A 144,179-nucleotide genomic window follows, 5' to 3' on the forward strand; every position below is an offset into this window, starting at 1 on the left:
GTGTGGAGGGATGGGTGTGTGTGTGTGTGTGTGTGTCAGTAAGCAAGTCCGTGCACTTCGATTTTACGATTTTACAAAATTTGCTCCAACTTCACTGAATTGTAAGTCCTGATATTGATCGAATTAGGCAAATTGTGTAACACTTGGCACTCAAGTAAATACAACCAAGTTGAAATACGTACCTCGATTTACCCATACAAGTGTTTTTGTTGAAAGTAATACATGCAGCAATAATTCGCAGTAATGTAACAGTTACGCCCGCATACTTCTTGCAGTCTCTGCAAATTACTATCGCACTTAATGCACTATACTCGCAGGAAAAAAAATCATCCTGGTTAGGTTAACACGACTTTCCTTTCTCTTATCTGTTGACTCTTTAACTTTTTTTCCAACTGACAACATGACTTCCAGCCAAACGCACGACAACAGACCTGAAATCTCGGACTTGCGGTGTCCTTGCAATATAGATATTATGTTCAAACAGTTCGGGCCAACCTGTGTACCCTATGTGTACGGACATGATACCTCAACCGCAACTTGTTTCTTTGTTTCCTTATTCTGATGCTTATCAAAGCCCTATTCTCAGTTCCTGCACAAAACAATCTTGGCCTTGTCATAGAAATGCTTTCTCCTTCTTTCTTTTTGCTCAGCGCTATCAGTAAAATCTGGGCTACGAACTATGTCATCAACTGATGGTGTTTAGGCAAAACACGACAACAAGGCGAGCGTGTCCCGGTGTAACACCCCGTTCTGACCCAAACCTGGAAGTGTCCCCTGGGGGATGCTTCGGTAACCCAAACTGTACCCGGCAGACCATTTGGTGTCAATACTTTTTTGTCCCCCACGCGTGCTGCATTTGTAGCACACTGTATCTCTACCCTCTATCTCTATCTGTATCCTCCATCTCTATCTGTATCCTCCATCTCTATTAGTATCATCTATCTCTATCTGTATCCTCCATCTCTATTAGTATCATCTATCTCTATCTGTATCCTCCATCTCTATTAGTATCATCTATCTCTATCTGTATCCTCCATCTCTATCTGTATCCTCCATCTCTATCTGTATCCTCCATCTCTATTAGTATCATCTATCTCTATCTGTATCCTCCATCTCTATTAGTATCATCTATCTCTATCTGTATCCTCCATCTCTATCTGTATCCTCCATCTCTATCTGTATCCTCCATCTCTATTAGTATCATCTATCTCTATCTGTATCCTCCATCTCTATCTGTATCCTCCATCTCTATTAGTATCCTCTATCTCTATCTGTATCCTCCATCTCTATCTGTATCCTCCATCTCTATTAGTATCCTCTATCTCTATCTGTATCCTCCATCTCTATTAGTATCCTCCATCTCTATCTGTATCCTCCATCTCTATTAGTATCATCTATCTCTATCTGTATCCTCCATCTCTATTAGTATCCTCCATCTCTATCTGTATCCTCCATCTCTATTAGTATCATCTATCTCTATCTGTATCCTCCATCTCTATTAGTATCCTCTATCTCTATCTGTATCCTCCATCTCTATCTGTATCCTCCATCTCTATCTGTATCCTCCATCTCTATCTGTATCCTCCATCTCTATCTGTATCCTCCATCTCTATTAGTATCATCTATCTCTATCTGTATCCTCCATCTCTATCTGTATCCTCCATCTCTATTAGTATCCTCTATCTCTATCTGTATCCTCCATCTCTATCTGTATCCTCCATCTCTATCTGTATCCTCCATCTCTATCTGTATCCTCCATCTCTATCTGTATCCTCCATCTCTATTAGTATCATCTATCTCTATCTGTATCCTCCATCTCTATATGTATCCTCCATCTCTATTAGTATCCTCTATCTCTATCTGTATCCTCCATCTCTATCTGTATCCTCCATCTCTATTAGTATCCTCTATCTCTATCTGTATCCTCCATCTCTATTAGTATCCTCCATCTCTATCTGTATCCTCCATCTCTATTAGTATCATCTATCTCTATCTGTATCCTCCATCTCTATTAGTATCATCTATCTCTATCTGTATCCTCCATCTCTATCTGTATCCTCCATCTCTATTAGTATCATCTATCTCTATCTGCATCCTCCATCTCTATCTGTATCCTCCATCTCTATTAGTATCATCTATCTCTATCTGTATCCTCCATCTCTATTAGTATCCTCCATCTCTATTAGTATCATCTATCTCTATCTGCATCCTCCATCTCTATCTGTATCCTCCATCTCTATTAGTATCATCTATCTCTATCTGTATCCTCCATCTCTATCTGTATCCTCCATCTCTATTAGTATCATCTATCTCTATCTGTATCCTCCATCTCTATCTGTATCCTCCATCTCTATTAGTATCATCTATCTCTATCTGTAACCTCTATCTCTATCTGTATCCTCTATTCTCCCCCTATTCTTTGCCCCTCCTACCCCCATCCCTCTACCTTTGCCCTATCCCTCTCCTCCTACCCTCCCCCATAATCATCCTATCATATCCCCCTATCCTATCCGCCGTACCTATGCCCCTCCTCCTATCCTCCTCTACCCCGCCCCCCCCCCCCCACACACACACACACGTAGGAGCGGGGGGGGGGGGGGGTCGAAACTGTCCCCCTGTGAACCGACTGGTGATACAAAATGCTCCCCGGGGGACGCTTCAGTTACCTTAACTGTCCCCCGGGGGGACACTTCCAGGTGGGGGTAAGGACGGGGCGTTACACCGGAATCAATCTGACTGCAATTGTAATAAAAGGTCGCATTCCACACTGGCATAGTCACAACTTATCGTTGGGAACGATGCAATCCCCGAAAGTAGAAAGTAAAGTAAGTCCATAAGAGAGGATCCAAGGAAAATCTCATTCCAAGTTATTTCGAGCCGAAGTCAGTTTGAAGTTTAACTGATTCAAATTGACGTTGACCTGAAGAAACCGGGTAAACCGCTAGCGCCGTCACGAGAAGCTTGTCGCCCTGCAGAGTGAGTTTGCTGAATAACGTGTGAGTGGCCATGTGGATGACGGCATCATGTGTGGGGCGGGTGGTGATGACGTTGTTGATGGTGGTGACAGTGACGGCTGCTGACGTCACCAAGCCGCCAAACATCATCTTTGTCGTTGCTGATGACCTCGGTAAGTGCTGACCACAGGAGCTTGTATCAAATCGCCGGTCGATCATTATTTACAGTCTACTACTACTATATACTACTACTATATACTACAATAAATAGTAGTAGTAAGGAGACTGTAATAAGGAGTAAATAATGATCGACCGGCGATTTGATACAAGCTCCTGTGGTGCTGACACTGTGAAGTGTAACTGCTAACGTTAGTGACTCACATTTTGTAGTTGTGGAAAGGTCAGCGATGTTGATGGCACACTCTTTCTCGCCGTCTCAGATCTGGCCAGGCTTTTTCATGGGACAAGACCATCCCTCCACTTGGACATTTACCAAAAATCAACACCGGGACTACTTGTTTCATCCCACGTAAGCCTGGACAGATCTGAGGCGATGTGCCGAACTCTTTACACGGGAAGGTGTGTGCCTTTAACATGCAGGAACTGTTTTGCTGCTTCCCATTAAAGGAATTCGTCCCAGTTTTTTCGTGTGTTCGTTCCAAGTACGTTGAAGGAAAGGAATAGACGTTTCTTCTCCTTTTTCGTTTTTATCACCATCATCATCATCATCATCATCATCATCATCATCATCATCATTATCATCATCATCATCCGTGGTGGTCGTGATATTAATAGTAGTAGTAGTAGTAGTCAAGCAGTAGCAGTAGTAGTAGTAGTAGCAAAACTGTAATTGTCGATGTCTAGCTATCCTGCACTGACAGTGTGTCTTGAGCTGTGAGCAGATGCCTCATGGCATAATGAAAGACTGAAAACTGACAAAGGACCTACGACATTTGCTAATGCACATTTTGAAATGTGTTCTTCACTCACTGCACTGATTTGCCAGGTTGGAACGACGTAGGCTGGCACAACCCCAGCATGCTGACTCCCAACCTCAACCGTTACGCCGCCCAGGGAGTCATCCTCAACTCCTCTTACGTCCAGTACTTCTGCTCGCCGTGAGTCACATTCCAGGCGCTGAGTTTAAAGTACAAGTGTGTAAAACCAAATCTTAAAGTGGAAAATACGTGACAGGGTTCTTCGTCATCTACTGCCCATTTTGTGCATGGGGCATTTTACATCCCCCTATCTTAGCAGCTTTAATAACAGCATTAATCAACGGTTGTTGTATTGTTTTCATTGTTTGTTTTATTCTGCGTTTTGGTTTGTTTATCATGTAGGCATTTCTGGAATTGTACTTCAGATATTAAAAAAAGCATAACTAATACACGCGAGCACAAAAAGGAATAGCGTCGTACTGTATCGCCCCTCGCGTTCCGCAGAGAGTTAGCAGCTCCAAATTTAAAGATTCACAGGACTGTTCGCAATTGATTTACCTTACCTAAACTCGCCTTTCTTTGCCTTACCTTGCCTTACCTTACCTTACCTTACCTTACCTTACCTCACCTTACCTTACCTTACCTTACCTTAACTTACCTTACAATACCTCACCTTACCTTACCTTAACTTACCTTATGTTACACGACACTTGAGATTGCCACAAGTTCTCAAATGCCGTATAGTTGTGTTCTTTTATTCTACGTCGCCCGTCTTCGCAGCAGCAGAAAACAACTCGTCAAATTGAGTTCGAGGATTTATTCAGCATTCAATACATACAACTGCACAATTAGCAGAACTCAAATAGAAGCTTTTTTTAACATTCAAATCGCGCTGGCATATATAGTAAATACTCAATCTCGAGAATATTCCAGACCGAACATGAAACAACTACATTATACGAGCCGTGCATGGACTAAACTAGCGACATTCTCTGTGACGTACATCAAAAGGTGCCGACGCCCTTAATCCGATCGAACGCCACGAACTCACACTAAATCAGCATGGTAAACAACTTGTTTTGACAGGACTAGAAAGTTCACCTGCATTCTCGTCCAAGCATAAATATTGTGTTTACAAAATATAATATCGGTACTTTCCCACAAAGTAAAAATAAGTCAACTACATGCAACACACAAAACTGAACCAAAGCTCAGCAACGGTAGCGTTTCCTAACATTACCCCCAACACCAGAAGAAATTTACCTAATTTCTTTCAATCATTGAAACGCTACCTGTACACATGTTATGTATACATAACAGATTGAAATCCAGGTATGTACATTAGTCTGTTGGAGAATGAACACAGTTTTACTCACATACTCGGCTGAGAAAATCTGCTCCAACATTGTCTGAACCTTTGATCGATTCCACTCGCATATCAAAGTTCTGCAAGTACATCACCCACCTCATGATACGATTATTCACAACTTTGCAGAGTTCAGATAGGTGAGGGGTTTGTGATCAGTCTGAAGCACGAATTTCACCCCTTGGAGGTAGAGTTCAAATTTCTTGATTCCCCACACGATGGCTAAACACTCTTTCTCCATGGTCGAGTAGTTCTTCTCGGCTCCTGACAGCTTCTTGCTGGCATAGCTGACCGGAAACGGTTTACCTCCATGCTCTTGCATCAGCATGGCGCCGATCCCTTCGTCCGATGCGTCTGTACGCAAGATGAACTCTTTGGCAGTATCAGGAAGGCGTAGCACCGGGTCTCGTGACATCAGGTCGCGCACGGTCTGGTATGCCTTCTCCTGAGCTGGTCCCCAGAGTATTCGGTTGGGGCATCCTTTTCGGGTCATGTCCGACAAAGGCGCCGTTATGGCGGCGAAGTTTGGAATGAACTCTCTGTAGTACCCAGCCAATCCAAGGAAGGATCGCACCTGCTTCTTGGTTTCAGGACGTGGCGCATTGAGGATCTTGGTGACGTTTTCCAACAAAAGCCCCTTTTGACCTTCCTTCAGTGAATGACCTATGAAGTCAACGTTGTCGGTCCCCAAAATGCACTTGCTGGGTCTCACGGTCAGATTAGCTTTTGTCAGGCGGGAAAACAATTCCCTCAAAGTCTCCAGATGCTCCGCAAAGGTCTCCGTGTGGACTAGCAGATCATCCCAGTAGTACACAACATTCTTCATTCCTTTGAGCATTTTTCGCATTCCCCTCTTCAGGGTAGCACCACTGTTCACCATGCCAAAAGGCATCCGCAGGCACTCATACGTTCCGTCTGGAGTTGCAAAGGCGGTCTTTGGTATGTCCTCTTCGCGCACAGGAATCTGCCAATATCCCTTGCTGAGATCGATCTTTGAGAAGATCTTACTGCCAGTCAACCGTCGGAACAGATCAGCCGCCGTCGGCATTGGTTCAGGGTCAAACACGGTGATCTTATTCACTTTCCTGAAGTCAATGCATACCCTGTTTGTACCGTCTTTCTTCTTGACAACAACAACGGGAGATGAGTAAGGGGATGATGACTCACGGATGACCCCCATCTTCAACATGTTGTCGATGTCCTTCTTCAAGGATTCCCGAGCCTGAAACGGGATAGGGTATGGTTTTGAGCGAACAGGAACGTCAGATGTGAGGTGGACTTCATGTTCGACCAAGGACGTAGAGCCTGGAACATCAGAGAACCTATGGGTGAAGTCGCCCATAAAATCATGCAGCTCCTTCTGCTGATCTTCTGTCAGGTCAGGTCCTAACTTGACGTCATCCACTCCCTCTTTCTTGTGGAGGTCTCCCAACTCCAGTAGTTCCTCGCCGTCGAACTCGTCTAGTTCGGCTGGTTCTTCCACACTTGCTGCGACCTGTACTGCTTCCGGAGGTCTCTCCACATACAGTTTCAGGAGGTTAGCGTGGTAGATCTTGGACTTCTTGCCGACATTCACCTTGTAGTCGTTGATCCCTACCACGGCCTCAACCTCGTATGGGCCTTTCCACTGCATCAGTAGTTTGTTGTGATCAGTGGGAAGCAGTATCAGCACTTTGTTACCTGGTGTAAACTTCCTGTTTACGGCTTTGCGGTCGTAGTAGTGCTTTCCGCTATCCTGAGACTTTCTCAAGTTTTCTCTCGCAATCTCGAGAGTCTCCTCCAGTTTCTCTCGCAACTCGGAACACGTACTGGTAACTGTTCTTCACTTCAGGTGTGTCCACATCTTTCGTCCACAATTCCTTTAGTATTTGCATCGGACCTCTCACGGTCCGCCCGTACATCAGCTCGAACGGGGAGAATCCAGTGGACTCTTGTGGCACCTCCCTGTATGCAAACAGCAAGGCATTGATGTAGCGATGCCACTGCCTTGGCTGCTCACTGCATAGTTTCTTCAGCGTGGACTTCAACGTCGCATTGAATTTTTCTACCAGCCCATTGCACATCGGGTGATAGGGTGTCGTAGTCAAGTGACGAATGCTCAGCAGCCTGTTGACCTCTTCCATGCATTCAGAGACAAACTGTGTCCCCAGGTCTGTGAGGATCTCTTCAGGAACCCCAATTCTGCTGAAAATGTCCACAAGTGCCTCGGCAACAGTCTCGGTGTCAATTTTCTTCAGAGGCACGGCTTCTGGGTACCTGGTTGCATAGTCTACCAGGGTCAGTACCCAACGATGACCCGCTTCACTTGGCGGTTTTATCTCGCCGATGAGGTCAATGGCCACCCTCTTGAAAGGTCGGTCGATCAAAGGCATCTTCTGCAACGGCACTTTCGGGACCCTTCCTCGAGGTATGGTTTTCTGGCAAATATCGCACGATCGGCAGAATCGAGTCACATCTGCATGCAGTCCTGGCCAGTAAAACGCAGCCTGGATTCTGTCCGATGTCTTCTTGACACCCAGGTGACCTCCCATAATAGAGTTGTGGGCCACCTCCATCACCTGGCGCCTAAGTGGTTGAGGCACCAGAACTTGACGTAATGGCTTCCCACCGTTGACTCTCGGGTGCTGGAACACCCTGTACAGAATCTTGGCCTTCACTTCAAATTGCACAGTGCCTTCGCCCTTAGTCATCTCCTTGACAGGACGACTCCTGTACTTTGTTAAGGTCGAATCAGCTTCCTGTAGCTGAATCAGCTGATCCCTGTCCACGACAGCAGTTGCAGAACTGTTGGTGACCCTGAGTGGCGTAGTTGTTTTGTCCTTCTTCGCCTGGGCTCTGGTCGTCACAGCGCTTACAACCTGCGGCTGGTCGCGGCGATGCACAGTTGCTCTGTCATCTCGTAACAGTTCGCTGATATCTTCATTCGCGAATGGCAGTGGGTCTTCCTCCTCAACAGCAGGCTGAGCTGCGCCCATTCTCCATTCGACATCAGGGTCATCAGGACGTCTCGCACCCCCAATGTTCCCAATTAATAGATCGTACAAGGGCTTCTTCAGGCAGACGGCCTCAACTTCTCCGGTGAAGTATGGAGTATCGATCTGGTCCTTCCCGTCACTGAATGCTGGAAGTTTCGATGCCCTGTGTAGCATTTGCTGCTGGTTATCTCTTTGGCGTGGTGCCTCGTGCTCATTTTGAACACGCACCATTTCTGTCTGAAGCTCTAAGCGCTTCGTCTCAATTTTTATTTGGAGCTCTAAGCGTTTCAGCTCAATTTTCCTTTCTTCACGCTGTGCTTCTCTTTCTCTTTCTTCACGCTCACGCTGCGCTTGTCGTTCTTCACGCTCACGCTGCGCTTGTCTTTCTTCACGATGCGCTTGTCTTTCTTTTTCTTCTCGCTCACGCTGCGCTTGTCTTTCTTTTTCTTCTCGCTCACGCTGCGCTTGTCTTTCTTCACGCTGCGCCAGCAGTCGTGTCTGGGACTCGACGAACTCCGTCAACTGCTTGCCTTTTAGTCCCAGTTCAATTCCTTTTGCCCAGAACTCAGCCATTCTGGTCTTTTCCGGTGCGTTCGTCTGTATTCTTTCACAGCCCCGAACGTAGACGAATGTAGTCTTCTAAAAGAACACAGTCTCTACTGCACCTCCGATGCTTCTCTCGTCGCTGTTCACCTTCGTAGACGCAGGCTGCCACCCTCCTCGTCTAGCGTGACGGCGCACTCTGCTCACGATACGTACACGACGTACCTCAGTCGTATTTCGTAGTATTAATGCACTAGCTCCGCGACGAAGTCCGTCTCGTCCAAACGGCAGCTAACCTCTGTAATCCCGATACACTCCGGCGTCGCTCACCGTACCGAGCTGCGGCGATTACCAAACTCTTCACCAGTCACACCGAATCCACGGTTCCGTAGTCTCAATACTGATCCCTCAGGATACACCCGATTGATGGCTACCTCCTGTGACTGTCTTGACTGTCTTTGTTGCTGGAAAACCCTTGGCGTTAAACGTAGATCCTTGGCTTGGCCCCCAATTGTTACACGACACTTGAGATTGCCACAAGTTCTCAAATGCCGTATAGTTGTGTTCTTTTATTCTACGTCGCCCGTCTTCGCAGCAGCAGAAAACAACTCGTCAAATTGAGTTCGAGGATTTATTCAGCATTCAATACATACAACTGCACAATTAGCAGAACTCAAATAGAAGCTTTTTTTAACATTCAAATCGCGCTGGCATATATAGTAAATACTCAATCTCGAGAATATTCCAGACCGAACATGAAACAACTACATTATACGAGCCGTGCATGGACTAAACTAGCGACATTCTCTGTGACGTACATCAAAAGGTGCCGACGCCCTTAATCCGATCGAACGCCACGAACTCACACTAAATCAGCATGGTAAACAACTTGTTTTGACAGGACTAGAAAGTTCACCTGCATTCTCGTCCAAGCATAAATATTGTGTTTACAAAATATAATATCGGTACTTTCCCACAAAGTAAAAATAAGTCAACTACATGCAACACACAAAACTGAACCAAAGCTCAGCAACGGTAGCGTTTCCTAACACCTTACCTTACAATACCTCACCTTACCTTACCTTACCTTACCTTACCTTACCTTACCTTACCTTACAATACCTCACCTCACCTCACCTCATTTTGCCTTGCCTTGCCTTGCCTTGCCTTGCCTTGCCTAACCTTACCCTGCCTTTCCTTTCCTTGCCTTGCCTGGCCTTGCCTGGTCTTACCTTACTTTACCTTAACTTACCTTAACTTACCTCACCTCACCTCACCTCACCTAACCTAACCTTACCTTACCTTACCTTACCTTACCTTACCTTACAATACCTCACCTCACCTCACCTCACCTCACCTCATTTTACCTTACCCAGAATGCAACAATATCCTTGAGAGGAAAGTCTACACCTGTGTTGTTTGTTCAGCTCTAGGAACTGCTTCATGACGGGCTACTATCCATACCACACGGGTCTGCAGGTGAGGCAACAGCTAACACGTCATGATCACAACAGTAACACGCTACTCTCTACTGTCAACAGTGTACGGCTTGTAAAGTTTAACAAAAGATGCATTCTTATGTAAACCATCTTGTCAATCACCATACATCCGCCCAGGCTTTTGTGTGAGGAAACTGTTTGCTTAGACGCACATTAAAAACAAATCAACAGCCTGGCTGCTTTTTTTGCAATGCGTGATTTTTTTTCTAAATCAATTTCATAGCTGATAGTAGTGTCAATCTTAAAATGTAATCCCGCAAAAATGTCAACTCTGGGCAGGATGCATCCAGGTTGTGGATTGTTGGTATGTGTCCATATGGAAGATGCTCTTATCCAACTCAAAACTCTGGACATGTCTATGACGGAGTCTATGTACTCACTGCAGCGCTGGCACCTCCTCGCTTTCAGCACCTCGTCATCATGCCCGGTCAGCCTCGCTACGTGCCGGCCAACTTCACCATGCTGCCCGCGCTGCTCAAACAGGCTGGCTACCAGACACACATTGTGGGCAAGTAAGTCACTTCACCATGCTGCATGCACTGCTCAAACAGGCTGGCTACCAGACACACATTGTGGGCAAGTACGTCACTTCACCATGCTGCCTGCACTGCTCAAACAGGCTGGCTACCAGACACACATTGTGGGCAAGTAAGTCACTTCACCATGCTGCCTGCACTGCTCAAACAGGCTGGCTACCAGACACACATTGTGGGCAAGTAAGTCACTTCACCATGCTGCCTGCACTGCTCAAACAGGCTGGCTACCAGACACACATTGTGGGCAAGTACGTCACTTCACCATGCTGCCTGCACTGCTCAAACAGGCTGGCTACCAGACACACATTGTGGGCAAGTAAGTCACTTCACCATGCTGCCTGCACTGCTCAAACAGGCTGGCTACCAGACACACATTGTGGGCAAGTAAGTCACTTCACCATGCTGCCTGCACTGCTCAAACAGGCTGGCTACCAGACACACATTGTGGGCAAGTACGTCACTTCACCATGCTGCATGCACTGCTCAAACAGGCTGGCTACCAGACACACATTGTGGGCAAGTAAGTCACTTCACCATGCTGCATGCACTGCTCAAACAGGCTGGCTACCAGACACACATTGTGGGCAAGTACGTCACTTCACCATGCTGCATGCACTGCTCAAACAGGCTGGCTACCAGACACACATTGTGGGCAAGTACGTCACTTCACCATGCTGCCTGCACTGCTCAAACAGGCTGGCTACCAGACACACATTGTGGGCAAGTACGTCACTTCACTTTGCTGTCGGTTATTCTGTTTTCCCTCCAAGGTTGAGAGCAGTCCCACCAACCTATTACGTTTCTGTCTCTGTATTTTACCTATATGTCTTTTCAAGATGCATATTGATAAAACCAGAGTAGCCATAACCCAACAGCAGCAGATGTAAAGTCATTTTGGATGAAAACGAAATGGGTGACAAGGTGAATGACACTGTTTTAGGTGGCACCTGGGGATGTGTAACTGGGAGTACACCCCGACCTACCGTGGTTTTGACAGCTTCTACGGCTACTACAATGCGTATGAAGACTACTACACACACGCGGCAAGTAAGTAGTACATACTGTATATATCTTACTTCAGCAGTTAAGCAGTATTCACCGTGTCTTTTACTTCAGCAATTAAGAACTCTTACTTCGGCAACATGTCCACGGAATGATGACCTTCAGACATAAACCAAGTAAGGTTGACCCTCAACCTCTTCACATTTAAAGGTCACAATGGTGTCAGATCCACACTAGCATAGTAAGAACTGATCGTTGTGAACGATGGAATCCCCGAAAAAATTCTGTTAACAGTAAGTTCAGATCCACAAATTAAAAATAATTATTTGCTTGAATGTTTATGAAACTAGAGCGCCAGATAATTTCCAAGCCATATTATGTATGATGAAGGTATACTTAAGAGCATTCGCTTTTCTTGTTCCTATAAGTTTGACTGCCATGCTTTTCTTTCTTTGGTGATGCTTCGCGATTAGAGGTTTCTGCTTCCGACTCGTGTCTACTTTCAACTAGCTGTCATATAGTCCGGTTTCAAAGCTGGTACGAAGAAGTTATGTCATATCATTTTAAAATGTAAATCATGGCAACCACATGAGTGTGCAAGTTTCAAAGCAAAAGTGGTCGTTTCAGATTGTCGTTGATCTACTGTAGACAATATCTACTCAAAATGTGTTGTATTACATACTTTTACAGTATGCTAACAAAGGGACCTACTGATAAACTAACTGGCAAAGCATCAATCAACCAAGATTCAGGCAAAGAGTGTGTTTGTGTGTGTGTGTGTGTATGTGTGTGTGTGTGGGGGGGGGTGCTGGTATTCAGTCTTTTTGAAATTTTAAATGCAAAATACATGCGTTTATTTAACCATGCATGTGTTAAATGTTGTTTGATGTGTGTGTATTGCATGTTTGCATTCATGACTATAATGAATGGCATGTTTATTTTTGTGTTTTGTATTTTTGAATGACTATGATGAACGGGATGTTTATTTGTGTGTATTACATGTTTGCATGACCATTATGTGTTGGATGTTTATTTTTGCAGATGGTGGATACGACTTTCGTGACGACACGTCTGTGTTCCGCGACCCAAGCAATGAATACTTCAATGTAACAGTATAGGAAACTTATTTTATTACAACAAAGTTACATCAGTAAACTGAAGTTGGATTCAAAAACATATATATAGATACTAGAGGAATACCCGGCTTCGCCGGGTGGATCGCGAGACAGAGTAGCGGTTCGCCGGCTTAGAGCACGTGTTGAAAATTTTCATCCACCAGTTTGTGCCCGGGGTCCACCTGAATATGCCCACCAAATTTGATGCAGCATATTTACGATATCACAAACAGAACTGTACAATCCACAGGTGTTGACTTGCGAGCTATAAATAGCTCACAACTTCTAAGGCGAACAACTCTGCAGAGTCTGCTGTGAAGGGCGACGGTAGTCTCCCTGTCACACCCGCCCCCGTTTGAATGAACTTTGTCCTCAAAGTTCGGAACCATGGACCCGCCAAGCTTAGGTCCCTCCCAGATTCGTGGAATGGGAACAGCACGAAAATGATTCAGTGGCCATAATGCCATTCCTGAACATATCATGTCGAGTCCGATCCCTGTCGACGACGCCGAATGTAACCGAGTGCCGAAACACCACAATCACCTTTGGAGGCGAAGTCCACTCAAAAGGATTGAGAAATTTAGAGCTTATCTCTAAGCCCTTTAAAAACTGTTATCTCTCTCTCTCTCTCTCTCTCTCTCTCTCTCTCTCTCTCTCTCTCTCTCTCTCTCTCTCTCTCTCTCTCTCTCTCTCTCTCTCTCTCTCTCTCTCAGTGATGCCGTGGGAGATGAAATTGTATACGGCCAGTAGATTGCAGCTATTTCGGCGCATATATACCTTTCGCGGCCTATTATTCCAAGTCACTCGGGTATAGGTAGACAATTATTAACTGTGCCTAAGCAATTTTGCCACGAAAGACCCTTTTGTCAATCGTAGGATCTTTAACGTGCACACCCAATGTAGTGTACACGGGGGGGGGGGGGGGGTGGGGTTTCGGACACCGAAGAGAGTCTGCACACAACGTTGACTCTGTGATATAAATTTCCGCCGAACCTGGGATCGAACTCACGCTGACAGCGGCCAACTGAATACAAATCCAGCGCGCTACCAACTGAGCTATATCCCCGCTATATGTTACGGTGTTTGGTTGAATCTGACCGGGAGATGTGTTCTTGCCACCTTTACAATTTTGTGCGGAAATAGGCACGGGTACATATTTGGTTTTATCACAGTGAGAGCCGGGTGGAGCCGGAGACGTTATAGACTTTCTAGTTCTTAATCTGTCGTTGCAATATACTTAATAATTATGGTGTGTGTCGTTGCAGTATACTTAATACTGTGGTTTAAATTTGCCGTTGCAGTGTACTTAAAACTGTGATGTATCGTTGCAGTATACTTAATACTGTGGTTTGTCGTTGCAGTGTACTTAATACTGTGGTGTGTCGTTGCAGTATACTTAAAACTGTGGTTTGTCGTTGCAGTATATTTAAAACTGTGGTTTGTCGTTGCAGTGTACTTAATACTGTGGTGTGTCGTTGCAGTATACTTAATACTGTGGTGTGTCGTTGCAGTATACTTAATACTGTGGTGTGTCGTTGCAGTACCTGTTGACAGAGCGAACAGTGCAGCTGGTGGAGAAGCTGGACACCAGCACCCCGCTCTTCCTCTACCTGCCCTACCACCTGTGTCACGGTCCGCTACAGGTGAGCCATTAGTTTTAGAAGAGTTGTGCTCGACTCCCGCTGAGAATTTGCCGCATTACGCCTTCAAATAGCTCGTGAGACACGTGTCCGTATGTAGTAAAAGCTGTCTTTTTGCACCTCTCAATGAGATAAGTCTGTGAGCGAGTTTTAGCGTCAACTAAGGTGACTCGAGTCGAACCGGAGGTCGCAAAAACTCGGTCCGGTACGACTGGAGTGACGTCACCGGTTAACCAACTTTCAACCTTGCTTCCTGCGTAGGGTCTCTCCAGTTCCAAGATGGCTGCCAAGGCGAGGTGAGAAACTTCTGCAAATATTTTTTGACAAAGTTACGGATTGTGAGAAGATATTTGTTGTAAATCACTTAGCCTTTCAAAAATTAAGGATACTGGGTTGGATACTGTCTTGGTTTTAATGCATTTTATTTTAGCAGTGATGTTTATTTTGGGAAGAAATGAGGTCAACAGGAGTTTGGGTGCGATTTCGGCTCAAATGTACTTTAGCGCCCTGAACTTTTACCCGGCTGTTTTGCGCTCGATTTTCACGCTCACTTCTTCATTGACGTTCGAATCGATAGTTCGATGTTTTGGCATTACACTCACATCAACAATAAAACAGTACTGCTTGTTCATCATCGTCGTCCATCAACTCTCCACAACAGTAAATCCGTAACGCGCTTGTCGCCATCTTGTTGCAAGGGACGCGACTGGACACAACCCAACAGCGTTTCCGCGAAGAAAAAAACCAGACATGCGCAGTGACCCTACCGTAGCTCAACCCTGTTCCTCGCGAAAACTCGCTCAAGGTCACACTGAGGGGCGGGGGAAAGGGTGGGGGTGTTGGGTGGGGGGTCCCTGTAAAATCTTGCAAAGGGATTGTAATGTCGGGCGAAGCAGGAGAATGCAGTGAGCTTTGTTTTCTGTTTCTGTTTTTGGCAGGTACCGGCAAAGTACGAGAACATGTACAGCGACATACAGAACTCATCGCGGAGGATCTACTGTGGTGAGGTCTCTTATCTCTTGTGCTTTACAGACAGTACCTCTGAACAGCTGATCTAATCAGACTGAGAGAAAAGTGTGTTAAAGCTTGGCAGTGTTTCCACGCCCGTCAAAGCGATACGGCTTGTGTGCAACTGAACTGTGCGGGTATGCATCTGCTGTTGTTGCCGCTGCTGATGCTGCTGCTGCTGCTGATGATGATGATGATGATGATGATGATGATGATGATGATGATGATGAAGGGACTTACTGACATTTGTTAACCCGTCATTTGTAAAAATGTAAAAACATTTTACAAATTACGTCGAACCTAAAACCGCGATTTGTACAAATGTAAAAATGTAAAAATATCGCATTCCACAAAGTAGTACATGCCTTTTATGATTATTAATATTTGTTGTTTAGAGCCTCTATGCTGGGTGGTGGGGGGTGGTTTGGCCCCGATAGATAAAATATTACGATTTTTAGCATAACAAAGAAAACAAACCCGAATTTCCCAGCGATGGGACAATAAAGTAATGGGAAAAAAATGAAACAAATCTAATAGATCCCTTGACTTTGGGGTAGCGCGACTCTGTTGCTGCTAGCTTTCCACTGGGAGAAAGCGACCCGAATTTCCCAGCGATGGGACAGTTAAGTAATGAAAAAAAAATTTTTTTTAATAGATCCCTTGACTTTGGGGTAGCGCGACTCTGTTGCTGCTAGCTTTCCACTGGGAGGAAGCGACCCGAATTTCCCAGCGATGGGACAATAAAGTAATGATTTTTGGGTACCGCGACTCTGTTGCTGCTAACTTTCCACTGGGAGGAAGCGACCCGAATTTCCCAGCGATGGGACAATAAAGTAAAGAACAAGTCGCGTAAGGCGAAAATACAACATTTAGTCAAGTAGCTGTCGAACTCACAGAATGAAACTGAACGCAATGCAACGCAGCAAGACCGCATACTCGTAGCATCGTCAGTCACCCGCTCACGGCAAAGACAGTGAAATTGACAAGAAGAGCGGGGTAGCAGTTGCGCTCAGAAGGATAGCACGCTTTTCTGTACCTCTCTTCGTTTTAACTTTCTGAGCGTGTTTTTAATCCAAACATATCATATCTATATGTTTTTGGAATCAGGAACCGACAAGGAATAAGATGAAAGTGTTTTTAAATTGATTTCGAAAATTTAATTTTCATATTAATTTTTATATATTTAATTTTCAGAGCGTGTTTTTAATCCAAATATAACATATTTATATGTTTTTGGAATCAGCAAATGATGGAGAATAAGATGAATGTAAATTTGGATCGTTTTTAAAAAAAAATATTTTTTTTACAATTTTCAGATTTTTAATGACCAAAGTCATTAATTAATTTTTAAGCCACCAAGCTGAAATGCAATACCGAAGTCCGGGCTTCGTCGAACATTACTTGACCAAAATTTCAACCAATTTGGTTGAAAAATGAGGGCGTGACAGTGCCGCCTCAACTTTCACGAAAAGCCGGATATGACGTCATCAAAGACATTTATCCAAAAAATGAAAAAAACGTATGGGGATATCATACCCAGGAACTCTCATGTCAAATTTCATAAAGATCGGTCCAGTAGTTTAGTCTGAATCGCTCTACACACACACACAGACAGACACACACACACACACACACACACACACACACACACACACACACACACACACACACACACACACACACACACACACGCACATACACCACGACCCTCGTCTCGATTCCCCCCTCTACGTTAAAACATTTAGTCAAAACTTGACTAAATGTAAAAACAAGTCGCGTAAGGCGAAAATACAACATTTAGTCAAGTAGCTGTCGAACTCACAGAATGAAACTGAACGCAATGCCATTTTTCAGCAAGACCGTATACTCCGTAGCATCGTCAGTCCACCGCTCATGGCAAAGGCAGTGAAATTGACAAGAAGAGCGGGGTAGTAGTTGCGCTAAGAAGGATAGCACGCTTTTCTGTACCTCTCTTTGTTTTAACTTTCTGAGCGTGTTTTTAATCCAAACATATCATATCTATATGTTTTTGGAATCAGGAACCGACAAGGAATAAGATGAAAGTGTTTTTAAATTGATTTCGACAATTTAATTTTGATAATAATTTTTATATTTTTAATTTTCAGAGCTTGTTTTTAATCCAAATATAACATATTTATATGTTTTTGGAATCAGAAGATGATGGAGAATAAGATGAACGTAAATTTGGATCGTTTTATAATTTTTTATTTTTTTTTACAATTTTCAGATTTTTAATGACCAAAGTCATTAATTAATTTTTAAGCCACCAAGCTGAAATGCAATACCGAAGTCCGGGCTTCGTCGAAGATTACTTGACCAAAAGTTCAACCAATTTGGTTGAAAAATGAGGGCGTGACAGTGCCGCCTCAACTTTCACGAAAAGCCGGATATGACATCATCAAAGACATTTATCAAAAAAATGAAAAAAACGTTCGGGGATTTCATACCCAGGAACTCTCATGTCAAATTTCATAAAGATCGGTCCAGTAGTTTAGTCTGAATCGCTCTACACACACACACAGACAGACACACACACACACGCACGCACATACACCACGACCCTCGTCTCGATTCCCCCCTCTACGTTAAAACATTTAGTCAAAACTTGACTAAATGTAAAAATGGAAAAAAATCTAATAGATCCCTTGACTTTGGAGATGACAAGAAAATATCGGGCGCATTTACGTGATTTGTGAAACATTTTTAAAATGTTTTACAATTTTTACAAATCACGGGTTAACACCAGTGCTATATATGTCAACACGTTATATTGGTAATCATGGTAAGATTTGTTCCGCTTCCACCAGGTATGGTTTCAATGATGGACGAGTCGTTCGGTAACATCACTCAGGCCTTGGACAGCCGGGGACTGCTGGACAACACGCTGCTCGTCTTCACCACTGACGTCAGTCCTCGCCACAACTTACATTCCTTGTCATACAAATCGTTGCTTTTGGTCATTATTGAAGCCATCACAAGGGGCTTAAAGCTGTGATAGCGATTTTTGCCATCCTACAATTAACTGACCCAGTTATTGACTATCGTCAAAGACAGTAGTAGGCGGGTCCTCATTTTAGCTAGCATTCACTGAGCCAGAGACACATTCGATCGGGAGTCTTTTCCACCTCCCAGGTAAATTATATCGACTCTCTACCCGAATGATGCCCTTAATACTCACTAACGCCTTCTGGCGAAAAAAACCACTTAGTAATATGGACGGGATCCAGAACTGTTTGCGCCGGAAAGTATCCCAGCAACTCATTTTTTCCGACGACATGCGAAGAATGAAAGCGTTTTGCTATAAGCAGTTACTCTCCTCGGAGCTGGACTTACGCCACTTACAAGGGCGTGGGACCGATCTAAATAATATGAAACGACAAACAGCAAAAGGTGCAGTTTTTCTTTTTATACTGATTAATTTCTTCTGTTCAGAATGGCGGACCAGTGCAGTACGGCGCCAACAACTGGCCGCTACGAGGGGGGAAGGGCACGTTCTGGGAGGGAGGTACTCGGGGCGTTGCCTTTGTCTGGAGCAAGAACCTTTTGTCTCGCACTGGCTACACCAACAACGAGTAAGATTCTAGTTAACAAGGAATGAATACTGAAGTGTTAGGAAAGCGGTGTGGCGAGTAAGATCGAGCTATACAAGGAATGAATACTGAAGTGTAAGGAAAGCGGTGTGGCGAGTAAGATCGAGCTAACAAGGAATGAATACTGAAGTGTTAGGAAAGCGGTGGGGCGAGTAAGATCGAGCTACTTGATTGGATGTTTCGATGCCTTTTTTTTAAAATTTCTTGCCAATTCCAATTTAAGGTCACCAAACCAGTACAAAAAAGATCTTTTGAACACGGTACTTCTAACCACAACTGATTGTAAAGGTGTGTGACTGTAAAAGGAAAGACACTTTTATCTTAATCATGGAAGAATAACACAGCTAAGCATATGTCGCACTAAAAGCGACTCCAAACGAACAAGGCTTATTCTGGACAGAACATTTTGACTGCACGAAAGCAGGAACCAGAATCATCCACAACGGTCTTATTCGACCGATACTTACTAAATCAGTGTCTCATTTTAAACGTCAGTTGGTCGGTTCTCACTCTTCATCGCAAAGGTGGGTACTCAAAAGGTCACTTGAGAGACGTATTGCGACTTATTAGGGAGGTTTAGATATTGCGTTACGTACCCCGACCTCACCTATCCCTATCGAGATAAGTCACGCAGAGGAAAGTTGTAAAAACTGCTCGTTAGATACCACGTCACCTATCAAAGTAGGGCAAAACTCCAAAACTCGTGCTTTAAAAAATCGTGGACAGCGCGCTAAAGTCTGCAACAATACCCAGTGTTGAAACTGCTGCTGTCATTGTGTCGGTGTCGCTATGTGCTGCACGTGGAAGTTATGTTCCACTGACCCAGATCATACCGAGTGTCAACCAGCAGGTAAAGTCAATGATTTTTTTTTTTTTAAGGAAACAGAAAAGAAAAGTAGGGCAATCGAACTTCGAGCGTTGTTTTGTGTTCGTTCTGGGTCACTGGCCACCACGGTTTCACCCCCTGTTTATAAGGGTGTGTGTTAGTGTGTAAGTGGGCGTCGTTGTGTTTCTGACTGTCATGTGCATGTGCGAATGTGTGTATGTGTGTATATGTGTGTGTGTTTGTATGTCTGTCTGCTTGTCTGTCTGTCTGTCTGTGTAAATGGCGACACCATGTGTGTGCGTGTGTGTGTGTGTGTGTGTGTGTGTGTGTGTGTGTGTGTGTGTCTGTCTGTCTGTCTGTGTGTGTGTTTGTGGGTGTGCGTGTGTGCGTGCGTACGCGCATGCCTTTATGTGTGTACCCAAACCTAGCCTTCAATTCAAATGAATTGGACGGAACATTACTTTATGGTCGTTTACAAAGTCTTCATGAAACAAAACATTCTTGCTAGGCAGTTTTACTAACCAAAACTAAACAACACCCACCCACCCCCCCCACCACACACACATGATACACGTGTGCATTGGGTTACCAAGCAGACTTGATCTGTTCATGGGAAAAGGTTACTGTTATGCTGAATTTTCAGTCTTTTTAAACATACGCTTCCTGGGAGTATTTTGGTCGAGATGACATTTCTAAATTTAGCTTGGGTCGTCCTTGCGTGCTTCATGGTTTGCTGTGATATCGCAGAGCCGTTGGAACGGGTCACCCGATTTATTTAATTTTAGTCAAGCAACCACACAACTAAAAAATGTGGTTTATGCGCCAGGATATAGGAAAATGCTGTAAGAGGAGGTCTCATACTTTATTTGAATGGTTCATATTTAGATTTTAAAGTAATATGAGATACGTTGCCTTCACGTATAAAAACTGTTTTATACGTGATCACGCCCGTATCAGAAGCACGCAGAGCGATCGACAGTGGGAATACCCGCAGTGATAGGGGTGTAGTATGCACGTAACGTGGTATCTAACGCTCAAAAGTTGTCAAAAAGAAGGTCACAGTATTCACGTATTATCGAGACACCGACACATTTGCACTAAAATCCATTCTAGGGGAGCTTTTCCATTATATTTTCTACCGTAGGGATTGAATTCATTCCACTGAACAGATTTAACTACAAAATACATTTGAACGAGCGGTATTTTGCTTTCTGTGTCTGCTTTTCGAAGTGAATCGAGGCGAGCACACTGAATAGGCCCACAGAAGGATACGCGACGTAAGTCTCAGCGCCTTGTCGTTCGTGGGGTCATGCTCTTGACACATCGGCGACTACGATGTATACAAACCAGAATTATGAAATATGGACTGAAGCGTGAAGGAAAGATTCCAGAAAATATTGAGCATCCTTACACCCTTCTCGGATGGTTGGACTTGATAAAATCTGACATACGTTGCGCTGACGTATGGAAGGGTTTGCTACGTGAACACGTACCTAATCACCACACGCAGCGCGACCCGCATGTGAGATAGGTGTCCTGGTAGGTGACGTAGCTGATAGGGACGCAGTTTCTAAACCGGCCTCCCTATTGTTAATTTTCGTGCGTCACGGATAAAAAAAAGATTAAAAAAGTAACGTGAAGGATTTCTTTGGGGAACGTGTATCATCATTGCCAATACAAAGCAATCTCCAGAACTTGGACCAAAAGGGGTTTTTGAAGTAGATAAATAAAAATTAATTTAAAAAAATGAACCCAAAAAAGACTTAGCTAGCTCAGCAAGGCCGCGTTGCTTCTTCAATCTCAAGCTGGCGAGAGAAAATTATTAAAAATATAAATGAAAAACAACAAAACTTGATTCTTTTTTTTAAACATACGTCAAGGGCTGACAGCTGGTATAACCCAGTAAAAATATAGGTCAAGATCCAGTGATACACACATTGACGCCATTTTCTTTTGCCCTTAGGATGATGCACGCTGTGGACTGGTATCCCACAATCCTTCACATGGCGGGGCTACAGCCGGGTATGTTGTGCCCTATTACATTGTTCGCCGGCTTCAGTCTGCCAGTCGGTCATGAGAGAGAGAGAGAGAGAGAGAGAGAGAGAGAGAGAGAGGTCAGAATTGTTTAATAGCTTAGGCAATATGCCAATTGCAAGTGGTGCTGGCTTTGGGGAAGGGTCTTCGAACACTCAAAATCGAAACCGACCCGAAAGTGCATGTACACAAAATAACACGAATGAGAGTGGCCATTCAAACTGACATTCCAGCATGTCAGACGTGTCGCGCTCTGAATGAGGCTTAGATGTGTCCGTTCAATGCCCATAGTCTTTCACAATAAACACAATTTCAGGTTCGATCGCAAAACGTTATATTTTATTAACGGGATCAAGTCAATTAGTGTCTTCTGTCTTGCTTCACTGACCTACCGTAGATGATGCTGCGGTATCTTTCATCTTTCCACTGGTCTCCACGAAGCAAGCTGCTGCTTGAAGCCCAGTTCCTCTGGAATCATGTTCCTGGAACCCTTCTTGATGAACCAGAATGTTACTCCTACGTCGTTGTTTGCAGTCGGTGGGTTGGACACACGAACTAGATCGTCCATCTTGAAAATATACAGCGGTTGTTTTGCGTTGTCATTAGTCACAATCCTGTGATGTGTGTTGTAGCCTACCTGCGCCTGTCCCGTAGACGACGTTGCAAAGGCCTGTCTATGATTGCCCCAGTATATTCTTTAACTATGTCAAAGAGAGAGACGGAGAGAGAGAGATATAGAGTGTGTGTGTGTGTGTGTGTGTGTGCCACGGTGTGTGTGTGTGTGTGTGTGTGTGTGTTAGTGTGTGTGTGTGTGTGCCGTGTGACCAGTGGGAAATATTGTGTAGTGTTAACACTTGCAGAGCAGACAGCAGTATATGCGGTGTGAACCAGTGGAACATGTTGTGTAGCCATGGTACTGTTAACTCTTGCAGGCAGCAGTATAGACGGGGTGAACCAGTGGGACATGCTGAGTAACAACGGACCCAGTCAACGTGACGAGTTTGTCTACAACATTGACACCATCCCGAACAGTACAGCCATCAGGTAAAACACTGTGAACCCTGTTCTGCTTGCGTCATGTTATCGATGTTTTACTTGAAACACTTCCCCAGAACACAAAAAAGCAGCACCTGATTCTGATGATATTGCTTCCACCAGAACCAGATGTTGTTTGTTTGTTTGTTTCTTTGTTTATTTTATTTTTTGTTCTGGATCTGCTGGCAACCGGCGAAGTGTTTCGAGTAAACATCCACAAGGGCACCGAAGCGTTGCGTTGAGAATGCATTGAATTTTGTATTGTATTGTAGTGTAAGCCTATTGTATTGTACATTATTGTATTGTATTGTATTGTATTGCATTGCATTGCATTGCATTGCATTGCATTGCATTACATTACATTACATTGCATTGTATTTTAACATATTGGTTTGCATTGCATTGCACTGTATTGTAATGTATTGTATTCTATCGTATTGCTTTGTATTGTTTTGTGTTGTTTTGTGTTGTGTTGTATTGTATTGTATTGTATTGCATTACATTGCACTATATTGTAATGTATTGTATTCTATCGTATTGCTTTGTATTGTTTAGTGTTGTGTTGTGTTGTGTTGTGTTGTGTTGTATTGTATTGTATTGTATTGTATTGTATTGTATTGTATTGCATTACATTACATTGCACTATATTGTAATGTATTGTATCGTATTGCTTTGTGTTGTATTGTAGGTACAAGGACTACAAGCTGCTGACGGGAAACCCTGGTCAGTTCAACGACTGGTACCCCGTGCCACAGTCAGTGTCCAGTGCCAACCTGACCAGTACGGACACTCAGGGACGGGTGGAGTGGAAACCTCAGCTCTACAACATTAGAAGTGAGTAAACCACAAGCGAGATATACTGCGAACGTTCCAAAATCAAGAGATGTTCCAATAACTAATCATTCTTGTTACTGTGTTTATGGTGGGTTTGTGTGTGTGTGTGTGTGTGCTTTTTTTAAGTAAGCGGTGAAACTGGAGCCGTACTTGATCGTGTGAATTGTTCGACACGAAATGCTTTGTATTCTGGTGACGGTTAAATACAAGGATGATAATCACAAAAGAAGAAACATCTGTGTCAAAAGATGAGGGTAGAATAGCATTTCTGTTTCTAACCTATTCATGGCATTACAAGGCATCAAAAGTAACTACTTTAATTTCAAACTTGAAAAAAAATGTAGCAAAGTAACTACTGCAAGTTTTCTGAAATTATAAATGCTCAGACATCTCAGGAAGCCAGTAGAAATAGAAAAAGACATATGTCATAGGTATCTTTATATATAGCGGGTGTTCCGGGAATCTGCATTTGGGAGCTCGAGCGGGCGGAATTGGGCGCCGTGGGGGAACAAGGGCTGGTATCAATACCAGAGGGATTTTTGTTAATTGGTATCTTCTTCATGTATATCGATTCTTCACGCCGTTCCTCCACTATTGAATTTTTCCCAGGGTTAAGGCAATTGTTCAGGCAATAATTAACATGTCTGAAAGAAAAAATATTACTGACACTAATTTCGACGCTTGAAGTGGCGAGCAGCGGTGAATTTTGCAGGAAGTTCCGACCAAGTCACAAGAAGCGATCTGGGGGTTCTTACTTACTCCTGAGTTTAATTACTCTTGAGCTCAAGCATTTGACTGCTTTCTGCGCCGAGTGGGATTGTATTCCAAATTACTTTTTCAAGTAACACTTATGCCAGTGTGCAAAATGAATTCTCCAATAAATCTCATTTTACACTGTTAGCAGCAAGGCTGTTGACATTGAGTGTGTGTCCGATTGGAAGGATGGTCTTATTACGTGTGACATTGAGTGTGTGTCCGATTGGAAGGATGGTCTTATTACGTGTGACATTGAGTGTGTGTCCGATTGGAAGGATGGTCTTATTACGTGTGACATTGAGTGTGTGTCCGATTGGAAGGATGGTCTTATTACGTGTGACATTGAGTGTGTGTCCGATTGGAAGGATGGTCTTATTACGTGTGACATTGAGTGTGTGTCCGATTGGAAGGATGGTCTTATTACGTGTGACATTGAGTGTGTGTCCGATTGGAAGGATGGTCTTATTACGTGTGACATTGAGTGTGTGTCCGATTGGAAGGATGGTCTTATTACGTGTGACATTGAGTGTGTGTCCGATTGGAAGGATGGTCTTATTACGTGTGACATTGAGTGTGTGTCCGATTGGAAGGATGGTCTTATTACGTGTGACATTGAGTGTGTGTCCGATTGGAAGGATGGTCTTATTACGTGTGACATTGAGTGTGTGTCCGATTGGAAGGATGGTCTTATTACGTGTGACATTGAGTGTGTGTCCGATTGGAAGGATGGTCTTATTACGTGTGACATTGAGTGTGTGTCCGATTGGAAGGATGGTCTTATTACGTGTGACATTGAGTGTGTGTCCGATTGGAAGGATGGTCTTATTACGTGTGACATTGAGTGTGTGTCCGATTGGAAGGATGGTCTTATTACGTGTGACATTGAGTGTGTGTCCGATTGGAAGGATGGTCTTATTACGTGTGACATTGAGTGTGTGTCCGATTGGAAGGATGGTCTTATTACGTGTGACATTGAGTGTGTGTCCGATTGGAAGGATGGTCTTATTACGTGTGACATTGAGTGTGTGTCCGATTGGAAGGATGGTCTTATTACGTGTGACATTGAGTGTGTGTCCGATTGGAAGGATGGTCTTATTACGTGTGACATTCTGGGCAGATCTGAGATGATGTACATGAGAAGGAAGGTAATTTAAGTACAATGTTCATGACGTCACAGATGACCCCGAGGAGCGTCACGACCTGGCGGAGTCTGACCACCAGACGCTGCAGATGATGCTGGGGAGACTGCAGGACTGGATCAAGTCCGGTGTGACCCCACAGAACGCCCAAGTGGACCCCAGGGGTGACCCCAAGAGGTGGGGCGGGGTCTGGACCCCGGGGTGGTGTTGACACGTGCTTCAGACTTCAGACTTCATCTCTCTAAATCTTGTGTTGAGCAATCCGAAAACAGAAATCATTCTAATAAACCACATATGACAAAAAGGTGTCCAGATGTATTACCTCTCTCTCTCTCTCTCTCTCTCTCTCTCTCTCTCTCTCTCTCTCTCTCTCTCTCTCTCTCTCTCTCTCTCTCTCTCTCTCTCTCTCTCGCTCCCCCCCTCTCTCTCTCTTTACTCTCTCTATCGTCGCTCGGCTAAACTCATCGTAAAGGATAATGCCCCAACAGATATGAAATTAAAAATGCTTAACTTTCTTCCACTGGAAAAGCATCTCAAGTTAAACAAAGCCATTTTCATGCATACATTGTATTACGGTAAAGTGCCGATTTACATTACATCATTATTTAATAAAGCTACCGACAGATATGGGTCGGTCAACTTGATCCCACCGATTCCACGAATTGACCTTTATAAGACCAGTCTTGCTTTTTCGGGTACATCAGTTTGGAATTCACTTCCATCATCCTTTAAGCACTTAAAGTCACTAAAAAGTTTTTAAAAATGTGTCAAAAAACACTTAATGTCTGAGTAGTGTAACGCGTTTTGATTTACCACACTTATTACGCCAAAGATATGCTGTGCATTGTATATTCTGAACATATTTTTGTTGTACTATTGCTACATGTTCGATTGCTACCAGCTTGTACTTATAATTACTTGCATAGTATGCATTTTATTTTATGAATAACCACATATGTATGCTCTTCATGCCTCATCATCATCATCATCATCATCATCATCATCATCGTCGTCGTCATCTTTATCATCACGTGCTGAAGTTTTCTGACCTCCTTTTGTTGGTAAACTTTTTAACTTTTTAATTTTTCAATTTTATCATTGTGTGTCTGTGCGTCCCAAGGACAGATTGTAAGAAAAGGCGTAGCCTTAAATCTTAATCCTTGTTAAATAAAGTTCAATTCAATTCAATTCAATTCAATTATCTCTCTCTCTCTCTCTCTCTCTCTCTCTCTCTCTCTCTCTCTCTCTCAGTCTCTCTCTCTCTCTCTCTCTTAAATCTTAATCCTTGTTAAATAAAGTTCAATTCAATTCAATTCTCTCTCTCTGAAATCTATCCTACTTCTTTTAAATCATCGTCTCTGTTTTTCTCTCTCTCTCTCTCTCTCTCTCTCTCTCTCTCTCTCTCTCTCTCTCTCTCTCTCTCTCTCTCTCTCTCTCTCTCTCTCTCTCTCTCTCTCTCTCTCTCTCTCTCTCTCTCTCTCTCTCTCTCTCTCTCTCTTACAGTCTAGTCTGAATGAAGTCAACAGTTGGTGTAACCAAAATTTTATGATAGTGCACCCAGGAAAGACAAAAAGCATGATTATTACAACAAGACAAAAACACCAGTCACGACCTCTTAAGTTAAATCTTTCTCTAGAATCACAACCTGTTCAGCATGCTAGCAGGTAACGGAACATCGTGTTTTGGGTGTGATAGTCGATCAAGAATTAAAATGGCAATCTCATGTACATTATATTTGTCAAAAAGTATCCAAGAATTAGTTTCTGCTATCTAAGTTAAAGCAATATGTCGATATCGCGACACTAAAACTATTTTATCATGCCCACATCTTATCCCACATTAATTACGCATCAACTCTTTGGGATGGCGTCTCTGATGTTCACATGAAAAAGTTAAACTCTCTACATCGTCGGGCAGCTAAACTCATGTTAAATGGTCCACAATTATCAGCTGATTTGAAGTTAAAGAATCTTAACTAAACTTGGCCAAAAAATTATTGCAACAATGTTTGCACGCTAAGAAAAGCATTAAAACGCAATTTATTTTAGTTGAACGTTATATGCCCCAAAAGGTAATTATGTCAGCTGTACATATCATTTGTCCGATTGATGGTACTTTGTATAGGCATCCCGTGACAGCCTGTCAAACAAGGTCACCCCTAAAATCGACCTGACAAAAACCATAGCCCCGTATTTTAAAATCTGCAAAAAATCAGAATATGCACAAACCAAACACTTGTGACAACCATTGGAAAGGCCATTCAATTTCCTGTTCAGAACATTTTGTTTTATGCACCTGACTTCTCTATTCTTTATGTAGCCTTTTGTCAAAGGCGGTATGTGTCAACCGTTTCAGAGGCCCCAAAAGGCACGTTTCGCGGCCATTTTTGAGGGGGTCCTCCACCCAAAGAGCCATATCTGCTCAAGTTCTCAATGATTTGCTTTGGAAAGTTCAGAAGTTATGACCAATAGGCTGACCAAAATGTGTGTTGCGTTTTGCGAATGTGTATACTTAGCGTGTCGTATTACGTAACTTTTCCGAAAGAACTAAACAAATATTCATATTAATTCAGGGTTTTAGGTTAAAAAATCGTGAATTTGCATGCTAAGTTTGAGGCAGATCTGAGTGCTGGTTTACATTTGCTGAAGATGGGAACACGCATGAAAAATTATCGATCACCGTCAGTGGTACTGAGTACACTACCCGTGGAGACTAACAGTCCTGGGCCTGTGCTTACTATCCTGTTCCGGCGCGCTGTGCTCGGTGAGTTGCGCTTTTGTGACCCGCAGCGAAGGAAGCACAGGCCAAGGTCAGTTTATATCCACAGCTACTGTATGCTTACGCATTACCAAGGACGGTGATCGATACATTTTCTTGCGCGTTCCCATCTCCAGCAAATGTAAACCAGCACTCGGATCTGCCTCAAACTTTGGCACCTATTGCCTCATCCATTTTTTGCTTAGCAGGCAAAGTCACGATTTTTTAACCTAAAACCCTGAATTAATATGAATATTTGTTTAGTTCTTTCGGAAAATGTACGTAATACAACACGCTTATTATACACATTCGCAAAAGTAAACACCGATTTAGGTCAGCCTATTGGTCATAACTTCTGAAATTTCCAAAGCAAATCATTGAGAACTTGAGCAGATATGGCTCTTTGGGTGGAGGACCCCCTCAAAAATGGCCGCAAAACGTGCCTTTTGGGGCCTCTGAAACGGTTGACACATACCGCCTTTGACAAAAGGCTACATAAAGAGAAGTCAGGTGCATAAAACAAAATGTTCTGAACAGGAAATTGAATGGCCTTTCCAATGGTTGTCACAAGTGTTTGGTTTGTGCATATTCTGATTTTTTGCAGATTTTAAAATACGGGGCTATGGTTTTTGTCAGGTCGATTTTAGGGGTGACCTTGTTTGACAGGCTGTCACGGGATGCCTATACAAAGTACCATCAATCGGACAAATGATATGTACAGCTGACATAATTACCTTTTCGAGCATATAAAGGTTAACTAAAATGAATTTAGCGTGCGAAAATTGTTGCAATAATTTGTTGGCCAAGTTTACCTGCCGCTAGTTAAACAGTTACAGTTTAATAAGACTGTAATGATGTATAAAGTATATCATGGCGAAGTGCCCAACTATATTCAGGACCTATTTCACAGTCACCGAAAGGTACGGGTCTATCAATTTTCTACCACCAATACCCAGGATTGATTTGTTCAAAACTAGTCAAGCCTTCTCTGGCTCAATGGTGTGGAACTCCATTCCGTCTGTAATAAGATCATTAACCTGACTAGAGTTTTAAACAAACTCTGCATAATTATTATATGTCTACCTAAATGGCAAGTGTATTTGTTGTTTTAGTGATAATGTGATAATGTATATAAACATCTAGGGCTGTTTTCAGTATTGTTGATAACATGTTCTGTTTGATTAAGGGTATTCAGCTGGTATTTCCTTGTTTTCACTACCTATTTTATTCATGTTTTTATTACTTAGTTAGTGGAAGAAGTTTTTGTAATGTATGTTTGATGGTGTATGCTTTTAATTAAGCGTTGTTGACTATGAATGTGGATGTAAATGCTTGTATAACAGTGTTTTAATTTTAAATGTGTCAAGCGCAAAGAGCATAATTGTAAAGTTATGATGTTGCGCTATATAAATGCTCATTTATTATTATTATTATTATTACTAGTCTTAACATGTGCAAGTAGCTGTCAACAATTGGCAAAGCTTGATGAATTACAAAAATATGTTGTTTATTTCATGTATTATGTGTAATTCATGTTGCGATTTTCCATCATTATAACCTTCGTGGTTGAAAACGACGTTAAACACCAAATAAAGAAATTTTCCATCATCATCATCATCATCATCATCATCATCATCATCACCATCATCATCATCTTCATCATCATCATTTACACCATATAATCATTGTAGGCATTAGTGTCAACGTTGGTATCGTGTGAATTTTACCGTCGATCACTTTACATGTGTAACCTCAATTAACATGTTGCATGTTTCGCTTGCTCGATTTGTATGTTGCTTACTTTGTCATTTTGTTGTTTGTGTTTATTTGCTTGTTTGCTTACTTGTCGATTGTTTGCTGGGTCGTTCGTTTAATTTGTTTATTTGTCATGTTGCTTTATCATTTATTAGACATGTGTATTAGAAGTAAGGACCGGTTGTAAGAAAAGGCGTCGCCTTAAACCTCTATCCTTGAAAAATAAAGTTCCATCATCATCATCATCTCTCTCTCTCTCTCTCTCTCTCTCTCTCTCTCTCTCTCTCTCTCTCTCTCTCTCTCTCTCTCTCTCTCTCTCTCTCTCTCTCTCTCTCATTCGTTTTGGTGGCATTATTGGGGGTTACCCTGTATGTAGGTATAGGTCGGTGATGAATATGTGTGCAATTAACCTTCGCCCGTCCGGGATATCGACTACACACGGAAGTCATCGTGGGGCCGTGCGGACCCATGCTTCTCATTTCCTTCTTTGAGAAACATGGGTCCGCACGGCCCCACGATGTTTGTAGTCTATATATGACCTCTTTTTACTTAACATAGAGGGGGAATCGAGACGAGGGTCGTGGTGTATGTGTGTGTGTGTGTCTGTGTGTGTGTGTGTCTGTGTGTGTGTCTGTGCGTGTGTGTGTGTAGAGCGATTCAGAGTAAACTACTGGACCGATCTTTATGAAATTTTACATGAGAGTTCCTGGGTATGATATCCCCAGACGTTTTTTTATTTTTTCGATAAATGTCTTTTATGACGTCATATCCGGCTTTTTGTAAAAGTTGAGGCGGCACTGTCACACCTTCATTTTTCAATCAAATTGGTTGAAATTTTGGCCAAGCAATCTTCGACGAAGGCCGGACTTCGGTATTGCATTTCAGCATGGAGGCTTGAAAATTAATTAATGACTTTGGTCATTAAAAATCTGAAAATTGTAATTAAAATTATTTTTTTATAAAACGATCCAAAATTACTTTTATTTTATTCTTTATCATGTTCTGATTCCAAAAACATATACATATGTTATATTCGGATTAAAAACAAGCTCTGAAAATTAAAAATATAAAAATTATGATTAAAATTAAATTTTCGAAATCGTTTTAAAAACAATTTCATCTTATTCCTTGTCGGTTCCTGATTCCAAAAACATATAGATATGATATGTTTGGATTAAAAACACGCTCAGAAAGTTAAAACGAAGAGACGTACAGTAAAGCGTGCTATGCAGCGCAGCGCAACCGCTACCGCGCCAAACAGGCTCGTCACTTTCACTGCCTTTTGCACTAGCGGCGGACTACGGTCATTGTGAAAAAATGCAGTGCGTTCAGTTTCATTCTGTGAGTTCCACAGCTTGACTAAATGTAGTAATTTCGCCTTACGCGACTTGTTTACATTTAGTCAAGTTTTGACTAAATGTTTTGACATAGAGGGGGAATCGAGACGAGGGTCGTGGTGTATGTGTGTGTGTGTGTGTGTCTGTGTGTGTCTGTGTCTGTGCGTGTGTGTGTGTAGAGCGATTCAGAGTAAACTACTGGACCGATCTTTATGAAATTTTACATGAGAGTTCCTGGGAGTGATATCCCCAGACGTTTTTTTTATTTTTTTCGATAAATGTCTGTTATGACGTCATATCCGGCTTTTTGTAAAAGTTGAGGCGGCACTGTCACACCTTCATTTTTCAATCAAATTGATTGAAATTTTGGCCAAGCAATCTTCGACGAAGGCCCGACTTCGGTATTGCATTTCAGCATGGAGGCTTAAAAATTAATTAATGACTTTGGTCATTAAAAATCTGAAAATTGTAATTAAAATTATTGTTTTATAAAATGATCTAAAATTACTTTTATTTTACTCTTTATCATGTTCTGATTCCAAAAACATATAAATATGTTATATTCGGATTAAAAACAAGCTCTGAAAATTAAAAATATAAAAATTATGATTGAAATTAAATTTCCGAAATCGTTTTAAAAACAATTTCATCTTATTCCTTGTCGGTTCCTGATTCCAAAAACATATAGATATGATATGTTTGGATTAAAAACACGCTCAGAAAGTTAAAACGAAGAGAGGTACAGTAAAGCGTGCTATACAGCACAGTGCAACCGCTACCGCGCTAAACAGGCTCGTCACTTTCACTGCCTTTTGCACTAGCGGCGGACTACGGTCATTGTGAAAAAATGCAGTGCGTTCAGTTTCATTCTGTGAGTTCCACAGCTTGACTAAATGTAGTACCTTACGCGACTTGTTTTATTACTTCTCGCTGAAATGTTAGGACATAAGAGCTTTTGAGGTGCCTGATGCATTCTTAAAAGCTCATAAGAAATTCATTCAATCAAGAGATATTTGCAATTAAACACCCTTCTGGGTCCACACGGACCCACGACCACAACACAGATCCGGCTGCCGTTTTCCTAAACGCTTCCTGTCGCCTGTCGACCCAACCCCCCACCCCTAAAGTATCAACTCACACCCATCCCCCGACATCTAACAATCAAACAAACGAACAAATCAAAACTGTTTTAATTTGTACCCCTTGCTGTGTCCAGTCTTTATCAAATGTAAGCTGTCATTTTTCACAATTCATTGCCCGTGTGGTGCAAGGTATACATTGAAAACTACTTGTAGTCTACCAAACACGACCACAAAGTGTTTTAGATCATATCTATACTACATACGATCATCGAACCCCCGCTACACCCTGTGGGGGGGGGGGTGCTGGGGCAGACAAAAATAACTGGGGCTTTTCATTCCTGACTCCCGTAACGAGGGTTCATCACACTTTGAAATTATCAAGTTGCATGGAACTTTTAAGTCTTATACAGCAAAGTTATCTGATATGAGTTTATAGAAATACTAACGTCACACTAACCCATAAACCAGAACTATCGATTAACATATCACGGTTTGAGACTTTCCGATTTCCGTTGGCGCGATCTTGGTGAAACAATATATGTGACAAAAAGGATAGAAAAGGAGAGCATCATTTGTTTGTGCATCTATCATAGGCACAATCAAAAATCGGAGCGTAATCCCTTTCCTGCATCACGATGAATGTTGATGTGCCCCGAATTATTGTGCTGGAGTATGATTGATGCTAGTTCTGTTTTGTCAGTTTTGACGTCGCACCTCGTTGCTGAAAATGGGTGTATATCTTGCAGTACGACTTTTCTCGCAACAACTGTTAAGTGTTTGAAATCTCCGTCAGTTTTGCTTATGGTCACGTACTTTTACTCCAACCTGATGCCGGCCCTAATCACCACAATGCTCACTCCAGTGAGCCACAACGAACCAACCGTATTCACATTACTCAGGTCTAATTAGTATTAATCACTTCAGAATAAATAGATAAACCTGAAAAAAACAGCAACAAAAAACTGTTTGAATGTGCCTGTTCAATGTTAACAGCCACAGCACATGCCGACTTTGGCATCGCTCTGGCACATCTTACACCACCATTCTCATTCTGGCATCGCTCTGGCACCACCATTCTCACTCTGGCATCGCTCTGGAAAATCTTGCACCACCTTTCTCACTCTGGAACATCTTGCACTACCATTCTCACTCTGGCATCGATCTGGCACCCTATTAAAAATGTAAGGAGAAATCACGCAAATATCAACATCACAGTGTACGGATTTAGGTCCTTTTACGGATTTAGGTCCTTTTACAAGTTGTGGGTACCTTGTTATTTTTGTTGTTGTTGTTGTTGTTGTTGTTGTTGTTGTTGTTGAAGTTGGTGTGTGTGTGTGTGTGTGTGTGTGTGTGTGTGTGTGTGTGTGTGTGTGTGTGTGAAGCATGGTGTTGTTGTTGTTGTTTTTGTTGTTGCTGTTTGAGCGGGGAAGAATAAATTGGTGGAGGAGGATGTGGGGGTGAAAGACGGTAACATTTTGAAAACAGCGATGTACAGTTCAGCTGGGAGTAGTATAGGGCGGATATTTGTATGCCCTCCCAAATCCTCCGACCTGTGCCCATGATTTTCTGGATTTTTATGGAAGATATCCGTTCTGTGTGTGTGACGGTGTGTGTGTGTGTGTGCCGTGTGTGTGTGTGTGTGTGTGCAGGGGCGGATCCAGGTGGGGTTTCCAGGGTTTCCGGATCCCCCCCCCCCCAGCCTAAACAAAAAAAATAAAAATAATTAAAAAAAATATAGAGATAAATTTGAAAATAAAGAAAAAATGATGGCTCAGATTACTCCATTTTCCTTGACTTTATCCTAATTTTCAAGAGGGGGCATGCCCCCGGACCCCCTATGAGCTGGCCATTGTCTTCTAAATGACTGTTTCGGAAAGTAGTTGGGTATTTTCAACGCCGCATATGGTTGGCCCAGCCTCGGGCTGCACCAGATCAATCGATTTTCCTTGTTTTGACTGATTCAAAGTTTGTCTTTCTAAATTTACTATTTGGAAGGTGTATAAGGGGTAGTTTCTTGGCTCAGATTGCATCAGATTGCTCCACTGCGATTGTTCTTGTTTTTATCAACATTTCTGTTTCGGACCCCCTGGCCTAGAAGATGCGAGGGCTTGTCGCCCTCAACTTAAAGTGTAACTAAACAAGCAAAAAGGAAAAACATCGTTCAGCAACCTTTACACTTTGATATGAAGAAGGGCCTCATATACTGTCGAACTGCGAAAAAATTATTTTTTTTCTCTCACTCGGACACTGTTTGACGGACATGTGAAGTGCGCGCCAGGAACGACAATCTTCTTAGTTTACCTGATTAATGCCCTTAATTTTTGGTTCTGGTACTTTCAGTTCCGGCTGTTGTCATTAATCTACCAAAATAAAAGATCAAACGGAGTTTTCGATTTTTATTTCATGGTTCAGAAAAATATTGCTTATTTTCTGAAGTCAACCGTTTTAGCGAATCTTTCTTTGATTCTTAAAAGTCATTTCAGATTTTTGAAAAATAGTTAACGGTTAGTAATTACCAATATATCGTAAACAAACATATCGATAGGTTTTGGTAAGAAGACACAAGTGCGATGAATGTGGTACCAGTATTTTTGTGGTAAGTAAGGATGCATTTCTTTGCTGTAAGCACATTTACAATGCACATTTAATCTGTTTAGCAACATAAACGAAAGCATGGTACAGTGCCGCTTGTTTGTGGTCTATCTTTTCGCGGCAGATGCGTAACAATTAGGGTCTCAGTTGGAAAAAGCTGCTCGGAACCAGAGCAGATTTGGCTTGGGTTCTTTGAGTGTGAATGATCGACGAGTGGCTTGACATTTTTAACGAATCATTACTGTAGCCTACTTGAAACCATCATCTGTTTCTGAATTTGTCATCAGTTATGATTGAGCAGTCTCATAGGAATCGTCCATAAAATGTTAAACCGAAAAAGGGAAGACGATTCTGAATCACACAGGCTGCTGTACAAAATCAGATCTAAAACGATATTTTGAACTGCGACGTCTGCGTAAATGCCCTGTAACAAAATACCTTGTCCTGGTCATGTGTATACACATCAGCTTCTATTGGGAAGATCAGTATTTTTATATTAATCACAAATACAAGATTAGAAATAGTTCTGAAGATCGCCTTTGATTTCAGTTTCAGCGGCAAACTAGCAGATCTGTCCAAACCGGCATCGTTTCATGGTTGAAACTTGAATAATCCCAAATACTGTAGATCTGAGTGGGGGTAAGTTTTATAGTATTTCAATTTTTTACGGCAGTTTTATTTAAAGATAGTGTAGTGGATGTCTCTGGTGAAGACTACAGTTATATGAATTTTTTGTTGTAATATTAAAATGATTGTTCTTTATTTACACAATTGAATAATTTGTATTTATTTGTTTGCAGATGACGGCATACTGAGTGCTCCAAGAACATACGCCTGCTGGCATTTTGTGTCTTTTCTGAAGATGTCGAGGCAAGCAGAAGTCACGGTCCTGGCCACACACACACAATTGACATGAACAAGAAATGATATTTTTTCATGGGCATATCCAGTATTAAAACTTTATTACCATGCAAACGCAACGATTAGAATTTAGAGACGGTCATCGGTCACACACACACACACACACACACACACTGGGCGGATTCGGAGGGGGGTTCCGGGATTTCCGGACCACTTAGGAGCCGGCCTTTGTATTCTAAGTGACGATTTTGGAAAGAAGTTGGCTAATTAGTTTGCTCAGGTTGCGCCAGATCGATCAATTGTCCTTGTTGTGATTCAAATTTTTCTTCTTAATATATTTACTTTTTTGGAAGGTGTATTAGGGGATGTTTCTTGGCTCAGATTGATCCATTTTCCTTGTTTTTATCAACGTTTGTCGGACCCCCCCCCCCCCCCCCCCCCCCCCCCCCCCCCCCCAAGGAGGTTGAACGGTTCGTGTCTTCAACTAAACGCTTCGCGTCGTCATATTGTCCCTAAAAGAAATTTGGAAACTCCCCCTTAAAAATGATGTGATCCGCCCCTGCACACACACACAAATAGAGAAGTAATAAATGGATACAGTTTTTCTTTATTTAAATTACAATCAGATGTGGTCGTAGAACAGGCACTGTAAACAAAACCTAGCATGATATACCACTTGTGTGATGTTTCGGTCAATATCTTTATTTTCCTTTCAGAAATACATTGGCGTTTTGAATGTCAAGGGAAGTGATACAAATGCTGCAGCGGGCTATCAAGAACGCGAAGGCAAACAAGGTAAATACCTACTTCTGACATTAGTTTACTTATTAACTCTTTCTATACTGGCCATTATCTCCCCAGTCTCTCCCCAGAAACTGGCCATTTGCATGGGTTTGCAAAGAAATTCTCAAAAATAAACAAAACAAGATGCAGCCTTCAAACTCATAGGTTTTATTGTGAATATATTGCTAAAACATATGCCAAAGTTTGGTTTCATTGTTGTGAAAAAAAATAAAAATATGATGTCCAGAATTTATGGGTATATTTTACGCAATACGAAAAAGGGGGTATGTATTTTGACTTAGAATCATTTTTTCTTATGAAGGCTCTGTTTGCAACAAAACTGTTTCTGTTTACTTGTATGAAGATTGTGCTAACACAAAAACATAACAAATACCAACTGATTTTCCATTTGGTGGTCATTGTGAACATGTCCGAAAAATCTGATCACACACCATGTGGTCGACATGCAGACCTGAACGGCCAGTGTATGGTGGCAGAGTTGGAAAATAGGAAAAGTCTTGATGCCAATCCTTCATCAACAAGAAGGGCAAAGCCCATACGACTCACATGCTTTACACATTTTTCCTACCAAAATACATGTGACCTTGACCCAAGGTCAAGGTCATCCAAGGTCATGCAACACAAAGCTGTTAATTCAAGACATAGGAAGTACAATGGTGCTTATTGGCTCTTTCTACCATGAGATATGGTCACTTTTAGTGGTTCACTACCTTATTTTGGTCACATTTCATAAGGGTCAAAGTGACCTTGACCTTGATCATATGTGACCAAATGTGTCTCATGATGAAAGCATAACATGTGCCCCACATAATTTTTAAGTTTGAAACAGTTATCTTCCATAGTTCAGGGTCAAGGTCACTTCAAAATATGTATACAATCCAACTTTGAAGAGCTCCTGTGACCTTGACCTTGAAGCAAGGTAAACCAAACTGGTATCAAAAGATGGGGCTTACTTTGCCCTATATATCATATATAGGTGAGGTATTGAATCTCAAAAACTTCAGAGAAAATGGGAAAAATGTGAAAAATAGCTGTTTTTTAGGCAACATTTATGGCCCCTGCGACCTTGACCTTGAAGCAAGGTCAAGATGCTATGTATGTTTTTTGGGGCCTTGTCATCATACACCATCTTGCCAAATTTGGTACTGATAGACTGAATAGTGTCCAAGAAATATCCAACGTTAAAGTTTTCCGGACGGACGGACGGACGGACGGACGGACGACTCGGGTGAGTACATAGACTCACTTTTGCTTCGCATGTGAGTCAAAAACCGAAGAAAATCGTCATTGTAATAAGTTTGCTTTATTCTAAATCAAACGACTAGGATAGATGACAGACACAACGACAAACACATTCAATTCTATGTAAAACATACACAATGCGCACGTTAACAAGCTGGCCATAACAATGTGCCCATCGTGCATGAAGTGTGGCTTTGATCGGATCAGTAGCCGTGCTTTGTCTGCGATGCTAAACATGAAATTTTGTTAAAGCGACGATTTAGCAATGTTGTTGTCGCTGCTGCTGCTGTCTGTTCTTGTCACGACATCTCGCCATATAACAGTTTTTTCCCTCCTGATTCTGAGAAGCCTAGGAACCCCTGATTTTCACTTGGAGCATTCTCAAAGAAACTTAGCGTATGTTAAGAAAAATGAGTGTACTCCACACTTTGTCTTTTGTTGTTCGTTGTCGTTGCATGTCTACCGTTCCACAGCCACCTACTATAAGTGCAAGTGTTAAATGACGTATTTCCACAAAAGACTGCTTGCAGAGAATCATGTGATGCCAATGACAGGTAAGGACATGTGGTAATACATACTACGTTTTGGAACCAGGGAAAATGCAGCACAAATTATTTATCAACCAAATTGATTGACTTGTGCAAAAGTTTTCTTTGATCCATAAAAGGTCTTTTGCCAGAAAAATTGCTCTGAACATCAAGTACCCTGCAAGTTGTCACACATTTACATTATTGAAATAAAAAGAAAACACACCAGTAACCAGGTTAGGTACGTTAATATCTATAATCAATATCTCGGCACGTTACTGCCTTCTTCGGGATGGTAAGCTGAACATTATTGAACAAAATAATCGGTTTAGATTGTATACTTTGATTCCTGAACGAAGAAGCAGAGGTACTGCATACAACTAGGACTGTAATATCAGCTTTTGCCTGAAACACACACACATACACTTATAAAATTAATGCAATGTCATTGTATGAAGCCAGAACAATCACTAACTTACATAGTTGGTCACACAATTACCCATCACTGAACAATAAATCGAAGTCGGGTGGATTCAATGACTAAAGCAGTAAAGGCTTTGAAAAAACCCTCATCACAAAACATCCCCCCCCCCCCCCCAAAAAAAAACAACAAAAAAAATGAAATAAAACAGGTTGTGTATATAGCGCAGTAAACACCATGCAGGTACAAGCGAAGATTTGACAGAGATTATCCTTGTTTTATATAGCACACATTTTCTAGTTTTAATCTCTCTCTCTCTCTCTCTCTCTCTCTCTCTCTCTCTCTCTCTCTCTCTCTCTCTCTCTCTCTCTCTCTCTCTCTCTCTCTCTCTCTCTCTCTGGAAAGTAATTTATTGACCTGTGGGTTATTTGCGTTTGTATACACATTGGTGATTCGTAAACTATGTTGAAAGAGATTGTCAAACAATATTATATGGGGTGTCTTAAAAAAAATGTATATCAACAAAATCTGTCATTATTATCAGGCACACGGTTTTAACAAAGCTATGTCACGGAATGCAACATAAGTGGCTTAAAAAGTCGTGTTTTTGTGTGTGCAGGATATTCGCTAGGACAGGACCTCAAGCTGAACCAGCACAACAGCGATGCATTCTTCCATGGCTTCCACAAAAGTCTTTCACCTATAGCGGGCATTGCATACAGATAGTCCAAAGAGGGTTAGGGTTACCCTAACCCTCCTTTTTAAAAATTCTTTAGACCAATTATCCCTCTGTTCCCATGTTAAACATGGAATAATTCTGGACAAATGCGAGGACGTTAGCTTTTTTTTTATTCTATTATTTTACTTATCATTAAAACTTGTTTAGATTTCGATTCGTAAACCATTTACAGTAATCCTTTGGTTTTTTTTTAACTTTGTTCATCTTACCACAGTCACTTCGTTGTTTAGATTTATCATTAAATTTGTTACCATTATGCAGGAAAAATGTAGAATAAAACCAGGAGAGCTTTCGGTAGAAGATATTTCCTGTGTCAAAAGTTAATGCTTATTCTGATTGATGGGTTCTTCAAACTAAATTATTTTGACTGCCTTTTTCGAATTCATTTCCAAGACAGGGCTGAGAAGTGGAGAAGCTTTGGAGAGTATCGTAAAAATTGTCTGGGTGTTTATGCAAAACTTTCGAATATGTCAGATTTTACTTTAGAGATTTTAAATACTGTTAACTGACAGAAATGCTATAACTTCTACACCAATTGACTGGATAACTTCATATTCAGCATACTTAAACTTGATTTTATGCATGTGCAGTTCACAAAGTGGCAAATTTGTAGGTTAAATTTTCTAACTTTTGCATCACCAACGACATCAACGCTTTCGTGTCTGAGGATTGCCCTGAACCTAGCTGTAACTGCATGCTTTCTTCAGGTCATCGATAGCCTGGGGGTTGAAGGGGATGTTTTTACATACTCAGACATTCAAAATAATCAAAAAGGTAAAAGCCTGAAGGGTTTAAATTAGGTAAAAATGGATACCGCTCAATGTCAAAACTCGTTCTGTTTAGTCGACCCCCGAATTTGGAGAAAAAAATTAAAATTGCACAAAAGTCAGACCATTCAATTTACAAAATTGCCACTTACTGGAAAGGCAGAACATAAACTGAAGTTAATGAATACCATATATAAAATAATTGGTTCAACAGATGCAGAAGTAATTTGCATGGTTGTGGGTGTCCTTTTTAGGGGGGTCAACCCTGTAGAAGAGACGATTTTCTTTAATTATCAATCCGTAATATATTGTTTGTTATGCATACAAGATTAACATTGACAAATACTTCAAGACTCCTCATTGATCTTAAGAAATGTGTTGTTGTTTTTTTTGTTACTGACTGATTCACTTTCTATTCACTTTACTCTACATAAGTCACGACAAGAAAAGCAAGGGAGGTAATTTCTTCGGAAGAGGTAATTCTCTCCCCTCAGAACGATTGTTGTAGTTTGTTTGATTTTGTTCCCTTCTAATAAGTATTATTTAAAATAGATCTTTACATCTTGATGTGAAAGGCGCAGTACCCCCTTCCCCCCAGGATGTTAAATTCTAGGTTGTGTCCATGTAAAATCCTGATCCTAGTCAAGATCCGAGTTGGTTTTTCATGCAACTGTGCCTCTTTATGCCACTCAATTAGACATACTTTGCAATCCATAATTGCACGAAACTAAGTACAGGAAATACGTTGTTGTCGTGTTTTTAATATTACATAATGAAATAAAAAATGTCACAACTGGTTTCCTGTTGGGCTTTCTCTCTCTGTCTGAATCTCATAATTACTTCCTTCTGAGGCCTGAAATGTGTTGCAGGCATTGTTCAGCTTACATTTATTGTTACAATTTTTGTGGATATGTTATTAAGTGTGTCTGTGTTTCTATCATTCGTTATCAGTGTGGTTTAAAAAAAAAAAGCACACGTCAAAGTAATTTACCCTTCATCATTATCAAAACATGCAGATACAGGTAATACATATTTGTGATACTTTAAACAAATACAATGTTTGTTTGTTGCGTCTTTTCTTTTTTTCAGAGCAAACACACATCGTATTTGTTCAAACGTGTATATTCTGCACTTTCTAATACCCTGCATGGATCTCCAAATCAAGAATAATGAAAAGTCGTCTAATAGCCCTGCAGCACTCACACGAACATGATAGAAGCTTGCATGCATGCACCCAGGCTCGCTGTCTTCGGCTAAAAGAGCTTACCGTTGGATCTTCGCTCAGACAAATGTAGCTGTCTTGTCCACTTGCTCCTGTCGCATAGATCTGCAATGTGCAACATCATCTTTGATTAATAAGTCTGAGGCACAGACAAACACACACGCGCGCACATTTGCGAGAGAATGCACGTCAGTCTATTCAATCAAACAGTATAAAAACATACCACAGACGTGGTGGTGGAAACTGGACATTCGCCGTATAACAAACTCAAGAGATTCATTTGTGTGTGTATGTTTAATCAAAAGTTCATCTTGGGCACATTCAGTCTGTATTGTAACACAGGACCCATCCCGTAAAAACTTCGAACAGATCTATTAAATTCTGAAATCCTTGACAAGTTTTTTTTCCAATCATCTGTATCTGACCGAAGTAAAAAAAATAAAAAAAAATCAGCCAGTACACGCATCTACCCCCTCACACGACAATACATATGTGGCGAAAAAAGGAATCGAGAGGGGGGGAACAAGGAATAAATTAGATCCAGAAATAATTCCACTTCATCATTCCAAAATTCAAGTGTGAAGTGATCGGATACTGTGGTAAAGATACGTGCTTAGTATCACAACTGAAAATACAAGCCCTAGGGTTTTAAATCAAGGAAACAATTAAAGTTAAGGAAAGATCAACAGAAATGTCGAGAACATGTAAAATATTGTACTTACAATCCGTTTCAGCATGCTCTTCGAATAATAATCTCCCAGTCAGCCTCGTGCTTACGACTTCGACAGGATGTTGCCTCTCACGCTGAGCCAGTACATTTGGAGTGAATTCAAAGGCCAGAGATGCAGTACAAGCACATTAGTTAGATCCAGTTCATTTACATTGCTACCTTGCCCGATTTATGGCTATTTCTGTTGGTAACATCACACATGTGGCAAGCAGTGCTTGTTGCCGACTCTGCTGGGACAGGCAGCAGACGATTTTATTTAGGAACCAAATTCTGATTGGTTAAAACATAAAACCGGAACTCAAAGTACCACTTGTTCTTTGGAAGTATCAAATCAAGAACAGATAAGCAGGTAAATCTGAAATGGGTTCAACACTTTTAAAAAATCGTAGTAAATCAGAAAACACAGTAAACGTTGGAAAAATCGTCCAGTATCGCTTCTACAGGTCTATACTTGGACAAAACATAAAGCAATTCAGTAAAGCTGACACTTCAAAATGTCTGTTTAGTTACACTTTAACGCTTCGCGTCGTCGATCTGTTCCTAAAAGAAATTTGGACCCCCCCGAAAAAATTTTTTTTATGCGATCCGCCCCTGGTGTGTGTGTGCGTGTGTGTGTGTGTATGTGTGTGTGTGCTCTTGCTCATAAAAAAAATTAAGGTCTCTGCAGGTATACTCTCTCATTCATGCGTTTTGATTGCATTTGGGTAAAAAGACACAAGAAGTTTATTTGTTTTCATGTCAAAAGAGTTGATGTTGATACTCGAGTTATGATTTCAGCGGCTTGTGGTGACGAAGGCATGAACCACAGGTACAGAAAAACACAAGTGATTTCTGTGTTATCTCAATAAGGCTCTTCGTCGGTGCCAACTTTTGAACGCGTCCCTCCTTCGTAGGTGCGCATGCTTTGTAATGAAACTGTCGTAGATATTCTATAGGTTAAGTTCAACTTGAGATTCGATCCCGTCCTAAATTTGCTTTAACTGTCAACTGGTATCAACTACTTTTTGTATCTATAGATTAGATTTCCCATCAAGATGATCCAAGATACTTGACCAAGAAGAAAGGACTGAGTATAAGACAATGGGTGTAACTATGTAATTGCCCTAATTGTTATGATTGCTTCAGAAGCAAAAGCATAAAGATCACCTATAAACAGTTATCGGATGAGGTCGTCTGCAAACAATAACATTAACAGTTGTCATTTTGTTGTCACATAAGGAAATGTAATATCATTTCACACGGTCTGTGAAAGAATAGGAAACAAACCTACACGGTTGTTTGAATATAACGCAGTAAGAACTGCCATTGTAAACGCAGGTATTAAGTTAACCTTCGCCCGACCGGGTTATCGACTACACACGGAAGACATCGCACGGCCCCACGCTTCTCAAAGAAGGAAAAATATGCATACCCTTCCGTAGACCCATGCTTTCCAAAGAAGCTAAAAACGTGCATCCCCTTCCGTAGACGCCGTGGTTAAATTTCCGCGAGAAGTAATTAAATTAAATTATTAATCTAATTACATGTATTACCGTTCGGACTAAAGCTTCTGAAAACAGGAAAAACGTGAATACCCTTGTGTAGACCTCGTGGGTCCGTGTGGACCCACATTGTTATGTATTAATTTTGCTCCACGCGACTTGCTTATTAACTCCAAAATTAAACAGATCGTAGAAAATGATGTTTAGAGCCAATACCTGAAGGATTGTGACTTCTCTCCCTAGTTTTTATGTAAGTTCCTTCAGTTTGAAAAACATGGGTCCGCACGGCCCCACAATGTCTTCCGTGTGTAGTCTAAATTTGACCTTTGTTTTTTTAATTACTTCTCGCTGAAATGTAATGATCTTTTAGGACTCAAGAGCTTTTTAGGTGTCTGAGGCATTCTTAAAAGCTCATTAAAAATCTCCAACAGGTTTAAGAGATATTTGCAATTAAACACCCTTCTGGGTCCACACGGACCCACGGCGACCGGTGAAGGTTAATACTAATAGAACAAGAGATGGAATAATAATTTGAAATGTAAGTATTTTAGATACTGATGTGTTACTAAAACCAAGACAGATTCGTAAAGTTTTAATTAAAAATGTAGAACCGATTGCAATAAGATTTTGGAAACATAAATTTGGTTTTGAATTGGTACATAAACATATTGGACTTTAGTTACCGATTTAATAAAAGAAATAAGATTAAGATTGTTGCATTGGAAAATAAATACTCCACAAATATTTTGTTATTTAAAATGGGTATTTTGCATAGTGTGGATTGTAGTTTTGTACATATTGTGTTGGCAAAATAGATTATATGAACCTTTTTCTTTTTTTTTGAAAAAGGATTTCAAATATTTGGAAATATGTTGAGGAGAAAGTGTTTGTTAACGGCACAGTAAGCCTCCCGTAAACCATCACAGATACTGTCAGGCTTTTACACACAGTTATAAACACCCTTCCATTTGAACGCTCACCAAACGGGAACATCCTAGGTGCCCTCCGTAAAGAGCGAGCAATTTTCAAAGAATTTATTTTTGCGTGGTTTATCTTACCCCTGAGCCATCGTGAACCCGTGTGATCAAGTTTCCCTTTTTCACAATGTAGTCATCAGTTAGTAATTTGAATGCGACTTGCTGTGAGCTTATCTGCAATAGCACGTTATTAAGTAACCTCTGACTATGCACGAAACAAACGGCTGTGGTTCACAAGAACTCTAGCGATGGCTTTTGACTGTTCAGAGGAACTGGCGATAGGTATAAACCGTCGTCTGCTACGAGAACCACGACCTTGCGTGACCCTGCTTCCGGGCCTTTCTTTTTTCAAACTTTCAAAACTTCGAATTGTACTGATCTTGTCTTGATGAAAAAAGAATTCTTTTATAATTTAAGAATGTTTGTGTAACAAGCTGTCAATTTATTATTTAGATTTTAAAAGTTAGGTCTAGCGCCAAAACGCACCACGGTCCGATTGTCTCTGACACTCTCTCCGCAAAATTAATTCTTTGAAAATTGCTCGCTCTTTACGTAAGGCACCTAGGATGTTCCCGTTTGGTGAGCGTTCAAATGGAAGGGTGTTTGTACTGTGTGTAAAAGCCTGACAGTATCTGTGATGGTTTACGGGAGGCTTACTGTGCCTTTAAGTATGACGTAAAAATTAATATTAATGTGTATAATTGTTTATTTGTTATGATACGTAGTTTTGATTATTTACATGAAGCTGTTGATTATGTTAATGTTCTTATTATTATTGCAAAACTGTGTATCAGGTTTTATAAGTATGGAACTATATTTTTGATTATGAATTATGGATAAGGAAATTAGAATAATGAATGAGGAGAAAAAATGTAAATTAAAATTAATGATAGGGTTAGGAAAAGAGAGTGTAGATATTATAACAGGATTATGGATTTGAAGATAAAACTTGTCGCGTGAAGTGATATCAAAACATTTAGTCATTCGGTATCAAACTGTAAGATCAACACCACAAACCACAATTCAATGTAAAAAGTATGGGTCGTACACAACCCTGGTCATCCGAATAGGGATCAACTCTTTGCAGAGTATGGGTCATCCATGACCCACGCCAGCCGAATAGGGATAAACACTGTAAAATGCCTCTTTTAACTACATATGGGTTGTCCACGACCCACAACATCCGGACTGTGTAGTTCAAATGTAGTCAATGATTATCTTTGTAAACAAACAAATAAACATTGACTTTAAAAATTCGTCTATAGGAAGATTCTATGGTGTTTGAGGATTACATGAAGTCATAATTAAGAACTCCCAATAGTTTTAGAGATACAGACACTTTTGTGAGGCTCTGGGTTGTCCACAACCCAGGAAGCACGGTGAAGCTTAAAAACGTATTCCAGCTCAGCCATTATGACCGGTCGTCTGGAACGCCACGTTTTCTTTTTTTTAGGTTTTTAGTTTTCAAAAGTTCGTGTAGATGTACATGTATTTATCCTACATACGTGAGAGAGACACCTGTGAGATAATAATCGTTCAAATCACACATGTGTATATCATGTAAATGAGGTCATGTCAAGCAAGTCTGGCAGGGACCTGTTTTTCCACTGCTTATGATGCCAAAGTCACCGAGACAAACGTCATTATAGAAACAAAAATTGTGCTCGCTAATTACCCTGGATGAATTTTTAGAACTAACACGTCACGCCACACTTTCAGAGTGACGTTTCTTTGCTTTGACGTAATAGATTGCACGAGGCTTTAGAAGAGATCAAGGTTCCAAAACAACCGTCTTCAATTTTGCTGCCTCGACTGCAAGACATTTTCAGTAAAATACACGTAAGTACAGTATGTAGGATAAACAGAATACTACATGGCTGATGGCTTGCTGTGTCGTACCAGATTTACACTCGTTGCTTTTTCAAATAGTGAACAGCTCGCTTTCGCTCGCAGTTCAATATTTTTTTTTTTAAACTCGTGTAAATCTGGTACGACACAGCAAGCCATGTAGTATTCTCTATATATATATATATTAGTGGCATGTGTTAATTGAGATCATCTCTGTGACGCAAACTGCCAAAGGAGTTGCTGCCCCTGACCCACCCCTTGGCGAACAAAAGAAACATAGCTTTCGTGATATATATATATATGTATCAGTATCAATGTTGACGTTGTTGCTTACTAATTTTTGTTTTCAACCATCTCATTCCTGAACAGGATTTTATTTTTAACTTTTACACGCACACATAAGTAGTATCTGAATTAATTTAATGCATACACTATTTTTTGCGCATGTATTCATGCAAGGCAACAGCTACCAACATGGATTAAACCGACATGCAGATTTTCTTTGCACAAACTGTTATTGCTGTAAAGTGTCCTAAAAAATAATCTGCTCTTTTAATTTTACAGGATTGGAGGTTGGCTTATACTTATAGTCTCATACTGACATACGTCATGTCCTGGAGTTTTTATTTCTTCAGTATTATTTACATTTCGTCACTGGCCTTCGAAGACCTCGTAACTTACATTTTCCCGATTTTCGGATTTTTGCATGGTTCCGTCCCTTGATTTTTTTCCCATCATCTGTGAAAAGCTTGTAACTCTATCTATTTTGCAAAGGTCTTTTTCCCCTGATTTTAAAAACCTCGTATTGCGTTGGGTGTTGAGACATTAGCGGGAAAACCTCGTATTGTCTGTTTGAATCCCTGCGAGTCTGTTGAAAATCCTCGTAATTGTTCCTTAAATTCAAAACAAAAAAGTGAAAACCTCGTATCTGGTGAAGAGGAATTTGAATTTTTAAAACACTCTTTTGTCATTATCTCAGAACTATGATTTTGAAGATACGAGGTCTTCGAAGGCCAGCGACGATTTGATTTTTTCAGTAGTTCTAAATTCTAATACTTTTCCTTGTGTACTATTTCCTTTTTCATGTGTGTAGGCCCTCATTTTGATGCTGACTTCTGTTTCATTTTCAGGGTGAGGACAATGGCACTGGTCAGGACTACATCTTCTTCTCCTGGAACAGGTCAAAGTCTGCAAACTGTGGTCACGACTCCGTCACAGGGTCAAAAGACTGGGGCCACAACTCCCTCACAGGGTCAGCAGAGTGGGGTCATGACTCCCTCAGAGGGTCAGCAAAGCGGGGTCACGACTCCCTCACAGGGTCAGCAGAGCAGGGTCACGACTCCCTCACATGGTCAGCAGAGTGGGGTCACAACTCCCTCACAGGGTCAGCAGAGCGGGGTCGCGACTCCCTCACACTCACAGGGTCAGCAGAGCTGGATCACGACACCCTCACATGATCAGCAGAGTGGCGTCACGACTCCCTCACAGGGTCAGCAGAGCGGGGTCACGACTCCCTCACAGGGTCAGCAGAGTGGCATCACGACTCCCTCACAGGGTCAGCAGAGTGGCGTCACGACTCCCCCACAGGGTCAGCAGAGCAGGGTCACGACTCCCTCACAGGGTCAGCAGTGCGGGGTCACAACTCCCTCACAGCAGAGTGGCGTCACGACTCCCTCACAGGGTCAGCAGAGCAGGATTACGACTCCCTCACAGGGTCAGCAGAGCGGGGTCATGACTCCCTCACAGGGTCAGCAGCATGGGGTCACGACTCCCTCACACAAAGAGCCTTCCATCTTCACTGCCTCTTCATCCCAAAATCGGTCAATCATCACTATTGTGCATGTGGAGAAGGAGCAGAAACCTTACCAGTGCGGACTGTGCTGTGTCATGTTCAGTGTGAACATTGAGCTGGTTAACCATGTGCACATGCATTCCCTCACTAAGCCGTACCAGTGTGGTTATTGCAAAGTCAGCTATGACAGCAATCCAGAGCTGACAGCGCATATTAAAATTCACACAGTGTATCAGGTTCAAGCATCGGTCAGTACTGCAGAATCTTGCAAAGGTCGCAACAAGGCAGCACGCCGCTCTACAACTAAAACTACAACAAGTGGGTGTCGTCGTGAGGGGGTGAATCCTTTGCACTCCCATTTTGAGCCTAGGATGACTGTCTTAAGCAGTAATGTAGAAACGCCAGATACATTTGAAGAATTAGACGGAAATACTGAAAAAGACATTGGCAGTTGTCTTGAAGCAGACCAAGAAGAGCTAGAACAAAATACTATCATCGAACCATCTTTGAGAGAGTCGGGAGAAGTCGCGGCTGACAAAATCAATGCAGACAGACCTTTCCGATGTGACATTTGTGGGGCTGACTTTAAGGTGGCTTATCACGTAAAAAAACACAAAAAACATGTTCATGAGGGAAAGATCTTTTCAGATGAAAGACCTTATCAATGCATTATTTGTAAGGCTAGTTTTAAACGCCCTCACGACCTCAGTACTCATGTGAAGGTTTCTCACGAAAGAAGGCGGGCAGAAAGGATCCTGAAAGCAGATAAAAATGAGCAAACGCATCCTTTCCAATGTGATATTTGTAAGGGCAGGTACATATCACTTCGTGGCCTCCGTGATCATGAAAGAGTAGTCCATAAAGTACGGCTTCCAAGAAATATCCGTTCTGAATCTGAGGCACCTTTCCAGTGTGAAACTTGTGGATCCATATATAAAAACTCTCGCAGCCTCCTTGCCCATAAGCGTGCAACTTGTTTCAGTTCAGCAGATTCTCTCTCTGGGACCTTCTGCCAGCCAAAGGAATGCCCTATCTGTCAGTGCAAGCTAAAGAACAAACATTCGTATGATAGCCACATGAATTTGCACACAGGTGAAAGGCAGTTTACCTGCGAATTTTGCGGGCGGGTCTTTCTTAGGCACGGATATCTTGTTTACCATCAGAACAGCTTTCATTTTAACAGCAAACCCTACAAGTGCTCGATTTGCCACAAGGGATTCAGTTCTCCCTCAGCCTTGTACCTGCACAAGGCTTGCCATGCCGGTTTGAAGAAATACTCATGCCATCACTGCGGCAAGAAGTTTCTTCGTTTCTCCAACATGAAAAACCATGCCCTCATACACTCCGACCTCAGGATGTATTCTTGCACTAAGTGTAGCAACACGTACAAGAGTCGCAGCAGTTTGTTGAAGCACATGAAGTCAAAACATGCATACCGACCCGACAAACATGCTGGTGGCCGTCCTCGTTTGTTTCAGAAGGAATAGTACAGAGTAACATTGTTGCTGTCGTGCAAGGATGGAACAAAAGTACATAGAGTAAAAGTAAAACTGTCACTGCACTATATTGAGGAAATGACGGAATGAAAGTATGCAGACTAAAATTTTCAGTGTACTATTTGGATAGAATGAAAGTATGTAGTCAGTGGGTTTTCAAATTCATGTGTTAAATATGCATCAGTCATGCGTCAATGCTATCCCTGGGTTAGCAACGGTGAACTTTAGCTATGAAAAGACCAAACAATACTGTACTCACGTGCAAAATGAACCGGCCTAGACACAAAAGTCTTGTAAAAAAATTTTAAAATATGATTTTCTTGTTTAAGGAAGAAAAATCGGTACAATGTATAAAAAGTTGACTGCATCAATGTTTCTTTGCTTTCTTGTTTGTCTCTTTTTCTTAATTTTGTTAAAGGCAAAGTGTTTGTTGCTTTAAATGAAGCAGAATTATGAAAGTTGCATATATATTTAGTCAAAAATAAGAAGCATTAAACACAATTTTTGGTACACGTGATATACATCTGTGACGTCACAGGGTGTTGACTCCGCCCCTTTTCTTTGAACTAGGTCCCCATTGAAAACATTAGTTGCAAATATATTTTATATTTTTACATTTTCTTAAAGGGTTTAGGTGAAACCCGTTTTAGAAAAGAGCAAAAATTGTTTGAGTTATAAGCCTGTCACTAAGATGACCCTCACCTAACAACCCCCGGACGTATAAGGCCTAGCGCAGACCCGCGCAAGGTGACATCCGACTCATTCCGTGGTGGAGGGTCATATATCTTCTTTATTGTGAAGAATTAACCCGGGTAGCTCAGGTGGTAGAGCACTGGACTTGTGATCGAGAGGTCGCTGGTTCGAATCCGGGCCGGGACGGACACGGGTCAACTTTATGTGCAGACCCAGAGACGGTATCCATCTCCCACCCCCGTGTCACCACAATGGCACGTTAAAGATCTTGGTCATTCTGCCATAAGTGCAGGTGGCTGAATACACCTAAACACGCAGACACCTGGGTAGCGCGACTCCGTTGCTGCTAGCTTTCCACTGGGAGGAAGCGACCCGAATTTCCCAGCGATGGGACAATAAAGTAATGAAAAATGAAAAAAAAAAAAAAAAAATATAGCGCATAGGGTGGCGACTGTGAAAACTAGCAGGGTGTACTAAAAAATCTGACATGGTCAAAACATTCTTACTGAGAATGAGATATTTACAAAAATGTAGAAGCAGTGTTTGTTCGTTGCCTGCAAGAGGTTTGAAATGATTTGCCAACCGATAAGGTCAGGCTCCTTATATACTCCTGCCGGGCCTTTAGTAAAATTATTTATATGCACAAGCCAGATGCGCACGTACAGAGACATCGTTGAATTGATTCGGTGTATCTTTGTGTGTGTATGTGTGTGTAATGTAGATTGACACTGTAGTCTTAAGGAGATGCAATCTGTAAAACATTCCGACTTTGGCCTCCTAAACATAGTAACTGAAAATAAAATAGTAAAAGACGCTTTTTGTGTCTCATCTGTTTCTTCACAATTGCAGTGAAATTCAAGTCATAATAGACTCATATGCAAGGAAAAGCTATATTTTTAAATCCTAGAGGTTGCATAAAAGGATACACACACACACACACACACAAACACACGCATGCATGTATGCAAACACACACACACAGCTTTTTCAAATTTATTAAAGTAGAAATTTAAAACTGAGAAACAGTTCAACGTTTCAAAATCAAGAATAAACAAGTCGCGTGAAACGATATAAACATTTAGTCGATCTCTAGGCATCAAACTAAAAGATCATCACCAAAAACCAGTCATCGCCGAGACTACATTCAGATAGTCTTGGCTAAACTTCCCCGAAGACCGAGACGGGTCACGCTCGTCTCCGCGAAGCATGCGAACATTATACTCGACCTATTTTCTTTCATTCTGAGTGCGTTTTTCAAGTAAACATAACGTATAGATCTATATCTTTTTGAATTCAGGTGAAGAAGAAGAATACAATGCAGTGATTTTTAAATCTGTCAGTGAAAAATCGTTTTTAATGACAACTTTAATGAGCAAACTAATTAACTAATTATTAAGCTTCCGAGCTGAAATGCAATCCCAAAGTCCGGCCTTTGTCGAAGATTGTTTGAACAAATTTTCAACCAATTTTGTTAAAAAGTGAGGGCGTGACAGTGCCGCCTCAACAATCACTAAAAGCTGGATATGACATCATCAAAGAAATTTATCAAAAAAATGAAAAAAACCATCTGGGGATATCATACACAGGAACTCTAATATCTCAAGTTTCATGAAGATCGGTCCAGTAGTTTTGTCTGAATCGCTCTACACATACACACACACACACATACACACACACATACATACACCACGACCCTCGTCTTGATTTCCCCGTCTATGTTAAAACATTTAGTCAAAACTTGACTAAATGTAAAAAAGGTAACAATGCATTCATATGGTGTTGACCTAAGGATAGTTCTTTTTGTTTATAATAAAATGTCTCATAAACTTAATTATCTTGTTTATTGGATCATTACAGCAGAGTCATAACTTTCCTTGTTTCGATTTTAGCAAAATTGTGACCTGTCAGTACTACAGGCGCCTAACGTGATTCGAGTCATGCAATTAAAATTACTACAAGAACACCTCCACATGGTGCGCGTCTTTGCGCTTATCTGTTAGCACCAACCGGGGGTCCAAACCCCGCCCCAGTTCTTGGGGTCCCCCCGGGGGTCTATGGGGGTGTTCTGTGGGGGCACGCCTGACGCCATCCACTTGTGCAGTCTGTCCATCATCATCTTCATGGTCTGGGGCTCCGTGTCCGCCAGGTCGTGACGCTCCTCGGGGTCATCTGCAACACGAACAACCTTCTGTGTCTTTACTGGCAATTAACCTCACCAATTAACTCACGAATACTGGACTGCTTATGTCGGAGTAAACCATGAGACACCATCGTTTAGACTGCGTACCCCACCTTTAAATATGTCCATCCGTTAGATCCCTGTCTACTATTCACAAGTTGATTGCGTTGTTAAAAAAAGCACTGCAGAGAATTGAATATCTAAAACATGGAGAGCAACAGTCGTCAGACCTGAGGTGGTGACTTGATTCTTTTTTCGTTGCTTGTTGGCTCCTAATCCATCTATCGCATTATTTTCAACTGCCATTAACAGACGTTTGAACCATGAAGCCTTGAATTCTTTACTTTAGTCAGAGAAACTTTCACGTCTTTGGAATCATCAAGTTTTAAATTTATAAATGCCGAAGTAGTGGACTAAACAGCGTCGCTTTCTGTGGCACTGCCACTTTGTTTGTACCGTGTTTCAGCCAGACTGAGGTCTGGGGTGCCGCAGACCTACATCATCTACTGTTCTAAATTGATGACGTGTAAAACACCCCGTGTAAACCATCTCGCAAATCTCCATACATCTGCCCTGGCTTTTATTTGGGATAAAAGCATCATTCCACAAGGAGACACACCTGAAGTCTAGACACACCTGAAGTCTAGACACACCTGAAGTCTAGACACACCTGAAGTCTAGACACACCTGAAGTCTAGACACACCTGAAGTCTACATCCTGGCTGCTTTCTGTGCAGAGTTGGAATTTATTTTTAATGAATATATTTCTTTACTTGACTGGACTTGATCAGTGGCTGAGGCCTGTGAGGGTGCGCTCACCGTTCTAAAGTTGATGACAAAAATACACAAAAAGGTGACAATACGTGGCTGTGTTAAAAAAAAAGTATGTCACGATCTGTTCATATTTTGAGGGTAGAGTTTGCCAGTGTGCGTCCAGTCTACTTGAGGCTGTTGACTGGGGGAGCAGTGACCACAGAATCTGACAGATTCATGTGACGCGCAAAATTAATCCAGCAAAAATTCCCAAGCTGCACAGGAAGGGGCCGGCCAGGCTTCTAGTTTGGGGCAGTTGTTTAAGTCGAAGGATGATCTTATCCCCTGCTAAAGTCTTCATGGGTTTGTGGTGGCTTGCACAAGAGTTTGCATGGGAAGGGAGGCAACTTTAGACCTTCGGGAGTTTCCATGTTAGTGAAGGTTTCTTTACATCTATGACACGAGTTAGCATGAGATGGAAGGAATCTTTAGAGCTTACAAGTGTTTGCATGAGAAGGAAGGTATTTTAGAGCTTACACAAGTTTGTATGAGTAGGAAGGTATTACATCTTGCACGAGTTTTTCATGAGAAGGAAGGAATCTTTAGAGCTGATGAGAGTTTGCATGAGTAGGAAGGAATCTTTAGAGCCTACCAGAGTTTGCATGAAAAGGGAGGAATCTTTAGAGCTTATGATAGTTTGTATAAGAAGGAATGTATCTTTAGAGCTTATGAGAGTTTGAATCAAAAAGAAGAAATCTGTAGAGCTTTCAAGAGTTTGCTTGAGAAGGTATGACTTTAGAATTAGAGCTTACGAGAGTTTGAATGAAAAAGAAGGAATCTTTAGAGCTGATGAGAGTTTGCATGAGAAGGAAGGAATCTATAGAGCTTACGAGAGTTTGCTTGAGAAGGTATGACCCTTTAGAATTAGAGCTTACAAGGTTTGAATGAAAAAGGAGGAATCTTTAGAGCTTACGAGAGTTTCCATGAGAAGGAAAATATCTTTCGAACTGATGAGAGTTTGTATGAGAATGAAGGTATCTTTAGAGCTTACGAGAGTCAGTTTGCATGAGAAAGGATGTGTCTTTTGAGCATACAAGAGTTTTGCTGAGAAGGAAGGCATCTTTAGAGCATGACAGAGAAGGTATATTCCAAGGCTTACTCCTGATGTTGTATAGCTGAGGCTTCCAGTGTGGCTTAGCGTCCTCCTCATGTGTGGCGTCCTCCTCGCCCTGTGAGCGTGGCAGCGGGTACCAGTCGTTGAAGCGTCCCGGGGACCCCGTCATCAGCTTGTAATCCTTGTACCTGGCGACCCACCGGCCCACATGTCAGCTTCTGTGTACTACAAGCACTTCCCCACACGAACGCACGCATGTGCGCACAAACGTACACAGAAACGCATGCACGCACACACATCCTTTTTTGAAGCATGCATACATCCACTCCGGCACCCAATCTTGCACACATACGCGTATACACACACACACACACACACACACACACACACATAAACACACACCGTATCAAATCAGTGGAGCCGAGTTTCCTTCTTTGGCCCATGCATTAGGATTCAGCAAGCTGTATATATACAAGATGTCAACAACCACCACTGATATAGCAGTATCCCTTCCTTATTAGCCCTCAAGCAATCCATTTAGGGAAAGCTGATGACAAGCCCTCTGCTGCCTTTCCGAGCTCTAAAACATCGCAGAACACAACCCTTGGCAGGAGTGTTTATGTTATCGCTCGGCCAGGAAAGAACAAATTTGCAAGCAAGACAAGGAAGAGAAATGAATTTCTGGCTGAAAATGTGCACAGTTAAGAAGTCACACACTGAGTCAGTTTAGTAGAAAGAGACATAGTCAGTACTATCAGGGCTGCTTAATAATTAATAATACACACATTTTAAATCATCAGAATACACTCTCTGCAATCTTCTATACTGATTGCACAAAGAAACATTCAATGCGGAAGAAATCAGTTAAATACTGCTGTTTCCTACATGTCGAACCGGTACATAAGAATCACATTACACCGCCAACCGAAAGACCAAACTTGTCAAAGTTTTGTAAGTGAACACTACATCTTACAAGCAACAAAATATGCATGTTAGTGCATTTACACCTCCAGCATACATACAGATTAAACTTATTACGCTTAAAACAATATTTATGCTGTTTTCAAGAAAAAAAGTGAGTGTGGTTTAAGCTTTTTGAATATTCCGCGCAAATTTCGATGCTCCGCCTTGCAAGGTCACGGCGGCCGCTAGCTGCTGAAATCTGTGGCACCATGCATAGGCGGTAAAGGCGCCTTCCTGTAACATTTACGTGGTTTTAAGTGTGTTTAACATTTCTCAGTTCCTGGAGCCCTTGCAATGATTATAATGATGACAAGAAGCAGAAGTTTCAAAGTAGTGTTACAAAATGTGGTTGTCTTGAAACAATTAACACAGGGTTTTTTCCATGTTGAGTGCAGCTGAGAATAGTTCTGTGTGAACTCAGTTATGCTGGTCCGCAGTAACTGAGCCGCTACTGTCGGAACTCACGATAAAAGATAGGCCTAACCACAAAAAACACAATCGGCACTTTCTTGAAAAATCTTCCTTAATCTATTGGTATATATATGATATTACACTGACTAACCTTTTCATCTAAACCCTAGTTCTTCTTTACGAATGAATGTATTTTCTACTTTTGACGAGAAAAAAATAAAATGTATTCAGCTAGAGCCTATGCTTTCTTACTGCTGGGTCGGTGTCTGTAGCAGACGATACTTTGCCGCTCTGACAGAGAAACTGAATACAAGTCTAGAGTAAAGATAATGCAATGAACTTCGATATTTATCAACAGAGACAAAAGGTTCCTTTGGATATGCTTTCAAATAGAGATATTATATTCAGCAAGTATTTGTGTTGTTGAGTCAGTAGTGCATGATAACAGAGATATAATATAGCCTACATTGATCATCTAAGTTATGTCTGATCACTGATGATAAGTTGGAACTCCATTTTGACAATTTTAACACAGATGCATATATTTTCGGGAAAGTGGGTGAAACACTGTACACTTTTCTTGGCAGTGCGGCGGATCTATCCAATTATAATTAAATTCCAATCTTTAATCCCCCCCCCCCCCCCCCCCCCCCCCCCCGGGCCTCTCTCCGGCTGCTGTTTCTAAAATCATCTTCTTTTATTTTGTTAATCTGTTTGGGGGGCTGGGGAGGGGGGGGGGGGGAGATTGTGTGCTTAACAGATTGCTATTTAACCTGTGTTACGGCCACTTCAGTGAATGCAACTCGGTTCATCCATACTGTGGCATACATAATCCCGTTTATTTAAGACGGAAGCACGTGACCATCCTGGCAATACTCTCTAGATAGATAAAAGAAAGTGTTAGCAGATTATATTTCACAGTTTTGGTTTTAATCAATAAGTGCTTGAAGCGATTTTAAATTAGCATAATGATTGACCTTGCTAAAATGTGCAACTGAGATACTTTATCGAAGTTTTTAATACAACATTTTGATGCAGTCATGGCAACGCGTATGCTTCAAAATGTCGTCTGCAAAACCCCCACATACATAGCAAAAAAGCTCTGGTCTTCGCTTTGCAGACTTCTCCAAGAGTTTTTACTGAGACTCGGTTCCGAGATTCTGAATTATAAACAGTGGCCACCAGAGATAAACAACGCCAACTCGCCTGCAGGCTAGCGGCGAAAGACAAACCGTTTAACGCTTGACGAGCAGGGGCTAGTGTTTTGTCAGCACACGCTAAACAAAACAAGGCAGCTATAACACAGGACTGTGAGCTCTAATACTGAATTCGCCTCCACTGTTTTGATATGTGGCACACACACACACACACACATAAATACACGCACTGACACACACCGTAACACCGTACGCACACACCTACGCACAAATGCACGCATATATCCGGGGACTCGCTATGCAAGTTTTTTCTCTAATTATTCTCTCTCTCTCTCTCTCTCTCTCTCTCTCTCTCTCTCTCTCTCTCTCTCTCTCTCTCTCTCTCTCTCTCTCTCTCTTTCAAAAGGAAATAAAGCTGAGAACATACCTTATGGCCGTGCTGTTGAGAATGGTGTCGATGTTGTAGACAAACTCGTCTCTGTTACTCGGTGCCCCTTTACTCAGCATGTCCCACTGGTTTACCCCGTCTATTCCTTTCCCTGATATGTATGTCACATTGAAAAGCAACACGGTAGAGGTAATGCCCTTTTCTGGGAAGTTCTCACTTACATAGCTGAATATGTCCCAGGGAGGCCCCTATATATTTACATGTGGCAAAGAGCGTTCTTACACTTCAACACAAACCAAAAATCTACCGTCAGACGGCTGCTTTCTGCTTTCTCTTTCTTATTGGTTTGTGAGAGAGCACTCTCAACTCTGTTCCAATGTGAACACACTTTTTGTAACCAGTTGGCAACACTGTGTGAGATATCACATGTCTACTTGCAAAAGCATGCACACATTGTAATCATTATTTAGTGTTTACCATGTGTGCTACTTTTGTTAGTAGCATAGAGTATCTCACATAGTGTTCCCAAATGGTTACAAAACGTGTGTTGACATTGGAACACTTCTTGTTTGGAGTGAGGCACTTACCTGGGGCCACACCTGCCAGGTGTAGTATGGTAGGGAACCAGTCTACTGCGTGCATCATCCTGAAACAACAAGGTAAACTAAGGCATGGTAAAGTAAGGTAAGGTAAGGTATGGCATGGTAAGGTAAGACAGGGAAAGAAAAGGTAAGGTAAGGGAAGGCAGCGTAAGGATATTTCATACAGTCCCGTGGGATGCTTTCCTACTTGGGAAAGCGAGCTGCCATAGTCCGGCGCAACCCATTCTTTCTTGTTCCGGCACTTTTTCTCCACGCTTGCGTCCATGTTTTTCAATCCTTTGAGCTTTTGCAGTCAAATTGAAATGTTTTTCGAACGCATGCGTGAATAGGGGGATATCCAAACACAGACAGTCTGCAAAAAAGTCGACTCTGGAACAACAAAGTCTCTCACCGAACTCTAGGGTCGAACCAACATAACAGCGACGTACTGGCTCACTATTAATCGAGCTCCACCGGTTTCTGCTTAGATACAACACTACGTATTCCCATAGAACCTTTCAAGCTGACAACATCCGCAATTTTTTTTATGCGGCCATCAATGTTAACATTTATACATAGCCAGTTAATGTATGTACGTTACCCGTCGCTGACGTAAGATTTCTTTTGCAGCAAATTCTTGCTCCAGACAAAGGCAGCACCCCGGGTACCTCCCTCCCAGAATGTGGTCTTGGCCCCTCGTAACGGCCAGTTGTTGGCGCCGTAAATCACCGGACCTCCGTTCTGTCGACACCAAGCATGGGTCAGCACAATACTGAAACACGAACACGACACAGTACGATGGTGTCTCATCGGTCAGCACAATAAACCACGGACACGACACAGTACGATGGTGTCTCATCGGTCAGCACAATAAACCACGCCGCACGACACAGTACGATGGCTGTCTCATCGGTCAGCACAATAAACCACGGACACGACACAGTACGATGACTGTCTCATCGGTCAGCACAATAAACCACGGACACGACACAGTACGATGGCTGTCTCATCGGTCAAGACAATAAACCACAGACACGACACAGTACGATGGCTGTCTCATCGGTCAGCACAATAAACCACGGACACGACACAGTACGATGGCTGTCTCATCGGTCAGCACAATAAACCACGGACACGACACAGTACGATGACTGTCTCATCGGTCAGCACAATAAACCACGGACACGACACAGTACGATGGTGTCTCATCGGTCAGCACAATAAACCACGGACACGACACAGTACGATGGCTGTCTCATCGGTCAGCACAATAAACCACGGACACGACACAGTACGATGGCTGTCTCAAAAGTTCGTACGTAGCCTAAGGCAGTGGCAAGAAGACCTCTATGACTGCGGATGACATGATTATTACGAGGACGCTTATATCTCTATGCATGTTTCATTTTGTACAGGTACGAGGTATCATAGCTCAACCTAATCTCCTTCATGTGTATGATATGAACTTCTGAGATGACCCTCATTAATCTTACTCACATCTACCGAGTAAGGAATTGACACTGACGACGATTCCAAATAAGTTATCACCATTGTCGTCGTCGTCATCATCATCAACATCAGCAGCACCATCTCAAACAACACCACCACCACCACCAGCAACATTGACATCAACACTATCATCATAACTTGCCACATTATCATGCACATGCAAACAAGGCTGCCCAGTGGGGCGTTGTGAGTTCGTACAAACACTTTAGCACCGGACTGTAAACCAGGGGCATCATCACCATTATCAACATCAGCAGCATAATCATCATTATTCAGAAGTTAGCAGAGTTTCCAATGCTACCATGTTAAATAAAAGCACGCTGTAAGGTGCACTGATTTAGTACATTTAGTTTCTATGGCAACTAGACTGACGTCAGTGGTGAAGACGAGCAGCGTGTTGTCCAGCAGTCCCCGGCTGTCCAAGGCCTGAGTGATGTTCCCGAACGACTCGTCCATCATGGTCACCATGCCTGCAACACCATTGCATTTTCAGAATTGAAATAAATGTTTCCTCATTTTGGCTCAAGTCAGAAACGCGCAATTATTCTCCAATTACACGGTATCACGCACACGTTCCTATCTGTCAGACAGAAGTCAGTTTGTTCTTGTCGGGCAGACCATCGTTCTAGCACAGCACCTCTGCTCTATGGAGTACCACAGGGCTCAGTCTTAGGTCTGGTGCTGTTTGTATCGTACACAACACAGCTGTCTACCATCATCAACCACCATGCAGTCAGTCACAAAATGTTCGCAGACGATACACAGCTTCATCAAGCATTTCCTCCTGAAAAGGTCAATGACCTTGTGTCTTCCCTACAAGACTGCTTTTCTGATGTAAAAGACTGGATGAATGAACACAAACTGAATCTTAACAAAGAAAAAACTGAAGCAGTTCTGTTTGCCTCTTCAACCTCTTCTTCTCGTCACAATCTCCCAGTGCCATTCAGTTAGGCTCAGCATCTGTCACATTATCAGGGAAGGCCAGAGATCTTGGGTTCTACTTTGACTCTGACCTTTCTATGAGACATCATGTCACAAAAACATGTCAGGCACCCTACCTTGAAATTAGGCGCATCAGCTCCATCCGCCACTTTCTCACTGAAGAAACCACAAAAACCCTTGCCACTCCCTGCATATTGTCTCGTTTAGACTGTTGTAATGCCCTGTTGATTGGATGTCCTTCGTTAGTTATGTCCAACCTCTCCAAACCGCTGTTCAAAATGCTGCAGCCCGCATCATCTTTAGGTCAAAGAAAACATAGCATGTCACTCCCCTGCTATTACACACTCCACTGGCCGCCGGTGGAACAGAGTATCAAGTACAAAGTCGCTTGTCTGCGTTTCAAGGTCTTCTCAGGAAGTGCCCCTCAGTACCTTTCTGAACTCCTGCACATATACACCCCATCACGCACACTCAGATCATCCTCTGACACCAGGCTATTAAAAGTTGAGCGCTTCAACAGGAAGCACCACGGAGCAAGACCTTCTGTTGTGCTGCACCACCACTCTGGAACTCTCTTCGTTTCTCTGTCAAGACAATGCACCTCTCTCAGCTCTTTCAAACAACAGTTGAAAACTTTCTTTTTCACACAATACTACATGTCTGTTCCATTCCATTTCTGCACGTACTCGAGCTCCTCTCCCACAAAGTTGGCATGATTGTTGAAAGTGTTCGCTGGGTATGTGTGTATATATAGTGTGTATAGCATATGGATATTGTGTGAACAGTACATGTGGTGATTTTTGTCTGTATGGTTAATTGTCTTATGTAGGTTGTATATTTAATTGTTCTATTCTGTATATGTTCTTTTGTAAAGGGCCTAGAGCCATAGGTTAGTCCAGTTATTATTATTATTATCATTATTATTATTAATGCTGAAGGGTGGGAAAGTTCAAGTATGTTCCGCTGTTCGCACATTGAAAACCCGAATTTAAAGACGCAGGTGAATTTGAAAGATACATTCCTTCCGTGTATGCGACAGCATTTTCCATGTCAGAGACAAGATCATCCTTCTAATTGAGCACATGCCGAAAATGAACAGCCTTACTTCTTTTGATGCAGAGTGAGAACGTTTTTCTTTTCACAGACTGGCGTGGTGTCACTGACAGAATCTATTCGACAAATAATCTGACCAAAAGAGAAGTCAGACTGTTGATTTGTTTTATATGTCTAAGTGGGACGAAGCTCTTACACTATGTAAAAAGCCGAACAGATTCGTGACGAGGAACAGGATTGCTTGCACGAGAGGGAAGGTATCTTTAAAGTTGTACCAAGTAAAGTAACTTCAGAAGGTACACATTCACGTATCCTCATCTGGTAATACGAAATATAGAGTGAAACTGCCTGTTACGAGTATTATGTTATCACGACATTGGGTCTGTTATTATATTCTCAGTACTTTTTTCACCAAGAATGTACTTTGTTGCAATCGTAATTTTCGCAATCAGTTTTCATCTGTCTGTCTGTCTGTTTCTTTCTTTCTTTCTTTCTTTTTCTTGCTTTCCTTCTTTTTCTTTCTTTCTTTCTTTCTTGTTTTTTCTTTTCTTCTTTCTTTCTTTCTTTCCTTCTTTGCTTGCTTGCTTGTTAATTTTGTGTTTGTTGTCGGTGTTCTTGGTATGCGCGTTCGTCGAAAGGCACTGTTGAACAGACTAAAAAAAAAAAAAAATACTGACCACAATACGTTCTCCTGTCCTGAGTATGGATGTGACTGTAGCGCTGTTCGTACTCCTTGGGGACCTAAGACAGTCAATGTAAACAGCTACAGTCCGAGTCGCGTCACAGGCAACACGTGCAACTCACTACAGAAAGCCAGAAAGTGGCTCTCGGCAGACTTTCGTTCTTTTTTAAGTCAATGAAGTTCAAAATCAGAGGCTAGCAAAGCTAGATTTGAGATTATACCAGTATTTAACATCCAAGTAACTCTCTCTCTCTCTCTCTCTCCCTTAAACAACAACACCACCACCACCAGCACAAACGCACACCCAAATTCTCTCTCTCTTCAGTCTCTCTCACACACACACACACACACACACACACACACACGTACACACACCTGCAGAGGGTTGTGACAGAGGTGGAAGGGCAGGTAGAGGTAAAGCGGCGTGCTTGTATCGTGTTCTGAAATCACCTTCAGCGTGTGGTCGGTGAATAAATACTGTACCACAGAGAAAATAAAGTTGTAAAAGAAAACCCGTCTGGAAACCTGCCTTCAAAAGTAATGAATGTATTTTTTCGACACGAACTAATCTGCCGAAAACGATCACAAACCTCTTTTAAGAAATGCTTACAAACTTACATTCCTCCACGAAAATGTATCACTGATGAACCGATTTCAAGAGGACCTGAAAAATCTATAATATTCTGCCAAAAGCTCTCCTAATTTTCGTAACATATTTTGTTTCTATGGCAACTACCCTGACGTCAGTGGCGAAGACAAGCAGCTGGTGTGAGTGATGTGATGTTATCGAATGAGTTCATGTGTAAGCTACAGCACCACGTACAGTGCGTCAAGGGCAATCCCTGGTCCGGAGACCACTCGGGCCATTTCTGACGTTGGGTGAGCGTGACGTCATAAAACTTACGTCAAAATGGCTTTGACCAGGGTCCTTGGCTACAAGTGTGTCGTTCCGCAAGTCGTATCCCCCGTCTTCTGCACACAAAGTTATAACACGCGACTCACACCTGTATTATGACACCCCCTGCCCCCTTATTGTCTGGTTATGTACCCTGTTTTCTATAAACACACACACACACACACATGAATTTTCAGAGCAAATCTAACCGATATAACAAACAAATTAAAGCTCTTGTGAAGGTCTTACAGAACTTCCAAAAGTCCTCCTGCTTTTGGGATCCTCTAAAGTTCCGCTGCGGAGGTCCGTGGACACCGTAAAACTTATAATTGGGGGATCCTCTATGTAGATCATCTGTGGTTTGTATGTGCACTTAAAAGACCGCTGGGTCGATATATCTGTGAACGTAACGTTTTGTTTTGTCAATAATGAAACGTTCCAACAACATACCTTTATTGTTTGTTTTTATTGAGATCATGCATGCTTACTTGTCTCGTGCGTGTAATAATCCTCAGCACCGTTGTAGTAACCGAAGTAACTGTCGAAACCACGGTAAGTTGGTGTGTACTTCCAGTTACACATTCCCAGGTGCCACCTACAACAACAACAACAACAACAAAAGTACATTTATACACTGAGCTGCTTAGTTTAAAAGCAATCTGAAACGTGGGTTGTTTTTCTTGCTTAAAAACAGCTCTCGTTCTAACCATACTGAAGAATCTTTCCATCAATGCGTCTTCGATTTTGTGCAGTATAAAATCGGCGAGCACTGACGGGCATTCAAAGAACATAATGAGTTAGTGCTGTACGTATTTTCATAGTCACGGATAAGACGTCCAGAGGCCTGTTATAAGTCAGGAAGTGATGAGATTTTGAGTTCCGAAAAATATATACTTTTTAGACGATTGTGGTCCGAAATCCTTTAGGGTGTCTTCTCCTTGACAAAATGGTTCCAAATTTGGTTTGAGACGTCCACCCTAACATGGAGCTGAAGATATCACAATGATAACAATGGCGTCAAGTAAACCTTGTCATCTTTAGTTCATGCATGTCTCCAGATGAAATGACACTGAATTTCGAGAATGTCTCGACGACTTAATCATTTCAGCAGTGCAAATGACAAGCAGCGTGCACTCACTTGCCCACCATGTGAATGTCTGTATGGTATCACCAAGCAGCGTGCACTCACTTGCCCACCATGTGCATGTCTGTATGGTATCACCAAGCAGCGTGCCCTCACTTGCCCACCATGTGCATGTCTGTATGGTATCACCAAGCAGCGTGCCCTCACTTGCCCACCATGTGCATGTCTGTATGGTATCACCAAGCAGTGTGCACTCACTTGCCCACCATGTGCATGTCTGTATGGTATCACCAAGCAGCGTGCCCTCACTTGCCCACCATGTGCATGTCTGTATGGTATCACCAAGCAGCGTGCCCTCACTTGCCCACCATGTGCATGTCTGTATGGTATCACCAAGCAGTGTGCGCTCACTTGCCCACCATGTGCATGTCTGTATGGTATCACCAAGCAGCGTGCCCTCACTTTAATTGCCCACCATGTGCATGTCTGTATGGTATCACCAAGCAGCGTGCCCTCACTTGCCCACCATGTGCATGTCTGTATGGTATCACCAAGCAGCGTGCACTCACTTGCCCACCATGTGCATGTCTGTATGGTATCACCAAGCAGCGTGCCCTCACTTGCCCACCATGTGCATGTCTGTATGGTATCACCAAGCAGCGTGCACTCACTTGCCCACCATGTGCGTGGCGTAGCCCGCAGTCTTAAGCAGTTTTGGCAGCATGGTGAAGTTGGTCGGCACGTAGCGAGGCTCGCCCTCCAGGATCACACCGTGCTGCACGTGACAGAACGCATGTATTCATAACCAATAGCTGTCTGAAATCCTAAAGAGATGCAATGTAAACACATGGTTCACGCTTAAAAGCTTACTTGGTCAGCGCCTAATCTTTTTAAACGTTTGATGTGATTTTGTCTGTCATCCGAAAGACATAACAAGCCGTTGCACCAGAAACATGACATGCTGGACTTACCTGCAGCCCTGTGTGGTAAGGGAAGTAACCAGTCATGAAGGCATTGCGCGACCTTCAAAACAACAATTCATATATGTTAGTTTTCTGCCATGTAGAAAAGGTGACATAGATCTATTGTTGTCTTTTAACATATGATAAACAGACTGTTTTGTTCACCTGGAAATGATACATGTAGTATTAATACTGACAACAATGAAAGACAAACCAGACCCAGGGGCGGATCACATCATTTTTTAGGAGGGGGGGGGGGGGGTATCCAAATTTGTTTTTAGGGACAATTCGACGACGCGAAGCGTTTAGTTGAGGGCGTGAAGCGTTCGAACCTCCTAGCGGGGTCCGGGGGCCTGCCCCCCCCCCCCCCCCAAATTGTTTGATAAAAACAAGGAAAATGGAGCAAACTGGTGCAATCTGAGCCGAGAAACTTTCCCTAATGCATGCCCTCCCCCCCCCCCCCGGAACATTTCCCCCCCCCCCCCCCCAAAAAAATAATTGTTTAATAAAATCAAGGAAAATGGAGCAATTTGGTGCAATCTAAGCTATAAGTTTTTCCTTATTTTCAAATGTATTGATTTATTTTTTTTTCTCTCTTTTTTTTCTTTATTTTTTTTAGGCCAGGGGAGGGGGTTCCGAAAACCCTGGAAACCCCCCCTTGATCCGCCCCTGAGACCTTTATACTAAACAAAATCAGCCAACAACAGATTTTTCAATACCCCAAATGTGGCAACTCTCTGTCTCCCGGCTTCCTTCATCGTGATTTTGATCCTACAAATAAACATTCTGTCTCATTCCCCTTATTTCTTTCTCAGTGGCAGTCATGATAATTAGTGAATTTATTTACACTATTGGCACACGCACAAACGCACGCATACACGCACGCACGTGCAAACACACACACACACACACACACACTGACACACACACACACACACCTACGCGCAAATGCCCTAGCACCCGTACACAAAAACAATCACACACACACACACACACAGACACACACAAGCACACACACACACAAACACACACACACACACACGCGCGCACGGCACTGGGGTAGAAATCAATGATATCGACTGTCGTGGAGGTGGGAGCCAACCACACCATACCCTATTCCTAACGTACTCACGGCGAGCAGAAGTACTGGACGTAAGAGGAGTTGAGGATGACTCCCTGGGCGGCGTAACGGTTGAGGTTGGGAGTCAGCATGCTGGGGTTGTGCCAGCCTACGTCGTTCCAGCCTTAGGAAATAAACAAATAGGATTCAGCCCAGAAAGCATTACAATTTAAAACAGAAAGCAAGGTCTAATGATAAGTAATACGATTTTTTGTGTGTAATCCCGGTTGTGAGATTGTTAATTACACTTCGAGAGTTGATGACGCTTACCCTGGTTATTGCTTCGCTACCCATTAATTTTTTCTTTCATCGTTTTCCTCCTCACGTTTTAACATGTTTCCTAGCCCCGAGGTTTTCACCGGGAACGTAAGGGGTGTACGCACAAATGAAGGGGCATTCGAGCGCCATTAAACGGCAATTCAATCATGTTCATAACACCTGATGATACCCCCTTGAATACCATCCCCTTTCCACACGTACACACACGCGCGCGCACGCACGCACACACAAACGCACGCACACACACACACCCTCGCACGCACTAATTTACACTAACAACAACAACAACAACAACAACAACAACCAACAACAACAAATTCACCCTCACCTAAGTCATCGGCAACGAAGAAAATGATATTTGGTTTTTGAGATGCTGCGGCATTTCCAGCAACACCAAAAACAGCCATCATCGCTGTCATCATCACAGTCATCATCACGGTCATCGTCGTTATCTCCGCCATCGTCGCACAGCGCTTGAATCACCGTACGTTATGTACTTGTTCAACTAAGTCTCCGCTATAACTAGGAAAACACCACATGCACTCAACCTGCAGTTGCACACTATTGGGACACTTCGCTGTTCTGGGGTAAAAGGTTTCGGATCAGCTAGTTTCTCGCAGCAGATATATCAGAAGGTAAACCACACAAAGCTGCTTCAAACTATCTTGTTGCCCACGGAGAGTCAAGAGCGACGGAGATGCTGTGTCTCGCTGTAAAATTGGTATGAGGGTTTTGTTGCTATACCATAAGCCTTATCAGGGACCTATATAATATAGGTCTATGGCCTTATGAATGAAACTGTGTACGTAAGATAACGGTCGTATGTGGTAGCAATGTTTTCAAGTCCCAAGGCACAAAATACGATTTATTTTTAACAGTGAACTTTACCGACAGAGTTAAAGTAGTCCTGTCATGCACTTTGACACAAGAATGTCCAAGAGGCTTGTGGGCAGAAAACGCTTCTGTATGTACGCAGAGTATCACTTTGAAGTCCTACCGATAAGTGGACCGTGTCGAGAAGAACACACTGTTTTCAGTCAGCCTGCTGAGCACAGAAACGTAACGCTAGCTGATAAGTGTACAAAAAGCAAGGATAATGACAGCAGTCCTGTGATTTTGAGTTCTCTCGAGCTTCACACAACACCAACTTGTCTAATTATTGCCTATTGATATGACAGTGTATTCCGCCCCCAAAAAAACGTTGTCACAGAAGCCGGTGTAACACGAGAAAATTACTCCCACGAGATTTTTACTCCGGAGTAAACATTTCGTACGAAAATGTTACTCCCTTTACGAAAAAAGCACTCCCCCATTACACGAGAAAATTACTCCCCACGACAGGTGAGTTCCGAGTTAACATTTCGTACACAAATGTTACTCCCCTGACGAATAAAAAAGCGAATAAATTACTTCACCCTAACACGAGCAATTTAACTTCCCATGCCAGGTGTACGAAATTTGGACTCCCTTGTCCGCTGTTAGTCTTGGTGGTGGAAGGAGTGGAGGGAGGCTAGCGCGACATTCGTTTGCGCGAGATCACATATTGGCATTATCCCTTCGCCCGCATCCCATTTTCGCGTACGAGATTTTTACTGGAAGTGAAAAAAATGGGGAGTAAAAATTTCGTGGAGGGAGTAATTTTTTTGTGCCTTGGGGAGTTCTTTTCTCGTACGAAATGTGTACTCGGAGTAAGAATTTCGTACGAAATTTTTACTCCGGAGTAAATTTTTCGTGGAGTAAAAATTTCGTGTTACACCGGTGTGACGTTTTCATCTTTCGCCGTGTTGATATTTCGCTTCTCGGCCTCGCCAGTTGATCTAGTATAAACTCTACACTGAACAATAATAATAGTAATAGCCAAAGGAGAAGGATGCTTCGACCGGTGTCACGATTTCATCTTTCGCCGGTCGAAGCATCCTTCTCCTCAGTTTGGCTATTACCACTACTACTACAAGGGAGTGTGATACTTCAATCGACCGGCACTTTGATACGCCTTTTTTTACGGGCTCTTGTGCACTTTGTCACTGTGCGTGTCGCGCGAACACCTGTTACAAAAGAAGTCATATGACTTCCTCGCCGGATCGAAGCACAGCATTTAAACACACAGACACCGCCGTCAAGTGTCTTTCCTTCCACCTACAGTGGTGCAGTTATTTGCATTTAAAGGGATACGGTCCACAAAGGATTGGCATTGATCTCAAAAGGTTTCTTTTACAGGAAAGCGTGAAATTCAAACACATATCGAAAGTGTGAGAGTCTGTATACGTATATCACTAATATCATTTTGCCTTCTACTTAGCGAGACGGCAACTTGAGCTCTGACGAGTGGAAACACTTTTGTTGTCGGACCGTGACGAAGTAACTCGGTTTAACACCGTGCAGACGCAGAAGCCGGCTGTCCGTGTCCCGAGTTGGTTCCAAATTGCAAGCCCAATAAAGTTTCTCCGTATGTGTGTGTGCGTGTGTGTGTGTGTGTGCGTACATGCGTGCGTGCTTGTGTACGTGCGTGCCGCTTGCGTGATTGCCTATGTGTGCCGGTGTGCTTGCGTGCGTGTGTGTGTGCTTCCTTTCGGACTTGACTTGTGGCCTATAATGATGGACTTATAACGGGGAGGGCAGGTCGTTGTCGACTTGATGTTGTTCATAATTTGAAATACTAGTTTTAGAAGACCAAATAAACTAAGGGAGTTGGGGGAAGAGCTTAAAAAGTCCATATATTTTTTTTCTTTTCTCTTAGAAACCCAGGACCCCCCCCCCCCCCCCCCCCCCCAGATCCGGTGTGACGTTTTCATCTTTCGCCGTGTTGATATTTCGCTTCTCGGCGGCCTCGTTGATCTAGTATAAACTCTACACTGAACAAAAAAACACCCTTCGATATATAGTACTGATGAGCGACCTTGTGTACCTTACATTCATGAGGCCAAATTTTTCCAACCAATTTGTTTTATTTAACTTAGAAATTTGATTCATCCTAAAATGTTTTCCTTCTTACTCAAGGAACGTAACCACTCAGTACACGTTTTCGAAGAATTCGATTTTGGCGGGAGTGAAATCTATTAATTTTTACCACCAATTTTCTTCACATGCAAGAAACTGACATGCTTTTCGTCCATAAATAATTTCACTTCTTAATTTTACCAGGAAACAACATTTCAGTCTTGAGTATGTCGAGGTGGAAATATGTACACAGGCGAAAGATGAAATCGTGACACCGGCCCTGCTCAGTGTACGTAGGCTATGTTTCGGAAGACTTATGTTTACTAGCCACCTACTTTTCAGTGCCAAGTAAGTCAGTGCACTCCTGTGGGGGACCAGCTGTCACACCGCCGATGTTTACCTATTAAATTGACCCACTGTCCTGTCACACAAGCACCAACTCGAGTCAAGTTATGCGAAACAACTAACCAGAAAGAGAGAATGCTTACCGTCCTACAGGCGAAATATTTAGCAAGATATGGGTTATATGATTATTATAATTCGAGTTTTAAGCCCTCACGGGCTTGATGAGATACACAAGTGTAGCCTATGCGTGTTTAGGTGGTATCAGCCATCTGCACTTATGGCAGAATGACCGAGGTCTTTTACGTGCCATTGTGGTCTCTGGGTCTGCACATAACTTGAGTTGACCCGTGTCAGTCCGTCCCGGCCCGAATTCGAACCTGCGACCTTACGATCACAAATCCAGTGCTCTACCAACTGAGCTACCTGGGCCCCCAAGTAACCCTTCACAACTATATCGCTTGAAAAACTATGCATGCCTTTGCAGCCCGCTTGTATGGTACAACAGCCTCAACACTTTGCCACTCAGTTCAAGATGGCGACCGAGTAACACGTGCATTCGGATCGCTCGTACGGTGAACAGCCTCAACACTTTGCCACTCATTCAAGATGGCGACCGAGTAACACGTTCATTCGGATCGCTCTGCCCAAATCGACTTCTATACGCCCACATCAACAATGACGGGGAAAAAAGACGTTCAGAAATATTACGCGGTCAACGTCGGAAGAAAACCAGGCATCTACAAAACCTGGAACCAGGCCTCGCGTGAAGTAAACGGATTCCCCGGACGGCGGCCAGCCATCAATCGTTTGAAACAATAGCTGAAGCCAAGATGGCCATGAATCAAGCTGGCCACGCATACCCAGATATTTTCGAGGAGGAAACCCCTGAGAATGAAGCAACAAATGGAAACATTGCCAGTAACCCACAAGACGCAACGGGGAACTTTCGAGAAAAGGAGGATGTTCCCACTAATGAGGACAACAACACCACAACTACTGACAACACCGATGCCGAGTGTCCGTGTGGTGAAAGGAAAACATGCAAGTCAGTGAAATGTGACAAATGCAGTAGAAAGATTCACTGGAACTGCACAGAACTTCCACTCTACCAACTGTGCGTGCTGGCCAACACTTCAAGGAAGTATACATGTGCTGTGTGTGCAAAACCATTTATCGATGAAAGGATGGAAGAGGAATACACTGCCCAATGCACCGCCTCAAAGACTGTACAAAGTTCGGAGACTACACACCACTCCCCGGACAATGTCAGGGACAACTACACAACGCTGCATCAGATGGTACAGTTTAACCATCAAGACATGATGGCAATCATGACCAATCTTGCGGAGGGTGTGCGTAATATGACAGATCAAGTACAACGCAACGAGGAGACTGACGAGAGCCGAAACCCTGCCGCTGCTTATCGCAAACGCCGTAAAGCCCACACGGAACGCAGGCAAGGATGTCAGCGTCGATGCTGTAACCCACACCCAGCAGTCAGCATGCCAAACAGATGTTGCATTGACTGGCCTCCCCACCACCACCCCCATTCCCCCTTCATACTCAGAGGCTGTCGATGAAGACAGGGGTTCCTTCATTGACCACTCCACCCTGAAATCAACGAATCAAGGTTACTGGGGACAAGACGGCACCCACCCTAGTCAACGGGGAACAAGTGTGCTAGCAGCGAACATCGGCCGACATGTGCACGCCCTGTTCTGGACAAAGGCAGAAAGGCGACCCTACCCGTCTCCACGCCGCTCAACAAACGACGGTAATGACAGGAAACATCACGACACAAGGACGAGCCAACCTGACCACCACCAACAGCCCAGGCGAAGACGGAAGGACGACAACCAACGCCGCAGCTACCACGACACGCAGACCAACGACTACAACCCGACACACTCCCCGCGTCGTCAGGACGACAACCAACGCCGCAGCTACCACGACGCACAGATTAACGACTACGACCCGACACACACCCCGCGTCGTCATGACAACTGGCGACACAGGGATTATCCCCCACACAAGGGGAACAGTCGGAGAGACGACTATCACCCTCAACGGTGGGACGACAACTACGCCCACCGCTACCGGCACAACAACTACGCCCACCACAACTGGGACGACGACCACACCCACCACCATCAGAGGGAACAACGAAGCCACTACAACAACAGATGGTACTAACGGCAAGTAAACACATAGAAAGTATGGCAATGTGACACTTTAGTCAGAAGGCTTATTATTAGAAGACGATTATTAGGGCAGGGCACCGACGATCTTACATGTGTATAACGTACCAAAATGTGTGCCCATCAAGCTTATAGAATCCTATCATGGAACATCAAAGGATATAGAGAGACCATAGATGGCTTGAGGACGAATAAATTGAGGGAACAGCAAATTATAGATAAACTAGTCAAGTATGATTTTATATGTATGCAAGAAACACACCTAGACAAAGATAACTGTCGGGATGTTTCAATTCCAGGATTTGTACCTGTGCATTACTGTAGAAAGAGACGTGCTAGAGCACAAAAAGCATCTGGAGGAATATCTATATATGTGAGGGATGTTATAAAACAACATTGATAATGTGCATGCTCGCCGATCGATGGACGCCTTAGTCCAAAAAAATGGGCGAAAACTCGTGGATGCCTGCCTGAATAACAACCTGTGTATTCTCAATGGGAGAACAATTGGCGATCTACAGGGAAATTTTACTTGTATTACACCGCTTGGAGCGAGTGTTGTCGATTATTTCATATGTTCTAACACACTTTTGAAAGATGTTCATTCCATGACAGTGCATGCCTTATCTCAATATTCTGACCACTGTCCATTAGAATTATGTATATATATCTTCCCGTCTGTACAAAAAATAAGGCTGAAGGTTCATTCTCCTTACACTCCACAGAAACAACAAACTGCATAAAAACCAAACCCCCGGTCACGGCAGCTGTCTCATATATATATGGACTGAAGAATCAGCAAAACGATTTCAAGCTGCACTGAACATAGCGCCAGTTCAAACATCTATTTTTAATTTGCAGCAAAAATTAAGCAATATCACCAGCACATGCTCACAGAATACTGATGACACAAACACTCGTGTTGAGGAGCTCACAAATATTCTCCAGTCGGCTGCCGATATAGCACTAACCTGCCGAACTAAAAAGGCCAACACAAAGAAACGAAGATGGTTTGACAACGAATGTGGCAAACAAAGAAAAGAAGTTAGGTCACTCCTAAATGCCCTAAACAGAGACCCCTTCAACCGCGGTGTAAGAGAAAAATATTTTGCACAGAGAAAAAAGTACAACAGCCAACTACGAAAAAAGAAACTAGCCGCTACAAAACCTCACTGGTCACAATGTTAAATGAAGCAATGGACAAAGACCCTTCCTCTGTATGGAAACTAATTAAGCAACTCAAGGACTCAGAGTCCGCACACAACCGAAACCAGACGCAAGTGAGTGGAGCCAAATGGATTGCCCACCTTGAGAAGCTGCTCGGTCAAAACACCGAGATAGACGGTACCCGTGATTCAATCATGAAAGAAAAGATAGCTCAACAAACACATCAAACAAACCTACTAGATTTTCCAATAACAGACACAGAGATAGAAAAGGCTGCTCGACATATAAAGCTGAAAAAATCTCCAGGAATAGACGGTATTACAAATGAAATGATCAAAACAAGTCTCCCTGTATTGAGGCCTATCATGATACAACAGCTCTTCAACCAGTTAATACAATATGGAACATATCCCGAACAATGGAAGAAAGGAGTGAATGTGCCCATATTCAAAAACGGAGACCCACACAACACTAGTAACTACAGAGGCGTCACTCTTAACAACACAATGGCAAACTTTTTCTGCCAGGTCATTAACAATAGAATAACAAACTTCCTCGAGAACAACAGCCTGCTAGCTAAAGAGCAAGCCGGCTTCAGAAAATCGTCTCGAACGCAAAACCAAGTGTTCATCCTAAAAAAGCTAGTCAATGATACCCTCAGAACTACAAATGGCAGACTGTACGGCTGTTTCATTGACTTCGCTAAGGCATTTGACAGTATCTGGCACACAGGATTACTATATAAGATGCATGAGATAGGGATAGGAGGCAAACTACTGCAAGTTGTGCAAGAAATGTATAATAATGCAACCGTATGCTCAAAGACAGAAGTCGGCCTATCGCGGGAAGTCACAGTAAGAAAAGGTGTTCTCCAAGGTAATACCCTAAGCCCAACACTGTTTAATATTTTTATTAATGACATAGTTGATAGCTTAAAAGACTGTGACTCCCCAACTGTGGATGAGGCTGGACTCTTTCCGGTGCCATGCCTAATGTATGCTGACGACATTCAGTGTTATTCTCTCAACTACAAAGAAAGGATTACAGGACAAACTCAACAGCCTCCATGAATACTGCAATAAATGGGGATTACAAATTAATCGCGAAAAAACAAAGGTGATAGTTTTCTCCAAGCACGAACCCATACTCCCCCTCTTCTTCAAAATTGGCGATGCCATAATCAATACTACAGACAACTATAAATATCTCGGCATCATATTCAATAAACGCGGAGACATGAAAATGGCACAGAACCATCTCTCCCGGCAAGGGAGCAAAGCTCTGCACTCGCTCAAACGAGCAGTACGAACAAAGAACATAAGTGTCCCAGTAATGGCGAAACTCTTTGATACACTAGTTGCACCTATTCTGACCTTTGGCTCTGAAATTTGGCTCCCTTACTGCAAAGATATAAACCTAAAGGACACGCAGAACCTTGAGAATAATCTCCTTGAAAAATGTATAACGACTGTCCTTCCGCATGAAAACGTACACATGAAATTCTGCAAGCAACTTTTAGGAGTACACAGAAAATCAATGAATTTCCCAGTACTGGCTGAATTGGGCAGATTTCCGATCAGCACAAAAATATTGGGACAGATCATATCATTTTGGTTACACATCATGGAATCTGACCAACATGGGCTTCTTAGGCAAACTTACTCAAGCTTTCTCTCACAAGAACATAAAGAGGAAAATAAATGGCTCTTATTTGTACGCGAGTTCCTCACTTCCTCAGGTTTCAAACACGTGTGGCAAAACCAAAGCACAATACACCCGGCAAGACTGAAACACGCGCTAACAAAACATGTAGAAACTCAATTTGTCAGGCTCCGGAGGACAAAAAAAGAAGGAAACTCATCCAAACTACAGTTTTACAAGGGAGTGTCACACGACTACTCTCTACAACCCTATCTTTTGCTAACACAAGAACACAGACAGGCTATGAGCAAACTACGTATAAGTGCCCATGACTTAGAAATCGAAAAGGGCAGATACACGGGAACACCAAGGGAGGAAAGACTATGCAGAAACTGTGGAGTGGTGGAGGATGAACTTCACTTCCTTGATTCGTGTACAATGTATGCTCATCTCAGGCAACAGTTATTACCGAATACTTCCACCGGCAGTGATGAAATAAGAGTCAGTTCTTTGTTTACTGACAGCGACGTCCAAAGGCAATTGGCAAAATATGTGTACGATTGTTTTCAACTACGCAGATGCAATGCGTCTTCCAACTGTCCTCAATAGCCTAACTTATGCTCATCCTCAGGTCCTCCGGCTTTGTTCACCCTGTTCCACTTGGTTTTGTATTTCATGTATGTTATGTTATATTGCTGTTTTTTCCTATAGGCCCTACTTATGTATCTTGTATGTGTCAATAGGCTCTGTGCTTTAATGGCAATAAATTCTGATTCTGATTCTGATTCTGATTCTGTACTGATTTCCGAATACATTCCGTGTCTGTCTGACTCCGGCCGCCGATTGTCTGCATGTGTGGGAGCGTGTCTTTGTTTTGCTTGCTTGCTGGCATACAAATAAGTAACATCACAAGGTGCCATCATCTTTGTCACTTTCGGCACCACGCTTGACTAGGCCTACATTTGTTCTGCTAGCCGCAAGACTCACAACCGAAGTTCCGACTTCCGCCTGCAACCCATGACACTGAGGCCGCCCGGGCACTGGGCTGTTCAATACTCGGGGTTTTCTTCACAGATCTTTTCACATTCTCCTTGTCTAACTTGTTTAAACTGTATTTGTTCCTGTAATGTAAGACGCCGATGTGGTTTAACAAACAAAACTTCCAGACTGAGTTCATACGTGCTACCACAATACCGCTCAGTATTTCGCCGGTGTAGCGATGTCAGATTTCTTCCTCTGTCACCTTTCTGATTCGGCCTCGTTGATCTTGTGTAAACTCCACACTGAACAAAAATTGAAACACCCTTCGATAGTACTGACGATGGACCTTGGGTACTTTACATTCATAGGATCAAATTTGTCCATCTAGTTTTTAAATTTAAACTTAGATATATATATATTCATCCTAAAATGTTTCCCTACTCATTCAAGGGACGTAACCACGTACTCGGTATGTTGGGCGCAAAGTAAGAATCCGGGGCAGAGTTGGAATAATCGGGATTTCCCGAAACCTCATTTGATTTCCAACAAAGCGCCGCATTTCCGGAAACGAGCTGCCTCGTCACGTTCTGGAAATGGCAACCCTTCGACTGGCACAAAAAGGTATACCCTTTTCACAGGTCATGAATGATGCATATGAAAAAGCAAGGTCTTATACAGGGGAAGTCTTGAACTGTGTAACAATTCTCTCAGTGACACTCAGCGCATGCAGCTAGCTAGTTGCTGCTGTCTCGATCTTTTTTTTCTCAGAGTAGAGTGTTACTGAGTCTGTTACAACAGGCTGAAATCATCTTTAATTTGAATCAACATTTTGCCGGCAACAATCGATCACATCAATATTGCGCACAGACTTGCACATCACGTTTTAAGAGCCTAGATTACCATGCAGTGACAAGAGCCTACTCAGTAAAGGGACGTAATGCTGTCTCTGCAGCCCAGAGAGATCTCAGTGTGTGAGTTTAATATATAATCAGTTAAGACTGAGTAAAAAATTATTAAAATCGATAGTTACCAGTGAAAAGTAATATCGGAACACTCTTGTTGTGTTTTTGTTGTTGTAAAATGTAAGATCTGAAACGTTAAAAATTACGTAAAATTGGTGCGTTTTGGTCGTTGAACTGTGTTGTTACAGCCCGCCGAAGTTATCAAAAGCGTTTTTGCTTTTCGTAATTCGGTTGGTTTGGTGCGTTATACAATGCATCTGCTTTTTCAAGTCTAAGCATTGATCACTTTAAAACACAAGGATCATCATAGGCCATCATGACTTGTTTCATTTTACATCGCATTCTAAGAAAGAGCAGAATTCTCACTATGCGCGCGGTACATTTCTAGAATCGCGTAGCGCAAAGTTGGAATTCCTACAATGGCGGCCATTGTTGGAATTCCAACAAAGCGCAGGTCATTTCCGGAAAAGCGCCGATGACGAGATGGGTCGCAACAGGTACACGTTTTCGAAGAAATCGAATTTTGGGGTGAAATCCACCAATTTTCGTCACATGCAAGAAACTGACATGCTTTTTGTCTTTAAATAAGTTCACTTCTTTTATTTGGCCAGAACACAACATTTCAGTCTCGAGTATATATCGAGTCGGAAAGGTGACAGAGGCAGAAAGCTGACATCGTTACACCGGCGCCTCTCTCAGTCTATACTGACGCACGCACGCACACACACACACACCAGTCGTCAAATAGCCGCCTATCCTACTGCAAGCAAGGTTCCGGTTGCCTTAGTCAGTTGGTCATCACTGACTTAATGTCACACCTTTACATAAGCCCATAGGCATAGGTATTTCTCACTGCACAGAAGCGTCACTCAAACCCTTGTGCTTTGTTCAAACTGCCCGTGTCGCCCGCAAGCGCTATGAGTCAGATGAGCTGTCACCTGTGTCGCCAACATCAGCTACTGAACGCAGTGGATACCAACAGGGACTTTCCCTTCAACACAGAAGAGTTCTCCGTCCGTCTGCCTCCTCTGACACCGGCACATTTGAATCCTGTCACCATGAATCACCAATTAAGCTGACTGCGGAAAATTAGAGTGTATATATACACGTTGCGCAAAATAAGGTGTTCTTCTTTAGCTACATCTCCAGTCCTCCTTCCGCGTTGTCAGCTATCGGCTTGCAGGTGAGATTTGTACCTGAACAGGTGTGAGTAACTTGCCAGACCATTAATTTGTTCCCATTGCGCAGTGGCTATACACTCCGAGTGTACACAGATTCCCATCCCTGCATGTATACACTCCGACAATAAGACAATAAGTCTATGAGTTATGCTTTGTAACAAAGCGTTCAATGAGAGGGGAACTATTAAAATTTATAAAACTTTAAAAGGCTTTCATTCTCTTTGATTTAGGGTTAAAAGTATTCATATCAACTAGTTCAATGTCGAACTTTAAGAAATTGGAACAACACTTAAAATCAAGGTAGAAACAAAATGAAATAAACTGCAGAAGTAGATGTGTCAAACTGTTTGTGACTGGCTGATGAACAACTTCAACTTGTAACGAGGCATTTTTGTCGGAGTATGTTATGTACAGGCTTGAAATGAAAATCATGTGTGTGTAATTTTTTTGTAAAGCCTTTGCATTGATGTAAGTTGTAACCAGGAAATACGATTATGATGCGAGAAATATAATGTAACTAACAAAGTCAACTACCCTGTCTTGAAGTGTACGCATACATGTGAGTATATTTCAAAGCAGGGTTTTAATAATTTTACAGTTCAAATGAATAGTAAACCACAATTACCCTAACTCTATAATAAACTCTAAGGCTATCGATAAAAATTATAAGTTATAACAAACAGAAATGGTGTAGAAGTGCTTATTCAATGTTTAACTGTATGGCCTGTTAATTAATTAGTGTTATCATTAGGAATTCATTTATAGGCCTAAGGCCTAAAAAAAAAATAGGTGTGGTTACGGTAACCCGACCTACCCTATTTTTTGGGGCCGACCCAATAACTTTTTATTATATTTGTCAAAAAAATACCAAAAAAAACCAAGTAAACGAGTGCAGAAAACGCAATGAAAGCGAAAGCGCCCGAGTCGCACACTTATTTCCCTGTCAAGTAGGTTTAATTTGTACACATTAGAAAAAAAGGTTTAAAAAAAAAAAAGTGATTGCCTACCTTCCTACCCTATTTTTTTGGCTATGTTACCGTAACCACACCTATTATTTTTTTTGGCCTAAATCAAATGATGTTCATGTCAATTCAGAATGTTTAAAATGTTGTCATTATTGTCAGAGTCAGACTCAGAGGTGCACTCAGATTGCTGACATAACATGTTGAAATGTGTACACTGTAAATGTAATGAAAAGTTGTGATGTGGGCCTTTTTTTTCGTCGTTCTAAAATGCCTTTGATGTTTTCCTGCCAAAGCTGCATCACAAGATATGTCGACGGCAAGAGTTGAAAAAACCAATTTGACCATATAAATTTACACTACAGGTGGTCATGTCAAATAAATACATGTAGTACTAGTAGTGATGTACTACCCATGGCACATACCTGTGAAATATGAACAAATCTTATTGTTTCAGCTATGGGGTGTGGGCTGAAGATGGTCGGTGTTCTACTAGTGATCTTCAATGTCCTCCTGTTTGTGAGTACATGTATCTCTTCATTCTTTTCTCTCACTTTTACCTTAGGGCATTCCTTACCTTTGACTATTATCAGTGGAACTGAGCTTTACGCTCTTGAGGCAACGCCATTAGGGGTATGTGATAGTGATACTGGGAGAAGTCCCTGCTGGGTGAACTTGTTCTTATATTAACTTTAAAAAAGTTAGAGTGTGGGTTTGTGTGTGTGTGTGTGACTGACTTCACATACAAAACTGTTTTCACAAAATTTCAACTTCAAGTAATTGAGTAAATGTACTGCGAGAACATTCATGCCAAATTTGTTCTCAATTCTAAAAAAAGAAATTCATACAATGATAGTGATAACTGATATAATATATATGTGAGTCGGGTTAAGATATGTAATTTAATCCAAAATTTTATAAGTAAATTTTGATTTGATTAATATACTTACACGACTCACATCATGTGTGTGTGTGTGTGTGTGTACGTGTGTGTGTGTGCGTGTGTGTGTACTTTTAACATTGTACGCTAAGTTTTTGCTTAGTGCTTGGGTTCTTGGTGTCTCAGTTAAATGTATGCTTTGTTTGCTTGTTGATTTGTGCTAGTTTATTCTATAATGAATTTGTAAAGCGCCTGGAGCCAATTGATGGGACTCGCGCTATAGAAAAGTTATTTATTATTATTATTATTATTATTATTATGAATACCCTAGCTCCCACCTACCACGCTTAGGGTTTCCCTAAGAATGAACAGATCACTTCAGTGGGAGTGAGCTTTCACAACATGGCGGCGGTGGAGTCACGCGTGAGCGGTCACGTGACGGTATGACCTTGACTCTTGTCTACATGGGTTATAGGTCAAGGCCGTTCTTTTTTAGGGGGTTACTTCCCCTTTGGGGTGAAGCGTAGTTCAGCGTCTTAGCACTAAAACTGAATTAAATTACATATTCTTACTCCGAATCACATGATTAGCATTGACACACTTCGAGATGCAAAGGTCCTGATAAAAGCTTACCCGTCTAAGTATAAGGGAAGCAACCTCAACTAAAAAAGTGACAGCACCATGGTACTTGCCACCCGCGGTTGCCTCCCATTAGTGGGTGAACTACGTCACCATTGGTGCCTACCACGTGATACACAGATCAATCGACTTCTATCACTTGAGAGAGACGGTCGTGTTTGCTTTTGCTCTGGCTGTTTTCGTTGTCTGCTGACACCCACCGGCCTCGGCTCCCGTCGTCTTGCTGGCTTTGCGGCTGGTGAGATCATTCCTTTTTGTCTTTGACTTGTTGTTATTGTTCTGCTGTTAATTTCGCTAGTCCGTTGGACTTTGAAGTTTTCAGTAGTTGTTGGCTTCCTTGCCGGTTGCCATTTTCTGTCTAACACGTGCCTTTGCTATTCTGTTGTTTTCGTCCGTGCGGACGCTTAACGCTATTTCTAGCTTGCTTTTAGCTTCCTTTCGGTTGCTACTTCGCATGTGTTAGTTGTTTGTGCTTGCTTGCTTCTGAATTTTGTGTCCGTTCGGACTTTGCTATTTTCAGTTGTTTGTTTACATTTTTCGCTCGGTCTTAACATGGCCGATAGTGAGAAAAAGAAGGGGGGGAAGGCTGAGGGCAAGGGCAAGGGCCCTGGTAAGCCCAAATCCTCTACTCCCGTGTCTTCTAGCAAGAATCCTCTTATCACTGTGTCAGACTCTCAGGGTAAAGTTTCGTTTTCGGTACCGTTCTCGGTGCCAGACGATTTGCCGTCTGGCTCTCAACCGCGTCCGTCTGCCCCTAAGGCCGCCGTTTCTACTTCGGTTGCGGCACCAGAGTCCTCTGCTCTGGTGTCTACTTTGATTTCCTCTTTGCTTCCAGAGATTAGAAGCTTGGTACGTGAGGAGATGTCACGGACAGACGCTGTGGCCAGCACTGTCCCCCGCCCGGGGGTTAGCGACATTCATTCCTTGGCCTCTTTGTTGAGTTTGGATCCTGCAGTGTCCTTGTCTGCCCTTGACCAGACTGCCGGCCAAGGTGACCTTGGTGGACTGTCCCAGCCGGGACTCTCGTCTTCTCTTCCTGACCTGCACTCGTTGCCTACTACTTGTGGTAGTGTGACAGTGCATGTCCCTCCGGGGACAAGGTCACAGCAAGGTTGGTGCTCGCAGCAGCCGTTTTCGGCAGCTGCGCTTCCGTTTCTCGGAAGCAGAGGTTCACCTGCTCGTGCACAGGCTACTGTCACGTCCGGCTCGAGCTTCGCCCTATTCCAGCAGTCGTCCGCGACAGTTGGGCACCCGGCTCCGGCCGGGAGTAGTGATTCCTCGGTTAGTGCACAGACTACTGTCACGTCCGGGTTGAACCACGCCTTACCACAGCAGCCGTTTCCGGCAGCTGTCCTCTCCGGAGGTAGAGGTCATTCCTCAAGTGCACAGGCTACTGTCACTTCCGGTTTGACCCAAGGTCATTCAGGTCATTCCGCTAGTGCACAGGCTACTGTCACTCCCGGTTTGTCTCATGGTCATTCAGGTCATTCCTTGAGTGCTCAGGCTACTGTCACTCCCGGTTTGACTGAAGGTCACCCCTACGGGGTTCCGGGCGTCAGCTCTCATTCTGTGCAGCAACAAGGCTGGCATAGCGCTGCTGTTTCGGCTGCTTTTCCGGCTCCGCCCGGATTGGCCAGTTCACTTCCCATGACCTTGGGGCACACGGGCTTCCTGCCTCAGGTGAGACATCAGCTGCCACACACTTCTGTGCTTGGGTCAGCTGATGCCTCACGACCTTCAGCTTCGGTCTTTGACCTTGCTCATCCTCTTAGTCAGGATACGAGTTTGGTTGACCTTCAGCAGGACGGACTTCAGTTTTCTGGCCCCCCGGCACAGCGTCCTTTCGTGGATTCGGATGGCTTTGCGCCACCTCCTTCGTTCGTTGCTTCGGACGCTAGGTCCCTCGACGACGAGCAGACGCTTTCGGGGGCTCCGGCCAATTTCAAGGTTGCCCTTGAAGCTGCCGCGGAGGTCACGTCCCGCTATTTTCCGGAAGGAGCTACAGCTTCGGCGATGCCCTCTGCGGCCGCGCCTTCCGCGATGGCTGACTTCCGGTTGGCGAAGGAGGAAGATAGCTACTTCCGGTTCCTTGAGTCGCCCTCAGTGGCGTTTCAGTTCTCAAGGCTCTTCGCCAAGGGCACGCCTTCTGGCGGTGGTCTAGCTTCAGCCTCAGTTCCTTTGCTGGTGCCTCATGGTTCAGCCCCAGAACCGGCTTTGGAATATCTCGCCTCTCCTGCTCAGGCTTCCTCCTTTGTTCCCCTTGCGGCTCAGAGGAAGCTGCCTATGCCCAAGTTGTCTCGGAACTTGCTCTCGCTGTTTGCACTTCCGCGTGCACCTTTACAGGTCACACCGGAACTTCTTCCACTTCTCACGAAGCCCCTGAAGAAGGATTCCTGTCTGCCTCTTTCTGAGCAGACTCTTTCCGCTTCTGAAGAAGTTGGCAGACAGCTCTTGGAACTTAGTTCCATTTCGGAGACGCTCCTTCGCGCCCTTTCTCGGGCTCTCACAGAGTCTTTGGCACCCTTTACTCTGAGCACGGAGCAGGACGCGGAAGACATCTGCACTCTTCTCTCGACACTCGCTAGGGTGAACGAAGAACAAATGAGGTTGTCCTCTCTGCACTACACTCATGTGGTCATGTGCAGAAGGGACTTGTTCCTTGCCCACTCACAGTTCACTGAGGAGTCGACAAGGAACACCCTCCGTTCGTCGCCCTTGGTCGAGGGCTCTCTCTTCGGCCACCTGGCCGCTGATGCCAGGAAGCAGGAGATTGAGAGTAACAGAGACACTCAGTTCTCTTCCTTCGCTCTTCAGAATCTGAAGCAGCAGAAGCAGGCTCAGTCTAAGCAGACTAAGACCTCCGCTCAGCCGCACCCTGCTTCCCGCAAGCGGCCTCATGCCCCTTCCCGTGGTTCGGGCAAGAGGTCCTCTTCGGGCAGGGGTAGAGGCGCTCCCCAGGGAAAGCCTCACCCCCAATGAAGCGTCCCCGACTTCACCCCCCCCCCCCCCCCCCCCCCGCCCTCCACCTTGGTGATGGCGGGGGGCCCTTCAAGGGCGCTGTCGCATTGGCTGGAGTCTACGAACAGCCAATGGATAGTGGGCGTTGTGAGGTCGGGATTCCGCTTACTGTGGCTGGAGGACAAGGCCCCTCTTTCCAGGTCTCCTCCAGCCTTCAAGCCCCCCTTCTCACAAGAGGCAAGGGCCGTCCTCCACTCGGAGGTTGCCTCTCTGGTGGAGAAGGGCGCGGTGGAGGCAGTCTCAGACCACAGCTCCCCGGGGTTTTACGGGCGGCTCTTTGACGTCCCCAAGGCCTCGGGAGCCTGGCGTCCTGTTTTGGACCTGTCGTTCCTCAACACCTTTCTGAGAACGATTCGGTTCAAAATGGAGACGCCTGCCTCGGTCAGAGATGCGCTCCGCCCGGGAGATTGGGCGACCTCCATAGACTTGACGGATGCGTACTTCCACATTTTGGTGCATCCAGCCGACCGGAAATGGCTCCGTTTCCGGTGGGCAGATCAAGTCTACCAGTTCCGCGCACTTCCCTTCGGCCTGTCTCTCGCTCCATGGATTTTCACCATGGTGGTGAGACAGGTTTGCGCACTGGTGAGGGCCCGGGGTGTTCGTCTGCGGGCTTACCTCGACGGCTGGCTCATTTTGGGCAGAGCGAGGCTCTTTGCTTGCAGCACACCCAGATGGTTCTCCGGGAGGCCAGCTTGCTGGGATTCTCGGTCAACCGAGCAAAGTCCGAGCTCGTACCGTCACAGACGTTCACCTACTTGGGGATGTCTTTCGATACGGTCTCCTGGACGGTCCGCCCCTCTCAGAAGCGGGTGGACAAGCTCCAGGCTCTCCTGCGCTCGACTTTGCTTCTCCCGAGGGCTTCCCTCCGGACCATGGCCTCCATCTTGGGGCAGATGGAATCCATGGCCCTCCTGGTTCCACTGGGGAGAGCTCACAAACGTCCACTTCAGCACGCGCTGAAGCCGTTTGTGGATTCTCCCTGTGTGGATTGGAACGCGCTGGTTCCCCTCGGGGAATGGTTCCAGACTGCATCCCTCCCGTGGTTGGACACAGGTTGGCTCTGCAGGGGGGTTCCGATCGCGGCTCCCCCTCCCGACTTGGACCTCTTTACGGATGCGTCCCTGCTGGGTTGGGGAGCGCACACGGAACGGCTCACGGCCTCCGGTCTGTGGTCTGCGGAACAGAGCTCATGGCATATCAACTCGTTGTAGTTGGAGGCCGTGTTTCTGGCTCTGGTCGCGTTTCTCCCTTCCCTTGTCACCAAGCACGTCCGTCTGTTCACAGACAATACTACAGTGGCTGCGTATGTGAACAAACAGGGAGGTTCGCGGTCCCCCACTCTCTCGCAGGACCTGCGAGATCCTGACTTGGTGTGCCCAGCACCAGATCTCGCTCATAGCACGGTACCTGCCGGGAAGGCTCAACACTCTTGCGGATGCGCTCAGCCGCTCCGACAAGGTGTTGCAGTCGGAATGGACCATCACGCATGGGGCTCTGCTCCGTCTTTGGTCCCGAGCTCCGAAGCCTCTGGTGGATCTCTTCGCCACCAGATTCTCCAGGCGCCTTCCCATCTTTGTGTCTCCCTTCCCCGACCCGGAGGCTTGGGAGACCAATGCACTGGAGATCCCCTGGTCGGGTCTAGAGGCTTACGCCTTTCCTCCCTTCCAGCTGCTCAGCCGGGTGATCAGGAAGGCGGAGCTGGAGGGACCGCCTCTTCTTCTGATCGCCCCGTGGTGGCCGTCTCAGACTTGGTTCCCGGACCTTCTGAGGCTGGCTCGGGGTCCTCCTATCCCTCTGTCTCTCGTGAGGGGAGAGCTCGTTCAACCTCGAACAGGCGTTCCTCACGAGGACCCGCAGTCTCTAAACCTTCACGCGTGGAGACTGTGAGGTCAGCTTTGAAACGTTCCGGTGCTTCAGAACGTACCTTGCACCTAGTTCAGCGCTCTCATAGAGCTTCTACTTCAATGGTGTATTCCTCTCACTGGAAATCCTGGGTTTCGTGGTGTCAGTCTCACAGAGTTAATCCGGTGGCACCACGTACAATGCATGTGGCCAACCATTTGGCCGATTTGTCTTCACAGGGAGTCTCCTCTGCGTCGCTGAAGGTCCGTAGATCGGCAATCTCTTCGACCCTTAAACAAATCGGTCACTCTATCAGCCTTAGTACTGTTATTGCTGGGGTGATCAAGGGGGCAGCCCTTGAGGAGGTCAAGACGCGTTCCGCTTTACCCAAATGGGACCTCTTTCTGGTTTTAGAGTTTTTGCGCTCTTCGGCTTTCGAGCCTCTAGCTGACTCTAGTCTTCCTAACCTTACTAGGAAGGCTCTTTTTCTCCTCCTGGCTACGGCTCGCAGGGGGAGCGAGATTCACGCTCTTTCAGGTAGTCCTCAGGACATCTCTAGAGAGCAGGATGGTTCTATTTCCTTGCGCTTCCGAGAGGGTTTTTTGGCTAAGAACCAGTCTCCAGGCCAACCTTCTCCGCTGATTCTGGTGAAGCCTCTAGCACATATCTTGGCCACGGATGATCCCGATATGGTCAACTGCCCGGTCAGGGCTCTTGAGGCCTATCTCTCCCGTACTAGTTCTATCCGGTCGAGCTCTCAGAAGCTCTTGTTCATCTCTTTGAACACCGCTATGGATAAGGATATTACAAGAACAACCTTGGCCAGGTGGGTGTCGGCTACAATTAAACAGGCCTATGCATGGGACCTGTCTAGAAAGGGGGGGGGGGGGGTCGCAGCCTGGCTTTCCCCTCCGCTCTGCCCGAGCTCACGAGTCAAGAGCCTGGTCTTCCTCCTTGGCCGTCTTACGGTCTCGGAGGCTAGACGACGTCTTACGCACTGCATACTGGCGCTCAGACGATGTTTTCATCAGCTTTTATTTGAGAGACATTGCTGCACTCTGCCAGGACGGAGAGAGGCAGCGGGGCAATGCCTTTCCAGAACATAAGAGTGAGTTTGAACTTTTTTGATCTTTCCCACCACCTTGTTGGAGTTATCTGCTAATCATGTGATTCGGAGTAAGAATATGTAATTTAATCGAAAATTTTTAATTAAATTTTCATTTGATTAATATACTTACCCGAATCACATGGGTCCCGCAGTGGGGCACTGCGGTTATGAAATTAAAGGCCCCTCCTGTTTTTGGAACCGCAGGAGCTTTCTAGTTTGCTGTTAGGTAGATTTTTGGTTCCTCTTTCCTGTCATGCTCTCTTTTTCTTCATGAATTCTTTTCTTTTTTCTGCCTTCTTGCTCATTCACCTGTATTTTTTCCAAAAATCTCTTCTCTTGCCGCTTGTCTCGCGATTCATGTATAGTTTAATCTGTTAGTGTTCTGATGTAAGTCCAGCAGTAGATAGGTTAAGCCTATTTTAACATACTGGAAACTGGTAATCTTCCAGTAGGTATTAATTTAGTTTTACTAAAGCCTGCTGGGACACAAGTAATGGGTTAGTGCATTTGTAAACAGGAATCGCTTGACAAGTGGCCCCCTTCATCCCCCCCTTCCTCGTCCTGATATGGCTCTGCGTAGTCGGCTGGACGTTAAGCAACAAATAAACAAACAAACAAACAAAGAATCACATGGGTAATTCCCTCCCGCCTGCCCCGCTTTATAGTTTCTTAGTATTCTATAAGTCGATTGATCTGTGTATCACGTGGTAGGCACCAATGGTGACGTAGTTCACCCACTAATGGGAGGCAACCGCGGGTGGCAAGTACCATGGTGCTGTCACTTTTTTAGTTGAGGTTGCTTCCCTTATACTTAGACGGGTAAGCTTTTATCAGGACCTTTGCATCTCGAAGTGTGTCAATGCTAATCATGTGATTCGGGTAAGTATATATTAATCAAATGAAAATTTAATTAAAAATTTTCGAGTTAATGCTACATGTGAGTCGGGTAAGTATATTAACTCATTCGCTGCGCGTCTAAATTTCCCCTGTGTTCCCTGCCAACGCGCGATTTAGAGCCATTTTGAAAAAATTATTAAAAATCAACAACACAAGATAACCTTACATACCTTATGTTTTTGCAAAGTTTGGAACTTACTCTTTTAGAAAATATATGAAACATTTGAAAGTACATACCTTTTGTTGTCTTCATATCCAGGCAAAATATCCAATTTGAAGCAAAACAAAAAAACTTTCTACGTCATGGGTTCATCATACACAATGTCATGATCGACACTTGCATTGCCCGAATCATCACCCAAATGATCGTCCATTGGCACAAAATCGTCACCAGAATCTAAAATATCATCTCCACTATCATCATCACTGATGTCAAGATCAGAACCGTACTGAATAACACGTTCTAGCACTCTTTTCAAGTTACTACGTCTCAGCAGAACAATCCGCCATCTTGGAAAAGTCAAAACACGTGGGTCGCACACCGTCAACAAAATTTTTATTAATCCCAACAATTTAAGGGAAGGAACTGTTTACAGTGAATGGTACCACTGTAGACAGATAGAAGTTCATTGCAGGGGTTGTTTCCCTTGGTCAGCAGGACCGTTTACACCGTTAAAAATTTGTGATATCCGTCGGAACTCAAGTACCGGCACGCAGCCAACGCTAAACACAGGTGTCGGAATTCCAGTTCCGACACGCAGCGAATGAGTTAATCAAATCAAAATTTACTAATAAAATTTTGGATTATGTGCATGTATTTTTGTTTGCAGTTATTCGGACTAGCCCTAGTAATGATTATGTGCATGTATTTTTTGCAGTTATTCGGACTAGCCTTAGTTGCAGTTGGCCTGTGGTCCGTGATAGACAAGGTGTATGTGGCTGGTGTTATCGGCGATGACCTGTTCTCGGCGGCTTCCTACTTGGTCATCATAACCGGCGTCATTCTGCTTGGTGTCAGCGTTGTGGGTGTGTGTGCTGTCCGCAAAGAACAGCGACTCTTTGTTATTGTGGTGAGTTGTTGGACTTGGTGTGCAGCATGCAGATCTCTCTCTCTCTCTCTCTCTCTCTCTCTCTCTCTCTCTCTCTCTCTCTCTCTCTCTCTCTCTCTCTCTCTCTCTCTCTCTCTCTCTCTCTCTCTTTCTCTCTCTCTCTCTCTCTCTTCTATTTTTTCTTGTTATTAATCGAGTTACCCTCAATGGGCGAGGGCCAGACGAAAAAAAGCATGTATACTTTGCTTATTCTGTTACCCTCGATAAATAAAATAAAGTTCAAAGTTCAAAAAGTTCTCTCTCTCTCGCTCTCTCGAGGGCTGGATGTAAAAAAGCACCTGTTTGCTTATGCCATTACCCTCGTTAATAAAGAATTTGTCATTGTCATTGTCTCTCTCTCTCTCTCTCTCTCTCTCTCTCTCTCTCTCTCTCTCTCTCTCTCTCTCTCTCTCTCTCTCTCTCTCTCTCTCTCTCTCTCTCTCTCTCTCTCTTTCATTTGACTATGTCTTATTCTTTTGCCATTTCAAGTTCGATGCCAAAATTGTGTTCTGTTTCCTTCATAAAAAATATGCAAGCATGAAACAATGAATTTTTTTCTTGTACTTATGGTTTCGTGAGTATTGTCTTGATTCATCACCACAAAATTTACTTGACATGTGATCCTTTTTTCATTTTTTTCAGTATTTTGTGCTGCTTTTGGTGATCTTCTGCACACTCTTAGTGACAGCTGTATTGGCAGTTGTCTTGAAGTCAGAGGTAAGGTTAGGTGGCTTCCTTACTAATACTATGGACATAAGTGGAAAGAGTATTCAAGGGTGCTCTATCTGAAATATTGAACAGAGCACTTATTTGCATCAAAACTGCAATAACAAATCTAAAACATTTCAAATTTGAAAGTTCCAGAATCAAGAATTTTTTTAAAAAACAAGGAAAGTTAATTATTGGGAAGTTTAATAATAAAACAAACCGCTCATTAGTCTAGTGGACAGACAAACAAACAATAGTGAGCTTGTGAACAGAAAATGAACTCCGCTCAGTTAGGCTTTGTTTTGTCCATCTCAAGATGGTGATCCATTATTTAATTCATTGTTCATTATCTCATTATAGTTTAGTCCATCCACTTCAAAGATCACAAGGTCAATGTGAATGTTTTGATGAAATGTTCTGGCCTTTGTTTTTTGAAAACTGCTTGGAAACCATGCAAACATCAACGTACCACATTCAAGGTAGCTAACCCTTTTAGAATGTCCTAATGTAATATCTAAATTACTCATAACTGCTAAGTGCTACGCTTTCACTTTCAGTGTAGCATGCTACCTTTTAAGACAACTTGCTACGCTGATATGCCAAGCTTAAAATTGCTAGGCCCAAACAAATAATCATAAGCATGCAACAGTTTCCTCTTCCTTGTCACTCCTGGTACTCATTTCTGTTTCTCACTCAGTGTAGCCATATGAATATGGGTCATAAAACATTGTCTACACTGAAAATTGGCTCTGCCGACACTCTCTACTGGGCATTATAATGTTCCTGCTTTCTAAATAAACATTTTAAAAATGTGTGTTCTTGCACAGGATAGCAAAAATGTGAATGTGCAAATACATTGTAAACAATGCTATACTTAAACACCATTTGCTACACTGAAAATTTAAAACAAAATTGTAAATTGTCACACTTGATGTTTCATACAGGTTTGCAGGGTCTGATTACTAACTAGCCAACATGTTTCATTATAATGATCCCTTGACATGTACAGTCAAACTCGACAGAAAAACATCTGGCCATTCTCGGATCTGGTTTTGTGTTATATTTGGTGTTGCACTGTGTGTTATATTTGGTGTTGCACTGTGTGTTATATTTGGTGTTGCACTGTGTGTTATATTTGGTGTTGCACTGTGTGTTGCAGCTGGAGGACACAATGGTGAACGAGATGCGCAGCTCCCTGGTGTCAGGCTATGGGGCCGATGGGGAGATCACTGCTTCCTGGGACAGACTGCAAAGGGAGGTGAGATTGCTGCATTTTTTATCTGGTACACAGCAGCACACATTTTCTGCATGCACACACATCAATCAATCAATGAGTCTTATATCGCGCATATTCCGTGGGTACAGTTCTAGGCGCTCTGCAGTGATGCCGTGTGAGATGAAATTTTATACGGCCAGTAGATTGCAGCCATTTCGGCGCATATTTACCTTTCACGGCCTATTATTCCAAGTCACACGGGTATAGGTAGACAATTATTAACTGTGCCTAAGCAATTTTGCCAGGAAAGACCCTTTTGTCAATCGTGGGATCTTTAACGTGCACACCCAATGTAGTGTACACGGGGGGAGGTTCGGACACCGAAGAGAGTCTGCACACAAAGTTGACTCTGTGAAATAAATTTCCGCCGAACCTGGGATCGAACTCACGCTGACAGCGGCCAACTGAATACAAATCCAGCGCGCTACCAACTGAGCTATATCCCCGCCCATACATACACATTGGCATCCATCACTGTGTGGTAAAAATATGTCAGGGTACTACTGGCGTGTCAGTGAATCTACCATATGCACTGCAGTATGTGTGTGTGTCCTTTTCCGCCTGTGAGTATGCAAGGAGCCTCAGGATATGAATGGCAGCAGAGTTGAGGATGTCCGTGGCTTTTTTAGTGGGTTAACTCTATGTGACTTATGACTGCATTGACCCAGACCCCCAATATGATGGTGAAATAGCTGTGCTGCTTACCATGTGATGAGTGTGATTTCAGCTGGAATGCTGTGGAGTGCGTGCCGAGGTTGGGATGGGTTCAGATCTGGAGACCATCAGACAGGATTCCTGGCTGCTGTACTTACGAACCCGCTGGTACCAGGATGCACGGCAACAGAGTGAGTTTTCTTCCTCTCGTAATAAACAGCTTCAACACACACAAGCCCAAGAAGCGTAATGCTGAACAATAGACAGGACTGTCTGCTGAGCCTGCCCGGTGACTTCTGCCAGGTGGCATGCCACCAGTCCCTGTCGCCAGAAGGGGCCAGCATTGTACGCCAATCACCCTATTTACACTGACCCCGTACCTTTAGTGCGCTGGTTATATGATGTGTGGCACATGTTGAAACCAAAAAATAAAAATAAAGTATTTGAAATTCCCAAATGAGTTTTATTTCATTATCGCTCATCATTCTTAACCCTTCTTAAAAGCTTAGAGGGTTTTGCTTTGGGCAGTCGCTCTGCTTCCATCAGCTATTTCCCTCATACAGTGTGTGTGATAAGTTCTGCTACTGTTTTTGTTAGGTTGTTTAGTAACTTTTTGGGAGTTAATATTCCTATGCAAATTAAGGAGGTTTTTTGCCAGGTATGGCACAAAATGTGTTCTGAAGTGCTATAACTACACACATTGTGCTCCCTCCCCCTGGGCACTGACCCTTGACCCCACCAGGCCCAGTAAGCACAAAACTGTACCTAATGGTAGACCCTGACCGCTCAATGATGGTGCGGATGTTCCGCTCCTGGGAAAGTGCATAGCTGGATGGAAACCAAACACTTAGTTTGATTAGTTGAAATTAAGATTTGTTTGAAATTTCAACCAATCTGATCCAGCACTTGGGTCCCAATCAGTTTGGTACTTTCTTGTGCGCACAACCCCAGGCATCTGCGTCTTCCATGTGTTATCACTCACTGTCTTCATTTTGCTTTCAGATCTGGAGCCAAAGGAATATGTGCCTCGGTCCTGCTGTGTGTATGATTCCAAGATCAATGGCTACATTGATGCCGGCAAGTGCCAGAGCTGGAGTTTTGGGCCCCCAGGCAACCTGAAGCTTCCTGTCAACAACAACGCACTGCACTATGATGTACGTCACAATTTACCTGCCACTCTTTAGTTCACAGATTGCGCTAGCCATTTTCCAAAATATGTAGTTCTTTGACAAGTTTGATTCCTGGCTTATGGAGAAAACAGTCATTCTGACGTGCGAACCTGTCAATCCAAGTACACAGCGGTTGTATTATATTTGCATTAAAAAATATTCTGTAAAATAAAATGTCATGTGATATGTATGACTGGTAGGCAATTTCATTTCTGGTATGTCAATGTATTTACAGGCAAAATATTGCAAATTGCTAGTTCAAGCTATCCCTGTTGCCCCAATGCCTCACCATGCTACATACTTTCACTTTTTCTTTCATATAAACTACAAAGTAATATGATGCATATTTGTTTGTGTTTCTACCTGCTTCCTGTGAGGTTTTAGCATTTAACGTTCACTGGAAAGGAAAATTCATTATGGTTACTTGGCTACAATTTGTTTTAGTTTGAAATTGACAGAGATACTTCCCATGTCATGGGAACTCAACATAGGAGGCCGCATCATTCGGTACAGAAGGCCAATGGTTCATAGAAGACCTTACCTGGCATCTGCTTGTTGACTTACTGCTGCGTTCATAAACTTTAAGACAACTTTGTATTAGTGCTGATAACTTAAACCTACTGTTATTAAAAGAACAAACAAGAGAAATAACCTGATGGAAAAGGAGAAAGAGATTCCCTGATGAAAATTCATTGGTAGGCTTGAGCGAAAGTGTGCAAGCTTTTTTACTTTTACTACTTTACTTGTACAAGTTGTAGTCTTATACATGTTATCATTTCTTGCAGGGTTGCTATGAAAAAGCAAAGCAGTTAGTTGGTGAGCAAGCAGACATCCTTGTTGGCTGCACGTTCGCTTTCGCTTTTTCTCTGGTAAGTGTGTGTTTTCAATTATTGTGCTAAAAGTACAGTTAAACAAGCAAAAAACTTAGTCTCTCAAACTGTACCCTCCTCCCCCCCCCCCCCCCCCCCCCCTGTTCTTACCTTAAATCAACCATCCTTTTGTTTCCAGGCACAAGAGGTCTCTTAATCTCTTTAGACTTCACACCAAATACTTAACCCTTATTAGTAAAGTCATTAATGTCTCTAGTTATTTGATTGTGGGCATTTTATTCTTCCTCTGTTGACACTTTCATTATGCATCTTCAGGGGTGTCATTTTGCGTTGGCAGTCAGTGAAACGCCCTAAGTTATTTCAAATGGCTGTATAGTTTACCTCCCTTTCAACAGAGCTTGGTAACTTTTTCACTGCATGGGAAAGGTGGGTACATCACGAAGCGTCCCGGTACCGAAGCGTCCCGGTACCGAAGCGTCCCGGTGCCGAAGCGTCCCGGTACCGAAGCGTCCCACTATAACGCGTCACAGGGGTATCGGGACGCTTTGGTACCGGGACGCTTCGGGACGCTCCCGCGCAGTAGGGCACGAAGCGTCCCGGTACCGAAGCGTCCCGGTGCCGAAGCGTCCCGGTACCAGTCACCACGCACATCCTTGGCTCGCATGCCAATGTATTATATAGCAAAGGGAATGCCTGTAACTCACACAGAGCAATCACTTGGTCTTAAACGTGCACAAGACAAAAACTTTCATACTGGGGGAGCAAGCCAGTGAGCGAGTTTTCGCGAGGAACAGGGTTGAGCTATGGTAGGGTCACTGCGCATGTCTGGTTTTTTTCTTCGCGGAAACGCTGTTGGGTTGTGTCCAGTCGCGTCCCTTGCAACAAGATGGCGACAAGCGCGTTACGGATTTACTGTTGTGGAGAGTTGATGGACGACGATGATGAACAAGCAGTACTGTTTTATTGTTGATGTGAATGTAATGCCAAAACATCGAACTATCGATTCGAACGTCAATGAAGAAGTGAGCGTGAAAATCGAGCGCAAAACAGCCGGGTAAAAGTTCAGGGCGCTAAAGTACATTTGAGCCGAAATCGCACCCAAACTCCTGTTGACCTCATTTCTTCCCAAAATAAACATCACTGCTAAAATAAAATGCATTAAAACCAAGACAGTATCCAACCCAGTATCCTTAATTTTTGAAAGGCTAAGTGATTTACAACAAATGTCTTCTCACAATCCGTAACTTTGTCAAAAAATATTTGCAGAAGTTTCTCACCTCGCCTTGGCAGCCATCTTGGAACTGGAGAGACCCTACGCAGGAAGCAAGGTTGAAAGTTGGTTAACCGGTGACGTCACTCCAGTCGTACCGGACCGAGTTTTTGCGACCTCCGGTTCGACTCGAGTCACCTTAGTTGACGCTAAAACTCGCTCAGTCTGAAGAGTACTCGGGTCCAGCGCGAGCGTTCTTTATTACCCAAATGAACCCAAACAAATCCAAATTAACCCAAATGATACAATTTAAAAGTCAGAGGCAGAAATGAAAAGACTTTTTCCGACGCTCACGCTTAGTGAAGCCAGAAAGCGTGTGTGATAACAGACATATCCCTCTTGTGAACGGAAGCCTACGGACTTTTCCCCCGAACTTGTCCACACGGGTACAGTATTTCCAAATTGGTGTGTTGTGAGTACAGATCTAAAGTAAAGTTGGGGAAAAGTTGGACAAAAAGTGATTTTTTTTTACCGAAAGCAAATCAAGGTCTGTGCAAAATTAAAAAAATCAGTGAAGTCAATGTCAAATCAAGGTCAAGATTAAATTTAAAAAAAATAAATATGGTTAGTCAAGTCAAGGTCAAATCAAGGTCAACAAGGGCGGATCTGGGGGGGTTACACGGGTTACGTAACCCCCCCCACCCCCCCCAAAAAAGAGGTAATTTATTGGCTCAGGATGCACCAGATAGCTCTATTTTGCTTCCTTGGATAAACAAAATTTCCGGGGGGGGGGGGGGATGCCCCCGGACCCCCCTAGAGGCTTAGGCGCCTTCGGCGCCGTCAACTTGTATCTTCGCAGTCATTTTGTAACCCCCCCTCCAAAGTGAATTGATCCGCCCTTGGTCAAGGTTTAAAAAAAAAAAAAAAAGTTTAAGTCCTGTGACGCGTTATAGTGGGACGCTTCGGTACCGGGACGCTTTGGTACCGGGACGCTTCGGTACCGGGACGCTTTGGTACCGGGACGCTTCGGTACCGGGACGCTTTGGTACCGGGACGCTTCGGGGTGTCCCCGGAAAGGTTACACCAAGGACTGCCTTCATTTTCCAAAATGTGTTTGAAAGCTTGATGGTAATTTTAGTGCATTTTCCCCAAAAAAACAAGCCCAGCAACATTCCTGATCTAAAACTAGTCTCTTTTTTTTTGTCATGGTTTTTGTCCCATCAAGATGTTTTGACTGTGAAGATGATAACTTGATCCACTGTGTTTCAGATCGGGGGTCTGGCGCTGACAGTGCTGCTATACAGACTTCTTGGGCAACAGACACGAGTTATTAAACAGTGATCAACTTTCTGCTACTGCTGGCCTGTTCACCCATTTCGTCAAACTGTGTGTTTGTACTTTGAAGACAAAATTAATGCTTTGAGGAGAGGAAGGTGTTAAAATAAAACAAGCATGCTGCTGGTTCTGTGTCGCGGAACTCATTCCTCACTGAGGCGGCAATCATGCTAACACTAACAGCACACAGTTCACTGCCTTCATCCCAGTGCTCAGGGCCTTGTGCGTAAAGTTGTCAGCCGTTTGGATTTCTCTTGATTCACACTGATGTACATTTTGATGTTGTATCTGAGTATTTTGTTTTCTGTTTTTGTGATTGACTGGGTGCGAAGCTTTTAATATTTTTGTACCCCTTATTTTTCATGAATAATGCTGCTTAGCTGGAGTTTCTCTTTCTGCTTAACGAATATGTTTGCATGTTGTCTTATTTTATTTTATTTTATCTTTTAACACCAGAGCCAGTAGCAGGGGAATGTTGTATTTGATTGTTGTCTCCCCTGCCACCTACACTCTTAGAAATGAAATAAGTTCTGAACTAAGACAGTTACAGCTGTCAAACATGGCATGATCAAACATGATCAAACTTGATGTTTTGTAAATCAATATTACATTAAAGAAAAGAAGAATGTAACCTACAAAAACAGGTGGCTAGGTCAGGGCAACTAGTCAGACAATAGTGTTGTAAGTTCAAGTGTAACATAGCAATCACTATTGTTCTAGAGCATGACTTCAATATCTCATTTTTATATGTCTCCATTGTACCAGGGTTTTCATGTGCACTGTCACATTTTGCACAATTTTAAGACCAATTTGAAAGCACTTGTGGTTCATTTTTGTTTTTTGATGCATTTTCCAAAAATAATGGCTCAAGTGAATTCATGAAGTTAAATGTGCATGTGGTTTTTTGTTGGTTTTTTATTTTATAGCTGTCAAATAGAGGCTTCAAATGTTTTACATTTGCTGTGGTAAAGAAATACAGTGGCATGGTAATACATTGTGTTCCGTGCTGGGAGAGAACTTATTTTTCTCCATTTTAGCTAGCACTCCGTTGTGGTAATCTATAGTGCAATGTGTATATTTATGTTGATCAAGATGGACGACTATGGCTGCAATCAGAAATGGCTTTGTGTGTTTGTGAAGACACGTTGAGCAGGTTTGTGAAGATATTTCCTGTCTTTTCTAGTCAGCGAATGTCGAAGTTAGGGTGTGTGTGTATCTAGGTGTCTGTGTGTACAAATATCATTTTCACGAATTATGAATTTTCTTGTACAATCTTAAACTTTTTTAAAGCCTGATGCATGTTGATAATATATTATTCTGTCTATGCTACAAACACAAAACATCATTTTATGTTTTACAGTGCTGTTGTACAAGTGTTATATTCATACTAGGGAAAGATGGTAGATTTGACGTAAGTTGCATGAAAAAGAAAGGTAATTTAGGGAAAGAGAGAGCGTGCAGACACTTCCTCAAGTACTTTTGGCTCTTTCTTGGGTCTGTTTTATGATTCAGTTTTTCCTTTCCCTTTCTCCTTTCTTGTGGGGGAAGGGGAGGAGGTATTGTTGTATAAGTATTATCATTCCAGGTTCAGTATGTGTATTGTTCTTGTGTATTTTACAATGTATTTTCACAGTTCATGTACATCGCAATTTTACCTATTGTGAATATGCAATCAAGAAGTGTTGGTGTTTTACTGACTATCAATGGCAAATGACAACCCATGGTCGCTCATGTGGGTGGTTTTTTATGGTTTAATTTTCTAAATGAAATTAAATGGGTTGGATGGGTAGGAAAGCCGGAGACTTGCCTGTGAGTAACTGCGCGTATTGAGATTACAGAATTAAGAAAATGGCTGTGTCCCCCATCTCCACAATATATGGATGTAACCGAGTGCCGAAACACCACAATCACCTTTGGAGGCGAAGTCCAATCAAACAGGATTGAGAACTTTAGAGCTTATTTCTAAGCCCTATAAAAACTGTTATGCATTCGCAAAGGAATCCATGAACATACAGAGAGACAAAAGCCGCCAGACCCCATCACAAACAGAACTCTACAATCCACAGGTGTTGCCTTGCGAGCTATAAATAGCTCACAACTTCTAAGGCGAACAACTCTGCAGAGTCTGCTGTGAAGGGCGACGGTAGTCTCCCTGTCACATGGAGGTTCAGGGGAAAAAACCACTTGAAACCTCCAGGAATCTGAGCAAATAAAGGCTTGCAAGGAAAGTAAATTTACAGAGGTTATTAACCTCATGCCTCCCAGAGTGCACAATATTGCCGACTGGAGAACCTTTATGCAGATCTTGGAAACCAATGCAAAAACCCCATGCATTTCACTTTGGCTTTCAAATGATCTACAATTGCTATGTGTTGCATTTCTGTTTCTACCCGCTTCCTGCGAGGTTTGAAGATTTAGTATTGGGATACTCGCTGTGGTTACTTTGCTACCATTTATTAAACGTTGAAATTGACGGAGTTACTTCCTATGTCAATTGGGAGCTGCTTTGGTGACAGCTTCACTCTGTGCGAGAGGCAAAGGGTTAAAGGTACTGAACTTGTCAGATCCAGGTGCACGGAGCCCCTGGGGCTTTTAGTCATACCTCAGGCAGCTATCCGTTAGAAGAACTACCAAGTTTCATTGACTTGCACCCAAAGAGTCAAGAACTGCGATTAAATTACATATTCTTACTCCAATTCTTATGAATGCATTGACTTCAGTCTCACATGCTAGATGTCGAAAAAACCACTCAAATTACCTGCCCTTAGTAGGGTGGTAACCAAGCTAAAAGCGACGCCATAGCCGTTGCTATGGCCTGACCTTGCTCAGTTACCCACAACACCCTGCGCACCACGTGAGCGCCAGCATTCGTAATAATCATTCTCGACTTTCGACAACACACGGTGGACGTGTCGATTTTTGTCACTCACTTTTGGCCTTCGCATGCCGGCTTGTCCGTGAGACTAGCTGGTTCTTGTGGGTCTACCTGTCCATCTACCTTTTGGTGAGATCTTTCCTTTTTTCTTTGATGGTAGCTTTGTTTTGAACAGGCACGCAGAGGTTTTTCGTTCTGGGTGACTGTTTTTCGCCGGTCTTAAAATGGCCCACAACAAAGCTAATCTTGGCGCGAGACTGGAAGGTGACAAGGCTCTTAGCCCGGTTAAGAAAACTAAACCTAAGAGTAAGCCTAAGAACGTTGATTTGCCTATTATGCGGGTCGTAGATCCGTCAAACAGCACTTCTTTTGATGTTCCTATCCCTCCGAGGGCGGGTTCAGTTCTTTCACAGCTCGCTTCCCCCGTTGGGGGGTAATCAGCCGGGGCCTTCGGCCTTTAGGCTCCTTATAGACTGAATTGTTGGGTGGCTATTCTTTCCCCTTTCTCTGTGTAAGGGGAATCAGTCATTGTCCTCCTTTTGAGGGGGACGTAACGATGTTTTGTGTCTTTATTCTCAGCTGTTTCAGGCGCGATAGGCGGTTCCCGCCCTCTCGTTCTTCAGCTTCGCACTGTGGTCTAGTGCAAATGGCCTGTTCGGTTCAGCCTGTTTTTGCCTCTGTGCCGTGTTGCGTTCTGGTCGCCTAGGCGAAGTTTTGCAAACGGCTTACTGGAGATCAGACGATGTGTTCATCAGTTTCTATCTTCGGGATATCTCCTGCACGCGGCTAGTCGGCTCCAGTGCATTGCCGGCTTTAGTTGCTGCAGGGCAGGTCCTTACAAGGACATAAGTAGGTTCCCTCCACCTTTAGGAGGAATCTGCATTCATAAGAATTGGAGTAAGAATATGTAATTTAATGGAAAATGTTTAAGTAAATTTTCATTTGATTAATATACTTACCCAATTCTTATAGTTAATACCCTCCCATCCATCCCCGCTGTCTTATATCCTTGGGGTGTTTTAATAGTCTCGAATGATTATTACGGATGCTGGCGCTCACGTGGTGCGCAGGGTGTTGTGGGTAACTGAGCAAGGTCAGGCCATAGCAACGGCTATGGCGTCGCTTTTAGCTTGGTTACCACCCTACTAAGGGCAGGTAATTTGAGTGGTTTTTTCGACATCTAGCATGTGAGACTGAAGTCAATGCATTCATAAGAATTGGGCAAGTATATTAATCAAATGAAAATTTACCTAAAAATTTTCCATTTTTTTACGAATTAATTTCGTACTCGGACCCGGCTGGTCTTGACCTATTTTTGGATCTAAATTTAGATCAGGTAGATCACCACATCATGCACAAAAAGACACGTCACTAGCAAACTATGTCAGACATCATCATGAGTTTGTGTAAAACAAAATGGAGGCCGGAATCACTCAGTTGAATCGAACTCCGACCAAACACCACGTAATAACTAGGTTAATTTATGCACTCGCGTGAACAAGAAACTGTTGAGCTTCACAGATGTCGTCGTTGGGTAGTTTTGGGTTTGTTTTACTACCATAGGAGGATTTTTGAACTGTAAATGCACTCAGCTGCAACAAAAACGCAAAACGAAGGCTGTGAGCTGCACTGTGCCTTTAACGGAAAACCTGGAAAAGGAGGGTCTCAAAGCGGAGGGGCACTCAAACCCCCTGGAGGACAAGACAAGAGGCTTGCCCTTTTTAAGGACCTGTTTTTCTCACTTACAAGTATGTGTATGTCAAAGAAACTGAGTTTCTGATAACCTACATCAGGATATGGTCAATGTTACAATGAATTTGCATTTGCCTGCTGAAGGGCTGGATTTATTTATTTGAGGCATACCTTTTGTATGTGTGAGAAGGATCCGTGTGTATATTCTCATGTCTAATCTTGCCTGTGTACACCAAATTTTAATCTTTTTTTCAGGAACTTTTTAAAGAATATCATATATTTTACAGCTAGCTTAGTTTGCATTCTGATGATTGTCCTTTTTCTTACTGTCTTCTTGGAGCATGTCTGTATTTTAGTGTCTGTGTGTGTCTGCTGGGGAGTACATGTATGTACACTTATTTCTGTGATGCACGACTATCACTACTGATGTATTTGTTATCAAGAAACAAGAAAGGTATGTTGTTGGAACGTTATATTTATAACATAACAAAATGGTAAGTTCACTGCAGTCATTTAAGTGGACAAACAGACAAACACTTATTATACAGAAAATAAACTTATCTGACAAGTTTCAGAGCGAGCTTCTGGACAAGTTTCTGAGCGAGCTTTTGGACAATTTGTCAGATAAGTTTATTTTGTTGTTGTTTAAGTGTTTGTCTGTCTGTCCAATTAGGAGACCGCTGGATTGAAGATCAGTGAACGTAATATTTTGTTTTGTTACAAATATAACGTTCCAATAACATACCTTTTTGATTCTGAATTTTGTATTTTGTTATCACTATTTGTTACACAAATTGCAGCCATTATGTTGTTTATGTCTGAGATTTGCACTTCAAGCAAAAGGTGAATTTCACATGAGACTCGAGTTGCTTGTGTTCATTTCTTTGCATGGCAGTTGACACCATGTTTATTTCTGTAGTATCTTGCCACTGATGCTTTGCAAATCTGTGGGATGCAGTATATGTGTTATATATGTATAACACAGGACTGGGTGGCCGAGTGGTAACGCACTTGCGCTCGGAAGCGAGAGGTTGCGTGTTCGACCCTGGGTCAGGCCGCTATTTTCTCCCCTCTTTCCTAACCTAGGTGGTGGGTTCAAGTGCTAGTCTTTCGGATGAGACGAAAAACCGAGGTCCCTTCGTCAGACCTGTTTACCCCTAAAACATTGCATGTGTATTTTCTGGGAGCAAAATGAGGCAAATGTGTAGTTTTGTAATTGAATGTGTAGAATTTCTCGTCGACCTATCACAACAACAAGAACAATGATTGCTACTTTTTACCACATGTATTGATTGACTGACGGAAAAATGGGAATTGCAGACAGTGCAATGAGCATGATGTTTTCCTTTCCGCGAAGACAAGGCATGGGTAGTCCTGATGATATTTTGGCAGAAAGACTTGGTTCGGCGCATTGCTCGTCTTTTTCTTTTTGGTCGGTGGCCTTTCGGAGTCATTTTCTTCACAGTTCTATGATCTTCACTTTCGTGTGCTCTGCGTTCAGCCATTGTGTCAAAACGCCCGCATGGTTTGGCAGTAACGCTTTCAGTTGTGCCCGGCATTTGCTTGGAGAAGCCTATTCGGCATTAACAAGCTACAACGCAACGCCCGTGGGCGCTTTACGCGCTGCACGCAGCAAACGACTGGATTGGAAAATGGATCGGTCAAGGGAGATGAAGAAAATTACGGATTGTGATATGCGTAGCCGAAACAATACCGTTTGCGTGCAGGGACGGGGCGGTGTGAGAGCACAACGGGACAAAATACCGTTTGCGTAGAAAACGACAGACTTGCGTAGTTGCGTAGTATATTATTCAAATTCGTAGTTTACTACGCTCAATGTGTAGTGTAAACAGGTCTGCTTCGTGTACACTACATTGGGGTGTGCACGTTAAAGATCCCACGATTGACAAAAGGGTCTTTCCTGGCAAAATTGTATAGGCATAGATAAAAATGTCCACCAAATACCCGTTTGACTTGGAATAAAGGCCGTGAAAGGTGAATGCTTGCCCTAATAGGCTATTGAGCTTTACTGGCCGATGTGAATGCGTTATATATTGTGTGTAAAAAATGTCTGTTTGTCTGTCTGTAAAAAATTCCATTTCAAACGGCAGAAATTAATATGTAAGCGCCTAGGGCTATATCTAGATTAGGCGCATAAAAAATGATCACAATAATGATAATTGTCAGTAAGTACTGGTGTCACATGACTGATGTGAACCAGTTGATTGGCTAATGGCGATGCGCTAAAACTGTTAGCGCACTCTTGGAGTGCGCTAACTTTTCCACAGAGCGTATTCTTCCGCCCTTTGCCTAAGCGAGACTGTGCTCTCATCCTCAGAATTAATTAATGACATGTAGCTTATATTCTCCACAATACCAAATGACCATAAATTCCCTGCTTCTCAATAAAAGCAGAAGTGTTTTGTTTTTTCTGACAGATTGCATGTGCCTGTGCCAGTGCCAGTGATCTAAAAATAGAAGCCGCTGTGTTTCATCTAATTTTCGCCGACTTGCATAAATTCTTCTCATATGCCGTGTTAGTGGCATGTAGCTTATCATCCACATTACCAAATGATGAGTTAGTATACAATTCCCAGCGGCTAACAGAAAACACAAGTGTTATTCCGATAACGTACCAGCTAGACCAGTTTGGAAGACTGACTCGATCGACTCTGTAGCAGACTACACAGAAATACGACTACATCAGTTCAGTAAATGAATGGTTTCCGAATTATTATTTCAAGGCAAGAACAATCGTAATCGAAAACGTGTAAGGTTCAGAACGTTCTTACCATATATAAGACTTATTACCAGAGCCTGCCTCATGCATGCAGACTCAGTGCAGTGGTTCGATTGCCCAGGTACTGAGGTAGCCTAGCAGACGACATTAACCCCGCTCAGCAAATTAACATGTTGAGCAAATGTGAACGAAAAAACGATGGGGATGTAATACGTGTAGGGTTCAGAGCATTCTTACCGTTCATATTTAGTATCAGACTCCCCGATGAGTGAAGATACAACACAAGAAATATGCCACATTTGTTTTGAAAATGTGCGAACAGTCGTGTCCCGCTTCGAGTCAATTCAAGGGGAGTCACTCCGCACAGTCAATCCGTCGAAGCTCGACTGGAGGTTTCGAATCGCAAATAATGACTCGAGCACAGTCCTTTCTCCGAGTTCAAATGAGGTCTCTCTGAAAGATCATCACTGTTCAGATTAACGCTACACTGGAATTTACCAACAGAAATTAAAATGCGTGTGACGAAAGCACGACACACTTGAGACACACCACACAAAAGTAGATCTTTACTGTACACAACCTGACCACACAGTTATGCCTATCCAAATGCGCGTTGCAAAATGTGCGTTTGGAATCTTCTTTTTTCTATGGCGGTACTGACAATATCGTTATTGAAACAATCCCAGTGCACTAAAGGATTTATAGAGCAAATCTCGAAAATAATTATTGAACTCAGCACTATGCGCTTCGTTCAATAATGAATTTTCTCGATTTGCTCTATAAATCCCTTAGTGCACTGGGATGTCTCAATAACTTAAATAATAATAATGATAATAATGTACATACCTGATATTGTTAATGATTTTGTTATTGATTTAAAAATAAATCAGAATAAAACATAATACATGTAGTACGATTTAGCACTGTTTTGACAGCCACCAACTGAACTGGTATGAAAAGGTTACATTCTTTGTTTTTACATTTAGTCACTTTTTGACTAAACATATTCAGGTAAACTGGGAAATTGAGAGGGCTCGTAATGGTGTGTGTGTGTACAGAGCGATATCTAGGAAACTGGTGGACAGATGTTCTCGAAACCTAATGGGCGGTTCTGGTGAGGTTATGCCCCCTCTTTCTTTCAGCTGGTAACTGGCACCACCTCGTGGCAAGATCACACGAGAAAGGAAAAAAAAACTTGCATTGGTCCCAAATAGCATATCGGTTTGGTAACAGTTCGTGTGTAAGTCGTGCATTTTATACGGTAAACAGACAATGGTCGGTTATGCCCCTTCTTTCTTTCGGCTGGTAACTGGCGCCACCTCGCGGTAAGATCACAGGAGTTGTCTCGCGTTATCACCCCAGAAGCGCTCATTACGTTTGAATTCTGCCAGATGGTATTCCCAAACAGTTTTCTCTTTACATTTAGTCAAGTTTTGACTAAATGTTTTAACGTAGAGGGGGGAATCGAGACGAGGGTTGTGGTGTGTGTGTGTGTGTGTGTCTGTCTGTCTGTGTGTGTGTGTGTAGAGCGATTCAGACCAAACTACTGGACCGATCTTTATGAAATTTGACATGAGAGTTCCTGGGAATGATATCCCCGGACGTTTTTTTCTTTTTTTTGATAAATACCTTTGATGACGTCATATCCGGCTTTTTGTAAAAGTTGAGGCGGCACTGTCACACCCTCATTTTTCAATCAAATTGATTGAAATTTTGGCCAAGCAATCTTCGACGAAGGCCGGACTTCGGTATTGCATTTCAGCTTGGTGGCTTAAAAATTAATTGATGACTTTGGTCATTAAAAATCTGAAAATTGTAAAAAAAAATATTTTTTTTAAAACGATCCAAATTTACGTTTATCTTATTCTTCATCATTTTCTGATTCCAAAAACATATAAATATGTTATATTCGGATTAAAAACAAGCTCTGAAAATTAAAAATATAAAAATTATTATTAAAATAAAATTTCCGAAATCGATTTAAAAACAATTTCATCTTAATCCTTGTGGGTTCCTGATTCCAAAAACATATAGATGTGATATGTTTGGATTAAAAACACGCTCAGAAAGTTAAAAAGAATAGAGATAAAGAAAAGCGTGCTATCCTTCTCAGCGCAACTACTACCCCGCTCTTCTTGTCAATTTCACTGCCTGTGCATCGAGCGGTGGACTGACGATGCTACGAGTATACGCTCTTGCTGTAAAAATGCAGTGAGTTCAGTTTCATTCTGTTAGTTCGACAGCTTGACTAAATGTTGTAATTTCGCCTTACGCGACTTGTTTTACTAAATGTTTATGACTAAATGTTTTAACGTTGACTGGGAATCGAGATGAGGGTGTGGTGTATGTATGTGTGTATGTGTGTGTGTGTTTATAAAGTGATTTAGAGAAACTACTGGACCGATCTTCATGAAACTTCACATGAGAGGTCCTAAGTATGATATCTCTAGACGTTTTTTTCATTTTTTTTATAAATGTCTTTGATGACGTCATATCCGGCTTTTTGTGAAAGTTGAGGCGACACTGTCACGCTCTCATTTTTTAACCAAATTCGTTTACATTTTGGTCAAGTAATCTTCGACGAAGCCCGGACTTTGGTATTGCATTTCAGTTTTGAGGCTTAAAAATTAATTAATGAGTTTGCTCATTAAAGTTGTCATTAACATCGATTTTTCCCAAACAGATTTAAAATTGATTGCATCGTATTCTTCATCAAATTTTGATTCTAAAAATATATACATATATCATGTTTACTCTTAAAATGTGATCACAATTAACGAAAATAGGTTAATTAGTACTAAGATTATAATTTAAGAAATCGATCCAAACTTATTCTTTATCATTTCCTGATTCCAAAAAACATATAGATATAATATGTTGTATTCAAAACAAGCTCAGAAAGTTAAAAAGAATACAGAAAAGCGCGCTTTCCTTCTTACCGCAATACGCTATTTCGCTATTCTTGCATGTCAGTTTCACTTCGTGTTGTACGAGATAAGTGAGCGACTTCCTCGCCGCAGGAGTTGACGAAGCTGTTTTGTCTTGGTGAACAAAATGCAGTGCGTTCAGTTTTATTCTGTGGGTTCGACAGATTGACTAAATGTTGTAATTTCGCCTTTCTTTGTATCTGTCTTTAAAAAGAAGTTAAGGTGGCACTGTGGTGACCGCATTTTTGGCTCACGTAAGTGTAGCCTATGCGATCGTAACTTTGTCTGTCTGTGCGTGCGTGTGTGTGTGTGTTTGTGCGTGTGTATGTCTGTGGTAGAAACTCTAACATTTGAAGACGTCACATTACATTGACGTCACATTATGACGTAAGAGGGTTAGACGTCACGCGAAGGAAGTACTGAAAGTCTCGGTCATTATTATTTTGAGCGCGCCGAGACTAGTTGGCAGTCGTGTCCTGTAAGTAGGCTACATGCAGACAGACAGATCTAGATCTAGTGTCTCGCTTTCTTGCACAGTTTCACCTATGCTCTTTCTGTGTGTGACGTGTGTGTGTGTGTGTGTGTGTATGTGTGACGGAGTGATTGAGTTTGTGTTACTGTTTGTCGATTTCTTACGTGAGCCTTGATGGCTTCGCCTCTTGTTTCAATAGGTTTGATTGTTTCTCTGACCAGGTCTGGACTGTGGATGCATTTCAGCTTGAAAGCTTTAAAATTCATTTCAATATGTTAATCAGAATTTTGCTTTAAAATCGAAATTATAATTTAAGACACAAAAATGTTTCATTGCATTTTAATTTTTGTCCTGAATCAGGAAATAGAAAGATGGGTTAGGTTTGAATAGATATTAAGCTCCAAAACAATGAAAATCAGGTATATGCGAGTTAGGTCCCTGTGAACATGATACCAAGACAGTGTTGACTTGGTCAACAGGTTTGGTCAGCCAGAACTCGGTCGCTGTGAAAGCTTTTTGACTCACATGCGAAGCAAAAGTGAGTCTATGTACTCACCCGAGTCGTCCGTCCGTCCGGCCGTCCGGAAAACTTTATTTCTTGGACACTATTCAGTCTATCAGTACCAAATTTGGCAAGATGGTGTATGATGACAAGGCCCCAAAAAACATACATAGCATCTTGACCTTGCTTCAAGGTCAAGGTCGCAGGGTCCATAAATGTTGTCTAAAAAACAGTTATTTTTCACATTTTTCCCATTTTCTCTGAAGTTTTTGAGATTGAATACCTCACCTATATATGATATATAAGGCAAAGTAAGCCCCATCTTTTGATACCAGTTTGGTTTACCTTGCTTCAAGGTCAAGGTCACAGGAGCTCTTCAAAGTTGGATTGTATACATATTTTGAAGTGACCTTGACCCTGAACTATGGAAGATAACTGTTTCAAACTTAAAAATTATGTGGGGCACATGTTATGCTTTCATCATAAGACACATTTGGTCACATATGATCAAGGTCAAGGTCACTTTGACCCTTATGAAATGTGACCAAAATAAGGTAGTGAACCACTAAAAGTGACCATATCTCATGGTAGAAAGAGCCAATAAGCACCATTGTACTTCCTATGTCTTGAATTAACAGCTTTGTGTTGCATGACCTTGGATGACCTTGACCTTGGGTCAAGGTCACATGTATTTTGGTAGGAAAAATGTGTAAAGCAGTTCTTAGTGTATGATGTCATTGCTAGGTTTAGTTATTTGACCTTGACCCTGAAGGTCAAGGTCATGTAAAGGTCAAGCATGTGAGTCGTATGGGCTTTGCCCTTCTTGTTTGATGTTTAGGCCAACATATTGGCAAAATGTTCTGATATCGTTTTATGCAACTTGTTGTTTGTTTGTTGTTGTTGTTTGTTTTGGCTTGTTGTTTAGTGTGTGTGGTTTAACTTTTGAACTGATCGGTGAGCAAGAAATCATTTTCCAAGGCATTAAATGGGAGAATACAAAAACCTGACTCTGACTTTGTGTTTGGTTGTTAATCAAGAAATACTATATTTAGTTCACGGATATCAGTTGAATCCCGCAGTGGGGCACTGCGGTTATGAAATTAAAGGCCCCTCCTGTTTTTGGAACCGCAGGAGCTTTCTAGTTTGCTGTTAGGTAGATTTTTGGTTCCTCTTTCCTGTCATGCTCTCTTTTTCTTCATGAATTCTTTTCTTTTTTCTGCCTTCTTGCTCATTCACCTGTATTTTTTCCAAAAATCTCTTCTCTTGCCGCTTGTCTCGCGATTCATGTATAGTTTAATCTGTTAGTGTTCTGATGTAAGTCCAGCAGTAGATAGGTTAAGCCTATTTTAACATACTGGAAACTGGTAATCTTCCAGTAGGTATTAATTTAGTTTTACTAAAGCCTGCTGGGACACAAGTAATGGGTTAGTGCATTTGTAAACAGGAATCGCTTGACAAGTGGCCCCCTTCATCCCCCCCTTCCTCGTCCTGATATGGCTCTGCGTAGTCGGCTGGACGTTAAGCAACAAATAAACAAACAAACAAATATCAGTTGAACTGATGAAAGAGATTTAAATGGACATTTGTGGTGGCAGAGATTGTTTTCATGCTCATAAGGAATTTGTACAAACGGTCATTTTCTTTCATATTACACATGTAGTTGAATGTCAGTTCTAGTGAGAGAGATTTTGTCTCGAGTCATGGATTAAGTGATAGAAGAGATTCTGTTTATGGATATTGGTGAAAATCACCAGGTAGACATCATGTTTCATAACCTCAACTAAGTAGATGAACTTTTTTTCATGAGTTGTACCAATGTTGATGATATAAGTTGGTGATCTGTAGCAAAGAGGTCATGATTTACAAGACTGATTTTTCATGTTTAATAACTAAGCTTTAATCACAACTGTAATTGAAATTGTGTAACTGATTGTTGCCTGTATATAACATTGCCTTGAGTCTCTGGTTTTTGTGTTCATATACATGTACATGGATTATTATGTTGTTTTTACATTCAAACTTTGTGTACACTCTGATGGTACAAAGTTTGATAGCTCTGATGTTACCATGTAATAACAAATATGTGTAGTCATACACAATGTAATGCATTGATATTTTCTTCATATGTTTGTATTGAAAGAAAAATTCGACGAAGAACACATTTACCTGTTACTATTGAAATATGAGATATTTAGATGACAGTGTGTGTGTGTGTGTGTGTGTGTGTGTGTGTGTGTGTGTGTGTGTGTGTGTGTGTGTGTGTGTGTGTGTGCGTGCGTGCGTGCGTGCGTGCGTGCGTGCGTGCGTGTGTGTGTGTTCTACAGAGTAACATGTGCCACATAATTTACAGTAGATTTGAGCCATAATTACATGGTCATTTGACATTGAAATGATAATGACTTGCAACACAGATATGGACTGGAAATGATCTGGTTTTGTGTCCAAAGCATCGAGATGGTCCTATCTGATCGACTTGACTCAAATTTACAGTAGGATACTATGGGAGGCTCTTTGTTGTTTTCTTGTTGTTTTTCTTCTTCGTAGAAATATACCTTCTTGGACATTTCTGTCACCTGTGGCTGGTACTGTGAACTGAAGTCCGACTTTCTAGGCTGCTCCTCAAAAGAAATGAAAAAGCCAGTGCCTGACTACTGAAAACAGGAATCAATACTACTTGAGAATAATTTGACAGGTAGGCAGATGCGCTGAGTTGCCCGACACCTGCAGCCGTCAGCCCGGTCACTCGCTGTCCAGCGCCACTACAGTGGTTGCCACGGCAATAATTTGACTGCCTCAAACCTCTCTCTCTCTCTCTCTCTCTCTCTCTCTCTCTCTCTCTCAAAGACAAAAATAGGCGATGACTGAGAGAGTATGACACAACAGATGACAACAGTACGTGAGGGATTGTGTTCTGTCGTTCTGCACATCTCTCTACAATGCGACAGGTTGGTACATTTTTGTATGGACATACACACACACATAAACACGCGCCTTGGACGACACAAACACACGTGGGCATTATGCATGCAAACTACTCTTTAACTGATACTCGTGAGCGCGAACACACAAACACATACAATAACCAACATGTGCATGGAAATCTTGTATAACTATTCTTACAAAGAAGAGACAACATAGGTGGGGTTTTCTAAGCTGTTAAATAAGTGATTAAAGCGTACACAGTAAGCCTTGGCATATTACTGTATCATGAAATAAAAACGACTGTTGCAAAAAGCTCAGCTTCCTGCCTCGAAGGCCAAGGTTACGTTGTTGGTGTTCTTTTTTCGTACCATTGCTTGTAACTTCTGATGAATCATTCCTTTTTTCCTAAAAAATCTAATTTTGGGCCTTGTTGTAAGACATGTTTTCAGTCCACAAAACATCGGGTGATAAATAATACAGCGGGTTTACTTGGGACCACCCAACAAGCGGCTATGCAGCTTACATGAAGTGTGGCCGGCTATGTAAACTTAGCAAACAATTTATTGCGACACATTTTGCACCATATATCAAAATAAAGCATTAATTCCCGTGTCATTTCAATCAAACTTTCTATGCCATTTAAGCCCGCCCATTTGACTAACTGGATCACCTTTCGGATCAAAGATTTCTTTAACAGGGATCACGTGACCGCCGCTCAAATAAGGGTACCCCCAAAATCGACGTGACAAAAACGGAAGGGACCAAAATCATAATATGCACAACTTGGCAATTTTTACACACGAGGAGAAAGTCAATTTAATGATCTACCCACAACATGTTGTTTTGTTTAGCTGGCTTGCTGGTTTGGGTTGCAAAGTTGGGTATGTTAGGGTTGATGGTTTTGGTTGTATTGTTGGGTGTCTTTGGTTTGCTGGTTTTGGCTACGGAGTTTGGTTTGGATGTGTTAAGATCTTTTCCACTCCAGTTTCAGAGATGGCGGGTGCGTTACTTGCGGCGCTGGAGCTGGCTGCAGTGCATGTTGCTGCTGGTGTCGATGGTGACGCTGTACCGTGTGACCAGTCAGTGGTGGCCGAGTAACGTCACCGCCAGCCCCCAGCGCAACAAGCCCCGCATCGCGACCGACAGGGACGTGTTTGCCGCGCACTTCATGGTAGGTTTTCGCTTCCGCGCAAACGGCAGCCAGGGGGTGGGGGATGGGGTGGGCAGCTACCGGCCCCGCCTGCCCGACGACCGCCCGCAGTTCTTTCAGCCCCGCAGCCAGGCGCAGTTCTCTCTGGACGTGTACCCCTACCTGCACGAGGCGCGCGACACGTGCGACGGGCCCGTGGACCTGCTGGTGCTGGTCCCGTCCTCCCCCGCCCACCTGCAGCGTCGTCAAGCGGTCAGACACACCTGGGGCAGCGCGGTCAGCGGCAAGCCATGGGCCGGAGACACGGAGGACCTGGGGGGCAGCGTAGTCGTCCTCTTCCTCCTGGGCCAGGTCAAGGACGACCGGGCCGTGTCGGAGGCCTTCAGCAGGGAGGCCCAGGAGCACGGGGACGTGGTGCAGTGGCAAGGACTTCTCGACACCTACTACAACCTCACGTTGAAGGTACGGTCTCTGCATATAGATTATAATAAACGTCTTGGCTTTTAGGCAGTACTTTTGTGGGTGAAAACACGCACGGTTCCCGGCCAATGCAACCTAACCATAAGAAGGTATGGCTACATAAAAGAACTTACGACATCAACACTAGAATATGTGTACGTGTGTGTGTGTGTGTGTGTGTCACGGTGTGTGTGAGTGCACGTGCGTGTGTGTGTGTGTGTGTAAGTGCACATGTGTGTTAAGTGTGTGTGTGTGTGTCTGTCACAGAATGCCATCATACTGTTGGTAAGTGTGCTTGCTGCAGGTGTTGCTGGGGCTGCGCTGGGTCCGCCAGCACTGTCGTCACGCGCGCCACGTGATCAAGGCGGATGACGACACCTTCGTGCACGTGCCGCGCGTGTTGCGGCGGGCCTGGTCCCCTGGCTGGGCGGACAGCATCAGCGGCGCGTTTTACAAGGCCAGCCCGTGCAGGCGCACCGGGCGCTATGCCGTCAGCCGGGCGGCCTACCCTTTCGACGTATACCCGCCCCATGTCAAGGGCAACGTGTACGTGGTGCCCGGGGAGGTGGTGCAGCGCCTGGTGCTAGTGGCCCCCTACCTGCCCTACAACAACATGGAGGACGTGCACGTGACCGGCACGCTGCCACGCGCCCTGGGTCTGTCCCACCACCCCTTCCTGCAGCGAGAGTTCTCCGTCCTTCCCCGGCCCCCGCACCCCTGTGTCTTCATGGACGACGTCACACTGGCCAGTCAGCAAGTCAACCCGCAGTTGGCTTACCGCATCTGGGCCACCTTCACTGACGGCCGGCTGTGTCCGTCTGCCAACCTCTGACTACACTCTGGATGGAGTGACACGATCGGTGATTATAAAAACGACAGCCCCCCTCCCCCTCTGTGCTTGTCAAACAATTCGAAAACAATGACTAGTTGTTCCAAGTTGCTACGCTCACTACCATCAACACAGCATATGTGATGCATATCCACTTCTTGCAGACTCTGATCTCCCTCGCAGATTAAAATCAGTTATAATGTGCAAAGGGCACACAACTAAATACTAAAAGTATGTCAACCTCAGAAAAGTACACTTTTTGAGTCACTTGAGAAAAAGTGACTCTATGTAATCGGTCAGTGTTAGTCTGTCCGGCCGGCCGTCCGGCCGGCCGTCCGGCCGGCCGGCCGTCCGTAGACACCACCTTAACGTTGGACTTTTCTCGGAAACTATCAAAGCGATCGGGCTCATATTTTGTTTAGTCGTGACCTCCAATGACCTCTACACTTTAACGATGGTTTCGTTGACCTTTGACCTTTTTCAAGGTCACAGGTCAGCGTCAAAGGAAAAATTAGACATTTTATATCTTTGACAAAGTTCATCGGATGTGATTGAAACTTTGTAGGATTATTCTTTACATCAAAGTATTTACATCTGTAGCCTTTTACGAACGTTATCAGAAAAACAAGGGAGATAAGGCAGGTTTCACGGTAATCAGACTCTTTGATGTGTGTAAACTTTGCCTTCAAATTACTTGCTTACTGTGTTGATTTTCATCATTTTTTCTGCTTGGCATGAGTAAGTATGGTATTTGCAATACAAAAAAATAAATAAAAGCTAAAATGTTTGTGTTTGAGCAATTATTTGAGCGCGTTTTTCGAAGCGAACGTGTGAATCCTGACAGACACCATTTCCTTCTGTCACATGACCCCATCTCAAAGTGTGATTCAACAGACACAAAAATAACACACAAAACTTATGATAATGGGGTTATTAATTCAATTAATACACAAGGTTAGTCTCTGACTAGAGAAAATAGGGAAACAATATCAAATGGGAGCATAAAACCGTTTCTGGAAAAATGTTCAATCACCACCGAAAGTGTCTGTCAGTAAAAAAAACACGTGCTTTGTTTGCAAAGCAAAGCCTAATTTTACACATCGCGTGCTTTTGTCTGTTATTCTTGCTTGTGAACATCATTTTATTGATGTTCTTCACTGGAAAGCAGGTGTATCATCAACAGTATCACAAAATCGCAAAGAATGAACATTTTTGTTGTGATCCGACCGGTGTCTGTAGACTGAATCACACGTTCGGCAAACTTCGTTTTTAACGGAAATAACCGAGCCTTTAATCGGAAACGACGTTTCAACCGCTTCATATCGTCTGCAGGAAGAAAAAGAGGAATGCGATACCCAGTGAGTAAAACATTTAATCGTTTTTAGTGCCTTTTGATCAAGTTTTGTTGCGTCTGTCAGCAACGTTCGTCAACCCAACGTTCGGCACAGCGACGCACGCATACGGATTTGCAGCGTTTGCATTCGGAAAGTGAGGGATTTGTGAGTTCGTTTGCATAATTTCAATCGCTAGTAGGTTTTCCCTTCGTCTCCCATTCTTGTGTTTACATGTTATTGGCATTTCATTGTGTAAATTGAAAGTTTGTGAGTAACAGTAGTAAAATCTGTCGAACGTTGGCAACGCTGACAGACGGAAATATCGAACGTTGCCTTCAATGACAGACTGGCTTGGCGATCGTACTTTCGATTCGTAGGAACACAATATATAGAGACAACAATGTGCGCTCGTTACCACAACGGTCATGAACCGGTGTAACACAAAATTTTTACTCCACGAAAAATTGACTCGGACGGAGTAAACTTCCAGTAAAAATCTTGTACGAAAAAAGAACTCACAAGGAACTAAATTTTTACTCCCCAAATATTTACTCCCAGTACATCTCGTACGAGAAACTTAGGGCCTACTCCTTCGTTTATAATTCGCGCAATATCCCATTTACGTGCAATCCCGTTTTGCCGCCGTCCCATTTTGGCGACATTTAACAAGCCAAGCGTCATTTTACTACCGCATCCCATTTTGGCGCAATCCCGTTTCGCCGCTATCCCATTTTTTTGAATTTTTTTTTTCTTTTTACATTTAGTCAAGTTTTGACTAAATGTTTAACATAGAGGGGGAATCGAGACGAGGGTCGTGTTGTATGTGTGTCTGTGTGTGTGTGTGTGAGTGTGTGTGTGTGTGTGTGCGTGTGTGTGTGTGTAGAGCGATTGAGAGTAAACTACTGGACCGATCTTTATGAAATTTGACATGAGAGTTACTGGGTATGATATCCCCGGACGTTTTTTTCAGTTTTTCGATAAATGTCTTTCATGACGTCATATCCGGCTTTTTTTTAAAAGTTGAGGCGGCACTATCACACCCTCATTTTTCAATCAAATTGATTGAAATTTTGGCCAAGCAATCTTCGACAAAGGCCGGACTTCGGTATTGCATTTCAGCTTGGTGGCGTAAATATTAGTTTATGACTTTGGTCATTAAAAATCTGAAAATTGTAATTAAAATTATTTTTTTATAAAACGATCTAAATGTACGTTCATCTTATTCTTCATCATTTCCTGATTCCAAAAACATATAAATATGTTATATTCGGATTAAAAACAAGGTCTGAAAATTAAAAATATAAAAATTATTATCAAAATCAATGGACGTCTACCCACAACACGCCACTGGATGCCGCGTGGTGCCAGTCGTGAAAACCAGGTTCTTTGTCCCACAGTGAGACATTCAAGTTGGGGACTTTGTGACCGCTGACTTTGTCAGCATGGATGGAAAGGTGGAGAGATACAGGGCGGTGATCATCCCCAAGTCAACCCATTTCCCCGATGGGCCAGATCGAGAGGAGATCTGTGTGAAGTGTTTGCGCGCAAAAGACAATGGGAGATACTATGTCTTTCCTAATGTTGATGACATTTCATGCTTGCCAATGGCTCAGATAAAAAAAAATCCCACCAACGAACCATGAACAACAGGGGGGATTACTATTTTGACATGTGACCAAGTCTCATTTGAGCGTTCACAGTGTTACCTGAGAATAGCACACCCCCTTGAATTGGGACCAAAGAAAAAGCGTTGTATATATGCATTTTTGAATGCTTTTCTAAAGTCATAAATTCATTTGTGAAAAAAATTAATTTTTAGGGATTGTTTTGCCGAATGCATGCAGTTAAGAAATTGACCCCGTTTTCAAATTTAGGGGGTAGGGTTGCCCCATAGCCCACGTATGTCTGTGTGACTGTGTCAAATATCAATCTACTTTGCGTACAAACTGTATAGATGTTTGTTTTTCGATTTTAGAATGATTTCTTAAGCTGGTTAGAACTTCTGAGGTCTACAGGAAACGATAAAGATAAAAAATGTACAAAATATAAGTAGCGTCCTTTATCTTACCATTGTTCTGATCAATACTGTCCCTTTATTTGCAAGTTAACCGTTTTTATTAATGTGTTCAAGGAGTATGTTAAAAATTATTATCAATGGTTGCTTTAAACAGCACCTTTGGGCAGTTATTATGCACTGAAGTTGTAAAAGCATGTTTTGGGGTTTTTAGGATATAGCGTCTTGGAACGCCAATCATCTTGGAAATACGAATGTTCATATAATTTTTTTTACTGTTTTGGATAGATAAAAAGTTGAACTCTTGGTGCAAACTGTTTTTTGGCCCCTGTTTGACTATTTATTATTTTGGAATATTGTGTGTGAGAGGGAAACTGCAATCCTCAATATCATGAAACGTGCCATAACTAGCCTTTTCTGTTCGGCAACACACAACTTAACGTTGGGCTTTTCTCGGAAACTATAAAAGTGACCGGGCTCAAATTTTATGTGAACGTGACTCATTGTGTTGTGAATAGCAATTTCTTCCTGTCCATCTGATGCCTCATATAATATTCAGAACTGCGAAAGTGACTCGATCGAGCGTTTGCTCTTCTTGTTAAAATTAATTTTTCATTTGAGTAATTCAAATGTACCGCTTGAAATGTACGTCTTCAATACTTATGGCCCCGCCCTGTACTACCCTGTCAGTGACCAAGACAGCGTAGTCTGCATGACAGAGATCATTATCGATCTGCTGACAACAAGTCTCTGTCAAGGACCGTCACCAATATTGATCCTTCCCTCAAATCAGTGACGGTCAATACATTTTAAATTCTCTCTTTAGATCTACAAAATACAGGTGTGTGTGTGTGTGTGTGTCCTTTTATGCAACCTCAAGGATTCAAGTAAAAATAAAGCTTTGCCTTGCATTTGACTCGAATTTCACTACGATTGTGAAGAAACAGACGGAACACCAAAAGCGTCTTTTACTGTTTTATTTTCATTTATTCTGTATAGGAGGCCAAAGTCCGAGTGTGTTTACAGATTAAACCTCCTTGAGTAGTCTCAAGGAGTGTCATTCTAAACTTGGCCAAAAAATTATTGCAACAATTTTCGCACGCTCAGAAAAGCGTTAAACCACAATCCATTTTAATTGAACTTTATATGCTGGAAAAGGTAAGTAGCCTATGTCTACTGTTCATATCATTTGTTCGATCGGTGGTACTTTGTATTGGCATCCCGTGGCAGCCTGTCAAACAAGGTCACCCTTAAAATCGACCTGACAAAAACCAATGCCCCGTATTTTAAAATCTGCAAAAAATCAGAATGGTAAGCCATTGGAAAGGCCATTCAATTTTCTGTTCAGAGCGTTTTGTTTCATGCACCTTACGTCTTTAGTATTTGTGTAGCCTTTTGTCAAAGACGGTAGGTGTCAACCGTTTCAGAGGCCAAAAAAGGCACGTTTTGCGGGGATTTTTGAGGGGTCTTCCACTGAAAGAGCCATATCTGCTTTAAAGGCACAGTGCAGCTCACAGCCTTCGTTTTGCGTTTTTGTTGCAGCTGAGTGCATTTACAGTTCAAAAATCCTCCTATGGTAGTAAAACAAACCCAAAACTACCCAACGACGACATCTGTGAAGCTCGACAGTTTCTTGTTCACGCGAGTGCATAAATTAACCTAGTTATTACGTGGTGTTTGGTCGGAGTTCGATTCAACTGAGTGATTCCGGCCTCCATTTTGTTTTACACAAACTCATGATGACGTCTGACATAGTTTGCTAGTGACGTGTCTTTTTGTGCATGATGTGGTGATCTACCTGATCTAAATTTAAATCCAAAAATAGGTCAAGACCAGCCGGGTCCGAGTACGAAATTAATTCGTAAAAAAATCGCAGTTCTTGACTCTTTGGGTGCAAGTCAATGAAACTTGGTAGTTCTTCTAACGGATAGCTGCCTGAGGTATGACTAAAAGCCCCAGGGGCTCCGTGCACCTGGATTTGACAAGTTCAGTACCTTTAAGTTCTCAATGAATTGATTAAAAAAAATCAGAAGTTATAACCAATAGGCTGACCAAAATCTGTAATGATTTTTGTGAACGTGTATAACAAGCGTGTCGTATTACGTAACTTTTCCGAAAGATCTAAACAAATATTCTTATTAATTCAGGGTTTAAGGACAAAAAATCGTGACTTTGCATGCTAAGCAAAAAATGGTTGGGGCAAATGGTGCCAAAGTTTCAGGCAGATCTGAGTGCTGGTTTACATTTGCTGGAGATGGGAACACGCAAGAAAAATTATCTATCACCGTCAATGGTACCGTATACAGCCGCTGCGCTGGAGAGACTAACAGCCTGTGCTTGGCTGTGGTTATTTTTAGCCGGAGCACTGTGTTCCGTGCGATACACGCTTTGGTGATTTGATGAATGTAAGAGTGTGCGGCGGCGGGCGCGCGGTAGTGTGTGAGTGTGTGTTTATGCGTCATTTTTTTTATTGTGTGTGTTAGAGAGAACGAATGAAAGAGAGAGAGAGAGAGAGAGAGAGAGAGGGAGAGAGAGAGACTGAGTCAGTGTGTGTGTGTGTGCCGTGTGTGCGTGTGTGTGTCTTTGTGTGTGTGTGTGTGTGTCTTTGTGTGTGTGAGTGGTCTCGTGCGTTTCGATTCATTCAAAGATGCAAAGATTTTCGTTGTTGATACAAAGGGACTTGACGCTCACTTTCTGCACGCTGAGAACGCCACTTCCTGCAGTGACGCTGAGAACGTTCAAAAATACAATCAAAATATTAATTCTGCCCTACAGCGTTTTAGTTGGTCCATGATGGGTCCAACCATTTGTTTTCCTAATTTATGTCAAGCCTCTGATGCCAAGAAATTGAGTGAAGCCGACCCGCTTTGAATTTTCAACTGTAATATGACTAAGGAGTTACGCCCCTTATCCGTTCGTTTTCAAAGCCTTGTGTAGGAAACGTCATGGCTTTGAGTTGAAAGTGGAGAGAGAGGGACAGACACACACACACACACTCTCTCTCTCTCTCTTCCTCTCTCTATCCCCCCCTCTCTCTCTCTCTCTCTCTAACTCAGTCTCACTGTCTCTAACACACACACACACACACACACACACACACACACACACACACTGACACACACACACACACACACAATCGGCACAAACAGACTCATAGGGGAAGGGCTCCTAATATGGACCACTTTTTGTTTCATGCTGATAACTAGCTTGTTTTCTTGCTAAGAAGTTTCATTTTGTGTTTGGTAGTCCTTCTCTCTTAGGTTAACCGCTAGGCCTAATTAGAGTGAAATAGCTTTGATAGATATTCAGCAAAAATTAAAGACAGAAAAAAACACAAATGGTCCATTAGCCTGGGCGCCTAATATGGACCACTGAAGCGCCCTTCTCGAATCACTGTAAAAAGCCCCCTATACTTCAGAATAACATGATACAACTTAGTGTGCAAGTCAGATTAATCAAAATATGCTTTAGATTTATCTGTTTCGGGTTGATGAGAGCATTATTTGAAGCACACCAGGAAACTAAAGAAACTCATCAAAAACAGAGTGAAAATAAGTGAAATTATCAACTTCCACGAAAAGAAGACTATTTGTGATATTTTTTTTAAATCTCGAAGGCTAGTTATAGGTCATTTTCAGCAAGCTTCTGAATGAATTAATGAAAATAGCCTTTAGCTTTTATTTTCTTCGATTTGTTGAAGGTGGTCCATATTAGGGGACTCACACATACTTTGAGATTTTGCAATTACTTTTTGTTTGCAGTAGAAACTCGGGGTCAGCACTAATAAATGTAACAAATACGGTCTTAGCTGTCATATGTAGCAATTTTTGTGTGATAAAAACTTTGGCTGTGGACAGAAACGAGTCCGTTTAAGGCGGCAAATTTAGAGTGAACCCTGCCAAAAGTGAAAAATAGAGAAAAAGCCTAACGGTTTTCAGGTTTGTGTTTCTGCAACTGTTTTGACATGTGAAAGTTATCCAGAGAGGGTGAATACAGCCAATGAAATTGTTTTGAGCGCTCTAGCGCCGTTAGTTTGTCAGAACAGGAGGTGGTCCATATTAGGAGCCGGTCCATATTAGGAGCCCTTCCCCTACACACACACACACACACACACGCACACACAAACACGCACGCACACACACCCACGGCCTCTCTTTCTCTCTCTCTCTCTCTCTCTCTCTCTCTCAGTCTCAGTCTCTTTGTCTCCAACACACACATTATCATGAACAGACTCAAACGCACACACACACACACACACACACACACACACACACGTACACACACACACACACTCACACACAGGCTACCGCGCGCCCGCCGCAGACTCTTACCGTCAATAACTATCAAATCAACACAGCGCTCTGGCTAAAAATAACCTCAGCACAGGCCATGGACTGATATCTCTACGGCGACTGTATGCAGTAAAAAAGACGATCATCGATAATTTTTCTTGTGCGTTCCCATCTTCAGCAAACGTAAACCAGCACTTAGATCTGCCTGAAACTTTGGCACCAATTGCCTCAACTATTTTTTGCTTCGCATGCAAAGTCACGATTTTTTGTCCTTAAACCCTGAATTAATAAGAATATTTGTTTAGATCTTTCGGAAAAGTTACGTAATACGACACGCTTGTTATACACGTTCACAAAAATCCACACACATTCTGGTCAGCCTATTGGTCATAACTTTTTAAATTTTCAAAGCAATTCATTGGGAACTTGAGCAGATATGGCTCTCTTAGTGGAGGACCCCCTCAAAAATGGCCGCAAAACGTGCCTTTTTTGGCCTCTGAAACGGTTGACACCTACCGCCTTTGACAAAAGGTACACAAATACTAAAGACGTAAGGTGCATGAAACGAAATGCTCTGAACAGGAAATTGAATGGCCTTTCCAATGGTAGTCAGAAGTGTTTGGTAAGTGCACATTCTGATTTTTTGCAGATTTTAAAATACGGGGCATTGGTTTTTGTCAGGTCGATTTTAAGGGTGACCTTGTTTGACAGGCTGCCACGGGATGCCTATACAAAGTACCACCAATCGAACAAATGATATGAACAGTAGACATAATTACCTTTTCCAGCATATAAAGTTCAATTAAAATGGATTGTGGTTTATAGCTTTTCTGAACGTGCGAAAATTGTTGCAATAATTTTTTGGCCAAGTTTATATACATTACACACACACACACACACACACACACACATGGACGCAAACTCACACGCATGCACGCACACACACACACACGGACGCACGCACGCACACACATACACACACACACACACACACACACACACACACACACACACATGTGTTGCGACGGGCGCGGTCCCCTGCGAAGCTATAAGATTCGTCTGAGAACTTAACAATCTAACACAATGCAATACTATACTAGCGGAAAAAAGTTAAGGACGGTTCACACACGCAATCACAGCAAAAGAACGAATGAACATATCGTACGGAAATTTGGAACACGTTTACTTCAGTCAATGTGCAACGCAACTGCAAAATTTGGGTTTATTTCATCGAGCCGATTCGGTTATTCATGTCCACAAACAGCAGAGGGGTCACAAATAAACATAACAAGTCTTTCATGAGGTCAATAATGGGTGTGTCCGCCACGTTTGCGCTCAAGTTCACCACACCTTGACCGCATAGAGTTCATAAGGTTCGTGAAAAAGGCCTGTGGAATGGCCTGCCACTCCTGTTGGAGCATCTGCAGCAGCTGCTGCAGGTTTCTGGGAGGCTGGTGGTTGGCCCTCACCTGCCTGTCCAGTTCGTCCCATACATGCTCTATGGGGTTCATTTCTGGCGAACAGGCAGGGAAATCCATCCTGACGACCCCGGTTTGCTGGATGTAGTCGTTGACAAGCCTGGCCCTGTGAGGAGTAGCATTGTCATCCTGAAACACGGCGTTTGGGCCAATCTGCTGCAGGGTCGGCAAGACAATAGGGGCGAGAATTTCGTCCCTGTAGCGTTGACCAGTGAGATTCCCGACCACATGGTACAGGGGGGTGCGTTGATGAAGGCTGAAGCCCCCCCCCAAACCATGACAGAGCCCCCGCCGAAGGCCACCCTCTCATGCACTGTGTCGTCTTCATAACGCTCGCCCTCACGCCTCCAGACCTTGCGCCGGCCGTCAGAATGGTACAGGTTGAACCTGGACTCGTCACTGAATAGGACCTGAGCCCAGTCCCGGCGCGTCCATCTCAAGTGGCGGCGACTCCAGGCCAGACGAGCCCGGCGATGAGCCTGTGTCAGCAGGGGACGCACAGCAGGACGACGACTCCGCAGCCGGGCGTCATGCAGGCGGTTGCCGATGGTCCTCTCACTAACGTTGATGTTAGTGGCCTCCTGTAACTGCCCTCTGATGACCTTGCAGGTGGTGGCCCGGTGCTGCAGCGCCTGCCGTTGGATGAAACGATCTTCCCTAGGAGTAGTCTTTTTGGGGCGACCCGACCTGGGCCTCTCCTCGACATTGTTTGTCGTCTGGAACCGTTGATTCAGCCTTACAATGACTGAATGCGATACCCCAAGTTGCCTGGCCACTTCGCACTTGGATACGCCGTCGTGGAGCCAGGCAATTGCTCTTCCTCGGTTGAATGTTGTCAGCTTCCGTCTGGCAGGCATGGTGAGGAGATGGCAGCTCGCAGAAAATCGGCGGCTTATAAAGCCGAGTTCGTGATCACAATTCACACTCGAAGGATTGTCCTTGCATGTGCACAACAATTTTGCCATGTTACCTGCCTTATTCTACCCGTGCGCACGCCAAACAACAGCCTACTTTTTGGCGATTTTGCTATTTTAGTCACGTGCTGCAGCTCTGCGCCCGGGAGTCCCGTGCAGTTTTCCTGCTAACACAGCATAACCTACCCATTGGTGTGTAGCATGCGACAGCCATTTGATTTTGCTGACGAAAGAACAGGGTGTTTTAAACAAATGAAAGTCAGCAGGGAAATCAGTGGCCCGTCCCTAACTTTTTTCCGCTAGTATATATTCAACGTCTACAATTACATGCTTACCCTGATTCAGCAAATAAACACTATACTGCATGTGCATTAAAAGCTACCATCATTCTTAAAATACAACAGTGTCAAGAACAAAATAGTTTTCTGGAATCACCTTTCGTTCAACATGCTCATTAAATATTAAAAACAATATGTGTAATCGCCAGTTTTATTTTGAAGATTAAAGATAACGTAATTTCATGCGTAAACGATCATGCACACCACCGTATAACGGAGTAGATATATTGTTTACATGGAATCAGAGCATTGTTTCACTTGGTCAAATACCAAATATCAACACCCTGACTGCTTGCTTGAGTTGGGTTGGATTTTTTAATGAATCGATTTCTCGAAAGTAACTCATGGCTTTTTATTAATTCATTAAAAAAAAAAAACACGCGACCATGCACGGAGAGCACCCAGGTAGTTGCTTTTAGTATTACTTTGACCTAGTCGAGAGACGGTCTAATACAGTACCATAGGAATGCCTGGCCAGACCGGACATGTTGAGCCGAACTGCTTACACGGGAAGGGGTGTTGCCAAGTTTAAAGCATACGGTACCTTTTAACAAATGTGTGTATGCATCCAGTTTTGCTTTACAATTAAAGCATAACGTTTACACCACACTTTTGCTTCCCATCTCCTTTCCCTCTCGCCGTATGTTCTTTCGGGATCATTTATGTAGCCATACCACATTGTAAGCAAGACGGTCACAAAGCGCTCGCATTTCCAAGTCACTTGGTCAAAAAACCGCAAACTCTGCGTGCGAGTGTGTGTGTGTGTCTGTGTGTCTATGCGTGTCTCCTTGTTTCTAGTATGTACGTCTGTCTGTGTGTGCGTGGTGCGTGCGTGCGTGCGTGCGTTTGTGTCCGTCTGTCTGTCTGTGTCTGCAGTTGCGCAGACTACCGTAACAAAGCACTTCACATAGAATTTATAAGTGAACTTGTTAAACACTCATTTTTGCAGATTCTTGGTTTGTGATGTCATTATTCAAAAATCTCAAACTGAAGATTGCAGCTCTTGGGGCGATTAGAGACAGTTTATTGACTGGTAAAGTCCCTTTGATGTAGTCCAAGTAGTGTACATGTACAAGAGGATGACGTCCTCACACAGGCGCCGCGTGATCGTCTTCCAAGTGATCGTCTTTCACCTGTCTCAGCACCACACGCAGCGCTACTTGAGCCCCGTGGATCCTGTCCTGCTGTCTGTCGCGCTGACCGCAGCGTCTGCAACACACCCAGCATACTTCGGTCGTTTCATCGATAATGACTACGATGACTGTGGTGACTGTGGGTGTGAAAGTAACTGGGGTGTGACAGTGAATGGGGTGTCTGTATGTGTGACAGTAACTGTGAGTGTGATAGTGATGTGAGTGTGGCAGTGACTAGGGTGTGACAGTGACTGTGCCATTGTGGCAGCGAATGTGGTGCACAGTGTATGTGTGACAGTAACTGTGAGTGTGAGAGTGACTGTGGGTGTGCCAGGGACTAGGCCGGGTGTGACAGTGACTGTGCCATTGTGGCAGCGAATGTGGTGTCTGTATGTGTGACAGTAACTGTGAGTGTGAGAGTGACTGTGGGTGTGCCAGTGACTGGGGTGCAGCACTGAAGTAGTGACTTGAGGGTATGTGACGGTGGTGTTGATGTGACATTGACGATGAGTGTGACAGTGACTGTGTGCGTAAAAGTCACTGTGAATGACCGTGACTGAGCGTGTGACTGTGGGTGTGTCGGACAGGGAGAAATAGATACCTGTAAATACGTCATCGCAATCTGTGGCGTCTCTGGCCAGGTCCGTGTCGTCGCTGGTGGTGTTGCCGGTGAGGAAGACGCTGCTGGAGGTCGACACGTGCAGCGCGTGCAGGTCACCGTCCACAGACCTGCAGCACCAAACACTTTGTCTCATACACTGGTGGTTTTTTTTTTTTATCAGCAATGAATTGGGAACAGTTGTTTCCATGGTCAAAATCATCAAGCACTTGAGAACTACACTAATCGTCATAAAAAACCTAAACACATACATTTAGCTGTAGAACTGTGTGATGCGGCCAGTTATAGTAAAACCAAGTATATTGCACGAAAGGTAATTTATTCCCCTACCGTTTGAAACAAAGAGTTTCATTTTTCATCAATTAGTGCTTATGCAGTGTACCGGAGACCTAGGACACCCCCCAAAATCAAATTCACAAAAGCAAATTTGCAGACACTAAAATACACAAAAAATCAAAATAAGCAAGAGTGACCCTGTTTTTGATCTCACATTGAAGAACAACTCATTTTATACCCACACAAATTGATTTGGTTCAGCTGTTGTGCCTAGCAGTGTTTTTTTGCCATTTTGAAGAAAACGTGTCAGAGTGTGTAAAGAGTGTGTAAAATATCATGGCGTTTAGATGAGCTTTTTTGGACGAACTGGAACTTTTCAGAAAAGTTTAATTAAACTGTAATAACTCTTTTCGGTATAGTTGCAAACATTCAGCATTTTGCACACTTCAACACAAATGAATATTACAATTGGGGATCAATTTTGGTACAAAAGCAACAACGCGCTTGGGTTGTGTGGAAATGTGAACGCGAAACAACAATTACGAAAAACAGTTCTTCCAACATCAAAACCCAGTCCAGCGCAGCAGACTGAACTGGCACGCTTTTTATCGCTGTGAGTGACGCGCCAGTTCAGTCTGCTGCGCTGGACACACACACACACACACACACAAACACACACACACACACACACACGTACACACACACACACACACACACACACACACTGACCCCACGGCGGGCCTAGAGGCGAGGTGTTGGTCCCTCTCCCTGTGGAAGAGCAGGAGGTTGTTGTGAGTGGACCTTGCCCCCCTCCGTCCTGCCAGCCAGTACGTCTTCAGCATGCCCTTGCCCTGCACACACACACACACACACACACAAACACACAAACACACACACACACAAACACACACACACACACACACACAAACACACAGTTATATTCAGTTACCACGGAAACGTTAAAATCTCACACTCTGTTTTCACTAGTACTGTTAAACTCTCAGTTGCGACCTTATTTGAAACTGTCTAGAAAAAAACGGTCGTAAAATTCAGGGGTCTTCATTATTGTCAGAAAAGACCAAATACTCAAACTCTGTTAACATAAACTTGGCCAAAACATTATTGCAACAATGTTCGCACGTTCAGAAAAGCGTTAAACCACAATCCATTTTAATTGAACTTTATATGCTGGAAAAGATAATTATGTCTTCTGTTCATATCATTTGTTCGATCGGTGGTACTTTGTATAGGCATCCCGTGGCAGCCTGTCAAACAAGGTCACCCCTAAAATCGACCTGACAAAAACCAATGCCCCGTATTTTAAAATCTGCAAAAAATCAGAATGTACACTTACCAAACACTTCTGACTACCATTGGAAAGACCATTCAATTTCCTGTTCAGAGCATTTTGTTTCATGCACCTTACGTCTTTAGTATTTGTGTAGCCTTTTGTCAAAGGCGGTAGGTGTCAACCGTTTCAGAGGCACAAAAAAAGGCACGTTTTGCGGCCATTTTTGAGGGGTCTTCCACTGAGAGAGCCATATCTGCTCAGGTTCTCCATAATTTGCTTTGAAAATTTCAGAAGTTATGACCAATAGGCTGACCAAATTGTGTGTGGATTTTTGTGAACGTGTATAACAAGCGTGTCGTATTACGTAACTTTTCCGAAAGATCTAAACAAATATTCTTATTAATTCAGGGTTTAAGGACAAAAAATTGCGACTTTGCATGCTAAGCAAAAAATGGTTGAGGCAATTGGTGCCAAAGTTTCAGGCAGATCTGAGTGCTGGTTTACATTTGCTGAAGATGGGAACGCACAAGAAAAATTATCGATGATCGTCTTTTTAACTACATACAGTCGCCGTAGAGATTTCCAGTCCTTGGCCTGTGCTGAGGTTATTTTTAGCCAGAGCGCTGTGCTTATTTGATAGTAAAAAGAGTCTGCCGCGGGCGCGCGGTAGAGTGTGTGAGTTTGTGTGTGTGAGTGTGAGTGTGTGTGCGTGTGTGTGTGTGTGTGTGTGTACGTACATGTGTGTGCGTGTGTGTGCGTGTGTGTGTGTGTGTGTGTGTGTGTGTGTGTCTGTGTCTGTGTGTCTGTCTGTTTGTGCCGATTGTGTGTGTGTGTGTGTGTGTTAGAGACTTAGTGAGAGAGAGAGAGAGAGAGAGAGAGAGAGAGAGAGAGAAAGAGAAAGAGAGAGAGAGAGAGAGAGAGAGAGAGAGGGGTGGGAGAGAGAGAGAGAAAGACTTGAGAGACTGAGAGAGAGAGAGAGAGAGAGAGAGAGAGAGAGAGAGAGAGAGAGTGAGTGTGTGTGTGTGTGTGTGTGTGTCCCTCTCTCTATCCCTCTGTTTGTATCTTTATCTCGTGCGCATGCTCCTCACCTCTTTTTCACTCTCATTGTAGCTTACTCACTTCCTCTTCCTCTATTTCATCTCTCTCTCTCTCTCTCTCTCTCTCTCTCTCTCTCTCTCTCTCTCTCTCTCTCTCTCTCTCTCTCTCTCTCTTTCACTCGTTCTCTCTAACACACAATCAAAAAATGACGCATAAACACACACACACACACACACACACACACACACACACACCGGCACACACAGTGACTACCGCGCCGCCCGCCGCACACTCTTCCCACCATCAAATCACCAAAGCGTGTATCGCACGGAACACAGTGCTCCGGCTAAAAATAACCACAGGCAAGCACAGGCCTAGAACTGTTAGAGGGCTGTCACACATGCGACTGAGTCGCGCGATTTACCCTGTCACACAGCCGACTCAGTCGTAGAAAACAGCTACGACAAGTCTGCGACTCAGTCTCATGCGATTCCCTCGTAGCTTTGAGGTTTTGAACATGTTCTATTCCTGCGATCCAGTCGTCGGTCAATCGCAGAGCCAATCAGAACGCGTTGCTGCGGCCTTGACGCCGTGACGTAAAATAATCGGCGGACAGTGGCGTACAGCGTCTCTTCGTCGATTCAAAACTTTTTGGAAGAACAGTTTTTTTACTCAGATATAAAGGAGACGTTTTAGGCGTGTACAGCGGTCGGAAAACATTAATTGCAGCTGTCTGGGAACTTTATTTCTTGCAAAGGCGTAATGCTGAAAGGAATTTTTCAGAAAGGTAGAGCGACGTTCGAACATTTAGCGTCTGCTCTCGCAAAGCGCGCTTGCCGTGTTCACTGTGACACGCCACTTCCGCCCCGCTCGCGTGGAGTTATCGTTCGCCAGTCGTTCGTCTATCGTTCATCGTGTGACTGGTCAATGGCCTACGATGTGATGTGCGATCGGCCAAAGACTGAATCGCAAGACTGAATTGCAACGACTGAGTCGCCTGTATGACCGAGGCTTTAGTCTCTCCAGCGCAGCGGCCGTATATCAATCAATCAATCAATCAATGAGGCTTATATCGCGCATATTCCGTGGGTACAGGTCTAGGCGCTCTGCAGTGATGCCGTGTGAGATGAAATTTTATACGGCCAGTAGATTGCAGCCATGTCGGCGCATATTTACCTTTCACGGCCTTATTCCAAGTCACACGGGTATGGTAGACAATTATTAACTGTGCCTAAGCAATTTTGCCAGGAAAGACCCTTTTGTCAATCGTGGGATCTTTAGCGTGCACACCCAATGTAGTATACACGGGGGGTGGTTCGGACACCGAAGAGAGTCTGCACACAAAGTTGACTCTGTGAAATAAATTTCCGCCGAACCTGGGATCGAACTCGCGCTGACAGCGGCCAACTGAATACAAATCCAGCGCGCTACCAACTGAGCTATATCCCCATTGAGCTATATCCCCATATACGGTACCATTGACGGTGATTGATAATTTTTCTTGCGTGTTCCCATCTCCAGCAAATGTAAACCAGCACTCAGATCTGCCTGAAACTTTGGCACCAATTGCCCCAACCATTTTTTGCTTAGCATGTAAGTCACAATGTTTTGTCCTTAAACCCTGAATTAATAAGAATATTTGTTTAGATCTTTCGGAAAAGTTACGTAATACGACACGCTTGTTATATACGTTCACAAAAATCATTACAGATTTTGGTCAGCCTATTGGTTATAACTTCTGAAATTTTTTAATCAATTCATTGAGAACTTAAAGCAGATATGGCTCTTTCAGTGGAAGACCCCTCAAAAATGGCCGCAAAACGTGCCTTTTTTGGCCTCTGAAACGGTTGACACCTACCGCCTTTGACAAAAGGCTACATAAAGACTAAAGACGTAAGGTGTATGAAACAAAATGTTCTGAACAGGAAATTGAATGGTCTTTCCAATGGTAGTCAGAAGTGTTTGGTAAGTGTGCATTCTGATTTTTTGCAGATTTTAAAATACGGGGCATTGGTTTTTGTCAGGTCGATTTTAGGGGTGACCTTGTTTGACAGGCTGCCACGGGATGCCTATACAAAGTACCACCGATCGAACAAATGATGTAAACAGTAGACATAATTACCTTTTCCAGCATATAAAGTTCAATTAAAATGGATTGTGGTTTAACGCTTTTCTGAGCGTGCGAAAATTGTTGCAATAATTTTTTGGCCAAGTTTAGTACAGTAGCATGAACTGTGTTTTTTGACATCCCAAATCTGAAGATAGAATACAGGTCTTAAACGAGAGGGAGTCTTAAAATAGACTGACACCGGCTTTGAAGAAGAAGCCATGGTCTTAAAGTTGAGGGGGTCTTAAAATGAGTGTTATAAACATAGATTTTCCTTTATTACGATGGAAACGTCTGAACTGACACTGCAGCGATCGCGTTAACCGTAGATGTCCGGTGTTTCCACCGGCACAAATCTCAAAATACCGCAAGTGAAATCGGCAACCAGCCATACTACCGGTTTATATTTCACTTTTATGTGTTTTGGACTGGGTGTGACCGGTTGGTGTCACAGAATTACCGTTTTTTCTGAGAACCATGATTCGTACTAGTACAGAAATACCGGGTTGAAAAATGGCTAGCGCGATCACTACCGTTCAGGCAACGCCAACATGATTGCGCTCTATCACCTTGGCAACACGACATACCTTGTTTTCACTGTTTCAATACGGTCATAATGATTAAATGTTTACTTCAAATATTTGAACTTCAAAAACTGAGAGTGAGCGGGAGGGGTGGGTGAAACCACATAACACTTGTGGTTATGACACGAACATGGCGCTTACAAATACTCACAACAAAATCCGGCATTTTTTATTACTGCTAAGAACAATTTTGGTGTTTTTTTAGAAATAAAATCTCTTAGACGAAGTCTAAAAACCATATTAACAAAGGGTCGCCTTTATGTTTGTCGCTAGTGCAGAAAGAGCCGAAGAAACAGAAGCTTCTTTTTAAAGCCATATTGATGATGGTAGTGGCGGTGGTTGCATGTAAGCCCATGTCAAGGCGGCCCAAGCAGGCAAGTGATTATGCCAGCCAGCAACACCAGAAAAAACCCAGCTCTTTTGACAAGTTGTTGTTTGGAACCTTGCATGTTGGCAATATGACGCCCTGTTTATATTCACGGAGCGCGAGCACTGTAAATAGTGTGACTGTGATCAGTGATTCCAAGGCTGCTGCTGTGTCAGACACGTAGGAAGACACTCACAGGAGGTCCGGTCAGCTTTTGTTGATCTTGAAAATTAGGCGTGTGTGTGTGTGTGTGTGTGTGTGCGTGTGTGTGTGTGTGTGTGTGTGTGTGTGTGCGTGTGTGTGTGTGTGCGTGCGTGCGTGCGTTCATGCGCGCGCTTGTGTTGGTGTGTGTGTGTGTGTGTGTGCGTGTGTGTGCGTGCGTGCGTGCGTGTGTTAGTGTGTTAGTGTGTGTGTGTGTGTGTGTGTGTGTGTGTGTGTGTGTGTGTGTGTGTATGTGCGAAGAGAACTACTGAGATTTAATCAAAGATTATGATAATACAGATTTTGATATATGTAGCATCAAATGTCTTTCTCTCCGTTATTTTACAAATATACACATTTTAGGCAAACTTCTTATATCTTTCAGAGGCTGCAATCAATTACGATGTGCAAGAACCAACCATGTTCTGCCACTGAACGCTCTTCGTCACCTACTTGTTCAGTCATGCCCCTGGTTAAAACTTTCAGTCACTGAATGTAAAAAAAATAAAAAATTTAAAGCATTGAAAAATAAAGGACCTTTGAACGTGATTCCTCCATGTCCTCAGACGTGAGCTTACACCTCAAAAAGGAGGCATGGCCGAAGGATATTCTTGCCATACTGTGCAAAAAGGTGGCCGCACCCCCCCCCCCCCCCAGTTCCTACGCCAGCGGGGCTCAGTCACACCATGTGGCGACCAGCTGAAGAACCCCCGTGTCCTGCGCTCCCCACCCCCCAGTAACAATCACAGTACACAGGCTGGGCATGGGGAAAGGGGCGAGGGGTGGCGGTGGTGGTGGAAACTTGTACACTTTTCTACCACTTTCGCTGCCGGGCTTGCCGTTTCATTACCGGGGGGAAAACAGTTCCAGAAGGAGGCGGAACATTCTGTGCTATTGTTTTTCTACTTCACAAGGCAAGTCTTTTTTATGTCTCTGTCTCCTGTTTTCCTCTGTTTGGGCTGTTAAATCCAAATAAACACCACTGTTGCGCTGATTATTCGTGTGAAAGTTTAGAGTCAACTGTAGTGCTTAGAAAAGGCCAGATAAACACACGCGCTGTTCTACACACAGCGCGATCTTACACACACAAAACGAATGAGATGATTTATTTTCCGACTGGTGTGGATGATAAGTGGACAGGGGAAAGCAACAGTCCGGCACAACAATTTCGAAAGCCTCCTAGCAATTTCTTTCTAACATCATCCCCAAGAAGAAGAAGAAGAAGAAGAAGAAGAAGAAGAAGAAGAACAACAACAACAACAACAACAACAACAACAACAACAACAACAACAGTTATAACAGAACGTTTCGTTTACAACGTGCTTGTTTCAATATTCAGGCGAAAAGTCTGTCAGTCTCACTCTCAGTGTCTGTCTGTCTATCTGTCATTCGATCGTCCGGTCAAACAAGTATCCAGTCAGTCAGTGACTATATTACTCAAGCTCACTCACTCACTCACTCACTCAATTGCAGCGACGGGCGCAGTGGCCTAGCGAATAAGACATCGGCCTCCTAATCGGAAGGTCGTGAGTTTAAATCCCGGCCGCGGCCGCGGCCGCCTGGTGGGTTAAGGGTGGAGATTTTTCCGATCTCCCGGGTCAACTAATGTGCAGACCTGCTAGTGCCTTTTCCCCCTTCGTGTGTACACGCAAGCACAAGACCAAGTGCGCACGGAAAAGATCCTGTAATCCATGTCAGAGTTCGGTGGGTTATAGAAACACGAAAATACCCAGCATGCTTCCCCCGAAAGCGGCGTATGGCTGCCTAAATGGCGGGGTAAACTCAAAAGGGTCATACACGTAAAAGCCGAGGGAGTTTCAGCCCATGAACGAAACAAACCCTCAATCGCAGCAATGAGGGAAGAGACAAAGGTGATTCATCATAATACACACTGCCTTAGTGCTAACAAACTTGCAGGGCTTTGTTGTTATAGAGGAGATACGTACGAGGCGGGCAGGTTTCAGCATGTAAGCTTACACTTCGGACATTTTTCTCTCGGAAACTTTTTTCTCTCACAAAAACGAGGCTTTACCCCCGTGACCTCTGTTTTTGTTGTGTTCATATTGATTGGTGTTTTCTTATCTGTTTCGGCGTGTATCAAGTTTCTGATTGAGAAATATCGACATGGAGTAACGCCGCTAAACCAATAGGAAGGTTTTCGCCAGTTATCTCTCTTTGAGGTTTTGGGTGCTTACAGAGTACCGTGCCCCTTGCGGGGGCATCAAACATCGAGGTCACAAGCAGGGTCAAGGGGAAGGTCGGCTGGGCGGACAGGAGACTATTCGCTCAAGCCACAAGGCGACGTGCTTCAGTAGGGGTGCAAACAGTCGTGACGTAGAGCGCAGATTTGAGTTGTTGTCGCATCATCTTCAGCTAAAGAAGTTGAAGAACAGTTTTATATTTGATTTATACCGGGAAGGACAACTTTTTGCACAGGTGATAGATGAAAAATTATATTCATAGTGTTTTCGATTAGGGAGTCAGTTTGCTGGCCAAAACAAGACGGTTATAACCTCACATTGTTGCCTCAGTAAACCCCCGCGTGTGTTGCAGGCAAGATGCAGTGTGTGTGGGTGCTGGTGGGCGTGACGGTGTGTGGGTGGTGGGTGCAGCGGGCGGTGGGCGAGGAGAGCCTGTGTCAGAGCATGGCGTACCGCGGGCTGCCCGTGGCAGTGCAGAACGAGCACCAGTGTATGATCCTCGAGAGGCTGCAGCAAGACGCTGAGGCTCACAAAATGCAGGCTGACACACACTTCGCACAGCTCCTCAGGTAACCATAATCTACAGGTAAAATCCTCACTGTCACAGGTAAAAAGGCTGCGCTCAGGCACACAGGCTACAGGCAGACACGCACCGCTTGGCACAGCTCCTCGGGTAACCATGAATCGCAGGTAACCATCCTTATAGCTAACATTACTCACAGGTAAACAGGCAGACACGGTCTTGGCGCTGGTCTTCGGGCAACCCTTCTTACAGTTAACCATTCTTACCTGTAAACATTCTTAAAGGTAAGCATTCTTACAGGTGACATTTAAAGAAGGGCAGGAATGTCTTTTGGTGTGGGCAGTCGGCGAAGCGCCACAACTTACTTCACTGAGAACTTTGCCAACAGTATCGCAGTTGCCCAACTTTATTTCACTGTGGAGGTAACTGTAAATTATAGCAACATCCCTGTTCACGTAATTACCCCCACTATTCTGAAAAATCTTCTCACAGGTAACCATTCTCACAACTACTCGTTCAACACTTCAGGCGGGCCACTCAGACAAAAACCTTCCAACAGCTGATCGGGAATACTTGCCACAACTACTCTTGTAACTGTTCTCATAAGTAGGTCTTCAAGAGCACACATTTCAACCCAGATGTCATGTCTGTGGGTGAACTGCTTGTCCTGACATCATTTAAATTGGCTATGAGGCTCGTGGAGAGTGTTGATGAAATGTTAAGTTGTTGAAATCTATTTGGCCTTAGTGTTCTCGTAACTTTGCTTCGACTAACGGATTTGCTTTAACTAACCGGTTTAGCAGCTTTGCTGAACTGTTCTTTGAAACGTCAAAGATCGTACTAACACTGCGTCTGACTGTTGAGTATCAAAGTCTGTGTGTGTGTGTGTGTGTGTGTGTGTGTGTGTGTGTGTGTGTGTGTGTGTGTGTGTGTGTGTGTGTGTGTGTGTGTGTGTGTGTGTGTCCTAACAGTCGTATCAACAAGGTGGAACACAGTCTGGTACGCAAGCTGAGCAGGAGGAGCCACCGCTCTAACGTCAATTCGGGCACCGGTTTCCCCTCTCTCAAGGGCGTGCCTGTCGCCAGAGGTGAGTGCCCGAACATGCTGCTTTCCCCGACCTGTGTGTCCTACCTCTACGCCTCATCCCGGCGCAGACAAAAATGCGGGCCATGTGCAAATATTTACGCAGAATAAAACCTTCCCCTTGTTTACCTTTACGTCCAGGGAGCGCCAGTTACATGTTTAGTACTGTATCCGTTGTTCCGACCCCCTTCCTTTCAACTCATGGCCTGCGCAAATCGATGTGTTTCTCATTCAGAAGGACCTCACGGATGAACTTACCAGATTGAGGAGCTAGACGTGACAGGCTGTGAAACTAAGTAGGCTGACGGACTAGACAAGCTATGATTGAAACAAGGCAAGCTGACGGACTAGACAGACTGTCAAACTAGGCAAGCTGACGGATTAGACAGGCTGTCAAACTAGGCAAGCTGACGGACAAGACAGACTGTCAAACTAGGCAAGCTGACGGACTAGACAGACTGTCAAACTAGGCAAGCTGACGGACTAGACAGGCTGTGAAACTAGGCAAGCTGACGGACTAGACAGACTGTCAAACTAGGCACGCTGACGGACGAGACAGACTGTCAAACTAGGCAGGCTGACGGACTAGCCAGCTGTCAAACTAGGCAAGCTGACGGACTAGACAGGCTGTCAAACTAGGCAAGCTGACGGACTAGACAGGCTGTCAAACTAGGCAAGCTGACGGACTAGACAGGCTGTCAAACTACACAAGCTGGCGAACTAGACAGGCTGTGAAACTAGGCAAGCTGACGGACTAGACAGACTGTCAAACTAGGCAAGCTGACGGACTAGACAGGCTGTCAAACTAGGCAAGCTGACGGACTAGACAGGCTGTGTAAGTAGGCAAGCTGGCGGACTAGACAGGCTGTGAAACTAGGCACGCTGACGGACTAGACAGGCTGTGAAACTCGGCAACCCGACGGACTAGACAGGCTGTGAAACTAGGCAAGCTGACAGACTAGACAAGCTGTGAAACTAGGTAAGCTGGCGGACTAGACAGGCTGTAAAACTAGGCAAACTGACGGACCAGACTGGCTGTCAAACTAGGCAAGCTGACAGACTGGACAGGGTGTGAAACTAGGCAAGCTGGCGGACTAGACAGACTGTCAAACTAGGCAAGCTGGCGGACTAGACAGGCTGTGAACCTAGGCAAGCTGACGGACTAGACAGACTCGTGTCAAACTAGGCAAGCTAGCAAACTAGACAGGCTGTGAAACTAGGCAACCTGACGGACTAGACAGGCTGTCAAAACTAGGCGAGCTGGCGGACTAGACAGACTGTCAAACTAGGCAAGATGAGGGACTAGACAGGCTGTGAAACTAGGCAAGCTGACGGACAAGACAGGCTGTCAAACTAGGCAAACTGGCGGACTAGACAGGCTGTCAAACTAGGCAAGTTGGCGGACTAGACAGGATGTAAAACTAGCCAAGCTGGCGGACTAGACAGACTGTCAAACTAGGCAAGCTGGCGGACTAGACAGACTGTCAAACTAGGCAAGCTGACGGACTAGACAGACTGTCAAACTAGGCAAGCTGACGGACTAGACAGGCTGTCAACCTAGGCAAGCTGACGGACTAGACAGGCTGTGTAAGTAGGCAAGCTAGCAAACTAGACAGGCTGTGAAACTAGGCACGCTGACGGACTAGACAGGCTGTGAAACTCGGCAACCCGACGGACTAGACAGGCTGTGAAACTAGGCAAGCTGGCGGTCTAGACAAGCTGTCAAACTAGGCGAGCTGACGGACTAGACAGGCTGTAAAACTAGGCAAACTGACGGACCAGACTGGCTGTCAAACTAGGCAAGCTGACAGACTGGACAGGGTGTGAAACTAGGCAAGCTGGCGGACTAGACAGGCTGTCAAACTAGGCAAGCTGGCGGACTAGACAGGCTGTGAACCTAGGCAAGCTGACGGACTAGACAGACTCGTGTCAAACTAGGCAAGCTAGCAAACTAGACAGGCTGTGAAACTAGGCAACCTGACGGACTAGACAGGCTGTCAAAACTAGGCGAGCTGGCGGACTAGACAGACTGTCAAACTAGGCAAGATGAGGGACTAGACAGGCTGTGAAACTAGGCAAGCTGACGAACAAGACAGGCTGTCAAACTAGGCAAACTGGCGGACTAGACAGGCTGTCAAACTAGGCAAGTTGGCGGACTAGACAGGATGTAAAACTAGCCAAGCTGGCGGACTAGACAGACTGTCAAACTAGGCAAGCTGGCGGACTAGACAGACTGTCAAACTAGGCAAGCTGACGGACTGGACAGACTGTCAAACTAGGCAAGCTGACGGACTAGACAGGCTGTCAAACTAGGCAAGCTGACGGACTAGACAGACTGTCAAACTAGGCCAGCTGACGGACTAGACAGACTGTCAAACTAGACAAGCTGACGGACTAGACAGGCTGGTAAACTAGGCAAGCTGACGGACTATACAGGCTGTCAAACTAGGCAAGCTGACGGACTAGACAGGATGTGAAACTAGGCAAGCTGACGGACTAGACAGGCTGTGAAACTAGGCAAGCTGGCGGACTAGACAGGCTGTAAAACTAGGCAGCCTGACGGACTAGACAGGCTGTTAAACTAGGCAAGCTGGCGGACAAGACAGGCTGTGAAACTAGGCAAGCTAGCGAACTAGACAGGCTGTGAAACTAGACAACCTGACGGACTAGACAGGCTGTCAAACTAGGCGAGCTGGCGGACTAGACAGACTGTCAAACTAGGCAAGATGACGGACTATACAGGCTGTGAAACTAGGCAAGCTGACGGACAAGACAGGCTGTCAAACTAGGCAATCTGGCGGACTAGACTGGCTGTCAAACTAGGCAAGCTGGCGGACTAGACAGACTGTAAAACTAGGCAAGCTGGCGGTCTAGACAAGCTGTCAAACTAGGCAAGCTGACGGACTAGACAGGCTGTCAAACTAGGCAAGCTGACGGACTAGACAGGCTGTGTAACTAGGCAAGCTGGCGGACTAGACAGGCTGTGAAACTAGGCACGCTGACGGACTAGACAGGCTGTGAAACTCGGCAACCCGACGGACTAGACAGGCTGTGAAACTAGGCAAGCTGACAGACTAGACAAGCTGTGAAACTAGGTAAGCTGGCGGACTAGACAGGCTGTAAAACTAGGCAAACTGACGGATTAGACAGGCTGTCAAACTAGGCAAGCTGACAGACTGGACAGGGTGTGAAACTAGGCAAGCTGGCGGACTAGACAGGCTGTCAAACTAGGCAAGCTGACGGACTAGACAGGCTGTAAAACTAGCCAAGCTGACGGACTAGACAGACTGTCAAACTAGGCAAGCTAGCAAACTAGACAGGCTGTGAAACTAGGCAACCTGACGGACTAGACAGGCTGTCAAAACTAGGCGAGCTGGCGGACTAGACAGACTGTCAAACTAGGCAAGATGAGGGACTAGACAGTCTGTGAAACTAGGCAAGCTGACGGACAAGACAGGCTGTCAAACTAGGCAAACTGGCGGACTAGACAGGCTGTCAAACTAGGCAAGTTGGCGGACTAGACAGGCTGTAAAACTAGCCAAGCTGGCGGTCTAGACAAGCTGTCAAACTAGGCGAGCTGACGGACTAGACAGGCTGTCAAACTAGGCAAGCTGACGGACTAGACAGGTTGTGTAACTAGGCAAGCTGGCGGACTAGACAGGCTGTGAAACTTGGCACGCTGACGGACTAGACAGGCTGTGAAACTCGGCAACCCGACGGACTAGACAGGTTGTGAAACTAGGCAAGCTGACGGACTAGACAGACTGTCAAACTAGGCACGCTGACGGACGAGACAGACTGTCAAACTAGGCAGGCTGACGGACTAGACAGGCTGTGAAACTAGGAAAGATGACGGACTAGACAGGCTGTGAACCTAGGCAAGCTGGCGGACTAGACAGGCTGTCAAACTAGGCAAGCTGACGGACTAGACAGGCTGTCAAACTAGGCAAGCTGGCAGACTAGACAGACTGTCAAACTAGGCAAGCTGACGGACTAGACAGACTGCCAAACTAGGCAAGCTGACGGACTAGACAGGCTGTGAAACTCGGCAACCCGACGGACTAGACAGGCTGTAAAACTAGGCAAGCTGACGGACTAGACAGGCTGTCAAACTAGGCAAGCTGACGGAGTAGACAGGGTGTGAAACTAGGCAAGCCGACGGACTAGACAGGCTGTAAAACTAGGCAAGCTGACGGACTAGACAGGCTGTCAAACTAGGCAAGCTGACGGAGTAGACAGGGTGTGAAACTAGGCAAGCTGGCGGACTAGACAGACTGTCAAACTAGGCAAGCTGGCGGACTAGACAGGCTGTGAACCTAGGCAAGCTGACGGACTAGACAGACTCGTGTCAAACTAGGCAAGCTAGCAAACTAGACAGGCTGTGAAACTAGGCAACCTGACGGACTAGACAGGCTGTCAAAACTAGGCGAGCTGGCGGACTAGACAGACTGTCAAACTAGGCAAGATGAGGGACTAGACAGGCTGTGAAACTAGGCAAGCTGACGGACAAGACAGGCTGTCAAACTAGGCAAACTGGCGGACTAGACAGGCTGTCAAACTAGGCAAGTTGGCGGACTAGACAGGCTGTAAAACTAGCCAAGCTGGCGGACTAGACAGACTGTCAAACTAGGCAAGCTGGCGGACTAGACAGACTGTCAAACTAGGCAAGCTGACGGACTGGACAGGCTGTCAAACTAGGCAAGCTGACGGACTAGACAGGCTGTCAAACTAGGCAAGCTGACGGACTAGACAGGCTGTCAAACTAGGCAAGCTGACGGATTAGACAGGCTGTCAAACTAGGCAAGCTGACGGACAAGACAGACTGTCAAACTAGGCAAGCTGACGGACTAGACAGACTGTCAAACTAGGCAAGCTGACGGACTAGACAGGCTGTGAAACTAGGCAAGCTGACGGACTAGACAGACTGTCAAACTAGGCACGCTGACGGACGAGACAGACTGTCAAACTAGGCAGGCTGACGGACTAGCCAGCTGTCAAACTAGGCAAGCTGACGGACTAGACAGACTGTCAAACTAGGCAAGCTGGCGGACTAGACAGGCTGTAAAACTAGGCAAACTGACGGACCAGACTGGCTGTCAAACTAGGCAAGCTGGCAGACTAGACAGACTGACAAACTAGGCAAGCTGACGGACTAGACAGACTGTCAAACTAGGCAAGCTGACGGACTAGACAGGCTGTCAACCTAGGCAAGCTGACGGACTAGACAGGCTGTGTAAGTAGGCAAGCTGGCGGACTAGACAGGCTGTGAAACTAGGCACGCTGACGGACTAGACAGGCTGTGAAACTCGGCAACCCGACGGACTAGACAGGCTGTGAAACTAGGCAAGCTGACAGACTAGACAAGCTGTGAAACTAGGTAAGCTGGCGGACTAGACAGGCTGTAAAACTAGGCAAACTGACGGACCAGACTGGCTGTCAAACTAGGCAAGCTGACAGACTGGACAGGGTGTGAAACTAGGCAAGCTGGCGGACTAGACAGGCTGTCAAACTAGGCAAGCTGGCGGACTAGACAGGCTGTGAACCTAGGCAAGCTGACGGACTAGACAGACTCGTGTCAAACTAGGCAAGCTAGCAAACTAGACAGGCTGTGAAACTAGGCAACCTGACGGACTAGACAGGCTGTCAAAACTAGGCGAGCTGGCGGACTAGACAGACTGTCAAACTAGGCAAGATGACGGACTATACAGGCTGTGAAACTAGGCAAGCTGACAGACTAGACAAGCTGTGAAACTAGGTAAGCTGGCGGACTAGACAGGCTGTAAAACTAGGCAAGTTGGCGGACTAGACAGGATGTAAAACTAGCCAAGCTGGCGGACTAGACAGGCTGTCAAACTAGGCAAGCTGGCGGACTAGACAGGCTGTCAAACTAGGCAAGCTGACGGACTAGACAGACTGTCAAACTAGGCAAGCTGACGGACTAGACAGACTGTCAAACTAGGCAAGCTGACGGACTAGACAGGCTGTGTAAGTAGGCAAGCTGATGGACTAGACAGGCTGTGAAACTAGGCACGCTGACGGACTAGACAGGCTGTGAAACTCGGCAACCCGACGGACTAGACAGGATGTGAAACTAGGCAAGCTGACAGACTAGACAAGCTGTGAAACTAGGTAAGCTGGCGGACTAGACAGGCTGTAAAACTAGGCAAACTGACGGACCAGACTGGCTGTCAAACTAGGCAAGCTGACAGACTGGACAGGGTGTGAAACTAGGCAAGCTGGCGGACTAGACAGGCTGTCAAACTAGGCAAGCTGGCGGACTAGACAGGCTGTGAACCTAGGCAAGCTGACGGACTAGACAGACTCGTGTCAAACTAGGCAAGCTAGCAAACTAGACAGGCTGTGAAACTAGGCAACCTGACGGACTAGACAGGCTGTCAAAACTAGGCGAGCTGGCGGACTAGACAGACTGTCAAACTAGGCAAGATGAGGGACTAGACAGGCTGTGAAACTAGGCAAGCTGACGAACAAGACAGGCTGTCAAACTAGGCAAACTGGCGGACTAGACAGGCTGTCAAACTAGGCAAGTTGGCGGACTAGACAGGATGTAAAACTAGCCAAGCTGGCGGACTAGACAGACTGTCAAACTAGGCAAGCTGGCGGACTAGACTGGCTGTCAAACTAGGCAAGCTGACGGACTGGACAGACTGTCAAACTAGGCAAGCTGACGGACTAGACAGGCTGTCAAACTAGGCAAGCTGACGGACTAGACAGACTGTCAAACTAGGCCAGCTGACGGACTAGACAGACTGTCAAACTAGACAAGCTGACGGACTAGACAGGCTGGTAAACTAGGCAAGCTGACGGACTATACAGGCTGTCAAACTAGGCAAGCTGACGGACTAGACAGGCTGTGAAACTAGGAAAACTGACGGACTAGACAGGCTGTGAAACTAGGCAAGCTGACGGACTAGACAGGCTGTAAAACTAGGCAAGCTGACGGACTAGACAGCCTGTGAAACTTGGCAAGCTGGCGGACAAGACAGGCTGTGAAACTAGGCAAGCTAGCGAACTAGACAGGATGTGAAACTAGGCAACCTGACGGACTAGACAGGATGTAAAACTAGCCAAGCTGGCGGACTAGACAGACTGTCAAACTAGGCAAGATGAGGGACTAGACAGGCTGTGAAACTAGGCAAGCTGACGGACAAGACAGGCTGTCAAACTAGGCAATCTGGCGGACTAGACAGGCTGTCAAACTAGGCAAGCTGGCGGACTAGACAGGCTGTAAAACTAGCCAAGCTGGCGGTCTAGACAAGCTGTCAAACTAGGCAAGCTGGCGGACTAGACAGGCTGTCAAACTAGGCAAGCTGACGGACTAGACAGGCTGTGAAACTAGGCAAGCTGGCGGATTAGACAGGCTGTAAAACTAGGCACGCTGACGGACTAGACAGGCTGTGAAACTCGGCAACCCGACGGACTAGACAGGCTGTGAAACTAGGCAAGCTGACAGACTAGACAAGCTGTGAAACTAGGTAAGCTGGCGGACTAGACAGGCTGTAAAACTAGGCAAACTGACGGATTAGACAGGCTGTCAAACTAGGCAAGCTGACAGACTGGACAGGGTGTGAAACTAGGCAAGCTGGCGGACTAGACAGGCTGTCAAACTAGGCAAGCTGGCGGACTAGACAGGCTGTCAAACTAGGCAAGCTGACGGACTAGACAGGCTGTCAAACTAGGCAAGCTAGCAAACTAGACAGGCTGTGAAACTAGGCAACCTGACGGACTAGACAGGCTGTCAAAACTAGGCGAGCTGGCGGACTAGACAGACTGTCAAACTAGGCAAGATGAGGGACTAGACAGTCTGTGAAACTAGGCAAGCTGACGGACAAGACAGGCTGTCAAACTAGGCAAACTGGCGGACTAGACAGGCTGTCAAACTAGGCAAGTTGGCGGACTAGACAGGCTGTAAAACTAGCCAAGCTGGCGGTCTAGACAAGCTGTCAAACTAGGCGAGCTGACGGACTAGACAGGCTGTCAAACTAGGCAAGCTGACGGACTAGACAGGTTGTGTAACTAGGCAAGCTGGCGGACTAGACAGGCTGTGAAACTTGGCACGCTGACGGACTAGACAGGCTGTGAAACTCGGCAACCCGACGGACTAGACAGGTTGTGAAACTAGGCAAGCTGACGGACTAGACAGACTGTCAAACTAGGCATGCTGACGGACGAGACAGACTGTCAAACTAGGCAGGCTGACGGACTAGACAGCTGTCAAACTAGGCAAGCTGACGGACTAGACAGACTGTCAAACTAGGCAAGCTGGCGGACTAGACAGGCTGTCAAACTAGGCAAGCTGACGGACTAGACAGGCTGTCAAACTAGGCAAGCTGGCAGACTAGACAGACTGTCAAACTAGGCAAGCTGACGGACTAGACAGACTGCCAAACTAGGCAAGCTGACGGACTAGACGGGCTGTCAAACTAGGCAAGCTGACGGACTAGACAGGCTGTAAAACTAGGCAAGCTGACGGACTACACAGGCTGTTAAACTAGGCAAGCTGACGGACTGGACAGGGTGTGAAACTAGGCAAGCTGGCGGACTAGACAGGCTGTAAAACTAGGCAAGCTGACGGACTAGACAGGCTGTCAAACTAGGCAAGCTGACGGAGTAGACAGGGTGTGAAACTAGGCAAGCTGGCGGACTAGACAGACTGTCAAACTAGGCAAGCTGGCGGACTAGACAGGCTGTGAACCTAGGCAAGCTGACGGACTAGACAGACTCGTGTCAAACTAGGCAAGCTAGCAAACTAGACAGGCTGTGAAACTAGGCAACCTGACGGACTAGACAGGCTGTCAAAACTAGGCGAGCTGGCGGACTAGACAGACTGTCAAACTAGGCAAGATGAGGGACTAGACAGGCTGTGAAACTAGGCAAGCTGACGGACAAGACAGGCTGTCAAACTAGGCAAACTGGCGGACTAGACAGGCTGTCAAACTAGGCAAGTTGGCGGACTAGACAGGCTGTAAAACTAGCCAAGCTGGCGGACTAGACAGACTGTCAAACTAGGCAAGCTGGCGGACTAGACAGACTGTCAAACTAGGCAAGCTGACGGACTGGACAGACTGTCAAACTAGGCAAGCTGACGGACTAGACAGGCTGTCAAACTAGGCAAGCTGACGGACTAGACAGACTGTCAAACTAGGCAAGCTGACGGACTAGACAGGCTGTGAAACTAGGCAAGCTGGCGGACTAGACAGGCTGGTAAACTAGGCAAGCTGACGGACTATACAGGCTGTCAAACTAGGCAAGCTGACGGACTAGACAGGCTGTGAAACTAGGAAAACTGACGGACTAGACAGGCTGTGAAACTAGGCAAGCTGGCGGACTAGACAGGCTGTCAAACTAGGCAAGCTGACGGACTAGACAGCCTGTGAAACTTGGCAAGCTGGCGGACAAGACAGGCTGTGAAACTAGGCAAGCTAGCGAACTAGACAGGATGTGAAACTCGGCAACCCGACGGACTAGACAGGTTGTGAAACTAGGCAAGCTGACGGACTAGACAGACTGTCAAACTAGGCACGCTGACGGACGAGACAGACTGTCAAACTAGGCAGGCTGACGGACTAGACAGCTGTCAAACTATCCAAGCTGGCGGTCTAGACAAGCTGTCAAACTAGGCGAGCTGACGGACTAGACAGGCTGTCAAACTAGGCAAGCTGACGGACTAGACAGGTTGTGTAACTAGGCAAGCTGGCGGACTAGACAGGCTGTGAAACTTGGCACGCTGACGGACTAGACAGGCTGTGAAACTCGGCAACCA

At 43.8% G+C, this 144,179-nt stretch overlaps 6 protein-coding genes across 13 annotated transcripts in view; 4 read left to right on the plus strand and 2 right to left on the minus strand.

The window, feature by feature from the left end:
• Positions 1-2,797: 2,797 nt before the first annotated feature.
• On the plus strand, positions 2,798-27,034 carry LOC138970856 (arylsulfatase B-like). 2 transcript variants are annotated; one of them, XM_070343410.1, is made up of 14 exons: positions 2,798-3,127; positions 3,961-4,072; positions 10,204-10,255; positions 10,684-10,787; positions 11,752-11,858; positions 12,855-12,919; positions 14,470-14,571; positions 15,507-15,570; positions 18,405-18,502; positions 19,030-19,169; positions 21,977-22,035; positions 22,980-23,091; positions 23,771-23,916; positions 25,850-27,034. In XM_070343410.1, exons 1-14 carry the CDS (start codon positions 3,007-3,009, stop codon positions 26,020-26,022), a joined length of 1,455 nt encoding a protein of 484 aa, XP_070199511.1. In that variant the 5' UTR covers positions 2,798-3,006; the 3' UTR covers positions 26,023-27,034. The 2 variants fall into 2 exon arrangements, with proteins under 2 accessions (XP_070199511.1, XP_070199513.1); XM_070343412.1 differs by lacking the exons at positions 2,798-3,127; positions 3,961-4,072; positions 10,204-10,255; positions 10,684-10,787 and adding an exon at positions 10,816-11,535.
• Positions 27,035-51,913: 24,879 nt separating this feature from the next.
• LOC138970859 (arylsulfatase B-like) lies at positions 51,914-76,506 on the minus strand. 7 transcript variants are annotated; one of them, XM_070343417.1, is made up of 15 exons: positions 76,489-76,506; positions 67,335-67,716; positions 66,740-66,851; positions 65,617-65,668; positions 65,317-65,420; positions 64,050-64,156; positions 63,571-63,638; positions 63,042-63,143; positions 62,662-62,725; positions 60,362-60,459; positions 59,082-59,221; positions 58,487-58,545; positions 57,939-58,050; positions 55,026-55,168; positions 51,914-53,103 (listed from the first exon to the last, which is right to left on the minus strand). In XM_070343417.1, exons 2-15 carry the CDS (start codon positions 67,465-67,467, stop codon positions 52,931-52,933), a joined length of 1,467 nt encoding a protein of 488 aa, XP_070199518.1. In that variant the 5' UTR covers positions 67,468-67,716; positions 76,489-76,506; the 3' UTR covers positions 51,914-52,930. The 7 variants fall into 7 exon arrangements, with proteins under 7 accessions (XP_070199518.1, XP_070199514.1, XP_070199516.1 ...); XM_070343413.1 differs by lacking the exon at positions 76,489-76,506 and adding an exon at positions 76,282-76,310 and having other exon boundaries at positions 67,335-68,051; XM_070343415.1 differs by lacking the exon at positions 76,489-76,506 and adding an exon at positions 76,282-76,300.
• Positions 76,507-77,850: 1,344 nt separating this feature from the next.
• LOC138970864 (tetraspanin-11-like) lies at positions 77,851-101,462 on the plus strand. Its single transcript, XM_070343428.1, has 9 exons — positions 77,851-78,420; positions 79,838-79,899; positions 88,646-88,837; positions 89,498-89,572; positions 90,723-90,821; positions 91,567-91,684; positions 92,496-92,647; positions 93,448-93,531; positions 95,972-101,462. The coding sequence occupies exons 2-9, from the start codon at positions 79,840-79,842 to the stop codon at positions 96,041-96,043; spliced, it is 852 nt and encodes a 283-aa protein (XP_070199529.1). The 5' UTR covers positions 77,851-78,420; positions 79,838-79,839; the 3' UTR covers positions 96,044-101,462.
• An 8,689-nt stretch (positions 101,463-110,151) lies between these two features.
• On the plus strand, positions 110,152-112,860 carry LOC138971955 (N-acetyllactosaminide beta-1,3-N-acetylglucosaminyltransferase 4-like). The gene is made up of 2 exons (XM_070344801.1): positions 110,152-111,810; positions 112,067-112,860. Exons 1-2 carry the CDS (start codon positions 111,003-111,005, stop codon positions 112,606-112,608), a joined length of 1,350 nt encoding a protein of 449 aa, XP_070200902.1. The 5' UTR covers positions 110,152-111,002; the 3' UTR covers positions 112,609-112,860.
• An 11,186-nt stretch (positions 112,861-124,046) lies between these two features.
• LOC138970860 (soluble guanylate cyclase 89Db-like) overlaps positions 124,047-144,179 on the minus strand; it is a 41,260-nt gene continuing 21,127 nt past the window's right edge. Inside the window, exons 10-12 of the mRNA XM_070343421.1 lie at positions 125,733-125,854; positions 124,710-124,837; positions 124,047-124,184 (exon numbers count right to left, since the gene is read on the minus strand). Of these exons, the coding sequence (XP_070199522.1) occupies positions 124,132-124,184; positions 124,710-124,837; positions 125,733-125,854 (303 nt within the window). The 3' untranslated portion in view covers positions 124,047-124,131. The remainder of the gene's footprint in view (positions 124,185-124,709; positions 124,838-125,732; positions 125,855-144,179) is intronic.
• Positions 131,392-144,179, plus strand: part of LOC138970861 (microfibril-associated glycoprotein 4-like) — a 15,992-nt gene continuing 3,204 nt past the window's right edge. Inside the window, exons 1-3 of the mRNA XM_070343422.1 lie at positions 131,392-131,505; positions 133,145-133,361; positions 134,287-134,402. Of these exons, the coding sequence (XP_070199523.1) occupies positions 133,150-133,361; positions 134,287-134,402 (328 nt within the window). The 5' untranslated portion in view covers positions 131,392-131,505; positions 133,145-133,149. The remainder of the gene's footprint in view (positions 131,506-133,144; positions 133,362-134,286; positions 134,403-144,179) is intronic.

The sequence above is a fragment of the Littorina saxatilis genome, linkage group LG7 (assembly GCF_037325665.1).
Source record: "Littorina saxatilis isolate snail1 linkage group LG7, US_GU_Lsax_2.0, whole genome shotgun sequence".
Taxonomy (NCBI): domain Eukaryota; kingdom Metazoa; phylum Mollusca; class Gastropoda; order Littorinimorpha; family Littorinidae; genus Littorina; species Littorina saxatilis.

Bases quoted from the DNA above. Each gene is read 5' to 3' on its own strand.
- LOC138970856 (XM_070343410.1), top strand. From the start codon at position 3,007: ATGTGGATGACGGCATCATGTGTGGGGCGGGTGGTGATGACGTTGTTG. The intron at 10,788-11,751 runs GTAAGTCACTTC...ACACTGTTTTAG, and splicing joins CAGACACACATTGTGGGCAA to GTGGCACCTGGGGATGTGTA. The intron at 22,036-22,979 runs GTATGTTGTGCC...TAACTCTTGCAG, and splicing joins CATGGCGGGGCTACAGCCGG to GCAGCAGTATAGACGGGGTG.
- LOC138971955 (XM_070344801.1), top strand. From the start codon at position 111,003: ATGTTGTTTTGTTTAGCTGGCTTGCTGGTTTGGGTTGCAAAGTTGGGT. The intron at 111,811-112,066 runs GTCTTGGCTTTT...ACTGTTGGTAAG, and splicing joins GCATATAGATTATAATAAAC to TGTGCTTGCTGCAGGTGTTG.
- LOC138970859 (XM_070343417.1), bottom strand. From the start codon at position 67,467: ATGGCGGAGATAACGACGATGACCGTGATGATGACTGTGATGATGACA. The intron at 63,639-64,049 runs GTAAGCATGCAT...CTTTGTGTGCAG, and splicing joins TTATTACACGCACGAGACAA to AAGACGGGGGATACGACTTG. The intron at 63,144-63,570 runs GTAAGTTTTATG...TCTGTGGTACAG, and splicing joins CTGGTCAAAGCCATTTTGAC to TATTTATTCACCGACCACAC.
- LOC138970864 (XM_070343428.1), top strand. From the start codon at position 79,840: ATGGGGTGTGGGCTGAAGATGGTCGGTGTTCTACTAGTGATCTTCAAT. The intron at 79,900-88,645 runs GTGAGTACATGT...TATTTTTTGCAG, and splicing joins TCTTCAATGTCCTCCTGTTT to TTATTCGGACTAGCCTTAGT. The intron at 93,532-95,971 runs GTAAGTGTGTGT...ACTGTGTTTCAG, and splicing joins TCGCTTTCGCTTTTTCTCTG to ATCGGGGGTCTGGCGCTGAC.